Source organism: Bubalus kerabau, chromosome 21 (genome assembly GCF_029407905.1).
Source record: "Bubalus kerabau isolate K-KA32 ecotype Philippines breed swamp buffalo chromosome 21, PCC_UOA_SB_1v2, whole genome shotgun sequence".
Taxonomy (NCBI): domain Eukaryota; kingdom Metazoa; phylum Chordata; class Mammalia; order Artiodactyla; family Bovidae; genus Bubalus; species Bubalus kerabau.
The window spans coordinates 49,056,760-49,200,938 of record NC_073644.1 but is presented as its reverse complement, the minus strand read 5'-3'; the positions used below and the strand labels follow the sequence as shown (position 1 = coordinate 49,200,938).

General features: G+C 42.5%; 1 protein-coding gene, 1 long non-coding RNA gene and 1 other non-coding gene across 10 annotated transcripts; 1 reads left to right on the top strand and 2 right to left on the bottom strand.

Annotated features, from left to right (window-relative positions):
- Window positions 1-43,771: 43,771 nt before the first annotated feature.
- On the bottom strand, window positions 43,772-132,375 carry ARK2N (arkadia (RNF111) N-terminal like PKA signaling regulator 2N). 8 transcript variants are annotated; one of them, XM_055559332.1, is made up of 6 exons: window positions 131,414-131,684; window positions 91,521-92,303; window positions 70,599-70,781; window positions 58,064-58,190; window positions 48,147-48,243; window positions 47,499-47,637 (listed from the first exon to the last, which is right to left on the bottom strand). In XM_055559332.1, exons 2-5 carry the CDS (start codon window positions 92,233-92,235, stop codon window positions 48,180-48,182), a joined length of 1,089 nt encoding a protein of 362 aa, XP_055415307.1. In that variant the 5' UTR covers window positions 92,236-92,303; window positions 131,414-131,684; the 3' UTR covers window positions 47,499-47,637; window positions 48,147-48,179. The 8 variants fall into 8 exon arrangements, with proteins under 8 accessions (XP_055415305.1, XP_055415304.1, XP_055415303.1 ...); XM_055559333.1 differs by lacking the exon at window positions 48,147-48,243 and adding an exon at window positions 53,746-53,813 and having other exon boundaries at window positions 47,592-47,637; window positions 131,414-131,683; XM_055559330.1 differs by lacking the exons at window positions 48,147-48,243; window positions 131,414-131,684 and adding an exon at window positions 132,352-132,375 and having other exon boundaries at window positions 43,772-47,637.
- Window positions 132,141-134,142, top strand: LOC129636055 (uncharacterized). The gene is made up of 4 exons (XR_008706603.1): window positions 132,141-132,280; window positions 132,360-132,459; window positions 133,366-133,472; window positions 133,957-134,142. It is a non-coding gene; the product is annotated as an uncharacterized LOC129636055 (long non-coding RNA).
- LOC129636354 (U6 spliceosomal RNA) lies at window positions 133,286-133,389 on the bottom strand. The gene has a single exon (XR_008706895.1). It is a non-coding gene; the product is annotated as a U6 spliceosomal RNA (small nuclear RNA).
- Window positions 134,143-144,179: the final 10,037 nt, after the last annotated feature.

The window sequence follows — 144,179 nt, the reverse complement described above, 5'->3', positions numbered from 1 at the left end:
TTTTAAAAACCATTACTATCCCCAGAGAAAGAAGAAAAGATGCTGAATACCAACAACAGAATGTTATTTTTAAAAGAATATTTAGAGAACATGAACCGAGTTCCTGGAAATCAAAAACACGAGGGCAGACATGTGAAACTTGATAGAAAGGTTAGAAGATCAACCTGAGGAAATTTTCCAGAAAGGAGAACAGAGACACAGAAAACCCAGGAACACCAGTATCATAATAATAAGGGAGGGAGAGAGAGAAAAAGACAAAGAGACAGAGAACACAGAGAAAATGGAGATAATGAAATCCTTCTCAAAGCAATTCAAGAGTATTTCCCCATCAAGAAGAACATGAGTTACAGAGCTATTGTAAACATGGTCCTTCTGGGTCTTCATCTCTGACTTGCACGAGGGTTCAAGGAGAATTCCATAGCATTTCTCAGTGAATGGTAAGGAACAGTCTTTACTGGAGAAAGAGAAGACCACAAGGCCATGGTGTGTAAGAAGAGACAGGAAGACAAGGCGTGCCAATCCCAGAATCTCCCATTATTTCACAGGGAGGTATGTTAGGGCCATGGTATTACTGGGATGGAAAGTGTGTCTGATTCCAGTGGAGGAAGCCCATCCTCACTGTGGGTCTTCCTTTCATAGGCAACTGTAGGAAAGTAGTCGTGTCAAGTGATAATTAACAGGCAGTCTGCATTCAGGGTATCAGAAGTTTGCAGGTGTTGGGCAATGCCAGTTGCCTAGCATCTGGTGACCTTGGCTGTGGGAGTTTGTAAGTATAACCCTAAACCCCCATGCCAATAAATATTCATTGGAAGGATGGATGCTGAAGCTGAAGCTCCAATACTTTGGCCACCTGATGCGAAGAATTGACTCATTGGAAAAGACCCTGAAGCTGGGAGAAATTGAGGGCAGGAGGAGAAGGAGGCGACAGAGGGTGAGATGATTGGATGGCATCATTGACTCAATGGACACAAGTTTGTGCAAACTCCAGGAGACAGGGAAGCCTGGCGTGCTGCAGTCCATAGGGCCGCAAAGAGTCAGACATAACTTAGCAACTGAACAGCAACAAAGCCCCCTGCTGGAGAAGGGCAGGAGAGAGGAAGCTGTCGGTGCAAAAAGAAGCTATGTTACAAAACGAACTTGGGTCCATTCACCAGCCAATCCACTGGCACCAGGCTGTGGCAAAGGAAAGTGCAGCGTTTATTGCAGGATGCCAAGCAAGGCGGCCAGGCAGCTAATGGGTCAAAAGATCCAAACATTTAGGGAAAGGTTTTTAAAGACAGAATGATGGAGAGGGTTGTGGGATGTGACCAGTTTGTGGGTATTCTTCTAATTGGTTGGTAGTAAGGTAACCAGGAGTCAACATCACTAACCTTCTGGTTCCAACCAACCTGGGATCTATGTGCTTGTGGTTAGCAACTTCTTTCACCTGGTAGGGGTTTCAGTATCTGCAAAACAGCTCAAAGGACATGGTTCAGAATATTATCTTTAGCCTTTGAGGAGGAGCTGAAAGTCCCTGACTTAGCCTAATGGCTAAATGATTTTGTCTTGCTTGACTTTTCCTTTGCTTCTGCATTTTCTCACTTCTCTGATTAACTTTATTCTTTGGAACTTGGGAAAGGCCTAGGATGCTAAAGTTTTTCTACAAGCAAGAAGTAGGCAGAGGACATGGGGTTTAGGGGTGGGTTGCTGTCCTGGGAAGGCCCCTAGGGTTCTGCTCCTTTACAGCTGCGCTTAGGTATATCTCCTCCTAAGGAGGAGGAGACCCTGGAGACAAGCCAGCTTATGTCTAGGCAACCCAGAGTAGGCTCCAGGGTATTTTTTTATGTGGACTTGTTTTTTACTATTAATTTTTGTTGAGTATAGTTGCTTTGCTATGTTGTGTTTGTTTCTGCTGTACAGCAAAGTGAGACAGCCACATATCCCCTCTTCCCCAGATTTTCTTACCATTTAGGTCACCACAGATCACCAAGTAGAGTTCCCTGTGCTCTACAGTCTGTTCTCATTAGTTATCTGTTTTATACATAGTATATATATATATATATATATATATATATCCCAATCCATCCCATCCCCACTCCCCCTCAGTCTTTTAAATAATTCTGCACCATGAGACTGAATAGCCCACTGAACTTCCAGCATAGTAACTGAAAAAAAAAAAAAAAATCTCATTCTAATGCATGACAATAGGAATTTTTAAGACACTGAGGATAAGGAAAAAGTGCTGCAAACTTCCAGGAAGAAAAGCATTGGACACACATGTGGGGCAGTAATCGCAATGCATTTGAACCTCTCAGTGTCTGCAGAGAACCTCTGCAGAGAAGACAATGAAGCAAGCCCCTCAGCATTCTGAAGGAGCATGATTTCCACTCCAGAATTCTATATCCAAATTCTTAAACAGGTGGGAAAACGGTGTGTTTTTCAGCCATGCAGTCTCCAGAAATCACCACTCCAAACTTTTTCTCATGGAGCTAACAGAAGTTATTCACCACTAAAGCCAAGAGGGACACAGGAAATAGGAGATCCAACCGAAAGCCAAAAGAATTTCCTGGAGGATAATGATGGAGGAAGACCATAGAGGACAGCCAGGCCAGACTGGAGCAGAAGGTACCATGCGATAAAATTGCTTTATCGCATAGTTCCCCCAGTGATGTGCTTTAAGAAAGCAAGGGAGTAAACCAAAGAAGAGAAAGTCATGAGATCCAGCACGCATAGGCTCCCCCTCAACTCAAGAGAAAACAAAGGGAATTTGAAGGATGACAGCACCTGCCAGGTGAATGACCCACAAACTGGAGAAAAATAAGACCAAACGTCTCCCACTGTTGTGAAGGTTCTGAGCCCTTCGTCAGGGTTCTCAGCCTGGGGAGCCAGCAAAGGGACTGGGAATCCCCAGGGGATCGGACTTTGAAGGCCAGTGGGATTTGATTACAAGGCTTCCACAGGATTGGGGAAAACAGAGACTCCACTCTTAGAGATAGCTTGGTTGGTAAAGAATCCGCCTGCAATGCAGGAGACCCCGGTTCGATTCCTGAGTTGGGAAGATCCACTGGAGAAGGGATAGGCTACCCACTCCAGTACTCTGGCCTGGAAAATTTCCTGGACTGTATAGTCCATGGGGTCACAAAGAGTCAGACACAACTGAGCGACTTTCACTCACTTCAACATCCTTAGAGGGCACAAACAAAATCTTACACACACCAAGACCCAGGAGAAAGGAGCAGTGGCCACGCAGAAGACTGAAGCAGACCTGGTGCTGGAGGGTCTCCTGTGGCGGTGTGGGTCAGAGGCGGCTCATCATGAGGACAGGGGCGCTGGCAGCCGCAGTCCTGGAAAGGGCCCCTTGGCGTAGGTCCTGTTGGAGGCCACCACTAACCCTGCCTTAGAGCCTATAGACCCCAGGGCCAGGTCGCCTCAGGGCAAAAAACTAAGAGGAAGCACAACCCCACCCATCAGCAGATAATTGGATTAAAGTTTTACTAAGCACAGCCCTGACCACCAGAGCAAGACCCAGTTCTTCCAACCACTAGTCCCTCCCATCAGGAAGCTTACACAAGCCTCCTAGGCTCATCCATCAGAGGGCAGACAGAAGGAGAAAGAAGAATCACAATTCCACAGCAGCTAGAACAAAAACCATACTACAGAAAGTTCAGTTCAGTCGCTCAGTCGTGTCCGACTCTTTGCGACTCCATGGACTGCAGCATGCCAGGCTCACCTGTCCGTCACCAACTCCCGGAGCTTGCTCAAACTCATGTCCATTGAGTCGGTGATGCCATCCAACCATCTCATCCTCTGTCATCCCCTTCTCCTTCCACCTTCGATCTTTTCCAGCATCAGGGTCTTTTCAAATGAGTCGATTCTTCACATCAGACGGCCAAAGTATTGGAGTTTCAGCTTCAGCATCAGTCCTGCCAATGAATATTCAGGACTGATTTCCTTTAGGATGGACTAGTTGGATCTCTTTGCTGTCCAAGGGACTCTCAAGAGTCTTCCAACACCACACCACAGTTCAAAAGCATCAATTCTTCAGCGCTCAGCTTTTTTTATAGTCACATCCATACATGACTACTAGAAAAACCATAGCTTTGACTAGACAGAACTTTGCTGGCAAAGTAATGTCCCTGCTTTTTAATATGCTGTCTGGGTTGGTCATAACTTTTCTTCCAACTTTCCTTCTTTAATTTCATGGCTGCAGTCACCATCTGCAGTGATTTTGGAGCCCCCAAAAATAAAGTCTGACAGTTTCCACTGTTTCCCCATCTATTTCCCAGGAAGTGATGGGACTGGACGCCATGATCTTCGTTTTCTTAATGTTGAGCTTTAAGCCAACTTTTTCAGTCTCCTCTTTCACTTTCATCAAGAGGCTTTTGAGTTCCTCTTCACTTTCTCCATAAGGGTGGTGTCATCTGCATATCTCAGGTTATTGATATTTCTCCCGGCAATCTTGATTCCAGCTTGGGTTTCTTCCAGTCCAGCGTTTCTCATGATGTACTCTGCATAGAAGTTAAATAAACAGGGTGACAATATGCAGCCTTGACGAACTCCTTTTCCTATTTGGAACCAGTCTGTTGTTCCACGTCCAGTTCTAACTGTTGCTTCCTGACCTGCACACAGATTTCTCAACAGGCAGGTCAGATGGTCTGGTATTCCCATCTCTTTAAGAATTTTCCACAGTTTGTTGTGGTCCACACAGTCAAAAGCTTGTAACTATTATTTGCTTAATACCATTGTATTATGATTGGTCAACAGAATATAATAGAATTCTATATCACCAAAACTACTATTTAATAGAAAAACCTGTAATCACTTTTTAAAATCCAAATGCATACCAGAATTATCTTGAATTTTTTGAAAAATACAAATGCCCAGATATTGCTTTTTTTCTCTAAAGCTTCAGATGCGCTTCTAATGAGCATCATGTTTAGGAACACCTGGCCTATGTGATGCTCTTTTGCTTTTCTCTAGTTTTTTTCACTTTTTCAATTTCATGTTCAGTGCTCCCATTTCATTTAGTTTATGTTTTCCAATTTCTCTTTTTTTTTTATGTTCTTTCTCAAGCCTTTATCAAGTACAGTAGAAAAGCTGTTGTATACATATATAAAACTAGTATGTATAATATATATATTTTAGAAAACTTTTGAATTTTTGCTTAGCTAAAAAATTTATGACATTTTTATTCTACTTTTTTGACCTAGTATGAATAGAATGCGAGATTTCTAATTTATATTCACTCAAAACTTTGATACAGTTCCATCTATTTTGGCATCTAGTATTACTGTTGAATGTCTAGAAAGTTTATTATCTTAGTGATTTTAAAAAAATTGAATGAGTCTTGAAGCTTCTAATCCCATTCTGAGAATATAAAGAAATACTATGTGACACATAGTAAAGAAATTAACCTGTGATACAGTATTATCAACTGAAGTACAGATTTTGTTCAAATTTCACAACATTTAGTGTCCATTGTTTTCATACCTTATTCAAGACTCCACATTGTATTTAAATGCATTGAGCAGCTTCAGCTGCATGCAACAAATTCTGGTAAATTTTCTTTTCATTTTTATTCTGTTACAAATATTTTCTAATTTTCCTTGTACAGCTTCTTAGATACACCCATCATTTAAAAGTGGACATTTAAGTTCCAAATACATGGGATTTCTAAAGTATCTTTGAAAAAAAAAAGAATATGCCTCAAAGTCATATCAGTTGAGGAAAGGGGGAGTCAGGATATTTATTCACCAACTTTCCATCTGTCATCACTTGAAAGTTGCTTCCAGGGGCATGAACTCTTCGGCACTTTTCTTCTTTTGGCTCCTCTGGGTCTTCACTGCAGTGCGAGACGTCTCCAGCTGCAGCGCGCATGCTCAGTAGTTGTGGCGCTTGGACTTGGTTGCAGTATGTGCCCTGGGAGCGCAGAATCTTACCCACTGGACCACCAGGGAAATCCCTCTCCAGCACTTGTTTACCCTGCAAACAAGCAAGCGAGCTCCCTGTAGCCAGAGACCTGTCCATTGTCTCAGCGTGCAGTCTTCAGTGTTTGGGGTCTGGGCAGGGCACTGACAAAGCTTGCTCCGATGTTTAAGCCAGCATGGCTTTCAGAAACATCTTTTCTGTTTGATCAGCTAGAGTCAGTGCCATTTGCTTGCATCCTGGAGCCCTGACTAATAAATGTGTCTCTAATCCAGTCCTTCCTGCTGCCAGCTGACCTAGTGCCTTTCTATTCCACAGTCCAAATCCTGAAGGCAACCAAGTGGATCGACTCTGCACACCTCCATCACCCCTAACAAGCAGAGCTCTTCCCTCCAGCTGGTCACCAAGTGGTTTGCATGTGGGCTGCCTGCAATCAGGGGCCTTCCTGGACCAGTCAGGGTTCAGTTATTTCCTTGAGTAGGGCCATTGAGTGTGTGCAGGCACCATGACTGATCTGCTCCAACAAGGTGGGAGAGGCATTTGTGTCTGAGTCCCGGGCCCTGCCCACTCTCACTGCTGGAACTTGGCCCATTGTTCCCTGCCTCAGAACCTCTGAAGCATGGAGCCCTCTGTCCACTGTGGGGGAGAAGCAACGAGTTCCTAGTACCCAAAATACTCACTGCATTCCCCAGTCTCCCTAAGGTGTCTCCAGCCCTCTGATGCTACCTAGAAGTGAGATGCACGCTTGCCTTCCAAACTGGAAAATAAAATGCATTTTCCCACAGAAACCACACTGTAAATGGTGACCGGGCGCAGCTAACATTGCTCTGTTAGTGACACACTTCAGGAACGTTATGAGTTAAATAGAAATTTGTGGACTGGCCTGAAAAATCAACCATCATTTATAACTCGGTTTCTATGGGAAAATGCATTCTGAGTTCCAAACAACTGGCTCACACAGAGATTTCTGGAACACAGACAGCCCAGCCACAATGTTGGGAACCGTAGGTGGCTTCTCAGTATACCCAGTTAACATGGCCACGGTGGGGAGTTAACTGTGGGCTGTTGCTTCAGGTTCGGAAAGCCCTGAAGAAAGGCGTGGGATACTCTGGGCAACCTTGTGGGGCAGCTCATCCCTTGCTTCTGGAAGCTGATGGGGACAGCACAAGACAGCTAGGCCTGCATGCTTCCCAGGATAACACTCCTGACAGCCTCTGCTTATATACCCCCAAGAGCAAGGAGCTCACTGCTTCATAGAGATTTTATAGGGCCAACTCTCACCACTCCATAATTCTTTCCTATATTGAGCTGAAATCTGCCCTCCATTTCTTCCCACCCTGATTCTACTCCTGCAGTTTCTACTCATCCTTCAAACCTTGCTTGAGCTTTAACTTCTCTGTGAAACCGTCCCTAATCCCATTTCCTCCACATTAGACTAATATGAGCCGTTGTAACAAATAAACCTCAAATATATCAGAATATATCTCTCCTTATCAAAAAGTGAGTATCTTAGCTCAGGCTGCTATAACAAAATACCATAGATTGGCAGCTTAAACAACAAACATTTATCTCTTCGTGCTAGAAGCTAGTTCATGGAAGTCCAAAGATCTAGTGCTGGTAGATTTGGTGCCTGGTGACAACCTGCTTCCTAGTTCATAGACAGCTGTCTTCTCACTATTGTCTTCTCACTGTGTGCTCATATGGCAGAGAGATGTAAGGGCACTAATCCCATTCATGAAGGCCCCACTCTCATGACTTAATTAACTCCCCAAAGCCCCATCTTCAAATACTATCACATTGGTGATTGGGGTTTCAACATAGGAACTGGGGTGGGGTGGGAGCATAGACATTCAGTCCATGGCAGTGGGTATTCCTGACTGGCAGGCATGTAAAATTTCCCATCTGGTGATTTAGGGTCCCAGGTTCCTATCAACTGGGAAGTGGGGAGGAAAGCAGGGAGAAGGCACGCCTACTTTTTAACTTCACTTCTTGTCTTGGAAGTGATCCATCATTTTGCCTCTGTGCCTTTGACAGGAACTCATCACAGGGCTCCACCTAGGTGAAGGCAGAAGAGAGGCCTGGAAATGCCTTCCGTAGCTAGACAGGCACTGCCAGTGACAACTGAAGACCAAGGAAACAGAAGCACAAAGTTTAGACGTACAAGTTGCCTCTTAGACACACACACATACAGAGTCTAAGTTGGCTCTCAGCAGGTAGATTCCTGGCCAATCTGCATGTATTAAGCTGTACACTGAGCTCAGTCTTATGGAGGCGAAAGTTCAGTCCCTGCTCTAAACTGATCCATGTGTTCCAAGGGTCATAGGGCTGGATCTACCTGCAAACGTACAAGCTTGAGAGAGGCCCTGAGAACTCCTTGTCCCTAAAATGTTCCCTGTTGGAAAAGCATCAGCAATTCCACCATTAGACTAGTCAAACTGAGGCCTAAGGCACTGCATGTGGATAACAGGCAAATCGTAGTAATCTCTCCCCTTTACTGTTGTTCCGAGAACTTGACACTGCTATCTTAACTAACCCTCTTCCGCTCTATGACTGAGTTCTGTTATGCTGTATATTGCAGAGGGGGGACTTGGAGGCACTGAGGTTAAGTCACGTGCCCAAGGTCACAGAACCAGGATGTGGTAGAGCAAGGCTGCCTCCCAAACTCTGGGGCAGAGGCAGGAGTTAATCACTAGGCCATACCGCCCAGCTCGACAACAGGAGGCTCTCAGTCCTTGACCCTTCTTTCTTTCTAAACCCATCCCAGTCACTTCTATCTGAGGGAAAGGAGCATAAAGATTGGAGCTCCAGACTCTGCCTGGGTGCCCCTCTTCTGCGGGAGAGAGCAACATTCATGTGGATCAGAGGCTCTGAGCTCTCCTCAACCCTGCACTCTACCCCGGCTCCTCAGTTGGCCACCTGTCCCCTAAGCATCGCTGAGCAGCTGTGCCTGAGGGCCCCTCCGGCCCCTCGCAGTGAAGAGGCCCTCTGGCAGGGGAGAGGAGGCCAACCTGCCCCGTTGGGCTTTTCTGCTGGGCTTGCAGCAAGTCCTCCAGCCCAAGTTCACTAGAAGGTAAAGAGGTTCTCCTTCCTCCCCCAATCCCCCATCCCTCACCCATGCAGCCTGGACAGAACTGCTCAGCCAGAGGCTCCTCCCTGGACCACAAGGATCCTCCTTCTCCCAACTTCGCAGCTCCCGTGGCTGAGAGATCAGAGAAGTATAGGTCCCACTGTCCCAGGATGGGGGGTACCCCAAGTCACAGCCTGAGGATCAGAGATGGAGACCCCCCAGGGAAGCTGCCTCTCAGAACAGACTCATCACGCAGGTGGTGGAGTTCAGAACACTTGGGTTACAATTCCTCTGTTAATGTCTGGAAAACAGCTTAGAAGGCACATCATTTGTGCCTCATTTTTCCCATCTACCATATGGGCTCACTTCTTTCAGTCAGTCTCCTGGAGCTTTGCACAATGTCAGATTCTTACTAATCTAGTGTTCCCACCACACCCACCATTAAAACCCTCTGTCACTGGAGCAAAAGAGCAAAGATATTTGTCTATTGGATATTCTGCAGCCAAGAAAATAAATGTCAGAGAAAAATACTTCAATACTCCTATCAGACACAATAGACTTTTAAAATAAAGACTGTTACAAGAGACAAAGAAGCACATTACAAAATGATTAAGGGATCAATCCAAGAAGACAGAACAATTGTGAACATATATGCACCCACCATAGGAGCACCTCAATGTATAAGGCAAATGCTAAGAGCCATAAAAGGAGAAATTGACAGTAATAGAATAATAATGGGGGACTTTAGCACCCCACTTACACCAATGGGTAATCACCCAGACAGAAAATTAGTGGGGAAACACAAGCCTTAAGTGACACATTAGACCAGATATTTGTAGGACATTCCATCCAAAAGCAGCAGATACACTGTCTTCTCAATTACAGGACAGATCACATCTTGGGTCACAAATCAAGCCTTGGTAAATTTAAGAAACTTGAGATCATATCAAGCATCTTTTCCAACCACAACACTATAAGATTAGAATTCAGATGCAGAAAAAAAAAAAACAAAAAACTGTAAAAAACATGAACACATGGAGGTTAAACAATATGTTGCTAAATAACCAATGGATCACTAAATAAATCAAAGAGGAAATTTTAAACTTACCTAAAGGCAAACAACAATGAAAACAGGATGATCCAAAACCTATGGGATGCAGCAAAAGCAATTTTAAGAGAATTTTATAGCAATACAATCTTACCTCAAGAAACAAGAAAAGTCTCTAATAAATAACCTAACCTTACTCCTAAAGCAACTAGAGAAAGAAGAACAACCAAAACCCAAAGTTAGTAGAAGGAAAGAAATGGTAAAGATCAGAGCAGAAATAAATGAAATAGAAACAAAGAAAACAATAGCAAAGATTGAGGAAACGAAAAGTTGGCAGTTGAGAAGATAAATAAAATTAATAAACCTTTAGCCAGGCTCAAGAAAAAAAGGGAGGGGATTCAAATCAATAACATTAGAAATGAAAAAGGAAAAGTCACAGCGACACTACAGAAATACAAAGAGTAAGAGACTCTTAGGAACACCTATATGCCAATAAAATGGACAACGTGGAAGAAATGGACAAATTCTTAGAAAGATGCAATCTTCCAGGACTGAACCAGGAAGACATAGAAAATATAAACAGACCAATCACAAGTAATGAAATTGAAATTTGTGATTTGTGTTAAAAATCTGTGATGAAAAATCTTCCAACAGAGGCTTTTCTGGTGGCTCAGTGGTAAAGAATCCACCTGCCAATGCGGGAGACACAGGTTCAATCCCTGGTCCAGGAAGATCCCACTTGCCTCAGAACAACTAAGCCCGTGTGCCACAACTATTGAGCCTGCGCTCTAGAGCCCAGGAGCCACAGCTACTGAGCCCACATGCCCTAGAGCTTGTGCTGCCCCACAGGAGAAGCCCCTGCAGTGAGAAATCTACACACGGCAACTAGAGAGTAGCCCCCTGCTTGCCACAACTAGAGAAGAGCCTGCACAGAAATGAAGGCCCAGCACAGTCTAAAATAAATAAAGACTTTAAAAAAATCTTCCAATAAACACTAAACTCAGGACTAGATGACTTCACAGGCAAATTCTATCAAGCATTTAGAGAAGAGCTAGCATCTGGTCTTCTCAAACTCTTCCAAAAATTGCAGAGGAAGGAATATTCCTGAGCTCATTCTACAAGGCCACCATCACCCTGATACCAAAACTGGAAAAACATATCACAAAAAAAGAAAACTACAGGTCAATATCACTGATGAACATAGATGCAAAAAAATCCTCAACAAAATACTGGCAAGCTGAATCCAACAACACATTAAATGGATCATACACCATGATCAAGTGGGATTTATCCCAGGCAGGCAAGGATTCCTCAGTATACACAAATCAATCAATGTGATATACCGTATTAACAAATTGAAGAATAAAACCATATGATCATCTCAACAGATGCAGAAAAAGCTTTTGAAAAAATTCAACACCCATTTATGATTAAAAAAAAAAAAACTCCAGAAAGTGGGTGTGGGCATGGAAGGAATTTACCTCAACATAATAAAGGTCATAAGGTGACAAATCCACAGCAAATATCATTCGCAATGTTAAAAAGCTGAAAGCATTTCTTCTAAGATCAGGAACAAGACAAAGATGTCCACTCTCACTACTACTATGCCACAGAGTTTTGAAATTCCTAGCCACGGCAATCGAAGAAGAAAAAGAAATGACCATCTGCAGTGATTTTGGAGCCCAAGAAGAGGAAATCTGTTACTGCATCCACCTTTTCCCATTCTATTTGCCATGAAGAGATGAGGCTTAACCATATACAAAAATAAACTCAAAAGGGATTAAAGATCTAAATGTAAAGCGGGACACTATAAAACTCTTAGAGGAAAACATAGGCAAAACACTCGACATAAATTACAGCAAGATCTTTTTTGGTATATCTGTTAAAGTAATAAAAATAAAAACAAAAATAAATAAATGGAATCTAATTAAACTTAAGACTTTGCATAGCAAAGGAAACCATAAACAAAACAAAAAGACAACCCTCATAATGGGAGACAATATTTACAAACAAAGCAACTGACAAGGGATTAATCTCCAAAATATATAAACAGCTCATCCAGCTCAATATCAAAAAAACCAACAAACTCAATCAATAAATGAGTGGAAGATCTAAATAGACTTTTCTCCAAAGAAGACATACAAATGACCCAAAAGCACATGAAAAGATGCTCAACATCACTAATTATTAGAGAAATGCATATCAAAACTACAGTGAGGTATCACCTAATACCAGTTGGAATTGCAATCAATCAAAAAATGTTGGAGTGAGTACAGAGAAAGGGAAACCTTCTATACTACTGGTGGGAATATAAATTGGTACAGCCGCTATGGAAAACAGTATGTGAAGTGAAGTCACTCAGTCGTGTCCAACTGTTTGCAACACCATGGACTGTAGCCTACCAGGCTCCTCTGTCCATGGGATTTTCCAGGCAATAGTACTGGAGTGGATTGCCATTTCCTTCTCCAGGGGATCTTCCCAACCCAGGGATTGAACCTGAGTCTCCCACATTGTAGACAGACGCTTTACCGTCTGCGCCACCAGGGAAGTGGAAAACAGTATGGAGGTTCCTAAAAACTAAAAATAGAACTACCATATGTCTCAGCAATCCCACTCCTAGGCATATACCCAGAGAACACCATAGTTTAAGAGTATATATGCACCCTGGGGTTCACTGCAGCACTATTCCCATTAGCTAGGACATGGAAGCAACCTAGATATCCATTAACAGAGAAATGGATAAAGAAGATGTGGTACACGTATACAATGGAATATTACTCACCATAAAAAAGGACAGAAAAATGCCATTTGCAGAAACATGGATGGACCTAGAAATTGTCATACTGAGTGAAGTAAGTCAGAAAGACAAATATCATATGATTTCATTTATATGTGGAATATTAAAAAAAAGGATACAAATGAACTGAGTTACAAAACAGAAGTAGAGTCACAGATGTAGAAAACAAACTTACCAATACCAGGGGATAAGGAGGGAGAGGAATAAATTGGGAGGTTGGAACTGACATATATACACTACTATATATAAAATGCTGCTGCTGCTGCTAAGTTGCTTCAGTCGTGTCCGACTCTGTGCAACCCCAGAGACGGCAGCCCACCAGGCTCCCCCGTCCCTGGGATTCTCCAGGCAAGAACACTGGAGTGGGTTGCCATTTCCTTCTCCAATGCATGAAAGTGAAAAGTGAAAGTGAAGTTGCTTAGTCGTGTCCAATTCCTAGCAACTCCATGGACTGCAGCCCACCAGGCTCCTCCGTCCATGGGATTTTTCCAGGCAAGAATACTGAAGTGGGGTGCCATTGCCTTCTCCATATATAAAATAGATAACTAATAAAGATCTGCTATGCAGCAGGGGGAGCACTACTCAATACTCTGCAATGGCCTACATAGGAAAAGAATTTTAAAAAAGAGTATCTTTCACTATCTCCCAGAGTTTGCTCAAACTCATGTCCATTGAGTTGGTGATGCCATCCAACCATCTCATCCTCTGTCACCCCCTTCTCCTCCTGCCCTCAATCTTTCCCAGCATCAGGGTCTTTCCCGATGAATCGGCTCTTTGAATCAGGTGGCTGAAGTATTGGAGCTTCAGCTTCAGCCTCGGTCCTTCCAATGAATATTCAGGGTTGGTTTCCTTTAGGATTGACTGGTTTGATCTCCTTGCAGTCCAAGGGACTCTCAAAAGTCTTCTCCAGCATCACAATTTGAAAACATCAATTCTTTGTCACTCAGCTTTCTTTATGGTCCAACTCTCACATTCATTCATGACTACTGGAGAAACCATACCTTTTACAATACGACCTTTTCAGCAAAGTGATGTCTCTGCTTTTTAATATGCTGCCTAGGTTTGTCATAGCTCATCTTCCAAGAAGCAAGCGTCCTCTAATTTCGTGGCTGCAGTCACTGTATGCAGTGATTTTGGAGCCCAAGAATATAAAATATGCCACTGTTTCTATTTTTTCCCCTTCTATTTGCCATGAAGTGAATGTACTAGTTGCCAAGATCTTAGTTTTTTGAATGTTGGGTTTAAGCCAGCTTTTTCACTCTCTTATTTCACCCTCATCAAGAGGCTCTTTAGTTACTCTTCACTTTCTGCCATTAGGGTGGTGTCATCTGCATAGCTAAGGTTGTTGATATTTCTCCCGGCAATCTTTTTTTTTTTTTTTTTTACTTTAATTGGAGGCTATTTACTTTACAATATTGTGGTGGTTTTTGCCATACAATGATATGAATCAGCCACAGGTGTACATGTGTCCCCCAATCCAAAACCCCCCATCCCATCCCTCTGGGTTGTCCCAGTGCACTGGCTTTGAGTGCCCTGTTCATGCATCAAACTAAGACTGGTCATCTATTTCACATATGGTAATATACATGTTTCGGTGCTATGCTCTCAAATCATCCCACCCTCGCCTTCTCCCACAGAGTCCAAAAGTCTGTTCTTTACATCTGTGTCTCTTTTGCTGTCTTGCATATAGGGTTTTCATTACCATCTTTCTAAATTCCATATATATGGGTTAATATATTGTATTGGTACTTTTCTTTCTGACTTACTTCACTCTGTATAATAGGCTCCAGTTTCATCCACCTCATTAGAACTGACTCAAATGAACTCTTTTTTATAGCTGAGTAACATTCCATTGTGTATATGTACCACAACTTTCTTATCCATTCGTCTGCTGATGGACATCCAGGTTGCTTCCATGTCCTGCTGCTCCTGCTGCTCCTGCTGCTGCTGCTGCTGCTGCTGCTAAGTCGCTTCAGTCGTGTCCGACTCTGTGCGACCTCACAGACGGCAGCCCACCAGGCTCCCTCGTCCCTGGGATTCTCCAGGCAAGAACACTGGAGTGGGTTGCCATTTCCTTCTCCAATGCATAAAAGTGAAAAGTGAAAGTGAAGTCGCTCAGTCATGTCCGACTCTTAGCGACCCCATGGACTGCAGCCTACCAGGCTCCTCTGTCCATGGGATTTTCCAGGCAAGAGTACTAGAGTGGGGTGCCATTGCCTTCTCCGTTCCATGTCCTAGCTATTGTAAACAGTGCTGCAATGCACAATGGGGTAAAGAAGTCTCTTTCAATTCTGGTCTTCTTGGTGTGTATGCCCAGCAGTGGGATTGCTGGGTTGTATGGCTGTTCTCTTTCCAGTTTTTTAAGGCATCTCCACACTGTTCTCCATAGCAGTTGTACTAGTTTACATACCCACCAACAGTGTAAGAGGGTTCCCTTTTCTCCACACCTTCTCCAGCATTTATTGTTTGTAGACTTTTTGATAGCAGCCATTCTGACTGGCGTGAAATGGTACCTCATTGTGGTTTTGATTTGCATTTCTCTGATAATGAGTGATGTTAAACATCTTTTCATGTGCTTGTTAGCCATCTGTATGTCTTCTTTGGAGAAATGTCTGTTTAGGTCTTTGGCCCATTTTTTGATTGGGTCATTTATTTTTCTGGTATTAAGCTGCATGAGCTGCTTGTATATTTTGGAGATTAATTATTTGTCAGTTTCATTTTCTGTTATTTTCTCTCATTCTGAAGGCTTCCTTTTCACCTTGCTTATAGTTTCCTTCATTGTACAAAAGCTTTTAAGTTTAATTAGATCCCATTTGTTTAATTTTGCTTTTATTTCCATTACTCTAGGAGGTGGGTCATTGAGGATCTTGCTGTGATTTATATCAGAGAGTGTTCTGCCTATGTTTTCCTCTAAGAGTTTTATAGTTTCTGGTCTTACATTTAGATCTTTATCTCCTGGCAATCTTGATTCCAGCATGTGATTCATCCAGCCAAGCATTTCGACTAACAAGGTGGAATGATTATGGGGATGTTTTTAATTTTCTTTTTTGTGCTTTTCTTCTTTTAAAATACATTTTCTACAAGTTATTTGTTACCAGATTAATAAAAAATTTCAGGTACCTAAAACTTTTTCAGGTACCTAAAAATTTTACTACTCCTCCAAACACCAAAGACTCCTAGGAGCCCACATAATTAAGTTAGTGAGAGACCTGTCTTGCTGGAAGCATCTGGGCAGTGATTTTTAACTCTTTGGGAGCTGCCCACCTCTTAGACAGTCTGATTAAAGTTGCGGGCCTCTCTCCAGAAAAATACACATAGATGCAATTACAAACCTTATGTGATTTGGTAGGAGGTTCTTGGACTCCATGAAGTCTGTCTAGGAAGTTCAGGCTAAAAGTTTCTGATCCAAGTAAATTCCAGCCCAGGAGAGAGAAAACAACTTAGTGAAGGTTGCCAGCAGGCTAGTGGCACTCAGGTTCCTTTAAGGCTGTCCACAGTCTGGCCCCCACCAATCGTCCCAGCTTTACCTCCCATTACTGGTCTCCACCTAGTGCATTTGGCCTTCTCGAGGCTTTTCTCAGGCATGATCTCCACCCTCCTGTCTAGGGCCTTTTCTGCCCTCTACCTTCCAATCCTTTTCATCAGTATCAAGGTTGGCTTTAGCTGCATTTAAGTGACCCCTCATACTCCCCTAATAAAAATGGCTCAAATACCCAAGGGTATATTCTATTTGGGTAAAGTCTGAAGGTGAGCGATCCAGAGATGGTCTGGTAATTCCATAAATTGCCAGGAACTCAGGCTTCTTTTGCCTTTTTCACTCTGCCATCCTCAGTGTGCACAGCCAATACCCAAGGTTGCCTCAGGGACCACGACATCTACCCAAAAGCAGAAAGAAAGGAGGTGGGAGGAGAGATAAAGGCACACCTCCCCCAAGTCTCCCTTCAGGAGCTTTTCCAGGAGTCCCAGGCACCACTGAGAGAAGCAAAGCTCCTAGACACATCTAACCTCAAGGGAGGCTGGGAAATGTAGTCTTTCCCACCGGGCACTGTGCTAGGTTTCTGTCACTAAGGAAGGAGGGTGGGATGGATACTGGCCAGGCAATCTTTAGCCTCTGCCATGTCGTCTCTTAAACCCACTTCATTCATGCATCCTTGCCCACCCACTCCAGCTGCCACGGGTGTCAGGCTCCCGCACAACCTTCTAGTCTGTGTCTGGGCCTTTTATTTTCCAATTTCCATCTCCATCTACTATTTAATATCTTATTGTTATCAAATTTGGGGGACTTGATACATTGTAAACAGTTAATTTGTAACATTAATGCAACTTTTTCTTTTATAACCTAAAATCTATGTTCCAATTTTGTCAATTGCCCCAATGTTTTTTATACCACTACAAAAAGCAAGTTTAGTCAGAGATGAGCCATTTCTGGTTCTTTTTGTCTGTAGATTGAGGGACAAAGCACTGTGTTCAAAAATTACATGGATTACTTTTTTTTCTTTCAGTGTATTTATTACATTTATTTCAAATATGGTCAGATCCATTTATTTTCACTTGAACTCAGTTTTACAGTTCCTTCCATCTGGTTGATTTCATACTATATATTTTTTAATGTACAGAATATTAACATAATTTCCAAAGTCAACCTACATAAAGGGTACACTCAGAGAAACAGCACTCTCCTAAACTTCCCTCTAACCTCCCTCTCCCACCATCCCTTTTGTAGATAGCCAATTTCAGTAGTTTCTAGTTTATCCTTCCTGTGTGTCTTTTGAAAAAAATAAGCAGATACCATTATGTTTTCTTTCCCTTCTTTCTTACATGCGATATGCTCTCTTTTGCATTTTGCTTTTATCACTTAACAGTATATCCCGAAAATCACTTCATATCAGTTCAAAGAGATATTCCTCACTCATTTCACAGCTGTGCCGATGTGGATCCATTGAATGGATGTTCAACTAATCTCTTAAGGGCTTTGACAGTTAGGTAATTTCCTATAGCTTGCAGTCACAAATCATGCTGCCATGAACCACGTGTATTTAACTCATCTCCATGTTGTTGACCTGTAACTTCAGGGTAAGGGCTTCCCAGGTGGTGCAGCGGTAAAGAATCCACCTGCCAACACAGGAGGCACAAGAGACGTTGATCCCTGGGTTGAGAAGATCCCCTGGCGTAGGAAATGGCAACTCACTCCAGTATTCTTGCCTAAACAATTCCATGGACAGAGGAGCCTGGTCCATGCAGCTGCAGAGTCAGGCATGGCTGAGAGACTGAGCACTCAGGCGCTTCTTCGGTGTAAGTTTCTGCAGTTCAGTTACTGAGTGGAGGGCAAACCTGTATGTAGTTTTCTTTCTTTTTTTCCTTTAAATCCTGGGAGCCCATGTGCATTTTTTTCCTTTGAAATAGTCTCCCATTTTATTGCTTACATTTGAGAAATTCTGTTCAATTTATTTATTTGGCTGGGATCTTTCTCAGTGTGGTTCAGGGAGTCTTCAGTTGCAGGGCATGGGCTTCGTCGCTCCGCAGCATGATGGATTCTAGTTCCCCAGCCAAGGATCAAACCTGCATCCTCTGCATTGCAAGGTGGATTCTTAACCATCAGACCACCAGGGAAGTCCCTGTATGAAGTTTTCTTAGGTGTTCACAAATTCTCCGTAGTGGAGTCTTGGGTCCTGCAATCCCACCAGCAACGTCTAAGACAACCTGTTTCCCCACTACCTCACCAACAGAGTAGGTTATCAAAAGTCTGAAGTTTTGCCAATCTGATGAATGAGAAATGTCTCAGTGTAGTTTTAATTAGCACTTCTCTTAATATTTTCACTTAAGGGTTATTGTTATATCATTTTGGGTGTGTGAATTTTCTGTTAGATCTTTGGCACATTCTTCTAAAGAGAGATATCTTTAAAACTTCTTTTAAGATTAAAAAAAAAGTTAGGGAGTTCCCTGGCAGTTCAGTGGTAAGGATGCTGTGCTTTCACTGCAGGGAACCCAGGTTTGACCCCTGGTCTGGGAACTAAGATCCAACATGCCCCTCAGCACAGCCAGAAACAAACAAAAAAAATTAATCTTTTTTTTTCTTTCAGTTTTTATTATTCACAGAGAAGGAAATGGCAACCCACTCCAGTACTCTTGCCTGGAAAATTCCATGGACCTAGAGCCTGGTAGGCTACAGTCCATGGGGTTGCAAAGAGTTGGACACGACTGAGCAACTTCATTTTCTTTCTTTATTATTTACATGTTAGAGATATCTCATTTTATTACTGCCATGTAGCATCTAGCTCCTCTATGCCAGGCACCATACTGGGGACTAGGAATCTTATACCTGGGAGGTCACAGTTTAGAAGGAGAGAAGAATTTGACACAGTGTCCTGAGAGTTATAATTTCGTTGTTGTTGTTTAGCCGCTAAGTCACGTCTGAGTCTTTGTGACCCCACGGACTGTAGCCCACCAGGCTCCTCTGTCCATGGGATTTGAGACATGAAGGGTGGGAGGAATTTCTGCGCCTGATGAAATCTAGGAAGGCTCCACAGCGGAGGTGAACTAACCTATCAAAACTCCAAAACATAGACAGGTGAATAGACACAGGTGGGAAAAGACCGGGGGAGAGGAAGGCATGGCAGGGGTTCCAGGGCCCTTTCCAGCACTTTCTGCCTGACCCTGGAGCTTGGAGGCAGAGCTCATCCCCTCCTTCCCAGCCCTCTCCCTGGGCCTTCCCTGTGCCCTCCCATGAGTCAGAGCGCTGCCAGCTGCCACAGCTACTCTCACTTACCAAGTTGGTTACACTAGTGGGGGGTGGGGGGTGCCTTCTGTTCTTCACTACTTTAGACCCAACTGCTCAGCTGTTTCAGGCACAGTTGGCCTTGCTGCCTTGACAGTGGACCTGTGTGTGTGTGTGGAGGGGGTTTGTTGGGTGGGGGTCACATGCCCAGGAACACCCATAAGAAGTGCAATCCATTACCAAGAGCTCATGTTTCTCTCACATGCCTACAACCTGTGGGTTTGCAGTTAACATTAGGCCTCACCTCTCCTCTGCCACCTGAGACTCCCACCATCCCAAGCTGTGGAGGGCTCTGGTCCTGTCCCTCCACCTTGCCACCCCAGAGAGGGAGGGGACTCGTGGATTCGCTGGGCTAGGTCTGAAGTGGTCAGGGAGGGCTTGCCGGCAGCTGTGGGGTCTGCACTAGTCTGGGAAAGCTGGGTGGGATTTAGAGAAGCCGGAGAGGTAGTGGGGAGCATGAGCACCCTTAGGAAAGGCAGGGATCCAGTATCCAGCACAGAGAGGAAGGTCCCCGGGAACACAAGTCAGGATAAGCTGCGGTCATAAACAGATCGCCAGTCCAGGTTCGATGCATGAGACAGGGCGCTCAGGGCTGATGTGCTGGGATGACCCTGAGGGATGGGATGGGGAGGGATGTGGGAGGGGGGTTTAGGATGGGGGACACATGTCCACCCATAGCTGATTCATGTCAATGTATGGCAAAAACCACTACAATATCGAAAGTAATTAGCCTCCAATTAAAGTAAATAAATTAATTAAAAACAAAAATACCAACCCTGATTCTCTGAACCTCTACGCATGAACATTCTTGCTTGAGCCACATATAATAGTAATGAATACAAACGGACTGTGTCAGGGATCTCCCTCTCTGACTTTTTCCTCTTGACTCTGTTTTAAGCTCCTCCATTTGGCCGTCTGGACATCAAATCTGTTACTTCCGAGACTGCAGCGTGCAGGGCGGCATCGCAGGGCGGTGGGGGTGGGCAAGCACTGAGTTATCCCACAGGGCGCAGCCCCGAGGCCCTGAACAGCAGAGCTGTCTCATCACCAGCAAGGCCCGGCTCCTTAGCCGCATCACCACAGGCCGCTGTGGCTACCATGTGTCCAAGTTCACCCAATTAAGCCCGGATTAATTCCAGAGGTGTTGGCGTTCTGACCCCAGGGTGTGGGGCCGAGAGGGCCTGGTAGTGGGCTCACGTCCGAGCATCCAGGAGGGTCCCCCAGAAGCTGCCTGGCAGGGTGGGCAGTGAAGAGGGCTGTGCCTCAGTCCCCAATGCCCACCTGCCAAGGGCCCACCAGCAGTGCAGGACAGAGTTGAGATCAAGTGCCATCTCGGCCCTGACCGGCTTCAGGAGGGGAGTGGGGGTAGTGGGCCTCATGGCCGAGGAGACTCTCCCGTGTAGAACACGCTTCCCCAGCCCTAGGGGCTCCAAGAGCTGCTTCGGGCAGAGTGCCAACCCCCCAGTCCCTCCCTAGTCTGAGTACTTGAGGGCGGGCATTTGAAAATCACTCCAAGGCATCACCAGTCTAGAAGAAAGGCGTCTAGACCTCAATGCCTTCACGAAATGAGTCAAAGCCCCTTCCTCCTGAGCAGGCACGTTGGCGGCGTGCACACCTGAGCCCCTCGGGGATCACGGCTTCCAGGCAAGAGGGAAAGGGGCAGAATGGGATGCCCGAGAAAGACCGCCCCCTTTGCCATTCCTCACCGGCCAGCCCAGGTCCCTTCTCTGGTTCCAGGCTTCCCATCTGTTCCGGCTGTAAAAGGAAGATGGTCTGTGGGCTCTTCCCTCTCCTGGGACAGCCCCCAGCTGCCCATAGAAAGGATGGAAATGGATGACACCAGAGACCCTCCCCCAAACCCATCTCCCCAGCCTCAGACAAAAGAGAGTGGTCCCAGCAGAGCTGAAAGGAGACTCCAGCTGGACTGGGTTTCAGGATGAGCCTCTGGCCGTTGGCATCTTGCCTCGTTGGTGTGCAGGAGGGAGAAGAGGCTGCCACATACACCTTCCTCTTCACCTGTGGCTGATGTCAATGAAAGAAATTTATGTTAGCAGTGGCTAACATTTTTGCGCAGTATGTCTCTAATTCTTTATGTGCTAAGGGCTTCATGTGCATCATCACATTTAAGGTAAGATGCTTCGATTATTTGCCCTTTTTTTAGGTAAGCAGGGGGATCCTAAGGTCAAGCACCTGGACCGGGTCAAATGGCTAGAAAGGAGGTGGGTCAGGGGTTCACCCTAGGCGGTCTGATCTGCTCCGCTCCGTGCTCCTCTGGAGCGGATGGCTCCGTTCAGCGGTGAGCAGGTCTGGGCTCCCCCAAGCACCTTGGTCCCATCTCATGTTCTGAAGGAGCCCTAAGCCTGCTGCTGGCTTCCTGCACCTTCCTGGTAGCTCAGAGTTTTTGCACATTTCCAAGGCAGGCACACAGGTGTGGATGTGAGCACATCAATACCCGTGCCCCGGTCCAGGAAGCTTGGTGGGGGGTGAGAGAAGATCCTGCCTACAGAGATTTAACTTCTGGCCCCCCACCGCCCAGCCCAGCACTCCCCTCACCTCACTGAGCCCAGCCCGCAGCACGGAGCTGGGGTTATTCCACCTAATTGTGCATAAATTTGAACATTTCCATAATTAAAAAGTGAGGGTTTTTTTTCTAATGGCTTGCAGGAAGGATCAAATGAAGTACTGGCTGACATGTGCTCTCCCTGTGCAGGCGTGAGGCATAATGGCAGGATTATCTGGCTCATCTCTCTAATTCTCCCTGGAAGAGGGTCTGGTGAAAGCTCAAGGCACTGACCCTCACTGGGGGGAAAGACACAGAGGCCCACGGAGAGTCACCAAGTCACCCATCTGTGGGGCAGGGACAGAGGGACTTGTAGCTTACACAGTGTATTTGTTTTGTCTGTTTGATTGGAGGTAGAACTCTGTAACAAAAAGAATACAAAGTGACAAATACAAAATTAAAAGGAGTACAAACTTTAAAATTGATCTAGAATGAGGAAAATAGCATGCTAAATTACAAATATTAAAAAAAGCTAAGCGGGACCACTGGTGATTCAGTGGTTAAGATTTCTTCCTTCCAATGTAGGGGATGAGGGTTCGATCCCTGGTCAAGAAACTAAGATTCCCACATGCCTTGAGGTCAAAAAAACAAAAACATAAAAAAAACAGAAGTAATATTATAACAAATTCAATAAAAACTTTAAAAATGGCCTACATCAAAAAAAGAAAAGAAAAAGCTAAGAGATACTACAAATTTCACAAAATACAGAAAAATAACAACATTTTAAATTCATTTACAGCCCAATCCACCTCTGTTGTACTTTTCTTCTATCTTTTTTGGAGCTTTATACTCTGATTACCTTTTCTTGAGACAATTCTGAAACTGTTCTGTTTTCCACAGAGAAAATAGAAAGATAACCTTGTCTTTCCTCTAATGTGGTTTATCTAAATTTGTTCTTTGACTATGGATAGTTTATAAAATGTTCACATTCACAAATTATTACTGGTATTGCAGTGTAAATGTTTATGATTATTGCTAAATTTGGGAAAACGTCTATCAGTTTCTTTGGACGTAAACAACAGGAATTCAGGGCATTTCAAGTTTTTGTGTTCAGATCATCCAAAAACTTAAACACACCAAAAATGTGATAAATTATATTTCATGTGCTTCCCATTTTGAGAAAAAGTATGATGGGTATCATGTTTTTAAAAATCATTCATGACACTTGTTTAAGATGGTAAGGAGGGGGAGGGGTTGGCTACTACAATGGAGTTTTGTAGAAGGGAGAGACAGCATGCTCAACCCTAAATACAGCAAGAAAAATGGGGATTTACAGCCAAGGAGCAGGAGCAGGGTGGTGGTCAGTGGATGGAAAATTACGAAGAGGAAGCATCAGGGGGAGGGGTTACCTGCTGAAGGCAGGATAGGGTGATCAGGCATCACTAGGGGGTACTAGAGGAGAGAGTGATCAAGTAAGGGATTAGGGGAATCTGGCTAAACCGACTGACATAACAGGAGTCTTGCTAATATTGGGCGATGGAGAGACAAACCCAGAAGCCCAAAAGTCAGGGCCCAGTTAAGAGAATTCAAAGGAGCCTGACTAGAGTCTAGTCAAGGAGAGAATCCTTATCACTCCTAGGACTGCACTTCCATTTTGAACTGGGATTGATAAGAATTAAAGTTTCTGATTTTATGCATTTGATGATCAGAAGAATGTTTCCCAAGCTTCTGGCTTCATCACTTCAAAATTTATTTCTCCTGCCGTACCCACTGTTCACAGCCCAGGCTCAGGGGACGCACGCACATTGTGATACAGTCTCTGGCCCTGCTTCTTTCACAGTGAATGGCAGGAATATGCCCAGAAGCCATTTCTACACCAGCGAACTACAGTCAGTCCTCCATACGTGCAGGTTCTTCATCTTCAAATCCAACCAACCGCCCATGATGTATTCATAACTGCTTACATAGTATTTAAATTGCATTAGATATAAGTGATCTAGAGATGATTTAAAGCAGGGATCCCCAACCCCTGGTAGGGTCCTTGACCTGTTACGAACTGGGCCACACAGCAGGAATCGATCTGGCAGGCGAGCAAGCTTCATCTGTATTTACAGCTGCTCCCCACTCATTCTGCATTATGGTGAGTTATAAAATCATCTCATTATATATCACAATGTAATAATAATAGAAATAAAGTGCACAAAGGCTTCTCTTGTGGCTCAGCTGGTAAAGAATCCGCCTGCAATGCCAGAGACCTGGGTTCAATCCCTGGGTGGGGAAGATCCCCTAGAGAAGAAGGGAAAAGCTACCCACTCCAGTATTCTAGCCTGGAGAATTCTATGGACTTGTATAGTCCATGGGGTTGCAAAGAGTCGGACACAACTCAGCGACTTTCACTTTCAAAGTACACAATAAAAGTCATGCACTTGAATCATCCCCAAACCATCCCCCCAATCCCCTCACCCCCATCCGTGAAAAAACCATCTTCCACAAAACTGGTTTCTGGTCCCGAAAAGGTTGGGGACCACTGATTTGAAGTATATGGGAGGGGACCTTGCTGGTGGTCCAGTAGCTAAGACTTCTGCTCTCCCAATGCAATGCCTGGGTTTGATCCCTGGCCGGGGAACTATATCCTTCATGCCCACAAAGAGTTTACTTGCTGTGCTAAGAGTTCATAAGCCGCAATTAAAGATCCCACATGCGTCAAGATCCTGTGTGCTGCTGCCAAGACTTGGTACAGCCAAATTAATAAATATATAAAAATAAAGTACATGGGAAGATGCTAGCAAGTTACATGCAGTGACTACACCGTTTTATATGAGAGGCTTGAGCATCCCCATAGATACAGAGGGATGGCTATTCATGGAGTGGCCGCAAGCCCTTCTTCGCACCACATGGCCATCTGCCTGCTGTGCACTCTGCCCTGTTCAAAGTGCTGAAAGGGACACTTCGTGCAGCTTCAAGACAAGCAAAGACTAAGTATCACCAGGACTTCCTGCTTCTGACACTCAGAACCTCTAACCTGGATTTGCAGGGACCTTCTAATTGGCCATTTCATCTCCATCTTACGTTCTAGTGTGTCCTGCACTCAGCTCTCAAATGACCTGATTGCATCAGGCACATAGCACGGTGTCTGGTATACAGATAGAGCTTAATAAGTGATATTCAACTGGATGAATGCATAAGCAAACGAGGATCAGTCCTTTAAGAACTCCATAGGGCTTCCTACTCTGACACTGCTTCTCTGAGTTTTGCAGTTTCAGTTACTATATTCTGTCTTCTCATCCCCACACATGGGCTGCTATCTGTCCAATTATCAGTCCCGAGTTTGGCCCAGTAAATAAGGTCATTTGCTGACCTTATCATTGCCATCGTAGTGACCATAAAGCCTAAACAATCTACTTGACTTTCAAGGCCTTCTACAATCAACCCCACCCTAAATATTTATCTAGACTATGTTCCCTCTGACCCCCTCCCTAGTTTATTGTTTCAGTAAAGGAAGTAGCCTCACACATGTAAGAGGTACATTTACTTTATGTTAACATGACATTGACTGTATTTTAAATAGGTCAACTGTAGAAACGGGGAAATCAAAACAGCCCAGAGTGAAAAGCATGTACAAGCACGAACATTCATTTTCTCACCATCTCTTTTCAGTGAACACTTTCTGCTTTCATCAGAGTTCAGAGCACACCATTTTGCAACATGTTCTTCTCTGTGATAACTGAACACGTTTTCTTCTGCCTCCATGGTTTCACCTCTAGACACACAAACCTTCGAGGTTAAAGGAAGTGGAGCAGTGCAAGGGGTCTTTGTCAACACTGAGAGAAAAAGTGGCCAGGAACCAGCTTCTGTTTAAACACTCCCAATGAATGGAACCTCTCCCTCCCAAGGCAGCTGGTCCCACTGGTGGGGGGAGCTACTTTTTGGAAGGTGCTTTGGTTCTCTGTGAGTTGAGTGGCCTCTGGGAGCCTCCGTGTTCCGGTTCTGCTCTCTGGAATAGCACAGGAGAGCCTACATGTCCTTCCCGTCAGCATGTCCACTCTCCAAAGGCGGATACAGCATGAACCTTTTCTAGGTTCAACAATCCTGATCTCTCATCCTCTCCGGTAGCCCCTGAATTCCCTTTTGCACCATTATCCTTCATAGGCTATTAAATCACTCATTTAGGGAGAATTACAGGTACCTTTTACGTACATCTTCATGATCTATTATTTCTAGATTTTCTTCCATGAGCTTGCATTTTCCCATTAGAAAAAACATACAGTAGCATACACTGTTACTTTTCTGCTGTTCTGCGATTCCTTCTTGCTCCTAATGAGCTGAATCCTTAATGCTTACGATGATGTCCTCTGCTGTGCATCCCTCCCACCACGTGCTTCCTCTGGCTCTTCAGTGGCTGGACCAGAGCCCACTGGCTGCCACTGGGACCATGCTCCAGGCTGACATCCGTCCCCTCGTCCCGCTCTGGGGGCAAAACTGCTCACACTGTGACAGAACTCACCTCCCCATCACCCTGCTCATGACTCTCTCATGTCCACATGGACAGCACGGGAAGCTTTGTTCAGTGCTTGCCAAGATACTCTTTGCTTTTCCTAACATGCTAACAATAAATATGTTGAGTGATTGAAAAAAAAAATCCTTTGGTAATGGGGATTTGGGTTTGACATGATTTAATGAATTAATTCTGGCATGAGTATGGTTCTCTGTGAAGTGCTCCCGGACCATCTGTCTAATAATTCTAGAATGCTGTGGAGTGACATTAAGCTTACATCCCAGGAAGCATATTATTCTCTTTTTGAAAATCAGGACATTTTGCTCCCTTGGGCTGGGTAGTCCTTCTCTTCTCTAACCCATCTTACAGTCTTGTCTCCTCAGGCCATTTGGGATCATTCCGAGGATTTACCCTTCCCTGAATTCCTGTAATGACTCATAACCAGAAGGAACAGTAGCAACAGTAACAGCTACCACCTATTAGAGCTTGTTCTGTGCCAGACTCTTGGCTGAAGGGCTTTATATACCTTTATCATATGTATCAATTAATCACTGTATCATACTTTTGAACATATATAATTAAAGTTTTAATCACTTGCATAATGGATGCTATCATCATCCCCATTTAGCAGATGAGAAAACTTGAGATTCTGAGACATTTAGGTTCCAGTGTTGCTCAATGTCCCTTAGCTAGTGAATAAACTCAGGTTTGTCTTAGTCCAAAGTCTGAGCTCTTACGTCCAATCCCCCAGGTATGAGTATCTGTGTTACACAATTTCACCTTTCACTTTGTACAATTCTCCTATTGTTTCTGGGACTTTCACCTTAATATTTCTGGCACCTCCTGGACAGCACCCAACCCACCAAAATGGCCTTAGGTATGCTCCTTGGCTGCTAAGTGATCTTTCTTGAATGCTGCCCCTGGTTCTGTCTCTCGCTGGGAGCCAGCAGCATCCATCCCCTAAATGGCCAGGAGCTGGGAGAAGCCGCCGTGGAGGGGTTGGGGCAGGGATGCCCAGAGCCCGGCTGTTTCCACCTCTCACTGCAGGATGAAGAAGGGACCCCCGTGCAGAAACCAGAGGGATGTTCTCAGCCTGCTGAGCCCCTGGGAGGATTGACACTGCCACGTTTTCCGCCTTCTGTTCTCTCCCACTGAGCCCCTAGGGGCCGAGGCCTCAACTGATAATTCTGATCATCTAATTCTCAACAAGGTCTTTCTGGCTGGTAATTGAATTCTGTATTTTCCTCCCAACCTAGTCAGGGGGGCTTACCCACACATCTCTTGAGCAGAACACTGGGCCAGGCTTGCTGGGAGGGGCGCAGAGGTGTGGAGACCCTTCTCAGCCTCCACACGTTTGTTTCGGGGGCCACAGGTTCAGGCCGACCACAGGACCACGTGGCACGTCCAGGACACTGTCCTTCGCAGGGCAGTCACTGCACTTAGGAGACTTCCAGGCCACAAGCTGGGGAGTGTCTTGGAGGAGAGTGGCCTGCAGGCAGGATTCTGATAGACAGGAGGAGAGGGGGAGGACAGGCCAAGGCCTGGAGGTGGGAAGACGCACGACACATTCAGTGACGAATCAACCCGCCTGGACAGGCCTTCAAGCCTTCAGCCAAGGAATGACTCTGAAATGCTCAGGCCATTGTCAAGAAGTGTGTGCAAGTGGTGGGGGTGGGGAGGCCGGGGCCACGTGCCAAAAGGCCCAGTCTGACCATGCTTACCGCTAGGCCTCCATCTACAGAACCAAGGGAAAACCTAGTGGTGGGGCTGGGTGCAGAGGGTTCCCCAGCACTGTGCAGACCACCCGGCGCATCGAGCCTGGAAAAGGGCCGTGTCCTCACCCTCAAGTCCCACCTGTTTCACCATCTCCACCCCTTCGGCAGGAGGGCCTCAGTCACATCTGACCTGTCTCGGGGTGACCAGCCCCTCCCTGACCTCTCCACTCCAGCCGAGTTGTTCTCTAGCACATTCTCCACACACACCGCCTACAGGCCCCCAGCGCTGACACTCCTCAGTGGCTTCCCAGGGCCTTCGGGTCCAGACGTGGTGATGAAGCCTTCTGAGGCTTTGTTCCCCTGTCTCTCCAGGGTCATGTCTTGTCACATGAAGCTCCCAAGATACGGGGTTGCTGTGAGCCTTCAGCACATATAAGACACCTCCTCCCTTGTTACTGTTGAGATGACCCTGCAGTCCCACTAGCCAGTAAGGACAGGTGCAGCGTTATTCACACCCAGACGGCTTATCTCCAGAGCCCAGCTTCTTCAACACTAGATTATAGTCCCTTGGAAACTTCTATGGGCACCCCTCCAACTTGGGGTGAACTTGGGTTCACTCACAAGCCTCTGCTGCATTTAAGGCTTCTGCCTACATGGTGCTCCCCGCCACCCATGAAAGCTTTCTCAGATGCCTCACCCCAGGAGTGGGTGGGGGCAGTGATTGCCCTGCTTTGCTCCACATTGGCATCACCTGGGGATCTTTTTTAAGAAACTACTGATGCTTGACTCCCAGACACTGTGATCAGATTGCTGCTGGATGCCCCCGAGATGCAGCAAAGTCTGGTAGCCACTGGCAGTCATTCTTAAATCAGAATATGCACCAGCATCCCCAGGTGGACTTGTTAAACAGATAGCCGGGCCCACCCCTGGTTTCTGACCCCGTGTACCCAGGTTATGGCCTGAGAATTTACATCCTAGAGTGTCCCGTGCGAATCACCACCCATGCACCCATCACATCTGTGTGCTTCTTTTCTTGGCCACCTCAGCCTGGCCAGGAGCTTCCTGCTCAGTTATCTGCAGTAACAGGCGTCAACATGTGTTGGATCAATGAGCCCATGAGATGCCAGGCAGGCTCCGACTGGCACTCTGCAGCCATCCATCCTTGTTTCTGAGTGGGAAAGGAGCTGTTGTTATGACTGGTGCTGTCTTTACTGAGCACAGAGTGGGTGGAGTAAGTTGTTCGGGTCACAGCAGGAGAAAAGGGCAGAGCTGGGGTGACAGGGGCAGCCTGACTGTCCTTCCCTAGGCGACCAAGACCTAACCTCCCCAACTCCCTCACTGAGATTCCCAGCGCATTTCAGAGCGTAGGTCTCCATCTATTGGTAGGAGGGAGCAGTATGCTTTAAAATGACCTCATAAGGGACAGAACTGAGAAGACTAGATCAGAATGCACACAAAAAGTAGTAGAGTAAGTATTGTTTAGTAAAATACACATGTGCATAACTCCATACTGGGTGGTGAGATAAAACGCACGTCCTGCTTTGGCTCATGGTCCGAAAAGCCTGCAGAACCCTTTTTCCAGGCTGCTGTCAACGACTTCACTTTCACTTTTCACTTTCATGTATTGGTGAAGGAAATGGCAACCCACTCCAGTACCCTTGCCTGGAGAATCCCAGGGACGGGGGAGCCTGGTGGACTGCCGTCTATAGGGTCGCACAGAGTCGGACACGACTGGTGACTAAGCAGCAGCAGTCAGCGGAGAAGAGCGAGGTCGGCCCCTGCTGGGCGCTGCCAGCGTTGCACCAGGAGCCTCCGTGGCAGGGAGGTGGGAAGGGCCGGGCCTGACTTTCAGGACAGGTGTGGGAGGCAACACCCGTTTTCTCTTGGGATCAGTTCAAACTACAAAAACATAATAAATAAATAAGAAGTGTAATGCAATGTTCATCTGTCTTAATTTCTAAAGTACTGCTCTGGTCATCTGTCCCGCACCGTCTTCCCTGTGGTCGGACTGCTTCATCCCGTCCTCTCATCTCCCCAGGAGCTGAAGCTTGGGGGCACGCTGGGATCTTACACCCACCTGGCTCACCAGTGAGGCGCGGTGCTCCAGGCCCCCTCGCTGACTGATGAGCCAGCCCTGCAGAAGGAAGCTGTCCAGGGTCACCGGACACTTGGCTTATCATTCTGACAAGAAATGGTAAGGCTCCCTTTCCTTGTGGCAAAAGCAGAGGGAAATGGGGCATCTGGAGTGTATTAAGTAGTGACTACGAGGCAGGTGTTCGTAGAACCTATTTCATCACGTCTTTGTTCCTCCCTTATTACCCTCAGTCTACAGACAAGAACACAGAGGTCACAAGGCTGACGAGGAGCAAGTTCCAGAAGCTGGGGCTGCTGACTTCTAGGCCAGCCCCCTGGAGACAAAGGAGGCAGTTGAGGGGACTGGGACCATTTCCCAGGTGGGTCTCTTCCTCCTCTAGCTTTGCTCCGTCTCGCAATGTCTCCCTGCGCTGTCCCCGAAGGAGCTGACACCTTACAAGGTGACAGACAGTCGTAGAGTGGCCCTTCCTGGCTTAGAGCGAGTTGCTGTGGTGGATTTGGGCTTAAATCTTAGAGGTCCCCAAACCCTAACTGAATCTGCAGTCCTACAAAAAACACATTTGGTGGAGGGGGCAAGGACCCAGCATGTCCCCAAGAGCTTCAGGTCTTCCTGGGGAGATGAGAGGATTGGATGAAGCAGGCCAACACAGGGAAGTCGGTATGGGACTGACGACCAGAGCAGTACTCACTTTAGGAATTAAGACAGATGAACATTTCATTAAATTATTTATGTATTTTGTATTTTGAACTGCTCCCATGAGAAAACACATTTTCATGGCTTTAAGCCATAACCACTTTCTGCTGGAGGATGAATCTGTCTAAAGGAAGCTTTCTTGTCTACCATGTGCCAGGATGGTTTGGGGTAGCCTGTTTGGGAGCTGAGGATGGCTGAGTTACTAGTGGCAGAAGGAACTGGAGATGAGGGCAATTAGCAGGAGGCAGATGAGGATCTGGGAAGGGATGAGGAGGAGCAAGGTCCCCACAAAATGGCACAGGTGTGGGCTCTGCAAGAACCCAGACCCGGCCACACGCCCAAACGTTTGGTGTGAGGTGATTTTGTAGAATGAGAGGATTTCATGTTCAAGCTTAAATCCATGACAGAGCAGAGCACACATGCAGACACAGGAACCAAGAGACAGAGGTGATCCCCAAAACCCAAGTCCATAAACATCTTGAAGGGAACTTGGGATTCCCACAGGCATTCCACAGAGGACAGACTCAACTGACGTCCTGGGGTGGGGGGAACCCGAGTTTCCACAGTTGCCTTTTGCTCACTTTTGGAACATCTGAGGCAAGAAAATAGACAAACTGCCCAAGGAGACTCATGTGGGAGAGCAGAGCAATACAAAATCGCAGTGCAAAAAAAATGATCCCCTATAATCCATCAACAAGTAGTTATTCATAGCCTGTTACCCCACCACCTCTCCCCTGCAGAAGGTCATGTCTCCCAGACATGCAAAAAATAAAAAGCCACCAGGTTAACCCTTGACAGTCTACACTCCCCTACCCAACTGTGTGTATAACTATGGCCACCCTGCCTCCTTCCAGCCTCAGAGGAAGTTTTCCTTACCTGATTCAAGTTAGGGCACCTCTGCTCTGGTTTTTGGTACCACAGATGTCCATGGGTCCTCTCTTCCATCAATCATCCCCTTTCTGAATCCCTACTTGTTCTCTGTCATCGGCATATACAGGGTGTTTGTCTTTCTAACATCTTCCTAAGCTCTTCCTCTCCTCTATAGCTCCTTGTAGCTCATCCAAACACCCCTTTTGTTCACCTCAAAGCTCCTGGAAAGAGTCTGTCCTTGTCTTCACTGACTGCCTTTCAGTCCTCCTTCCCCAACTCCAAACTGACCTCTGCCCCCACGCTGCTAATGAAATCACATTAGTAAAGGTCCTCATTGCTAAACTAAATGGACGATTATCAGTTCCCACCTCCCCTGCCCCTCTGTAGCATTGACCTGCTGGCCCTCCTGGCTCCAGGGCACTCTGGTTTTCACAACCTCTCTCTCTCCTGGTTTTCTTCCTACCCCTGATCTTCGCAATCTTAGAACAGTTTCTCAACTACAGTGCTACTGACATTTGGGACTGGATGATTCTTTGTCATGGAGATCGGACTTATGTGTTGCAGGGTGTTCAGCAGTGTCCCTAACCTTACTGCGACAACTAGAAATGGCCTCAGGCATTGTCACATGGCCCCTGGGTGAGAAACACTGCTCTACAAGGGTGCTTCTCTTCCATGGGTCTCTTAAATATGGTTGGGTTTTGCAGGGTTTTTTTGAGGAAGGGCAGTGTGGTTGTCATTTTTATCTGTACTTTATGCTCATGTATAAATCTACATCTCCAAACATCATACGGCCACTGCCTGCTGCCTGTTTCCACTCTCTGTCTCCTCAGCACGTCAAGTTCTTAGTGAACTCGGCCTCTTCCTGTCTTAGTTGAGTTTCTCCCAAAAGCAGAGCCTGAGACAAGCATTCAGATGTAGGCAGTTTAATTAGGGAGTGATCTCAGGAAATAGGAGTGAGGAATGGAGGAGGCAGAGCAAAAAAAGAAAAGCCAATACGAGGCCCAACATCAGTTACTGCTGTGAGCAGTGTTGGGGTGGAGGGCCTCAATCCCACTGGACTCTCCAATAAGCATGAAGAATGCCCCCCAGATTTGTCTACCCGCCCCCACAAATGTGAGGCTAGGCATTTATCCCCCACCTAGTGCAAGTGAGGTGAGAGCATCCATCCACTGGCTCCCATCCTCCATTCTAGCGGGTTGTCCCAGGGCCATCTGGCTTCCCAGGTGGCTCAATTAAAGAGTTCGCCAGCTAATACAGGAGGCATAGCAGATGTGGGTTCGATCCCTGGGTTGGGACGAACCCCTGGAGGAGGAAATGGCAACCCACTCCCGTATTCTTGCCTGGAGAATCCCATGGACAGAGGAGCCTGGCGGGTTATAGTCCACGGGGTTGCAAAGTGTTGGACACGACTTAGTGACTGAGCATGTATGCCCAGAGCCATTAACTTCCCCAACTTCTGGGCTTCTGGGTTACCTATTTGTTAATATTTATTTTTATTCATTAATTTGGCTGTGCTGGGTCTTAGTTGCGGCACGTGGGATCTTAAGTTGCAGCAAGTGGGATCTAGTTCCCTGACCAAAGATTGAACCTGGGCCCCCTGCATTGGAAGCATGGAGTCTTAGTCACTGGACCACCAGGGAAATCCCTCTGGGCTGTTTGACACAAGCGAAACAGATTCCTGTGGCTTAGAAGAAGGCTCTAGAATAGATACCAGAATGGCACACACCGTGTGCTTGAATTGCGGGTGCAATCAACACGAGTCTAAGCTCACAAAGACCTATCACGGCTGCAGCTGAAATCAGAGGCTAATGAAGGGGATGCAGTGCAGGGCACCCCAAACAGTCTATCCCTCTGCACTATTCAGATCCACAGTAAGTCTATTCAGTCACGAAGGCCTCAAGGTAGTGCTCAGTCACTTAGCCGTGTCCGGCACTTTGTGACCCCAAGGACAGTAGCCCACCAGGCTCCTCTCTGTGTCCATGGGATTCTCCAGGCAAGAATGCTGGAGTGGGTTGCCATTTCCTTCTCCACTCAAGGTAGTGGTCAGCCATAATTATTCTAGTGAAAACAGTTTGTACAAGAGAGTTAATGGGACAGGTTACAACCCGACTCGCTGCTACAGCAGGTCCAGAGGCCGACACTGCTGATCGCTACCTTCCTTCTCCACCACCTATTCAAGATTCTCCTTGGTCTAGGTGTTTGCCTGATGCGGTGACTCAGACCTACATCCCTGAGGAGGCTGAGCCCTCAGTGGACTTGGCCATGTCAGCTCAGAGTTGTTACAAGAGTCCATTCTTCTGATACCACCAGGCAGGGAAGCCCTGAGTTCAAGACACACACGTTTCTGATAGCATCTCCTAAGTTCCAGACGTCCTCTCACCTGTTATGAGTGGACCACTGAGAGTGATAGGGAAAGGGACCAATTCTACATTCACCCTTGATTCCTGGACCTGTGTATTCTTGCAACTAGGGACTCAGTGCCATAGAACAGGTCCATTCTGGGTGACAGCAACCAAACCTAGTGTCTTCCTCGAGCTGGGACCTTAGCTGAGTTTTTGCAAATCATTCTATCATCCTACGAGATCCGCAACCTCCAGCAATTTGATATATACCAGACCAGAGGATTCCGTGATCACATACCCATCAGCACACTTCCCTGACCATAAGATGGGTCTCTTAGGTGTGATGTTATGAGGCATCCCATGTAAATAAGTCAGGCACTCTGTAAACCCTCAGATGGATGCTAGGATAGGTATCAATCCCAGGAAGGAGGATTCACTGCTCTTTCCAAGGTGGAAGGGGCCGAATGTAATGAACTTTCCTCAAGTAGCTGGCTGCTCAAGGACTTGGAGCCTGTCTCTGAGCTGACAGATCGGTCAGCAATGGCGGTGACCAGCACCACCTTGAAGGGAGCCCCTGCCTAGCCTCCATGCCTCCCCATGGCTACCCTATTCGTGGGCTCATTGTGCAAGCCCCAGTGGCCGAGGACAAGGCTGCCCTCCACAGGGTGTCACGCTATTCAGCACCTCCTCTGTGCTGGGTGGTCTCTGGCAAACATTAGCAGGAACATAATGACGACCCACACACTTTGTGCCCACTCCCATAGGATTGCCCACGTGCTGCTTCCCCTGACCTCCTTGCCTTTCTTTTTTTTCCCTTCAGGCCTGACCGACCAACCAAGCTCCTTTGTCGTAGCCCCCAATACAGATCCTTTTGGAATACATAGATTTCTCCCGCTAGAGCACACTGATGGACAGACACACTGCTGCAAGTCCTGCCCACTGGGAGAGGTTCCACTCGTCTTTCAGGGCTACCCTGCTGGGGCTTTAGTGAAACCAGCAGTCTGTTTTTGGCTAACATCAACACATTGAACCAGAACTGGGGTCTTTCTTCCTCCGGCAGCTCGTCACAAGAAAATGCTTGGTGTGAACTGAAGGAGAGCCATCTACACAACGGGGGTGTGCCTGGGAGGTCTGGGGAAGAAGCCTGTGCAGCTAGCCCGTTTGTGCAGCTTACTCGTGCCCCTTGGACTTTTGCCCAATCCTAGATGTACTACTTCCATCTGAGACCGGACTCCTGTTGGTACAACAGGAGTGACACATGAGTGGTCCAAAACCCAGCTCATCATGAGCATTTGATGCCTTGGTCAATTGATGCTGCATGTCAGGGCCCAAGAGCATGCTGGGAGCTGCTTTTCAAGTGGTGAATAGTTCTCTGCTACAGAAGGCACAGCCTTGCCTCCAAAACCTGTAGGATCCCATGGCACCCCCCTCCTACTGGGGCTTGCCAGACTCCACACCACACCCTAATCCATCAAGAATACCTCCAGCACCACTGAATTTGCTGTGTCATAATGGTCCAAGCAGCAAGGCAGCTTATATTCTAGCCTGGGTTTGCTTCCTTGCTCTAAGTGGCTCAATGAATGACGGCAACAGTCCTTTCAACTGCGGTATGTATTGGTGTCCCAAAGCCAAAGAGGGACATGGCACGTGGTGCTGTCTCCTCCTTAAGGCAGAGTACAAAGAGCAATAACCCGTCATCTCAGAGGGCTATGACATGGGGCACCCCAAAGCCTCTGCTGCAGTCCCTACACCTGAGTCCTTCTCTGTATCTCCCACTCAGTGGATGTAATAACCCATGAACCTCTCTTCCTGACTCTTCCTTCCTCACTCACATGCTGAATACCCCCATATTCTAACTAAATCATGAAGACTCAACCTCATAAGTTGATTTCTTTATTCTGACTTCTCCTCCCTGTTCTTCCTACCACCTGAGACAGTCTTGTTCATCTAACTACTCAATTCCTGCAGAAGCTTCCTCATCACATTTCCTACTTCCAATTCCCCATTTCCTTGCTAGGAAAAGCTGCTTCCTCCTCCTTCATATAATACTTTAGGGTTCCCATCATTTGCAGTACAGCTCCATTGCGTATGTTTAGATGTTCATTTTCTGCCTCAAAACGCAGGCTTTTTGAGGGTAATACACGTTCTATTGGTGGAGATCAACAGCCAGAGCATCTGAGATGCTAGTGAAGCATTCAAGGCCTTTGCCTCATGGCTTCCAACTCCAGTCTCCAGCACTCACCTGCTTCCCTGCCAGTTGCAGTTCCTCCAGAGCCACGCTTTCCTTCTCACCTCTGTTTTCCAGAGCTTTGGAACAGCATCCACCCACACCCTCCACCTTCTTTCTCGCCTGACCTCACAGAGTTCCTAACATCCTGCAAACTTAGCTCACCAACACCGTCTGCACGAGCTCTTCCTCCATTTGTTCACTCCACCCCAAAGCTGGCTCAGGGAGCCTTCTTGTTTCCATTGCACTGAGCTCTGTCTTAGCGCTTGTCAGGCTTTGTGACAATGGTTTGTTACAGCAGATGGAGTAAGTTACCTGAGGGTGAGGGCTGACTTCCAGTCACCTTTGTGTCCCTGCGGTCTGGCCCAGTGCCTAGAACATAACAAGCATTTAGTGTTTGCTGCAACAGTGAAATCTGCATGGTACAGAGAAGCAGCAAACTGGCAGCCTGCAGGCTAAATCAGGCCTGCAGACAAGTTTTGTTTGGCCCACACAGACCCTGTCTGAGCTAAGTCAAATAGTATTGATTCTGATTACAGGGCTGTTAAGACTGATGACATGAAATTGGCCTCTATTCTCTTCAGACTGTCCAGCCAACCAGAGCGATGTACTCAGGCAATACACCAGACCAAGGATGAGCGTGACCACAGCTCCCTGAGCTATCTTTCTCTGCCCCTTACAGAGACACACCTGGAGTTTGGGTTTTAGCAGCCTACAGGATGAGGGGTGGTCCCCCCTCACTGCAGTGGTAGGCCTGCACGTATACTCCCTTCACAGATGAAGCAGTTGAGATCCAGAGAGGTGGCTGACCCCGGGAGGTCACACAGCTTGTTAGCAGTTATGGCAGACCTTGGGACATTCTAATTTTCACCACCCCATGCCAGTTATCATACACCCAAACTGCTGATTGCTTCCTTTGAAGCATTTCACTTCTGAAAAGATGTTCCAAGAGTTTTAACTTTGTGGCTATGAGATTTGTTAGCAGCCTAAAGACAAGTTTAATTTGGTCTACATGCTTCCTGGCTGAGTCAGCCAAATAGCGTTGATTGGCGCAGAGCTGGTAAGACTGCTGCCATCGACTTAGCCCTGGATTCATTTACTCCTTAAGACAGTTCCATCAGGCGAGTCCTCCCAGCCCCACTTTAAATGAGTTAGCAACTTGAGGCACAGACAGGTTAGGTGAAGGCAAGACTGACTTAGTGACAGTATACACTAGTTTGGCCCTATCAGTTGTTACAATAATGACCCATTTCAATCGCAGTTGACCTATGCCCTAGCCCTGGCGTACCCTTCCCACCATCCTGGTCACTCCCCAGGATCTGCAGTCCAGCAATGATAGGGTTAATCCGACACCTGCCACAGGAACTTGCTTGAGCCCTACTTTCAGTGCTGGTTCTGACTGGTTGATGCCTGTGCTGAAGATTTTGCATGTTTTACCGCTGAGTGCAAGGTTCGCATTTTTAATGGTATACAGCTTTAATGTCACAACAAACGAATCTACGCTGCCAAGAGCCCAAAGAGCTAATCAGCAGAATTCAGCCCTCTACTTTGGGAAGTGGAAAATTACTAACTAGATGAAACCGGGTAACTGGATAACCCAGCACTACATAAAACTAAGGTCCTAAGGGTGTTTTCTGCCTCAGCATCCGAGGAACACCACGAACTCTCAGCAGTGACAGCGACTCTCAGGAGCTGGAGACCAGGCAAGGGGGGGTGGCAGTTGCAGCAGAATCTCACAGAGGGCAGGGGCATGTCTGGCGAGAAACTGCCCCCACTCTGACCCCATGTGACTCACCGCCCAAAGGATGCAGTGAGGGCCGCTGTAGTGGGATGTCAGCTGTCAGAAACGGGTCTCTCGCGATGGCTGTAAGCTTTCTGGGCAAAAACCTGGGGCAGGTCTCAAGAGCTCACAGGCAATGGTCCTGACCTTGCCTTGAGGGCAAGCACTTATATTTCAGTGGGGAATGGTTGGTTTCTTGCTGAACTATCTTCACCCTCAGCAAGCCGCCTCTCTCTCCATGGAGGGTAGATCTCCAGGTGAACGTGCATCTCAGCGTCAGGGCAGGTCACACCCCATAACAAAGTTGGTCATGCCCACCTTCAATTACTGTCACATTTAACCATTTGAGAAAACAAATTGTTTTCCAAAGTAGCTGTACCTTTTTTATATTCCCATCAGCAATCTATGAGGCTTCTGACTTCTCTACTTCCTTACCAACGGTTGTTGCTATTTGACTTTTTGACTTTAGTGGTCCTAGCAGGTGTGAAGTGGTATCTCACTGTGGATTAGATTTGCAGTTCCCGGATGACTAAAGATGCCAAGCCTGTTTTCAAGTGTTATTGACCAACTGTATCTCTTCCTAGGAGATATGTCTTTGGGTTTTTTTAATTGGTTTTTTTGTCTTTTATTATTGACTTGGAACAGTTTTTATATAGTCTAGATTCAAGACCCTTATCAGATATAAGATTTACAAGTTTGTTTTTTTTTTTACCAATTCCACAGGTTGTCATTTCCCTTTCCTGATGTTGTCCTTTGAAGCATAAAATTGGTTTTGTTAAAGCCCAAATTATCAAATTGCTTTTGTTGCTTACAGTGATACATCCAAAAGGTGCTGCAGGCATCTAAAAGGAATCAGCTTCACATCTTACTCATTTCCATTAATATCATCTGCAATGTCATAAAGAACTTTTATTCCTTCTACTGGAGACAGAAAACAATCTTTAATTTTATTATGAAATATTTAAGATATACATAAAGGTGCAAATAACAACATACATCTGTGTCCCCACTACCCAGCTTAAGAAATTCTGCCAATAAACTCGAAATCCCTGTGTCCCCTCCCTACCTCCCATATCCAGAGGTATCCATTACTCTGAATTTGGTGTTTATTATTCTCGTGCATTTCTCTATACTCCTACTATGTGTGCATCAGTATTTTACCAAAATGTGGTGTTACTTTGTCTTTTAACTTCCTATGAATGGCATCATGTAGTACATACATATTCTGCAACTTGCTTTCCCCCCCCTTCACAGTGCGGTTGATCCATGTTGATATAACTAATTTAAGTGTATAAATATTGCTCTAGTTCATTAATTTTCACAGTGTCTAAATGTTCTATAAATACAATGTTTACCTGTTCTATAGAGGAACATCCATGTTGAAATAGCCAAAAACTAGGAAAAACTAAACACTAACACTAAACTTCTCTGAGCACATAAACCAGTTCCTTTAGAACCATGGCTTTCCGTATCTTCTTACTGCAATCCACAGTAAAAATAAATAAAATATATATTTTGACCCTAGGTACACATACATCTATTTGTATGTAGATGTTTATCAGCATATAACAGAAGTTTTGTGTAACAATATTGTCTCCTGCTATTTCTATGTTGTTAATATCTCAAGTAAACAAAAGATGGTTTACAGACACTGAAGCGATTTCATGACTTCTCTACCTAGGTTACTACCACAGTTTAAATAAAAGTTGCTCAAGGGTATTGTCCCAGATAGTGTAACTGCTGGGTCTTGGGTATCTTAGCCAGCTTGGGCTGCCACAACAAAACACTATGGAGAGTGGTGGCTTGAACAAAAGACATTTTTTCTCACAGTTCTGGAGGCTGCAAATCCAAGATCAGGGTGCTGGCATGGTTAGGCCTGGCTGAGAGTCCTCTTCCTGGCTTGCAGACAGCTGCCTTTGTACTGTCTTACATGTAAGGCTGAGGTCTCCTCCTCTTCTAATAAGAACATGGATTCATCACACCATGGGGGCTCTGCCCTCATGATTTCATATAAATTTAATTATCTGTGAAGGGTCTTACCTCCAAATAACCTCACATTGGGTAGGAGAGCTTCAACATATGCAAGGGAGGGAAGAGAGACCCAGTCAGTCAGTCTGCAGCTTGAGGTATATACATATTCAGCGTTTTACTAGACAATTTCACTGTTTTCCAAAATAGCTGTAGCAAATTATGCTCAAACAAGCCGACAAGTGAGCTGCCACTGTCCTGCCTCCTTATTGGATTTAACTGTAATCCTAACTGCTTCTTCCTATGTGGGATGGTGTCCTGTAATATGCATGCATTTCCATAATTAGTAGTGAACCAGAGCATGTTTTCTGTGTTTATTGACCATCTGTATTTTCCTATTCCATAAACTGTGAGACAGGGAATCTGTCTGCAGAAAGAAGTTCCATGGCCATCCTGAGCTGGGGCTGAGAGGCAAACGCAGGTGTGTGGTTCTGATGTTTAAATCTGTGACCACTTGCCTGAGAAAAAAGGCAACCAATCAAACATTACCTTCTTGGGAAAGACTTCTTCCAATTCAGTTCAGGCCAGAACAAAGTAGAATCAGTAGCAATAAGAATGAATGAAAAATAAGGTGGAGAAAAGAGGTTTTTGTTTTTCTTAAAGTTAGAAAGTCCTAATTTGGACCACAAGAAAAAAAAATCTACTCTTGCTAAGTCAAACTTTGTAAATCTGGATATATTATTCTGCTGTTCTCAGTCTTCCAATCTGCAAAATGAGGATAACAATCTGTACCACTTCTTAACCCCATGTGGAAATTTTGAAATACAGATTCTTTTAAAACTTTGAAAATAAAAGAGTTTGTAGAAATTAAAGGTTTTGTGAGTGTTCGTTATCCAATGCCTTCAAAAAACTTGTGAGATGACAAAACTGTAAAACAGCCTTTTGGAGTGAGCCATTCTCCTGTATTACTGCCTGAAAAGCGATGCCCTGCAGAACAATGAATTATCCCCTAAAATAACACATCCCTATCTTTTAATCTAAGAAAAGAAGTTTTAGAAAAGCTCCATTTTAAGGCGTAGAAATAAAATCCCTTAGCAGTCAAGATAGTCTTTCTGGGGTCTCCTGCACGCTGATTCAGGCTTTGTAAATATCAGTCCCTCCGCCCTCTGGTCTGATTTCCCTCGTACTGCAGATGCAGATCCATCCTAAAGTCAGACTTGCCTGCTTTAGACACAAGCCCAAGTGTAAGGGCTCAACTGTCCGCAACATTTCACCTTCCCATTCTTATAACAGAGCAATCACGGAAAGGAAACAGAATGACTCCTCTGAGGTGTCAATTATCAAAACACAAAGGAAAAAACTGGCACCAGATAGTTTCCTTTGCCAAAGAATAACAAATTAGATCAACAGAATTTACAACCAAGAGCTGTACCCCACCTGCAAGCCAGGACCTGTGAGCAGACCGACCCAGCTGCTGCCGCCTCCTCCTTTCTGAGGGTTAACTTCATTGCCAGCGCTGGCTCTCATCCTTGACTCACATCCACCTACCAAATGAGATCTCAGGGCTTGGCAGAAAGGAAAGAAGTGGTGAATCCTCGCTACACCAAGGGATCCTTGCCTAAAGTCACCTCCACCTCAAAGGCATGCTACCCACAGAGCAGTGCACTGGCAGCTGTATCGAGCCCACAGCGCCACAACCTCAGCTGAGCTACTGGATGCTCTTTCCACATCTCGATGATGTTCATGATAACCACAAGCATCTTTCTCTGAGTTCACTGCTCCTTCCAGTATTTGCCACTGCCTTCTTCTGTTCCGGGCAGATTCTCCCAGGCAAAGCTCCACTGTATAGTCCAGGAACTCCTCTAATTCTGTAAACCAGGGCTCCCAAACACAGAGTCAAGGAAGTAAAGAAAATCATACCTACCAGTAACCTAGGAGAATCACTCTTTTATAGATCAGCAATATTGTTAAAACAAAACCTACAAGAAATTCACCGTATTATTTCAGTTGCAAAACTGGAGCTGAAGAGATATTTCGTAAAGATTTATGTAATTTTTCTCTATTAAGATTAGAGTTATAAATAGCTGTCATCTACTGTGAAAAAAATACAAATAAGGGAAGGCTCCCTAGTGGCTCAGACAGTCAAGAATCTGCCTGCAATGCAGGTGATCCACCCAGGTTTGATCCCTGGGTTGGGAAGATCCCCTGGAGAAGGAAATGCCAACTCACACTCCAGTATTCTTGCCTGGAGAATCCCATGAACAGAAGAGTCTGGCAGGCTACAGTCCACGGGGTCGCAAAGAGTTGGATACAACTGAGCGACTAACACTTTTACTTTCAAGAGAAGGCAAGGCCAAAAGCCAGCGTAAGATAGAAAGAGGAAGTCAGAATGAGATTAATTACAAGCTACTGATTATTTTACTTACTCATGCCTTGTCTATTCAGAAGCAGCTTCCAAGGGCAAAAGGGTTCAGAAGCAAGACTCTAAGCAAAAAAATTTCCTCCAGAGCCCAAGAAAAGAAGTTCCTCATAGGTACTAACATGTCTAGGTCTCAGACACAAGGTAGTATAAAAGAACCATTTTCAAAAACTAAAAACATTTCCTGATAACAGATCTCTTTCCAGTGCAAGCAGAACAAAAATCCGATGAACATGAAGAGATCCAGGAGTGAATATTTAAATAAACATGGGCCTTACTCTCTCTGGTTCCTCATTCTCCTTGATGCGGAGTTACAAAAGTAATAAAACGCTAATACAGTAGTTCCTATCGTTTTGATAACCAAATTAAAAACCTGAAAATAGAATCAAATTAGGAGGAAAATTCTTTAGGCTATTTTTGAAACATCCTATATTTGCTTGAACCACGAGCAAAGTGCACGCAGTCACGGCATTTTACCCTGGCACGCTGAACTCTGGGAAGTAACTGTCAGCTGACTTTTGTTCCCAGGAGCAAAGGGGTCGAGCACTAGGGAGCCTTTAGTTGACTTTGAAATCTCACTGGTTCAAACTGGAACGGGAAGTGGGGGCTACAGGAAAGCCAGTACAAAACTGTTTTTATCTAGATCTAATACACCAAAGGCCACTTGCAAAACATTCTAGGAGTAGGATACAGCTGTTGCTTGGAAAAAAATCAGGCAACTTAAACAACAAGATCTGATAACAAAATATAATTCACTCTCACATCCAAAAGCTAACTTGGGAGCTGCTCCAGGTACCATCTAATTAACTGAAGCAGACAGGAAAAAAAAAAATCCTCAGAAATTATCTTTGTTTAAATACACTCTATTTTATTTTGTCTTAAAATAGTTTAACCTTTATGCTACAGACTTATTTCAAAAAACAGAAAATCTTATCTTGCACCAAAAAATATATATATAACACTCTGTTTTATTTTTTTCTCCAAAGACCATTAAATACTAAATGAAAACAAAAACTAAATAATGAACGTAAAGAAGACCAAATTCTATTTTAAAAACTAGAGTTGCACATTTTAAAACATTAATTCTAAGCAATGATTTGTCGTCACTGCATCAAGTCCACGCTCCAGCAACAGCAGATCTGTTAACCACCAAGTGCATTGGTTCCTAGCCATACAATGGCTAACATTTCATTTTCACGGTAAGAGGAGCAAAAGGCTTTAAAGACCTTTGTACTCTTTAAAAAACAAAACAACAACAAAAAGTTATTTCCTAGTTATCCAGTGATTTTTTTTTAAGATCACTATCCTTTAAAACTTGTTAAAAGAATAAGAAGTACGTAGTGTTTTAAATAAAATGAAAAATACAACAGCATTGGACTAAAATACGTGATTATTTTAAACAAACAGTGCACAATCTGAGGAAGCTTGGTTAGGGCGCAGCCATTCTTATATATACATGGAAGTCGCATCACACACATACCGAGAAACGGGTTGGGGGGAGCTCTTTGCCTTAAAAAAAAAAAACAAAAACTTTAAAAGACAAAATTGTGCCCCCAGCTTTTTCAAGAACCTTATGACACAGTATATATAAAAAGCAGACAACAAATTTGTTTTTAAATTACCTATGGTGCTAATTTGCTAAAAGTAACAATGAACAATTGACTAAATTAGCAAATTAGATGTTCATATTCACAACTGGTAAAATGAAAGCCAAGTTTATGGGATGTTCAGTTGCTATGAATAATGGAGTCCATTCAGTTTGGCCCCTTCCATCAAAATGAAGCAAGCAGCAATTACATCTCGCAGGGCAATATGCAATAGCTAAGTTACCACTCCGTGGTTTCAAACTGAGGGAAGGGGGGCACTCAGCCATGTTGGTGCCATAAACCAATCTGTGACCAAAGTGTACCATTTTAGCAGAGATATTACTTTGAAGAGACTGTGAAGTATAAAGTGTTTATGCTACCAAATGCAAAACTGGTTAGAAAAGATCCCCTTTAAAGAAATTTAAAACGTCAGAATATTTACCACAGAATTTTATCATTAACAGCTTGCCAGAAACCACATCCCTACTCTCCTGGACCTGGCAATGAAAGAAGAGTTGAAACAAAGTCTCTCTATAGTTAGTTAGAAGGTGGAAAAGTCCCAAACTAGTAGGGAGAAAAGCTGACTATTTCCATCATCCCTTCCCCTCCCTGCTTTCTGCATCTTAATTTTCGTTCTGGTGCACTAAGCCAGGTAGTCAGGGTGGTGGAAAAGGGACAGGTAAGGGCAAACTTTAACCCAATACAAAAGCAAAGCCATAAAAGAGCTTGGTTAAAACTTCACTCTCTGTTCCCAACCCACAGTGCATACAACACACTGAAAGAATTCTCATTAAAGGATGACCATGAGGGACTAAAGAAAATATGTCCTGGGAAATCACCTGCTATATGGAAGTGAATAAAACATACTGCTAACATAAGAACAGGTAATGCAAAAATGTTCTTTAAAATGGGGCTCTGGGGAATTCCCTGGCAGTCCAGTGGTTAGGACTCTGCGCTTTCACTGCTGAGGGCGTGGGTTTGATCCCTGGTTGGGGAACTAAGATCCCACAAGCCACCAGGTGTAGCAAAAAATTAAATTAAAAATGAAATAAAATGGGGCTCTGCCCTGATACTGGGAGAAAAATAAGCTGCAAAAACTTCAAGTCATATAACTCACTGTATCCTTTCCCCAATGATATTCCTGGAAAATACAGACCAGAAATTGTACATTTCTGCTTTGTCTAGTATTTTAATTCAAGTCAAAAACAATGTGTAACAGTAAAATTCAATAAATTAATCCTAAAGTAAAATGTGAAGGTCCAAGGATATACCAGTAGTGAATCTGCAGAAGGTCCTGTTTTGCTCTGGCCTCTGGGTCTTTGGTTTTTGCCTAGAATAGTGGCCATGTATGAGGGGCTAAAACTGGAGGTTCACGATCTCTTCAAAAGCCTCATCTATTAAAAATAGATACACAGGAAAATAAAAAGTTGATGAACAACAGAGGCCAGATCAAATGAGATGTTATCAGAAGAGAAGACATGCTTAAATATACTCCCATAGAAGGATATACAGACGAACTCAAACAGCAGGAAGAAGGGCGAAGGAATAGATGAGTCTTTACAAAATACAGAAGGAAAGGCCAGGCAGGTGGAGCCAGGCAGACTCTGACTCGTGTGCGTGTGGGGGGTCCTGCTCAGCACAGCAGCCCCACAGCACTGCCCCACACAGTGCCTCATGCAGAACAGGCACTTGGTAAATGCGTGTCCGCTGAATGGAAGCTGAACATAGTCCTTCTCATGCTCTCACGATAAGGAAGAGCCACCGAGACATTTGGGAAGGGAGACAAAGGGCTCTAGCCACACTGTATGGTGAAAATGGAAACCAAAAAGAAAAAGCAAACAAAAACTGTGGAAAAACACAAAGTGAGGTCTTCTACGCCAGTATTACTTCACTGTTCCCTGTGCACAGTATATAGTGCTCTAACTCTAGGTATTGCTTGTAAAATAATTCACTAGTAACTATGTTATAGGAAAACAAGGTAGTAACTAATGCCATGAAACTCCAACACTGGCATTTCCTGAATTCCCTGAAGCTCCTACTACCCCTTCTAATTCCTGTTAGATACTGCAAAATCTACAGTGCCATTAATGTGCTTTGTATCTGATTTTTATGATACATTTTGATCTTTCCACTTTTAAAAGGTAGAGGAGAAAAATACCCAAATGCAGCATCAGGTCAACTTCAGCTCAAGCACTGAACAGCTGTTATGCATCCTTTTTGGAGAGACTAGCTATGGAAAAAGGCATTGTCCTCTCAGATTTACAAGTGCCCATAGCCTTAGAAGTCACACAACTTTCATATTACAAGCTATATACTTAGGCATAGTTTACCTAAGTAATAGGTTCTGTTTCTCCCATTGAACAAACCAGGGAGGGGGAAAGGGATCTCTCAATACTCTCTTCAGATGCTCAAACCTCATGGTGGGTATCTATCTGAAATGCCTCTGCCTTACAAGGAGATATTTTCCAAAGGGTTATGAGTTATTGCAACAAGGAGATCAACTAAGTCACCTTAGCAGTATTTATAAACACAAAGAGGGCATGTTAATTATTTGGGTTGTGGGAAGTCAGCCGGGAGCAAAGTTAGGAAAGAAGGCTGAAGACTTAAGCTAAAAGAAAAAGTTAACTTCTGTCTTCTATTTTTAAGGACAGGTTTTCAATGCACATGCCCTACTAGGTGCCAATAAGGACCTGACTAATATGTGTGCAAATGCCCTAAGATAGGAGTGCCAATGGGTGGGCTGACAGTGGTCAAGTCTACATATTAATTTTATTACACAGAAAAATAAATACAAGACTCAAAAACTGAAATCCATTTTACCTGGTAATTAAAATACCATTCTAAAAGGAGGGCAGAGTTTCCTAAGACTGAAAGTCACCAAGTAAAATGAAGTTGTCTAATAAACGTCATCATTCTCACATTCCTACTGAGGGAAACAAGAAAAGAAATTCTTTTCTCTGTGATAAGTTATTTTCCTAAGTGACTTCTTTTAATTTAAAAAAAAAAAGGAGGGGGAAGGAGAGCAATTTTCCATGAGTTTTTGATTATACAAATGCCACAAACAGCTTCTGAGGCTGAAGCTATGACAATGAACTTCCATGTCACAAAGAGGAGGAGGAGGAGGAAGTAGAGGGGAACAGTGCAGAGGAAACACAGTGACATTGTATTACAGCAGGTATTTGCGTCTGCTATCCTCATCCAATGTGAGGTCAACAACTTCTGCAGGTGAAGCCCAAGTCTGCTGAGGAGCCACAGCTGTCCATGACTGTGTTTGCCGGGCGCTAACATACTGTGTGCTGGAGCCATGCTTCCATGAAGAAACACTCTGAATCACACCTCCTCGAGGATGAACACACCTGCAAGTGGGATGAAGAGCAAAAGCATGGTTAACCCTATAGAGCAAAAACAGAAGGCAATACGGCTTCAGCTGTATTAATACTTTTCCTAAGATAAGCCTACTGCACAAGTTCATAAAACCCACAACCAATATCCTTCCCCCTTTTCCTCCTTTCTTCTATGTCTGTCTGTCTGTCAGTCTCCCTGCCTCTCTCAGTATAGCCTAAGAAATGCCAAAAGCCTTGTCTCAGTCACAAGCTCCTGAGTTATGTCTAGATCTATTACTGATGGACAAGATGTTGTTTCTCTGAATTCATTTATATCTCTGGAATCTTCAGGATAGGGCAGCATATAAATCCCAAGTAAAATTAAGATGCCCAATTAGTCTGAGCAAATGAAACAATAAGAAATACAGGTGGAATCTGTTCTTAAAATAAGTTCTGTGCCATATTTGTTAATACCACTTTCAAAAACAGTTAACAGTAAAACCCCTTTTACAGATTAGATTTTTAAATGTCCATATACGTACTAGGTCATGAGTTAAAGAGGATTCCCTGGTGGCTCAGTGGTCAATCTGCCTGCCAATGCAGGAGACGTGGGTTTGATCCCAGAGTTGGGAAGATCCCCTGGAGAGAGAAACGGCAACCCACGCCAGTATTCTTGCCTGGGAAACCTCAGGGACAGAGGAGCCTGGCAGGCTATAGTCCGTGGGGTCACAAAGAGTTAGATACAACTTAGTGACTAAACAACAACAACATGAATTAAAGACCAATTTTCCTCATCTTGAAGGTGACAACAGAAAAACCTGGCTAGTTCATCACAAACACTTATGCTTTAGTTCAGTGAAAATAACATAGCTGAAGTACTTAGCTTAGATTCTCTAAAAGTGTTCTATAAGAGTGTCAGAACTGCCAAGCTGACATATCTCAAAGTTCACCGACTGGGAGAGAACTGTTTCAGAAATACCTCCAGATTGAATTGCACATTCCGGTCAAATGATAGAACCATGAACCTCCAGGATGAACCACAGAGTAAGTTTTGATTCAAACGAGAGGAAGGCAAGCAGCACAAGCTATCACTGCTCCTTATGCCTTCCCATCTCAATTGTAAGACCCGTCACTACGCAGCACCCGTGAGAAGAGGCAAGTGGCATGATTCTAACCACACAAACTACTACAGTGGATTGCAAGCAGCTGTTCTGACAACCTGTATACAATGAGTGATGCTTAGTCACTTCAGAACTCCAATTTCTATTCCATGCCACCTGCACCTCTAGGTTCAAAAGAAACATTAGAGTAACAATGGACAAAGTTTATTATAAGAAGTCATGGCGGCTGAGAGGTTCCAAGGTCTGCAGTCAGTAAGCTGGAGGCCCAGGAGAGCCAATGGTGTAGCTTCATCTGAGTCTGAAGGCTTAGAGGCAGGAGAACTGATGGTGTTTTAGTTTGAATTTGGCCTTCTCAGGTGGCTCAGTGGTAAAGAATGTGCCTGCCAATGTAGGACACACAGGAGATGTGGGTTCGATCTCTGGTTGGGTTAAGACCCCCTGGACAAAGAAATAGCAACCCATTCCAGTATCCTTGCCAGGAGAATCCCACAGACACAGGAGACTGGTGGGCCATAGTTCATAAGGTCCCAAAGAGTTGGACATGACTGAGAGACTGAGCGCGCATGCACACACAAAGTTTAGCTATAGAACTGCCCCTGAGGATCCTTAAGATCACGGAAAGAGGCTCAGCTCCTACAAAGTCCAGCCTGAAAAGGACTCCCTTCCCAAGAGAGGTGCCAAAAAACAGATCCCTTGGGGCCAGAGTAGGGGTAGAATGTGGACCTGTTATAGTTATCAGAGGGCCATCATCTTTCCAGAAATGAATCAAGCAGCTACTAACCCAGAGGCCACCATATTTTCAGAGTAGCTAGTGAAAAGCATTAAAATAAGACACACAAAAACCCCAAGTCTAATCCAAATCTGTCCACTCTTTAAATACACTGAGATTAAATGACCAAGTAGTCATGGAAGAAAGTCAAAGGAGTCCATTCAACATTTTCAAGAAATGGTTTTGATGACTGATGACAACAGAATACCACAATTATTAAGTAGTTTCTCCACATCTGACACACCCAACAGACCCATGAAGTATACGTGGAAGCCATCATCCATTCTCTGACAGGGAAACTGAGGATTTAAGAGATTACATGACTTGTTCAGGGTCACACTGTTTGAAAGTGTAGGCAAGAGAACTTCAGACCAAGTCTGATTTCTGGTCCAGTGCTTTCCACAACATAATGTTGCCACTTAACAAAGGTGTGTATTAAACTGGGTAAGACAAAATACAAAAGAGTCAGCAGGGTGCAAAGACAAGCCCAGACAAACAATTTAAAAATATAAAGTTCTTCAACAGTTCAAATGCTCATTTATACAAGCAGTAATTGAAGTAAAAGCTGGTTGGAAACTTAGAAAAATCAGGGAATGAAGAGCTACCAAAAAAAGTCAATGTAATCTCTGACAGAACTGCAAGAAATAATTCTGAAATAAAAGCAGTATTTACTCCCAACTATTACTTTGCACTGCTCCTAAAATAATCATACAATGTAACATCAGGACATCAAGGCGTGGCTTTAAAAAGGACCTAATCCAATCTTACCATTTTACAGAAGAGAAAATCAAGACCAAAAGACAACTTCCCAGGGTCTTAAGAAAGTAAAGCATGGAACTAGAACAAAAGTAGGTCTCCTCTGGGGAGTTTATTTCCAACTAAATAACCATGTTTTTCCCAGACTGCACCTGAAGTATTATACACTATGTTTTATTGTAAGAAGACTGCTTAGCCCCTAGGAATAATACAATAAAAAGCAAAGCAGATTCTAGAAAGTGTCTAGAGTAGGAGAGTGAGAGATTTAGAGAGGATATTTATTAATGAGGAAAGGTTGAAGGAGAAATAATGAGGAGAGAAGGCATTTCTTCAGCTATATAAACTAAACCACTTCTGTAGTTTCATCATAAATAGCTCCAGTTACTGGAAAACAAATTGGGCTACTTTAAGCAAAAAAGAAAATTTATTAGAAGTCACCTTTACTTGAGCACCTCAAAGAACCATCACTTCATGGCAAACAGAAGGGAAAAAAGTGGAAGCAGTGACAGATGTTATTTTCTTTGGCTCCAAAATCACGGTGGACAGTGACTGCGGCCATGGAATTAAAAGACACTTGTTTCTTGGAAGGAAAGCAATGACAAATCTAGATAGCACATTAAAAAGTAGAGACATCAGTGTGCCGACCACGGTGTGTCTAGTCAAAGCTATGGTTTCTCCAGTAGTCATGAATGGATGTGAAGAGTTGGACCAGAAAGAAGCCTGAGCACTGAAGAACTGATGCTTCCAAATCATGGTGCAGGTGAAGTCTCAATCAAACAAGTCAATCCTAAAGGAAATCAATCCTGAATTAATTGGAAGGGCTGAAGCTGAAGCTCCAACACTCTGGTCACCTAATGTGAAGAGCCAACTCATTGGAAAAGACCCTGATGCTGGGAAAGACTGAAGGCAAAAGGCAAAGAGGGTGGCAGAGGATGAGATAGTTCGGTAGCATCACTGACTCAATGGACATGAATCTGAGCAAACTCTGGGAGGCAGTGAAGGACAGGGGAAACTCTGTGCTGCAGTCCATGGGGTCACAAACAGCTGGAAACGACTTAGTGACTGAACAGTAACAACAACCAACCCTCGTACTCTGTTTCTCTTCAAAAGTTTAGATTCCCCAGAGAATGTGATGATCCTTTCTTTGGCCAAAAACTTCCCTGTCTCCTATTAACTGCAACTGAAGGGCAGCTGCCAAAGAAGGGAGAATCACCATGGAAGGCAGTTCCTCCATGTACACAATCTTGAGAGCATAGTAAGAACCAACAATCGTTTTCTAGAAGCCAAGTTTTGAATGGTCATGACTACACAAAACAGAATAATCTGCCTTTTAAACATTTAAGTAATTGCTGAGGCATCTGTCAGGAATGTTAATAAGATTCTGAATATAGGCGAACTATCCTGTTAGAAGCCAGGATAGTAGTTACGGGGACAAGGTGGGGGACAGAGGAAGGTATAATTAAGAAGTGGCACAGGGGGACTTCTGTTTCTTGTTCTGAATGCTGGTTACTTGGGTATGGGTACAAAAGCTAGAATGCAAACTTATAGCCTTTCTCTGTGTGTTATAAGCCAAAAAAACATTCAAAAAAATTTTTATGATTTAAGACCTCAACCACCTTAAATAAAATGGTAGCTAGGAGATGGATGAGGATAGAACAAGACTTTTAACACATTTTTTTAAGTACAGGGGGAAAAAGGTCAAGCTCTATTTTATAAGATGGTACCTTACAGAATAACTTAGATAAAAAGGAAAAAAAAAATTCAGGAAGAAATGGGACTACAACAACTGTTATTAACCCCACAGAGAGGCCCTATAAAGGAGGCTCATGTGAGGGACCTCCCTGGTGGTCCAGAGGCTGGGACTCCACCCTCCAAATGCAGGGAGCCCAGGTTTGATCCCTGGTCAGGGAACTAGATCCTGCAGGCAGGAACTAAGACCTGGTACAGCCAAATAAATAAATAATAAAACTATATTTTTTTAAAAAGAAGGATGTGAGAAGCTCAAAATTTTGGAAGGTTAACTAACATAAAACAGTTCCATGTATTAGCACATATCCTTTTTCTATTATGAAAGATATGGGGTGGGAATATACTCATCTGTTTTACAATTGGTCCAATCAAATTCTAGTGCAGACACAAGCTTTTTCCTCACAAAGCATTTACTCTGCATTTGACTGGCAACAGGTCTACAAAATGAGTCACATTTTGTGTCTTATAGCCAAGAAAAACCACTTAGGCCTCACTTCCATTTCCCCCACCAATCCACTATTTATAAACAATAAGTTTTGATATAATAATTTCCTGCTCTTCATACACTAAAACCAATAAAGGAGAGACTTTGGAGTAGAAAGGAAGAAAAACACAGAAAGAGGGCAGGCTCTGATGATCAGCTGTTGATACAGTTAACTTACTAGTCTAAGAAAACAACATTAAAAATTAATCATTTTTTGCTCTCATTTACAGATCCTGAAGGTGACCTCTTAGATAACATTCCTACTTATTTTTCTGAACTGAAGGTGGAGTGAATCCTTGCAGCTTCAGGGAAATGCTCACTGACCCCCCTTGTTTTTTTAGGGTTAATGTTAGCAAGTGGTTCTAGGATGCAATCAGTCTTAAATGCTAAAGCTTTCTCACACTAATTCTTCTGCTGACGGGTGAATCAACATTAACCAATGACCACAGGACCATGTTTGTGAAAGGAGATAAGAGTCTGATTATTCATAAAAGCTTCAGAGAACAAGTACTGAAAGAACTGTTCCAACACAGTTCCATGACATAAAGACCCAGGCTACACACATTCATCTTCCTAGGGGAATTACCAATGAGGCTGGCAGAAGGAAAGAAGGAAAAAGGACAAAGGATAAAGAAAAATATTGGCAAGACGGTCATAACTTAAAACTTATGGCAAAATTAAATGGGTGCAGAAGAACCAGAGATTTTAGAGGAGTTCCCATCTCACTAGCAAACAGCACCTTATAAAACTGGACTGTCCAAAAATAATACCTAGAAATGACATGTAGACAATGACAAGAGTTCATCACGGCAATCCAAGGCAGCCATAAAAGATGCATTCAAGTTAAGAAAGCATGCTTTCTAGCCTGTAACTAGAAGAAACACGTAAGCTAAGGGGATATGTCAAAATCTAAAATGAAAGAGCAGGGAAAGATGTTAGCATGCAAGAAAAGAAAAATGACTGTTTATTGGGGGGGGGGGGGGCGGGGGGGAAGACAAGTCATAACCAGAATTACTGAGTGCAAAGGTCAACAAAACAGAATGTTTCCAATATGGAAAAATGTTATCCAATGCAAGTCAGAACAACCACAATCTCAAAGAGAACAACTCAAGAACAAAGTCTCAGTTTTTTTTTTTTAAAGCTCTCAGAAAGTCCACAAGGTAGAATACCAAAAGGAAAAACAAGAAAAGGACAACTAAATCCAAACAAAACATCTATGCATGCAAAAAATCAAATTAGAACACAAAGATGTGGATTAAAACCTAAAACCTTCTTCCAAGCGATAACCCTGCCAGAAGCCCATCAATACTTCATAACTGCAACCCTAGACCTGTAAAAGAAACAAATTCCAGATGAGATACAGCCAGCTAAAGGGGCAATTTCGAAGCAACCAATAAGAAAGCCTCTCACCCCTCCATCCCCCAACCCCCAACCTGCTTCTCAGCTTTTTAACCTCAATGTTTGAAAGACTATCAGGCTTCTTCTAAATAAAACTGCTGGAAAATTTTTGAGAAAGGCACAACAGTCAGTGAGATTCTACTCATTCCTAGACCAAGGGCCAAAATAAGAGATCCCCTCATAATGATGAAAGAGTCCATTTAAAGTACTCCAATAGAATTTGTCAACCCTACCCATCTTCCATTGTATGGACAGTTATTAACCAACACCGAGATTTTAAGATAAAGCTGTTACTGCTAAGATATGATTTCCCCAGGATTCAAACTAAAAGATCAGAATTTGAAAAACAAAAACACATCTTTATATTTCAGAGCCTGGTAAGAAAAAGTCCTCAAATGTAATGTTACAGCATGTTATTTAAAAGGTACCCAAAATCATTTGGCTTAGTTAAGATTGAAATAAGTATGTTTGTTCATAAAGTAAAATGACAATCTGAATAAAAGACTGTAACAAGTTCAGAGAAGGGTCTACTAAAGATAATCTTTGAGTGTGTGTGTGTACTGAAGTTGAGAGCAACTTAGAATTTAAATCTACAAGTTTTAACAGAAATAATATAATTTCAACTACAGATAACAAAAATATTGGCAGGAAAAGAAGCTGAAGATTTCATTATGAAAGGAAAGTTAAACAAAGAATCTGAAAAGAAGGGTGTGCATGCTCAGTCACTTCAGTCCTGTCTGACTCTGCGACCCTATGGACTGTAGCGCACCAGACTCCAGGATTCTCCAGGCAAAAAATACTGGAGCGGGTTGCCATGACCCCCTCCATGGGACCTTCCTGACCCAGGGATTGAACCCGTGTCTCCTCCACTGCAGGCAGAGTCTTTACCGCTGAGCCACTGGGGAAATCCATGAAAAGAAGAGTAGCATCTGTAACATTTCTAGGCACAAAGAAACAATAAAGAATGGAGAATTGGCAGGAGTTAATACGTGAACCGTGAACTTCCTGATATTCAAGCTGGTTTTAGAAAAGGCAGAGGAACCAGAGATCAAATTGCCAACATCTGCTGGATCATCGAAAAAGCAAGAGAGTTCCAGAAAAACATCTATTTCTGCTTTATTGACTATGCCAAAGCCTTTGACTGTGTGGATCACAATAAACTGTGGACAATTCTGAAAGAGATGGGAATACCAGACCACCTGACCTGCCTCTTGAGAAATCTGTATGCAGGTCAGGAAGCAACAGTTAGAACTGGACATGGAACAACAGACTGGTTCCAAATAGAAAAAGGAGTATGTCAAGGCTGTATATTGTCACCCTGCTTATTTAACTTCTATGCAGAGTATATCATGAGAAACGCTGGACTGGAAGAAACACAAGCTGGAATCAAGATTGCCGGGAGAAATAGCAATCACCTCAGATATGCAGATGACACCACCCTTATGGCAGAAAGTGAAGAGGAACTCAAAAGCCTCCTGATGAAAGTGAAAGTGGGAGAGTGAAAAAGTTGGCTTAAAGCTCAACATTTGGAAAACGAAGATCATGGCATCGGGTCCCATCACTTCATGGGAAATACATGGGGAAACAGTGGAAATAGTGTCAGACTTTATTTCTGGGGGCTCCAAAATCACTGTAGATGGTGACTGCAGCCATGAAATTAAAAGACGCTTGCTCCTTGGAAGGAAAGTTATGACCAACCTAGATAGCATATTGAAAAGCAGAGACATTACTTTGCCAACAAAGGTTCGTCTAGTCAAGGCCATGGTTTTTCCTGTGGTCATGTATGGATGTGAGAGTTGGACTGTGACGAAGGCTGAGTGCTGAAGAATAGATGCTTTTGAACTGTGGTGTTGGAGAAGACTCTTGAGAGTCCCTTGGACTGCAAGGGGATCCAACCAGTCCATTCTGAAGGAGATCAGCCCTGGGATTTCTTTGGAAGGAATGATGCTAAAGCTGAAACTCCAGTACTGTGGCCACCTCATGCGAAGAGTGGACTCATTGGAAAAGACCCTGATGCTGGGAGGGATTGGGGGCAGGAGAAGGGGACGACAGAGGATGAGATGGCTGGATGGCATCACTGACTCGATGGACGAGAGTCTGAGTGAACTCCGGGAGTTGGTGATGGACAGGGAGGCCTGGCGTGCTGTGATTCATGGGGTCACAAAGAGTCAGACACGACTGAGCGACTGAACTGAACTGAACTGAATAGAGAACTGGACCAAGTGATATGTCTCAGAATGAGCAAGAGCTTAAATAGACAACACAGGTCATGACCTATTCTTTCCTACTTAAGTAGGAACACATGAGTAACACTGAATTAAAATTTGAATAGTAAGTCAAAGAGGAAGTTGGTAACTGGATAATGTGCTCCTGGCACAACAGAAGATAATTAACCTACATCAAGCTATCAGTCAATAGGCAGAATAAGTTTTATAGTACAGAGTTGGAAATGGAAAATACTATCATATTCTAGAAAGATCTTGACATGGGGCTTAAAGTCTAATAATGTCTTTTATATTTATACAGTGCTGAAATAAAATAATGACAAATGTATGCTAAAGGAAGAAATCTGGAGTTCTATCTTCTTCATCTGAAGAAGTCAGATGAAGTCAGCTGGAAGGAAATACATGAGAAAATGAAAGAGAACATAACAGGAAAGAGTTTTTTATTAAGGAAGAGAAGAAAGTATGAGGTAAAGGAAAGGTTAAAGAATGAAAGTTCTTTCCCACCAGAATAGGGGGAAATAATCATTTAGAAAGACAAGAAAAAAGGAAGCAGCTAAGCAGACAGACTTAGGGCACGAATACAAGATAGAAGGGAAAGTGTTTTGATGGAGAATTAGCCACTTAAGGGGAGATGGCCTGATAAATTACAACTTAACTCTACACCCTTAAAGCCCCAATTGTTTAACTAAAAAATCCTTTCAGAAACTAAAATAGGTTCTCATTAGAAAAAGTATTCAATTTATGTGCATCTGTTTTTTTTGCCCCCACTTCTCCACTCCTAAATCCACCTTTTAAATAAGTCAACAGAAGAAATCAGTGCTGGTGAATGTTTTATTATCTTGCTAACCAAAGATCAAAATCAGATCTAAAAATAAGGCAAGATACTATCTTGTATACCAACTTGAGGAAATCACAAAATCGTAACTCTTGTGGCACAGGAGAAAAATTGTTCACTACAGAGAATACAGATTTTTCCAAAGATGAGATTTTGTTTTGTAAGTGTGTGTTAAATGTTCCTCAGGTATATCTCTGACAGGGCTGCAACTAATTCTTAGGACCATATCTTAAAGGAAGAGTCAGTAAATTTTTTATGCAAAGAGCTAGACAATAAATATCTTTGGCTCTGTGGACCCTAAGGTGTCTGAAGAAACTTCGCAATTCTGCCACTGGACTGTAAAATAGACAATATGTAAGTAAATAAGCATGGTCTGTTCAAACAAAACTTTATTTATGGATAAATAAATTGTATTTGAATTTCATTTAATTTTTTCATATCAAAACATGTCTTGATTTTTTTCCCCCAACCATTTGAAAACGTAGAAACAATTCTCAGCTTGAGGTCCATATAAAAAGATGCAGCAGGCCAGACTTGGTCCATGGGCTACAGTTTGCTCTCTCTTATCTTAAAGAATGACAAACTTCACAAAATTATTTTTATACTACTGCACACTAATTCAATGTCTTACGGCTTTTTTAATTCCTAAGAAACAAGATGCCCTATATCACATGAACATCACCAGAAATATACTGTTAGGAACTGACTAAAGTAACTTGTAACTTTTCACGGAAGATAAGGAGAGGTGCTCTAAGAAAAGGTGTGATGTCAAATGCAGATATTCCAATTATTTATTCCTGATATATTTCAAGATAAACTGAAAGGCAAGAAAATATGGGTGAGAAGGGGGTTAGTATGGAGATACTTCTGCTGTAACAGAAAAATCTGTTAAGCCATCTAGCCATTTGCTAAAAATAAGAGAAAAACATTAGTTCTGGTTCACATACATGTGTGGCCAAGATGTTTCTGATATAAGACAATCTGCAATACATTCTGAAACCCATCAAGTGTCTATAATCAAAATGTATTTCTTAAACTACAGGAAGCTGAGAAATAGCTCCCAACATTCATGCCAGCCATACCATGGCATGCCATACCATTTTCTTCTAATTAATTTCCTACCTTGCATGTTCCTGAACCCCCACAATCTCCACTTCACTATCTGAAGAGGCAATATTAATTTCTTCATTGAGTGGTGCATTGCCAGCAGATGTTTTCTCACTTGCTAGGAATCCTGGATCCAAATGACCTGAGAGAGAAAGGGGAGAAAAAACTAAGCACTATATTTTGATTCCTTAAGAGCAGCAGAAAACATCGCACTGATGGATTTCTCCTCTCAGTTTAATCACTGAAACAGAGTATCCTTATAAAAGCTTGCCTCCATGAAACTGTTACTACATCAAATAAAAAAAACTAAACAATACATACTGAGTGTTAAAAGAATGTTCAAACAACAGAAGTACATAAAAGTAAGAACTCCAATTCTCTTGCTTTCTACTGCCATTCCTTAGGAGAAAAAATTCTAGAGTATTCTGACAAGTTTGTATACATAAATGTAGGTATATATAAACTGCAATAATACTCTATTTTGTGATGCTTTTTGCATTAAATTCTACTCTGCTTTTAAATGACCTGCAGGTAGGTTTGTCTCCACTCAGGTCAAAGGGGTTCTCTACTGCTTATCATTTTAATATAACAAAATTCTAAACCAGACAAGCTCAAAGGCACAAATGGAGTAAATAAAAGAATTATTAATATCATAGTTACATTGGGAAACCTTACAAAAGATTTAATAATTTTCTCTCAATTTTAAACAATTTTAACAATTTTCTCTCCAGGAATCCAGATTTGACAAAATCAAGCCCAAGGGAACCCCCTGGCAGTCCAGTGGTTGAGGCTCTGCACTATCACTGACGATGGTGCAGGTCTGAGCTCTGGTTGGGGGAGGGGGGTGGGGACTGAACCCAAAACAGCATCGAAAAGGGAAGACTAGAAGCAAATGGTAATTTTTGCCCTGAGAAACTGAAATATATAACCTGTATGTTGTTGATACTCCTCATTAGACAGAAAGCACCACAGTGCTTCACCCTGGAAAGCACTGGAGCCTATAAGGACTTTCTCACAAAGATCTTCACAAAGCATCTATTCCATGGTGCAATAAAACACATTTTCCAACACTAAACATGAGTTTAATACAACTGACTCTCAATACAGGTTAATGGCATAGCACCAAAGTACACAGCTGTGTAAACAATTCTAAAAAGAGTTAAAATTCAGAGGGATTCCTTGGCGCTCCTCTAGTTAGACAGGATTTCGCGCTTCCAATGCAGGGGTTACAGGTTCAATACCTAGTTAGGAGAACTAAGATCCTGCATGTCACAGCCAAAAAAAAAAAAACAGAGACAGAGAGTTAAAAACCTATTTATTCAGCTCTTGAATGTTCTGACTTAGAAGGATGAATTTCAGAATGTCTAAGAGTAAACATGGAATGAACAGAGTTGCAACAGGTATAAATTTTCATTTACTCTTTAAAGATGTATTTTTATTTAAATATATTGTCATCTGATACAAAATTATTTCTATTTAAAAAAAAAAATTCCAACAACTGTTGTTGTTATTCAGTCACTAAGTCATGTCTGACTCTTTGAGATTCCATGGACTGCAGCACACCAGGCTCCTTTGTCCTTCACTATCTCCCAGAGTTTGCTCGAATTCATGTCCACTGGGTTGATGATGCTATCTAACCATCTCATCTGCTGCTGCCCCCCTTCTCCTTTTGCTTTCAATCTTTCCCACCATCAGGGTCTTTTCCAGTGAGTTGCCTCTGTGCATCAGATGGCCAAATGAATGGAGCGTCAGCGTTAGTCCTTCCAATGAATATTCAGAGTTGATTTCCTTTAGGACTGACTCAACTCCTTGCAGTTCAAGGGACTCTCAAGTCTTCTCCAGCACCGTATTTCGAAAGCATCAATTTTCCGGTGCTCAGCCTTCTTTATGGTCCAACTCTCACATCCATACATGACTACTGGAAAAACCATAGCTTTGACTAGACAGACCTTTGTTGGCAAAGTAATGTCTCTGCTTTTTAACATGCTGTCTAGGTTCGTCATAGTTTCCTTCCAAGGAGCAAGTAGCTTTAAACTTCACAGCTGAAGTCACTGAACAGTGACTTTGGAGCCCAAGAAAATAAAATTTGTCACTAGGTCCACTTTTTCCATTTGCCATGAAGTGATGGGACTGGATGCCATGATCTTAGCCTTTTTTTCTTTTTTTTTCATGTTGAGTTTTTGGCTAGTTTTTTCACTCTCCTCTTTCACCCTCATCAAGAGGATCTTTAGGTCAACTAAACCAATATAAATAAGATTTTATATACACAACTCTCTCTTCCCTTCTCACCTTACTATGCTTCAAGGTCAAGACAAACCTTGTACTTTCATACTCCTGCAAACTTGTAGTGTAATCCTTTTTGAAAATTTTGGATAGTCCCACAAGCAAAAAAGACTTATAATTTATATGCTCTGACCCTATAATCCCACCTCTGAGAATTTAGCCTTATAGAATACACTTTAAATAAGCAGAGTCATGATGTCAAATGATACTCACCAGATTGCTATATAGAAACTTGGGGAAAATATATGTATAACACACAGAGAGTTACATATAACACTAAAAATATGTATGTGCTGGTTAAAAGCTATGAAAAGTAAAGGAATTTGAATATGATTGTGGGTCTTTTTTATAATTCTTTAATATTATTTTTACCTTTTTTTCTTCAATTGAAACTGATGCATATATGAGAAAACAGAAGATTAAAGTCTTGTAGATACAACCAGTGACTGAAATTGTATTACAGTCTGCACAGGCTTGTTAGCGGGCTTCCCAGGTGGTGCTAGTGGTAAAGAATCCGCCCTGCAAATGCAGGAGATGGAAGAGACAGAGGTTTGATCCTTGGGTCAGAAAGATCCCCTGGAAGAGGAAATGGCACCCCACTCTAGTGTTCTTGCTGGGAGAATTCCATGGACAGAGGAGCCTGACGGGCTACAATCCATGGGGTTTGCAAAGAGTTGGACACAACCGAGTGTCTGAACACACAGCACACAGGCTTGTTAATCCTATCCGTATTAAAGAACAGATAGGATTGTGTGTGGTATGGGCAGTGATGTTGAAGTCTACAAGCATGCAAAGGTGACATCCACCAGACAAACCCAGTTTTGTTAAATCTAGGGTGGTTGCTTAAGTGGAATTTGGTTAAGCCTGGATTTGGTAAACCGATATTCTTGCTCTGACCCCACCACTTTGTCTGTGGCAAAGTCTTTTGTCTCATTTCTACTTCAATGCTGTAGTCAGACTGCTGTCATGCACATAGTTCCAACTGCACTGCTCGGGAGAAATACAAATTGACAGTCTCCCTTTTCTCCAAAACTTCAGCTTTTCCACAGTCAATATTTCAAGCAGACTTGCTGTGCGTAGCTCTAACAGTATACTTCATCTATTTATTTCTAAAGTAAACATTTATTTATGACATGCTATGGCACCCCACTCCAGTACTCTTGCCTGGCAAGTCCCATGGCGGAGGAGCCTGGTAGGCTGCAATCCATGGGATCGCGAAAAGTCGGACACGACTGAGCGACTTCACTTTCACTTTTCACTTTCATGCATTGGAGAAGGAAATGGCAACCCACTCCAGTGTTCTTGCCTGGAGAATCCCAGGGATGGGGGAGCCTGGTAGGCTGCGTCTATGGGGTCACACAGAGTTGGACACAACTAAAGCGACTTAGCAGCAGCATGCACTCTACTTGGGCTTCCCAGGTGGCTCAGTGGTTAAGAATCCGCTAGCCAAGCAGAAGACATGGGTTCAATCCCTGGGTCAGGAAGATCCCTGGAGATGGAAATGCCAACCCACTCCAGTATTATTGCTTGGAAAATCCCATGAACAGAGAAGCCTGGCGGGCTACCGTCCACACGGTCACAAAAGAGCTGGACACGACTAAGCGACTGAACAACAACAAATGCACTGCGCTCAGTGCTAGGACTGCTCCAGGGAACGAATGAGGGAGGCAGAGTTTATACCCTCAGCAAGCTTACAATATAGTCAAGGATATAATTGAGGATAATCAAGGATATACAAAAACCAGTCCGTTGGTATTATGGTTTGAAAACTAGTCTGAGAGGGAGGCAAAGAATGCCCTACACGCACAGAGAAAAGGACCATTCCTAGACTGGAGAACAATCAAGGACCCTGAGCTCGCAGGGAAGAGCAGGCCCAGGTGAAGGAAAGCAGCACAAGGAACACTGTCTAGCCCTTTAGGGCAGAAAATCACCCTTTAGGGTGAGATCTGGGGTAATGTTAGTTAAAAAAAAAAAAAGTAATGGGAAATGAGCTGGTAAAGTCAGCAGAGGTCAGATCATGGGTAAGGAGTCTTGACTTGACCTTGAAAAGTAGGAAACCAATGAAGGATTTCAGCAGAAGAGTGACATGATCGGATTTTGAATTTAAAATTTTTTCAAGTATGGAAACAGAACCAGTAGTGGGACAAGAAATATTAGAGGCAAGGAAACCAGTTAGACTGCTATAGTTTCCGGGGTAAGAAATGGCTATGGCTGAACCAGGAAACGGAGAAGGCAATGGCACCCCACTCCAGTACTCTTGCCTGGAAAATCCCATGGATGGAGGAGCCTGGTAGGCTGCAGTCCATGGGGTCGCTAAGAGTCGGACACGACTGAGCAACTTCACTTTCCCTTTTCCCTTTCATGCATTGGAGAAGGAAATGGCAACCCACTCCAGTGTTCTTGCCTGGAGAACCCCAGGGACAGGGGAGCCTGGTGGGCTGCCGTCTATGCGGTCGCACAGTGTCGGACAAGACTGAAGCGACTTAGCAGCAGCAGTAGCAGAACCAGGAAAGAAACAAAAGGAGGAACAGTCTGTATTTCTGTAAGAACAAACAGTGAGTAATCTTGGAAATTAGGCAAAGGAAAAACTGACGCCAAGGTTTCTGATGTAGGTAACTGGTGGCATTCAGTGCACCAACGGACATGTTGAGGGTGGCTGCTTAGAGCATGATGATGATATGCTTCTGAGATGCTCAAAACAGGCAGTTGAAGTTACTACTGTTCTAAAGCTCAGGTCAGCGGTCTAGAGAGGAAATAATAGGTAAGTCCTCCCAATAGCGGAGAAGATAAAGTTCATCCAGAGGAATGAAGGGGGCCTAAAACAGAACCCTAACAAAAAACAATAATTAAGGGATGGGCACAGGAAGAGGTGCTCACTAAGGTCAACCAAGAGACAGAAAATCTGAAGATACGAAGCCAGGGCACCATAAAGAGAGCATTTCTCGGAAGAAGTGCCTACAATGCCAAACAGAGAGACACAATAAGAGGAGGGACTAAGTATAGCCCAATAGAACATGTGATAAGATGACCATACACAACCCTGGCCAGGGGAACCTCAGAGTAATGATGGGACTGAAGCTATTGCAGCAAAGCAAGCTGGAGAAGAACAGAAGGGGAGAAGGAGCAGACCCATTTGAAGACAACTGGCTGTGGAGGAAACAGCAATAGATGGCACTAAGAGGAACATGGGTTTGCAGGAGGGGGATGTGTACGTGTATATAGTTATTTTTACCGGCCATATCTAGAAAAAAGGCAGAGAGCAAACAGTTTTGATGGCAGAAAGCTGAGGTGATCTTGATCTGTAAAGAATGCAGAGGGCCATATGCAGAGCACAGGTGTGAGTAGGACAGCAGAGTCAGTTTAGAGTAGGTTTAGAAAAGTGAGCTAGCCACTGTGAAGAAAGAATGATGCCTAAGGAAAGGAGAGCCAAGGTGAGACTGCAAATCAGAAAGTTAATACGACCCTCAACTTTTCAACTATCTGACTTTCTCCAGCATGGATAAAGGCTCTAAAGTGTGCATCCAGGGATCAGACTTGGCCAGCTGAGTACAAGAAAGTCAACTATATAAGGAGCTGAGGATATCAGCAAAGGAGAGTTGGGCTGAACAAACTAGATAGAGAAAGATGCAACTAGGGGGAGCTGAAAAAGGACTGTGTGATGGGTTCACTAAGGTAGAGGAATAGCATAGCAGGAAGGAACAGTGTAAGTAAAGCTAAGCAAAAGGAGAAAGCATTAGGAGGAGGTAAGAGGGAAACCAACGGTTATGAGAAGTAAAATGTACTTCTACCCTCCTGGCCACTCACAAAATACAACCGCCTGGGGCCACCCATCTGACTGTCTTGTCCCCTGTGTGCATGTGTGGTGAGTGGCTTCAGTCGTGTCCGACTCTGCAACCCTATGGACTGCAGCCCGTCAGGCTCCTCTGCCCATAGGTTCTCCAGGCAAGAAAAATGGAGTGGGTCGCTATGCCCTCCTCCAGTCTTGCCCCTGCTGCTGCTGCTAAGTCGCTTCAGTCGTGTCCGACTCTGTGCAACCCCATAGGCGGCAGCCTACCAGGCTCCTCCATCCCTGGGATTCTCCAGGCAAGAGTACTGGAGTGGGTTGCCATTTCCTTCTCCAATGCATGAAAATGAAAAGTGTAAGTGAAGTCGCTCAGTCGTGTCCGACTGCTAGTGACCCCATGGACTGTAGCCCACCAGGCTCCTCCGTCCATGGGATTTTCCAGGCAAGAGTACTGGAGTGGGTTGCCATTGCCTTCTCCGGTCTTGTCCCCTACTCAACTGTTATTCTCCTTTGCTCCAGCCACCTACCACTCACCTTCCTACAACTTTTCCACTGCCCTATGGAATGCCAGCTCTATGGAAAAAGGCACTGAGCTTTCTCTTTGCCTCCTTGTAGAAACATGACTTTCTTGAAAATGCTGCCTCCCCTGCAGGCCTATGATTCTGACACCTCAATGCACCCATGTTCTTTATTGCTTGGTCTAAAAGTCAGTTTAAGACAAAACAGGGCCAGAGGGTGGGGTGGGGTTGGTGGGAGGATACAAACAAATTTCCTGGTGAGCGTTAACAACTCTGAACTAATGATGTGAGTATTCTGCCACATTTCCTCTCAGAGCCTTTAAATAAAATGTGCCACACACCAAGTCTATGGGGCGCCATGCTCTACAAGAGACCCCATGGCATTCTCCAGTAAGTCAGGAATGCATCCACTCCTCTATTTCAGAGCCAGAACAATCAGTCCTTTTCTCTCAACGTTACCCTCTTCAGAAAGTCGCACATTCCTCTGGAAGCTCCTGTGCAGAAGCGAACACTCTCTGGCCTTCGGGTCACACCTACATGGCCCCAACCAACGCCCCTATACCTCAAAGGAATCCAACAGCAGAGCAGGGCCTAAATCACACACAAGTGAGTCAAAGATGCACGAGGCTCTTCAAATACTGTCGGTCGTAGTAATCTCTTTCTATTCTAGAATAAGCTCTGCACAAAAAGCGTAAATATCACAATTACCATGTATTTGACTGAAAATAAAGCAGAAGATGTATATTTAGTTATTGTGGCAGCTGGCTGTCTCTGTGTAGTTCTTTGTTTGTGTAGCTTTTTGAAAAGATAACTTCTTTCATTTCATGAGAAAACTAATTCTAAATTTCTGTCCTCCTACTACAGACCTTTTCAACACATAAATAAGTCAGAAAGTAGACCAGAAAAGGCAGTAACTAAATTATCAGGGCAAATATTCTCTTTTTAAATCAGCTATCTAATGAGAACTAGTTGTAAGTCTATTCGCAGTATATAAAAGTATTACATAGTGGTGACAGTGGAATGTTCGATATAAAAAGGTTACTATCTTAAGTGCTCACAGAGTTTTAAAAGAAGCAAATTATTACCTTGTGTTGAGCTTTTTCAACAGAAGTATTAAAAACAACTTTAAAAAGTGGTAGAAAAGGAGATTAGAAACCTAAAATCTTATAGTCCACATTTAGCAGCTAAACAAAATCTCCTTCACAAGACTCAATACAATGATTTTAAAGTGCTAACAACAGAAACATGGTCATTTTGGTCTGATTATTAAAAGCCCTACTCTAAGAACAGGAAACCCAAGATTTTTTTTCTCTTCACTACAACTAAGCTTGTACTATGGACAAGTCAAGATTACCAGCCCAATTTCAAGGATGGAGAGAATGTTCACAATCCACCTTCTTAAAAAAAAGGCTGACGGAAAAAATGAGATTTGTTTAGAATTTTTAATTTCCGAGGTGGGGGGACCTCTAAATTAGTTTAGTGTAATGATTATACCAAGATTACTTCAGACTTCGGCCTCTCTTGGCCTCATCTACATTTACAGTGAATGAGCCTTCAAGTCTTGCCAATGAACATTGAGAGTTACCTCCTTTACAATTGACTGCTTTGATCTCCTTGCAATCCAAGGGACTCCAGCACCACAGTTCAAAAGCATCAATTCTTCAGCACTCAGCTTTCTTTATGGTCCAACTCTCACATCCGTACATGACTACTAAAAAAACTACAGCTCTGACTACACAGACTTTTGTTAGCAAAGTGAGGTTTCTGCTTTTTAATATGCTGTCTAGGTCTATCATAGCTTTTCTTCCAAGGAACAAATGTCTTAATTTCATGGCTGCAGTTACCATCCACAGTGATTCTGGAGCCCAAGAAAATAAAGTCTGTCACTGTTTCCACTGTTTACCCATCTATTTGCCATAAAGTGATGGGATCAGATGCCATGATCTTAGTTTTTTAAATGCTGAGTTTTAAGCCAGCTTTTTTACTCTTCTCTTTCACCCTCATCAAAAGGCGCTTTAGTTCCTCTTTGCTTTCTGCTGTTTGGGTGGTACCATCTGCATATATAAGGTTATTAATATTTCTCCCAGGAATCATGATTCCAGCTTATGCTTCATCCAGCCCAGCATTTCGCATGATGTACTCTGCGTAGAGGTTAAATTCGCAGGGTGACAATAATACAGCCTTGGCGTACTCCTTTCCCAATTTGCGAACAGTTGGTTGTTCCATGTCTAGTTCTAACTGTTGCTTCTTGACCTGCACACAGGTTTCTCAGGAGGCAGGTAAGGTGGTCTGGTATTCCCATCTCTTTAAGAATTGTCACGTTAATAACCTTTGGGGGTAGATACTAGTTTTATCTCAGTTTTGACAAGGAAAACTGAGGCTCTGCATAACCTACGTGAGGTCACACAGTCCGTAAGAGGCTGCTTGTTCAAAATCCAGCTGTTTGCTCACAGGAGGCTGCCACCCACTACACTATTTAATTCTAGCATCAATGAGAAAAAGTAAACCTATGGCAAGAGCTGAAAAGGAAAGTTTAGGTCTTTTCTTGATCAGTGGCTTTCCTAATTTCAACTCTTTTGCCTTGGTTGAAACTAAAACTAAACAGTAAAAACTATTTTGCATACTAGAACATTTGCTGCTGCTGCTGCTGCTGCTAAGTCGCTTCAGTCATGTTTGCATACTAGAACATCTGCTGCTGCTGCTGCTGCTGCTAAGTCGCTTCAGTCGTGTCCGACTCTGTGCGACCCCAGAGACAGCAACCCACCAGGCTCCCCCATCCCTGGGATTCTCCAGGCAAGAACACTGGAGTGGGTTGCCATTTCCTTCTCCGGTGCATGAAAGTGAAAAGTGAAAGTGAAGTCGCTCAGTCGTGTCTGACTCCCAGCGACCCCATGGACTGCAGCCTACCAGGCTCCTCCATCCATGGGATTTTCCAGGCAAGAGTACTGGAGTGGGGTGCCATTGCCTTCTCCACTAGAACATCTAGTTGCTTAGAAAAAGAGACATGCTACAAGCCACTTAATGATTACTTATGTGATTCTAAATGGAGGGCTGTAGACCTGGTCTGAAATGTTGCTATTAATTAGACACTGAGTATCCATCCTAAGTGGCTGGCTCAGATGGTAAAGAATCTGCCTACAGTGCGGGAGACACGGTTCAATCACCAGGTCGGGTAGATCCCCTGGAAAAGGAAATGGCAATCCACTCCAGTATTCTTGCCTGAAGAGTCCCATGGACAGAGGAACCTGGCAGGCGAACAATCCACGGGGTCACAAAGAGTCAGACATGACTGAGCAACCAATGCAGTGTACAGTGTACAGAGACACTCAACAGTCTAACTCAGTGACTGGCTTTTATTTTACTGGGAGGGAGAGAAGGAAGACTATGATTAACCACTACATTTATCTTAAACTCCAAACACAAGAATGATGATCTAATTGATACTAATAGTCCAAGTCTCAAAACTATAAACTGGCAATGAAGCATAAATTCTATGAACATTTTGTTATGATACAGTAAGTATATTCAAATTCACAAAACAGGTTCCCACTATGACAATTACATCAAGACTAGAGGGTATTAATAAGTGGTAAAGAATCCACCTGACAATGCAGGAGACGCAAGGGACTTGGGTTTAACCCCTGAGTTGGGAAGATCCCCTGGAGACAACAATGGCAACCCACTGCAGTGTTCTTGCCTGGAAAATTCCATGGACAGAGGAGCCAGGCGGGCTACACTCCACGAGGTTGCAGAGAGTTGGATATGACTGAATACGCACACACATACATTACTCACATACCTGCATGTCAGATTAAAAAAAAAAAAAGACTTTGAACGATCAATAAATGGCTTCATAAGAAAATATCATGGGGATCTGTTGAACAGTGATGTCCATGTTCTATGATACACAAAAATCTACACGATTTATGGCCCAATACATACATGTGCTTTCTTGATATACTACGTCCTAGTGAAATTATCACACATGTACCAAAAGACACATACAGGAAATGTTAATGGTAGCATCATTTCAAATAGCATCATAAATGTTCAAGAAGAGAATGGGTACGTCTATTGTCATATATGCATATGCTGGAATCCTAAACAGCAGTGAAAAGTGAATGGACTACAGCAGTACTTAACAAGAACAAACTTCACAACATGTTGAACTAAAACAAAAGCAAGTGGCAAATGATTACCTTCTATGTAATACTACTTAGTATTAAAACATGCTTGTTTACAGATACAAAGCAAATGCAGTAAAACTATGAAGGAATACACAGGAATAGCAAATATTAAATATCAATTTCAAGGCAGTGCTGGAGTGGAGAGAGAAGAATAGAGGAAGGAAGTCATATGTATTTCCCTCATCAAATACTTCTGTCATGTTTTCTTTCTTAGAATTTAGAACTAAGCACCAAAGGCTAAGGTTGTTTTAAATGATCAAGCTAACAATTACCTGAACCTGAAAATGTGAAGCTTCCCCACCCCCACCAATGCTGGTGACTTTAATGATACGGTAAGACGCCCAAATGCTGCACTGTTAGGTTAATTCATATTAAACTGCTAAATTGGTTGTAGATCAGAAACTCAAATATTAACAATTCAAAAGAGTTCAACCTAATATTAAAACCCTCTATGAAAAGCAAAAAAAAACAAACAGTAACTGTTCATATTTTTCCTAACAATTCACAATAAAGTGGTCTACATTTACCGACCAGACTGCATTTAATGTTACAATATATACACAATACATATTAATAAACACTTAAAAGACACTTGTTGGGCAAAGCAAGTGTTTATACAAACAAAAACTGAAATCCATAAGAGAATCACCTTGTCCAAGGTTAAATAGGCAGTTAGCAGTCACAACAGAGTTAAAACTAAATCGAGGTCCTGTTCCAAAATTAGTCACAATAAATTAATCGGAAGCTCAACAAATAAAGAGAAACTTTTTTATTTAGTTCTAATTGAGGATTATGAAATGAATTAATGACAATGATCTGCAGAACTGTCTTTTACTTCCTAAGAACTTCAATATAAAAAGTTCTAAATCATAGCCCACTGCTATTTTCGTAACACAAAACTCATTTCCCATAAAAATAATATTCTAGATAGTTATTAAACCAATGGAATTTATAAGTTAACTAGAAAACTAAAATCCCTCTATAACAATAACGAAAATACACAGTATATAAGAAGTCTGTCTCTCAATCCCCTCTACCTCTTTTCTTAAAATTTTCTAAAAACACTAGTACTTTTAGAAAAAGGTTTAAATTAGAAAGAATGTTGGAAGAAAGAGGTTTGGGGAACATACTGAAGGAGAGTTGGAGGCATTGTGCAAGGTTTTCAAAGGTAACAGCAATAGGTTTCTTAGAGAATAAAATATCACTCTTAAGAATCATCACAGAACCAAGATAAACAATGCAAGACAGGGAGAAAGATTTTCCTGAGACATAGCAACTGAAGAGTTGGAAAAGACAAAATGAGAACTAGTGTAGAGAAATTAACAGGGACACTGCACAAGAGGCAGAACAACAGTGCGGCACTTCAGTGAACAGTCCACAGGGCAGACTGCAAAGTCACTCCCTGTTCAGAGTTAAGTGAGGGAATCCATTGGGGGGGGGGGGGGGGGGGCGGGGGGGGCAGGTTGAGGAGACAGTATCAGGTCATCTGGCTGATTTTTACATATGTTAGGTATTTTTAACTCAAGATGTCTACTGAAATTTACCTATGCCTATAATTATTGTCTTAAGATATTCTCATTTTTGCTTTCTTCTGATTAGTAAATACAAATGACATGCTACCCCAAATCTTTTCAGTTATAAAGGGCATCCTGGATAGCCGCAATCATCTAATGTTAGATGTTTCTAGTTGGCCTGCTTTCCTAAGCAAGGAAAAGAGCTGCCAGGACACATGCATATTATATCATCAGAGAAGGAGGGGTAGGGATAGGGAGACCAACCTGCCTCCGCATTCAGCTCCTCTAGAAGCCCGCTGGTCCTCCAGGTAGCTCCTGTGTCCTGGCCTCCTACAGAATTACTGTGCTCTTGAACTACTGCAGCCGCCAATAAATTGTCCACATTTACCACTTCTGGCTCAGAGCCGGTGTCAGACATATCATAATGAGCTACAACTGGAGGTCCATCTAGGGAGGAAAAAAAATGTATACTTGTATCTAACTCGTGGGGTGAAAAATACTTCTATAACTAAAAGCCCCCTAAATGCCTGTTGCCTTTATCTTATTATTCTACCTAGTCAGAAAAGCTGCACTTTATACAATCTAATTATTTTGTACATGAAATGAAAGTGAAAGAAATACTCCAGCTTACAAAGATTAGGGACACATTTGAGAAGGAGGGAAAAGGGTGTTATTATGAAGAACAAAGACAAGACTATACTGAACAAAAGTTACATTCAATTCCTGTCATTCTGCTAAAGGGCCAAAGATTAAGAGAAAGGGGACGACTATAGAGAAGGTAAAGCTGATTTTTTAAAGGAAGCACTGATGCAAACTATTAAAACTGAATTTATTTATTTTTAAGAGGATCAATCTAGTTTCTTCCTCTTAGTAGCTAATACTAAAAGTCCCTAGTAGAATCGGAGAAGAAAGTCAAATATATATTTTCCTACTTCAAGAGCTCTACTTGCCCAACATCTATTTCCAGTAAAAGCCCTTTTATAATATTAGGGATGTTATGTATTTTACAACATTCTATAAAAAGATGAGTGCGTGCTCAAGTCGGGTCTGACTCTTTGTCAGGTTTCTCTGCCCATGGGATTTTACAGGCAAGAATACTGGGGTGGGTTGCCATTTCCTACTCCAGGGGATCTTCCAGACCCAGGGATCTAACCTGAATCTCCTGTACTGCAGGCGGATTCTTTACCACTGAGCCACCTGGGAAGCCCCCAGCAAAAAGATAATACTCATAAAATCCATCTTCAGGATTTGGATGTCTTGTGAGGGATATTTCTATTGTCTTTTCCCTGAGAAAAACAACCAGCTGACACTCCATGGAAGTGATACACAACCTTATGGGTTATTTGAGAGGAAGATATTAAAACTTTTGGAAAAATAAAGAGAGCCCTTCTACCTCCAAATCACCCTAAGCTGCTGAAAAGGGCAGCTGAGCTCTGAAGTAATTACACTGCAGTGATTCATGCTAAATAATTCAATATTCATGCTTGTAAAATAAGATACATGCTTTAAAATGCTAGTGCTACCTTTTCTAATATAAAAGTAAAAAGCAAAAATCATTTTCAATCAACTATGAAGCATATCCCTTACTACTAACTGCTATGTTTTTTTCTTTTTTTTTTTTCTAACTGCTATTTTTGAATAAAATGCTTTTTCTCCTCCAACAGTTATTACTAAGTGCAAGCAAATCACTTAATTCCAGAAAAAAATTTTTAATATCTAATAAATTAACGTTAAACACACCTATTTTATGACACTCTTGACTATGAAGGAATACATATGCCAATAAATCATTAAAATAGAACACAATGAAGGATTACTGTTTTAATACAAACATCCATCGTGTAAACTGTCACTAAACAAAACATGAAACACACTTGGGGCACTTATCTCTTAAGACTAAGTTCCCAAACCACAGGCTTATGCGGCAACACTTTTAAAATAAAAAATGACCAAACATAAAAGTGAATGAGTTATTAGGTGCCACCGTATAAGGAACAGACATGTCACAATATGAAATTCTGACGATCATGACAATTTCAGCTGACTACTTAAAAATAATTTCCAATTTCCCCAAAAGGGTACATCAAGTTCATAAAATTCAACAGTGTGGCCTTAGTATCAGCTAGTAATAGATTTTAGACCAAATAGTAAAATATTGGTTCATGTTTGCGGTTTTTCTTTTCAAAAAAGAAAAGAAAGCTGTATCATTTATGGAGTTCTCGTCAGAGTTCAAAATGATTATTATGGAATCAAGATAATGTGGGATGTCCAAATATTTGGTTGCAGAAGATATGAAGGTCAAGTACAATATTGACTATTTGACCAAATATTCTGTTTTTTAAAGGGCTTAAGTGTTTTGTGTTTGGAAAAAAATAAAAGACTTATTTAAAAATTTGTATCATAAATACCATTCACAACCTCTTGCCCTCACGTTCCCCCACCCTACAACCCACAACCACCAAATTGAGGCAACAGGTCAACAGTCAAGTCAAAATTGTACCCACTCCTACATGTAAACTCATGCAAAAAGTATAAGTGCAGATGTACATGCAGAGTAACATCACCTACCCATGGAAATAACTTGTCTGAAAGTCTTCATCAGTAGGATATACAAGCATAAACTTGTTATCTGGCTTCATTCTTGTATCTTCCATATTTCCAAACAGCACACCTTATAGCTTAGCTTAAATTTAGTATTCATCATAAACAAAGACAGCAATATTTGCACATTTTATTATACTTAAAATTAAAATAAATTATCTCTGTCGTTTTTCATATCTAATATATTCAAACAATGACACGTCAGTACTATATAAACTTTAATAAAGTCAAGGAAAGGTTGTTTTTCCAATTTTGCCTTCCAACAAGAAATCACAATTAAGTATCTTGTGTCCCAAGGTCATCTCACACTATCAGCAAACCAAAATTAAGTAAGATATGTTTAAAGAACTAAGCATCAAGGCTTGGATTTTGAATCACTAAGTATGAATATTAGCTAACTGATGGGGACAATTTATGGTATTCTTTTAAAACATGATTTCTGCTACACAGCAAAATTAAGAGGTAAGATCCTTTTAAAATAAGTATCTCTTGAAAGAAAAAAATAAAATCAAACCACTAAGAGGAGCTAGAAAAACCAGGAACATTAATAACAGAAGCAGCTATCTATGCTTCCAATTTGATTCTATCAATTTATTACAGGAGGGAATAAGCATGAAGCTATTTTTCTTCCTCTGACTTGATTGTTCCTCTAGGATGCTAAAACAACTGTGCTGCTACTAAGATAATTTTGACTTTTAAAAACATCAAAATAGCAACTTCAAGTAAAATTACACATGGAAACATTTCCAATTTAAAATGCAGTCACTAAGCATTCCATGTTTACAACATAAAAGGTTATTCAAACTTCACATTCTCCCATTTGGTATCTGTCAACCACACATCATCAATGTATAATGATGAACTTTGTTTTTCTATAGTCATTAAAAGCATCTCTCTATAAAGGTAAATTTAACTCAATTATTTAATAACTATTTGGTCTGTGGTTAATCCAAGTGCTGTGTCCAATTTAAGTATCTTGATATTTTTGCTGATCACAAGAAAAATAAAATGTTCAGCAATCTACTGCTTCATTTAAGAACATCAACTTGGTCTATCTTGTGCTAGACAGGTTTGTATCCTCTCTCTGACCTCCTAGTTTATAAATAGGTTCTAACTTTTGGAATACCAAAATACAGGTGTGGGACTTTCCGAACGGTCCAGTGGTTAAGACTCTACGCTTCCACTGCAGGGGGTGCAGGTTCGATCCTGGTCAGGGAACCAAGATCCAGCTTGCCACACAGTTCGGCCAAAAAAGAAAAATGAAAAAAAACATACAGATCTGTCTATTCATCACACATTCCTACTACAGTGAAGTTTACCCCTATGTGACTTTAAATCTTCTGTATTATTATCAACAGTGTTTAATTTTATGAATTAGTCTTCTTTTTAGTCAAACGTGTTCTCTTCTAAATCTCATGGAAACAATTTGAATCACAAAAACAAAAAACAAAGCAAAACAAAGCCTAACATCCATCCTCTATTACATCTATCTTTCCAAATCCCTCTTTCCAAAGCTGACAACCAAAAGCACAAAATTTTAAAACTATGTAATACATAAGTTACCAGTCCTATTTTACAGATGAGAAATTTTGAGTCCTAGGTAGGTAAAACCAGCATAGTTTACAGTTGTTCTCAGTGGTGAGGAAATGGGAAATATACAGGGTAAGACTGGGAGCCGTCTATGAAGTGCATAGGTTTTGGGCAGCAAATACATAGGTTAAAATCCTGCCTACTTTTTCTTAACCTATGACTCAGGTTGTTCACAGGGTTATGATGAAGGCTAAAATATAACACAGAACACAACAGTTCAAATACTGGTCCACCTGCCCACCTTTCCATTATAAATTAGCACTTAACCCTACTTCTTTGTTTGCTTATGTTTGTGTAAACTCTGCTGTACACAGCCCGCATGCAAGAAGCTTTGAGAAAACATCACTGCCTGAGTTGGTGCCTTCTACTGGTCATGGATTAACCCACCTTGTTAAGTAAATGCTTTGCTGGGATTAATAAAGTCATCACATATGTGGCTTTTGTATTTTTATTTTTGTTTGAAGTGAAATGTTAGCTTAGATGTATTCATATGAAAGTGTTTTAAAGCCAAATAGAGGTCACTTTGGATTATCCCATATTTGGCATCATTCTTGCCTACAAAGCCCTTCCACTAACACAAGTGTTGTCAGACTCCCAGTATGAAATCTAATCAGATCTGGGAATCAGAAATTCCTCTTGTATCTCACAGACATCTGGAAACGTCACTCCTCCTTCTCTATTGCTAAATCTTCGGCCCAAGGAAAGGTGGAGCAACAGACAAACAGCGTTTACTCATTCAATTCCCATTTCAATGACTACAGTAATATACGATAAAGACCAGAATAAATTCCTTCTCTATGTTTTACTACAGCCAATTTCCCAAAACCCCTCATAGAAAAGGAAAGAAAAAAACTTTCCTGTTACTGTCAAAGGACCCCACAGAAGTACTTTCTCCCTAGTCATTAAAGGTCCTAAGATCAGTGCCATTATCTACAACATCTAGAGAAAGTCACTCCAATAGTGAGATTCAAAAAAAGTTACACCTAAAAAGAAGAGTTCTCAGAAATTACCTACCCAAGCACTTTAGGAAGGAGGGGCATGTGTATGGTAGCCAAGTTAGGAAAACAAGTGTAGGGAAAATGAGGTGTGAGCCTTAGGGATTTTAAGAAAGAAGCAAACCTCAATAGTTGGAAGGGAAATCTGCAGTTAGCAGAACCTACCTAATAAAAACTAGCTTTTTAGTAACACATCTAAATATTTACCAAGATGGAAAATGATTATTTGGAATAAGAAAAAATAAAATACTTAAGAAAATACATACGCTGTATTTTATTACTATTAATCTACATATATATGTAATATATGTACACACATACACAAAGAACCATTTATAAAACCAGTAACTTCAAAGCATCTCTTGGAAAAGATGACTATATCAACCAGAAAAGACAAAAAGTGCCATTTCTAAAATAACAACTTTAAATACCAAAAACTGGGTATTTTTCCTTTATAGTATTATAAAGCTATTTTAGTAAAAAGAAAAATAAGATAGTGCTAAATGAAAATAAAATGCAGCAATATGCACTGAAATTCTATGTCAGAAGTTAAAAAATCATTTTTAAATAAAATGAATTGATGCCTATTTTGTGCTTTTCCCATTATATCCAACTCAATTATTAAAAATTTAGATGTTCTGTTTACAAGGGAGAAATAGAGTTTTAAGGATTACATCTGTTCTTACATCATACTGACAAATGACAGGTCATTTTGCCCAGAGAAGTTACCTATAATACTGATGAATAGTTAACTTTGAAAGTATCGAAGAGGTTAAAGGAAAATATTCAAGATTAAATACAGAAAACAGGACACTTGCAGAGGTCACCATCTTTCAATTTATCTTTGTATTTCAAGGACAAATCCACAATTTCTGTTTTGAGGATTCAGATCAATGGAGAACAAAACTAAAACATCTACACTACATACAAGAAGGAAGAACACGAAAAGTTGACAAGACTTTCGCCACATCCTCGTATCTATGTACCCTGCTAAGACATATCCACTCAGCTTTTTGGTTATTCCTCAAGGTAGGCTACATTTTGCTATTTTCTAAACAGTCTTCAATTTTTAACAGGATAACTCAGAAGGACATATAAAGGAGAAGAATCTCCACCTTTTATGTTAGCACTGATATTTTGTTATTTCCTTTTTCAATATACCAACTGCAAGAAGACTGAAAATTATCTGAAAAACACCATGTAAAATCTCATTAGTGATACTACCTATAAACTAATGCCATTCATTTCATTATGGAAAAGCAGGTTTCTGTACTAAGGAACACCTAATGTGAATTAACTGGTAGGGAATCACTATAACTAATGTAAAAGGATCCTAAATAGAGTAACAAGAAACATTTCTTTTTAAACATTTTTATTTATCTAGGTCAACTGATACACTTCAAATGCAGAATTAGGTAAAAGATATAAAGAAAATGCAGTAAAAATAAAAATCACAGCAATTTGATAACATTCTTCCCAAATTTTAAAGTTTTAAGACTTCATTATCAAAGAATATACTTCCTCACAGATTATTATTCCTTCATTTCTTAACATGTCTTCTATTGTACGTTGTAGTATTTTAAGATAATATGAAAAGATCTATTCATTACTTTGGTTTCAATCCCTACTAACTTTTCCTAAACTTCAGAGAAATTAAAAACAGAATCAAGAAAAAAATGAAAAGTATAGAACTTGGAAGTTATTCACATTGATAACTATTAATGTACTCATACAACTGTTCCAGACAGATTAAAAACGACAAGTTTCTTATCTGTACAATGATTGAGGGCATATACGCCATTTTTAGAGAAGATTCTGAGAATTATTCTTTGAGAACAATTTTTATTAAAGCAAATTTAATAAAAAATTAATTAAATTTCAGTTTAATAAATCTGCTCAAATTGTTTTGATACTGTGTTTTCTCACATGTGAAACCCCACAAAATCTTTTCCATTGTGCCCCTACTATACTATTTAAATAATTCAAACAGAAGAGAGGAAATCAATACAAGCTAAACAAAATATAACAGGTAACTATTTTTTAAAGTCAAGTTCTGTAAAATAACCTGCCCATGTTATCTGACCTGCATATAAACCTTAAGCAATAATTTCATTAAATTGTGCTATATCTCAACCTTCAGATCACAGTATCTGCTGTTAAATACACATAACTAAGGAATGACAAAAGCAATGAAGCAAAATAAACTAATTCGTGTATATTCTTTTACTCAGTCTGCTAATGAAACGAGAGTCAAAATTTTTACCTGATAATCTAAGAAATAAATTTTTCCATCTAACTTAATCACTCTAACTCGTATGTGGCAATTTTTTTTTTATACACATTTAGGAAGCAATGAATGGATACATTAGTGACCTGAATCCATTAAAATCCCTGTAGACTATTGCATAGTTATGTTTCCAGCACAACCTGCCAACTATAGCATTAATAAGAATACAGGATTATTTCATAATTCTGAAGGTCCACACACCTTCACAAGCACGTGCACAAACACACTCTTGAGACTAGGCTTATTCCTTTGACTTAGTAACAAAAAACAGGCTTTTCTCTTGGAGCCCCCAAAATGACAGATCCTTTAAGTATAAAAAAAAAACTTCATGCAAAATATTAAGTTTTAAGATTTTAATTTTATTGTGTTGTGTTCTAAATTAAATTTTTATTTGAGCTCTTATTACACTCAAGTTTTAATAATGCACACAAATTACATATTAATATAACTGAAAGGTATTATGCAATGAGAGGCTCAAATAACCTGATAACTCTAATCTTAATCTGCTGGTTAAATTTTCTTAAAAATGATTAGGATCTAATGTCCTACAACACTGAACTAGGAGACTCTAGGCAGAAAACAGTCTGTAGATAGATTATCAGAAAACATATTCACCATAGCGCCCCCCACTTGAATACCAGCAACTAAATTGCATATGTAGACGTTAGTGAGATGACATAATCCAAATATGGGATTATAGTCTTCATTTTAATCTTTTCCCTATTTCTTTCGGAATTGATCCTTTTCTTGAAAACTGGACTGATTAAAATGAGCAAAGATATTTTAAATAAACCATCTGTGTTTGTCTTCTCTTTCTTTTCTTGCAGTCATTCCCTATAAAGCACTGCAATCTGCCAGTCCTCAGTGACTCTCCAAAGGCCATCTCCCTGCTGATCTTCCCAAGCTTCCCAGAGAAGCAGAGGGGCCAGTGCCTGGCTTGCCCTGGGGCCTGTAGACACTGGTGGCAGCCATATTTGGGAGCACATTCTTCTGGGATTATACTCTTTTCTTTTATTAACCTTTTATTTGGTATTAGGATACAGCTGATTAACTGGGTAGCCATTTAACAATGTTGGGACAGTTACAGGTGGACAGAAAAGGGACTCAGCTATATATCTACAAGTATCCATTCTCCCCCAAACCCACCCACCCATCCAGGCTGCCACATAACACTGAGCAGAGTGGGATTATATTCTTAAATAAAAAACATTTCAACCATGTCTAGATCAATGCTAGACATGATCTAGATCAACTAAAAGACGTTTCTGTCCAGCATTAGCCCTTTATACACCACAAAAAAGCCCAAACAGGATATATTCCCTATACTTAAAATTGTAGGAAAATTAAGCCAATTTAAGGTAAGTTAAGGGAAGACCAGGGTTCCCCGGTAGCTCAGCTGGTAAAGAATCCACCTACAATCCAGGAGACTCCAGTTCGATTCCTGGGTCGGGAAGTTCCCCCTGGAGAAGGGATAGGCTACTACCCATTCCAGTATTCATGGGCTTCCTTGGTGGCCCAGACAGCAAAGAATGTGCCTGCAATGCAGGAGACCTGGGTTCAATCCCTAGGTTGAGAAGATCCCCTGGAGGAGGGCATGGCAACCCACTGCGGTATTCTTGCTTGGAGAATCCCCATGGACAGAGAAGCCTTGTGGGTCCATGGGGTTGCAAGGAGTCGGACACGACTGAACGACTAAGCACAGCACAGCACAAGGGATGACCACTAGGCATTCTAAAATAATACCGATATAAAAATGCCACCACATAATCCAAAAATAATTTCCACTTCTTAGTACGTATTTAGACTATGATCTTAGGAATACAGACTCTGCCTCAGTGAAGGAGAATACAATAATCCAAAACAGCAGTCATTTTTAAAAAACTATTATAACTACTTCAAATACTTAATATTTCTTTGTCCACAATACAAAAACAAATTTTTCTGAAAGAAGAATTTTTAAATCATGCAATCTGGAATAAGCATAATTACTTTAAAGCACAATTCATTTAAAAAAAAAACAACAACAACTACTGTTTCAAAACAATACTCCTTAAGACAGCAACACATTTTCAAGACACCATGACAAACTGAAAATCAGGGAAAAAAACTGTGTGTATGTTTCTGGTACAAAATTATTCTTAAGGTTAAACTTTTCAAACAACAAAATATAAAATTTTGTTTTGGAATAAATTTTAATATTTTAGCATATATTCTATGAATTAAATCAGTACATTCTGGTGTTCCTCTTCTTTCTATCAAAACCTATCTTTCCATATCTTTATACAAATTTATGTAGAAAAGGCTTCCTCAAATTTATTATGCTCGATACCTTCTCAAATATTTACAATATTTTTACGTTGAATATCAATTATTAAAACTTTAGCTTGATGATTCCACTCAACTGACATTTTTCTCTTTTAGGCAAAAAAAAATCTGTAGATTTCCTACTCTATTATCTAATAACAACAAGAAATCAGAACATATCCAGTCCATACTAAGAATAATGTCCTCGTTACTTTTTATGTTATTCTTAAAGGATTCATTCATGTTTTCTATTTTAAAAATAAAAAGCATTTCACTACATGCTTAATATATGAAACATTAAATCATGAAACAAAGAAAAAATCTGTTAAGTTCTTGAAGCAGTTATGCATGCATAGAAAAGCAGTCATGTTAACATGCTGAAATTGACATTTTCTTATATCTAAAAATCCATGTCTAGTAAAATCTGTGATCCCAGGGAAAAGCCAAATACAGAACAAACTTCCCTGAAAACATCTTAATTTCAAATAAATATTATAGATTAGCGAAAAACTTCTCACCCAAAACCAATATGCTCTTCTTATTGGCATAAAACAGGAAAGTTAAAAAAAAATATATTAGCTGAAGTAGTTTACAAGTGTTGTGCTATCATGTCAGAGAAAAACCTGTCAGTTATAACTCTCCCAAAGTTAATCCCCAATTCTCATGTATTAAGCTCTAAAAAGAAAAAAAAATTTTTAAGTCATTTTTCACTTCAAAAAAGCAAAATAAATTGATTCAATCTATTACAGTTAACTTACAAGGTGTAGATATCTGAATATAGAACTAAACAGAAAAAGTGAAGACAATTTTTCTGAGTAGTTACTGGTAAATTACTAAAATAAAACAAAGGTCTTTAATGTTTATACAGCTGACCCTAAAGTTGGGCTCCCACCCGCTGCAGAGTTGAAGAAAATCCACACAAAACTTTCTAACAGTCTGTGGTCCCACATCGATGAATACTATCAAGCACAGACTGTGCAGAACCACAGTTCATATTTAGTGCAAAAAATCTGCATATAAGACCTGTGCAGTTCAAACTCCTGTCGTTCTAATGTCCAACTATATATGAAACTCCAAATATATCACCTATTTTTCCTCTTGCAAAACACACAATCAGATCTTTTTCAAAGTTGCAACTATATTAAATATTAAAATAACCTTATTCATATTGAGAAGTTAACTTATATATCTGAAGGGAAAAACTATCATATTTTTATTGTAAGTAAATCCAGTAGGAAGTACAATTTTTTTAAAAAAGCACAAGGTAATGTTAGCCAAGTTATATACACCTACTGAAAATTTTCTTCCTAATTTAGCTTTTTCTCACACTATTTCTCAGTCCTGGGCCACACACTGAAAATCTATCATGTTGCAAAGCTAACGATGCTGTGCTATTTTCTCCCCTTTGACACAAGCCATGGACTCTTTAACATACCATTTATTTTCGGTCCAGGGACTGAAAACAAAATTAAATTGGTAGTACATTAGCCAATACATTTAGTCACTATTAATTTAAAAACCCATTCAATACATACCCTTAATAGAGTGACCATTTCATCTCTATCCTCTAGAGGTTACCCTTTACATCAGAGTACCAATTTCACCGGATTCTGCCAGGTAACTGCTTAGAGAGTTAAAGCTTAAAATAAAAACCCATCTATGTAACAATGGAAAAATACTGCTTTTCTCACACATAAACTCAAACTCCTGTCTAATCTGCATTCCTTACAGTATCTCACATAGAAGGTACAGAGTATTAATTTGCTCAAAAAGTAATTCATTCTTCTTGCACACAAAGGCTATTTCATACAAGTCATTAAAGACTAGCAAAAAAATCAGTTCATTAAATGACCTATGAAAGAATGACATAAAAATGCTCATGCAATATTCACTCATGACCTCCAGAATGAGATTAATTACATCATTCCTCTTACAGGAATCACAAGCAAGTCAACACTGTTGCAGAGATTAATGCTAAGAGACGCTAAGGGAATTAACCACTTACCTATCTAGATTCACTAAGATTCCCTATTTTATATCTTACTGATATTTACGCTTTTGGCATGAAAAAAGCATAAAGATGAGGATCACTCCTGCTGCTGCTGAGTCACTTCAGTCGTGTCCAACTTTGTGCGACCCCATAGACGGCATCCCACCAAGATGTCCCTGGGATTCTCCAGGCAAGAACACTGGAGTGGGTTGCCATTTCCTTCTCCAATACATGAAAGTGAAAAGTGAAAGTGAAGTCGCTCAGTCGTGTCCAACCCTCAGCGACCCCATGGACTGCAGCCTTCCAGGCAAGAGTACTGGAGTGGGGTGCCATTGCTTTCTCCGGAGGATCACTCCTATCATCATATAAATACGGTTCTATGTTCCAAGCACATGTAACAAAACTCTAATTAGAGTTCATGAAATTTTGTTTTGAATAACTAATTCTTTAAAAAGCAACTTGTTTACTATTTAATTTTTAAAACATTACCAAAAGAAACTTAAAATGGGCAAAAGCATATTCTTTCTTACACAATTCAAAAAGCAGATAGTTAACACAATTAATTTTGTGATAGATTCAAAGGTTGTTCTATAATATCCCCATTTTCAACAAAGTTAATCGGAAAACTGTAACGTCTGAGAATTCGAATGTGCTGCCAACATTCTGACAAGTCACAAAGGGCTGTTGCAGCAGGTCTTGGGAATCAGGCAATGCGTGTAAGCACCTGACGGGTGATGGGGAAACGCCTTGGCCAATCAGTTGCATTTTAAGTTCCCTGGACTCCAGTAGCTGCTTGTCCTCTTCACCAGTCAAGGTGAGTTAGTTTTTCCGTCCACATTTGGAACTTCTCTGTCTGGCTCTGCATCTTGGAATAACAGCCCATGGCCTCTTCTAGGACACTGCCTGTAACGTTTCTAACACACACAGCACCCCTGCCAAGTAATCCTAAAATTTCGCTGGGTGCTCCTTCAGATCCGCCAGTATGACTAAAGTCAGTTTTAAAGGCAGTGAGGCCATTTGATAAAACGTCATTAAATCAGAAAATTGTATTTTTATTAAGACATGCTTATTCAGGAAAATGACTTAAGCATTACCAAGAACAGGCAAACAGATTCAGCAATGATAAGGAGCACTTAACCAAACAAAAGTAATTCTGAGAAAAATAACATGACACTACCCTTTTTTCATAGCTTCACCGAATCTGCCTAGGATTTTATATTTTGTACTATACAACTAACTACTCAAGTTTGAAAGTATCAGTAGCTTTCAAACTTGCTAAACATAAAGACCTGGAATGGTATAACAAACATCAAAACGTAGGCAGCTCCCAGGCATAGGTTTGTTTTAAGCCCCCTGGGTGATTCCAGTGTACAACCCTGACTGACTATCACTGTATCCCTGAATATTATCACACCATGACTTTAAAATTCTAAAAGGTGTTTTAACAGCTGACCCTTAATAAGTCAGTATAAATAATTCTCAGTTAATTGATTTTCATCAACTACTCTTAAGTTAAAAAAAATTGTTTTCCTTATGGAAAAACCACATAAAGGATATACAAAATCCATGTATACTGCTGTGTAATATTTTTTATAAACCCTGGTTTATGCAAGGTACTAAAACATATATCTCAAAAAAAAAAAGTTTTGTGGTTAAGTTTTGGATATACAAATCATATCCTACTCTTCTGGAGAGCACAATAATGGCTCTGAGTTGCCCTGCAGTAGACAAATCTGTTTCCACATGATCCAGCACTTTCCAAATGTGTGAACAGTGTACACCTATTAATATCAAGTAGAACAGTGGTTTCAGAGGATTCCAGTTTTAGGATATGCTCTTCTATATACAGTGTTTTATCCTTGAACTAGGCCAGATTAGTTTTGGTTTGGGTCCCAAATACTTTGGGTTTCTAATAAAACTAATTATACTGAACTCTTCTTTTCTTCAGGTAACTATTAAAAATGTTACCTCCTCAGATCACTCTTGCCTATGCTACCTAATATAGCTATTCTACCCCATCTCTAGTTCATTTTTATCTGAACTCTTATATCTTGCTTTATTATTATTCATAATGTATATTCCTACTTGAGAGCATATGATGAATTCATTTATTATCTGTCTCCTCAAAAAAGATCATGTTCCACGGAGGGCAGACATGTTTCATTCACTGTTGCATTCCCAATGCCGCATAGCAGGTGTCCAAACTTTGCTGAATGAATGAATGATGGAATCAATCAAGCTTGGCCTTATACCATCTACCTATATCAAGAAGTCTTTATAAAGAACTGCCCCCATGAAATGCCCTATTGTATTTATCCCAGAATATTTCTGAAAATATAGTTTACTTTATCTCATAATGGCTTTTTATGAATAGGCAAAAGAAAAGTTTCCTAGGTCTCAGTATCAAGAAATGCAGTGTTTCTCCTATATTAAGAGAACTGCTTATATCATGCCACTTCACCTCTTTTCAATGCCTAAAAGGCTACAGGACAAACTTTGAGCCCAATTCTACCTAGCAAATAAAAACTTCATCAAGTTTATTGTTACCAACTTTTCCCTCTAACTTCATTTTATTCCTCCACCCCTGATTACTCCATTCCATGCCCTCTCTCCACATTAAAAAAAAAAAAACAAACTTATTTATAAGTAAACGTCTTCAAGAAGGACATACCTTTCCCCAAAGTATAATACATTCAGCTTATAGAGAAACTAAAAGGAGTTCGAAGTATATTAAACTTTCTTTAAACAGTTTATCCCCATTATAAGTGCTGGGTAAACTGCAGTGTATAGGACAGGAATTTATACAACTACTTTGATATTTCAGATTCTGGTGCTGCTTATTTTTCAGTATTTAAAAGCTGAATTCAACAAAATGGTGTGAGAACACTTGTGCTAAGGACAGTGAGATAAGATGCAGCCTTATAAAGATGACTACCAGCAAAACACACTAAAAGCAAAGACATTTTAAAGTCTAAAAAGATGACGCAATTACACATGTCAAAACAAACAGGATGTACAATACCGAATATGAACCCTAACGTATAAACCACGGGCCCCGAGTGATGACGTGTCAGTCTAGGCACAAACGTCCCGTTCTGTGCAGGTGCTCCTAGTGGAGGAGGCTGCACGCAGGTGAGAAGGGGAATAAATGGGAAATCTCCTTACCTTCCGTTTTATTCTGCTGTGAACCTAAAATTGCTCTGAAAAACACATCTAAAAAAAGAAAACCAGGGACCATATTCTCATCTTAAACACACATATGTCCTTTTAACACTAAAATATATCCTACTTTGAGAAAGACATATCAAAAGCAAAGTTTATGCTTTTGCATACACGAAGTTTTTAAGGGCACTCACCTAAGGAAATAAATTAGGAAAAACAGGCCGAAAATAATACCTCGATGCTTTAACATTAGAGATTGTCAAAGAATATCCACCAGTAACATTTCAAAGCTTCTAAATTTAAGGTAACATTATCTGGACACTGTAGTATTGAGGAGATTACATTTAAACAATGCATGCTTTTAATATAATCACTTAAATGGAGAAAAATTTATAATTGCTCATGTTTGTTAATTTATAAAGGCTGTGCTGTGGTTTTTATAATTAAGAACATTTTAAAAAACGAGACTCTACTGTTTAGAACTTAACTGAAGCAGACTACAATGATTTTTAGCTATGGGAGACTTCACATATCACTGCTTAACTGACTGAGTAGTTCTCAGTCTGGCTGCCCAATGTCATCACCAGGGAGTTTAAAAATGCTGGTACCTTTATGCTAAGTGAAATAAGTCAGAGAAAGACAAATATTGCATGATCACACCTGCACGTGGAATCTTAAGAAAACCAAACTATAAAAGCACAGAGTAGTTTGGTGGAGAGTACAGAGTGCAGCAAGAATGAGTGAAGGTGATCAAAGGGGACGGACACCCAGTTGTATAAGAAGAGTAAGTTCTAGGGATTTAATACACCATAGTGACTATAGTTAACAATACTGCATCATATATTTGAAAGGAAGACAACTTCCTAATACATAAATCGTAAGTATGCAAAGTAAGAGGTGTGTTAGCTGCTGCTGCTGCTGCTGCTAAGTCACTTCAATTATGTCCAACTCTGTGCGACCCCCGAGACAGCAGCCCACCAAGCTCCCCTGTCCCTGGGATTCTCCAGGCAAGAACACTGGAGTGGATTGCCATTTCCTTCTCCAATACATGAAAGTGAAAAGTGAAAGTGAAGTCGCTCAGTCGTGTCCAACTCCTAGCGACCCCATGGACTGCAGCCTACCAGGCTCCTCCATCCATGGGATTTTCCAGGCAAGAGTACTGGAGTGGGGTGCCACTGCCTTCTAACCCTATGCTAATAAATTTCACAAAATATACATTTAGGAGAAGGGGACAACAGAGAATGAGATGGTTGAATGGCATCACTGACTCAATGGACCTAAGTCTGAGCAAGCTTGGGGAGTTGATGATGTACAAGGAAGCCTGGAGTGCTGCAGTCCATGGGGTCACAAAGAGTCGGACAAGACTGAGAGACTGAACTGAACTGACATTTATTAAATCAATACCGTATATACCTTAAATTTACACAATGTCATATGTCAATTATGTTTCCAAAAAGCTGGGGAGAAAATGCTGATGCCTGAGTCAGAGCCAGAGATTCTAATTTAACAAGTCTGGAATGGAGCCTGGGCATCGTAGTTTTAAGTGCTCCCCACTCAAGTGATTCTAACACACAGCCAGACTGAAAACTGCACAGATACTACGTTCTTTGTTTGCATTTACTAATCACTGCTTTCAGGCAGTTTTCACCTGATTACACAGTCTTGGTCTTTTGTTATCAATGTATTTAATGAGTCTCCTAAACAGCTGCCAAAATACAATCAGATTTTAAATTATGGCCATGGGGCTTTCAGTCACCTCATATTCAAACAGGAAACAGGTTACAGGATTCCCAACCTGGGTTTGGGGTCTCATCTTCCACTGCAAGTCCCTACAGCTTAAATTAATAATAAAATTTTTCAAGTAATTCAACCCTCAGTAGGTCACAAACCCTTACAAATCAATTTTAAACAAAAGTGTAGCAAGAGGAAAATGTGCAAAGAACATGAATAGATTGTTTACCAAAAGAATACAAATGGCCAGTATGATTTTTCAACTTCATTAGTGATCAAAGAAATACAAATTAATGCCAAGATACAATTCTTTCATCAAACCAGCAACATTTTCATAAACACTCAAAAGAGAGAAAATAATGCAACCAACACTTAAGCTCCTGGATAAAATAAACTCAATAAAGTCTTAAAGAGTAGTTTGGCAGTATGTGTTGAGAGACTTAAAAGTGTTCATACCCTTCTTCATAACAGCAAAAGCTAAAAACAGCTCAAAGGGCCAACATTCGGGAAGTTATTTTATAGTTAGATAAATTATTCAAAATCCACACATGGTTTTAGGGAGACTATTGTGTTTTGGTTAAATGTCCAAAATGCAATATTAAAGGGAAAGAAAAGTACACATAGTATGATCAATTCTGTTATTATAGAAGGTGATACTCTTAAATGTTAACAGAAACAGGATTTTAATCTTAGACTTCACATTTTTCTATTTTCAAATTTTTCTACAAAGGATTTACTACTTAAAGAAATATTTTTTTCATTTCCAAGAGTTAAATGATCAGACACAATAAGTCTCTACATAGGAAAAACTGTAAGGTAAAACTATAGCTAATCATGAGGGATTTCATTGTATAAATAATTGTGGTGAGTTGTGAATGCTGAGATCCTAGCTTCAGGAGGGCTGAGCTGCTCCAGCCTGACCACAAAGGATTAAGGACTCAGATGATCTTAGGTGTCCTCTACAGCCTGACATTCTCCAAAATAGACCAATTAGATTTTCTAAATGCAAACCAACTGACCCTTACCTACCAAGATGGATACTATTTTTGAGCCTCAGTCCGAGTGGTCACTTACATGGTGCACTACTAAACTACACAAAAATAGGTCATTATAGCCAAGGTAAGAGGAAGCTACAGGCTTTCCAGGTGGCACAATGGCAAGGAATCTGCCTGACAACGTAGGAGACATAGAAGACATGGGTTTGATCCCCGGGTTGGGAAGATCCCCTGGAGTAGGAAATGGCAACCCACTCCAGTATTCTTGCCTGGAAAACACCATGGACAGAAGAGTCTGGTGGGCTACAGTCCACGGGGTCGCAAAGAGTCAGACACAAGTGACCAACTGAGCACACACACACAAGATGAAGCTACCGTGAGGTTTCTTATATACTAAATATTTATGAAAAACATGTCACTGGTAAAACTTTTCTCTGCTGCCCACCCTCAATGATGCACATAAGCTGCTCTGTTCAGAGAATTTTTGAATTGAAGTCTGATGTCTGTTATTCACATTCACTAAAATAAAAATTTCCTGGGGGAGTTCCACAGCCATCCAGTGGTTAGGACTCCATCCTTTCAATGCCAAAGATTTGCATTCAATCTCTGATCAAGGAACTAAAATCCCACAAGCCATGTGGCACATCCAAAACAAAACAAAAAACAAAAATTCCCTGCGAGAGCAGACTTTATATATCTAGTTTCAAAGTGATTTTACAGAAAAACTGATGTCTCTCTCAACCCGTGAAGAAGTAACGCTCCAATAATAAAACTGCAAAGAATGATTAATAATATAAAAAGATCATCTATAAATGAGATACTCAATAAAAACCTTGAATACTCAAAACCACCACACACTATTTTCACATTAATATCCACTATGAAACACTCTGTTTTTGCTCATCTCTAAATCCCCCAAATGAAAGAACTGCCAAAGTTATCTTGATATGATACTTCCAGATTCTTAAAAGAGAAATATATCAATAGTTTCAAAAACTTCAAGGAGAGAATGACCTAGTGTGGATAAAAAGCTGCCTGTCAGCTAAATGCTAAGACAACAAAACCACTTTGTAAACATCTGTGATCCAAATATCAAACTCAATTATTATGCATCACCAGGCAACATTATTTTCACTCTTTAAAAGAAAATGCATTAATTGTTAAATTGTTTGGCATAAGTTAACATTTAGCATAATTCCTTCAGTGTTTAAACTGCTGCCAAACAAAGTTTATAAAGCACTTCTGAACTACTAAAATTATTTGCATCTTAATGAAAGTGTAAAGCAAGAATATCAGTTTTTATTCTCCCTCTTCGTTTCCATTCTGTATAAATTGCTGCATTCAAATTCCAGATCCCAAGAGATTCATTGTTAGACATGTCCAGTTTAAGTTCACCTGAATGTCCACGGTGCTGTACTCATGTTTCAAGTCAGCTCACAATTTATCCTACCTTTACAATCTATGTGACTTTTCAGCAACTGCCTTGCAATTAGAGCAGAGTGTATCCCTCCTGCCCCAAAGTTATAATGTGACTCAAGAAAATGAGGTACACATAATTATGACAACAGAAAAGGCCAATGTCAAAATTTTTCAGGGATAACAATGTGGATAGTTGAAATGAACTTCCTAATATTTAAACTTAAGCTGTTCTATCTTTGTCACTTTGCATAATTCTAGGAAAGACCATTCATAGCTGCTCATGCGTACAGCATCTTCAGAAACTGTGGTCTGCAGCCCAGATAATCATAGAGTGGCCCTGCACCTTACCTACCATTTGGTTCTCCATGATTACTCTACATAGTTTGAAAACTCTACATATTTTCAAAACAAACTAAATTATAGATACAGATAATTTACTTTGGTGTTTTGGTTGGTATACAATTCAGAACAAACAAGAAATAGATGACTGGCATTTTAGAAGTTTTAGATACTGGTCAAGGTAGTCAATTAGCAGAGGGGTTTGGAAAACATGAACAAAGCACACCTAATCTATATAAGCCCAACAGGGAGAACGTCCTTGAAGGTATTTCTCATGCTATCTCTACAATGGGGTCTATCTTCAAAGAGAATTTTTGCTCACCCACCTTCTCCGTTTCCATAAAAAGACAAAGAAGCATTGGGCAGTTACATAAAAATCTGTTTAGTGAGTGGAATTAAGCACTGTATCAAGAGATCCATTATGATCATGAGTAGTAGATTAGTACAGGACCTAAGAATGCATAAACGACTGTATAGTTGTTAATAGGCTTTCCTTAAAACACTAAATATAAAATTTAAATATACCTGCCTTAAAACAACCCTAATGTCTGCTTCTCTCATGCAGTCAACTGATGGGCTTCAATTAAACCCTCTCTCCCAGTAATTATAACACAGGGAACTACCAAAGGAATTCAATAGATATTAAAACAGTAAGCATGTCCGACAAGTGTTAGGAACACATTTAATGTACTATATGAATGATACTTTTATTGTAAGTTGAATACCTATAAAATCGTTCTTGTTACTGAGTTTCTGTAAGTTTGGTTAGTTATAGATTTAATTAACCAATATGATTTTTCTTGAAATATTCTTCGTATATCAGCAATATGCTGATGTATAGAATCAGAAACCTTTCAAAAAACTAGGAGAAAAAAAGTCACCCATAAAACTTTGAAAACCAAAACTTCCCCCTCTTTACCATAGCAACAAATAACACTGCCATGATCTATTACATGCTGACTACTTTACAGAATGTTCCTAATCGAAAGTCTCTTCAACAATGAGAATTCACCCAATTAAGGATAGTTCAGATCTCATTTTTCTTCCACTAGAAAATCTCAAGACTGCCTTCATAGTACACAGTATCAGACGAAGTAATATAGAGAAAGCAGATTATGTCAAACATGTAATAAATTACAGACTCATATCAATGAGAGCTGGAACAGTGGATTTCTACTGAACTTTTTAAACTTGGGGGTGTTAAGGGGGAAATTTTGCAAAAAACATTCTTTTCAAATGCAAGTGACAACGAGCTAATCATGCACTGAATGAGGGAGAAGGGGAATACATAAAACTACTGTTTTAGCAGGAACAGTTATTAGAAACCTTTAACAAAAGATAGAACATGTTATTTCAGACACCATCAGCTTGAGTGCAGTGGCTATATAATAAAGCAAGGTGCCTGTTCCTGAGGAATATGTACTTGGTAATAACACTGAACAGTGAATATTAGATCTAAGCAGTGCTAGAAAGGCAATGATGGGAGTTCAGGTAGTGGGTTACAGAGAAAGAGACTTGTGAGAAATTCCATTCTTTAAAAATAATCTTGTCCCTATCATTGAATTTTTTTTTTTCGAGCTGATGTGCTAAAGTGCACTAGAAACCTCAGAACAGATTTTCAAATTGGCGTGTCTTGTTAACACACTGCAGTCTTCAATTTACATAGAGCTGCAGGTCTCCTGGATTTTTTTCAAGTGTCACTCATCTAACTGAGCCCAAGAGCTGAGAAATGCCATGAGGTGCTCTACAGTCAGTTTAAAAAACATCCTCTACCTGGTATCTCTGCAGTGATTGTCTTGCTGCTCCCTGAAACCTCTTCATCATCATCTGATGAGCTCGTGCTTGAGTCACAAGTCAGGTCACTATCACTGGTACTACTGTCCTGCAACAGGTTATATTTCTTCCGTGCAGCAGCCTCCCGTTTCTGCCTCAGTAGCCTGATTCTCTCCTTGTGCTTTTGGCTCCGATGACCTTTAACCTTGGCAACTCGGCCATTCTGTTTATCACTGGATTGCCGGTTTTTCTTGGCAGCCATGGTGGATGTTTCACTTTCAGATCGTGACCGGCGAGACTTACGCCCAACTGTGGCACCAGACACTCCGGAAGGGTCTCCTTCTACCGCTGTTTCTGCCTGGGAGGGTTCATTCTCCTCTGCAGAAGACAATGTATCTGAATCGGCCAGGTGGCCGCTAGAGGAAGGGGAAAGCATGCAGTGGTTAGAGGAATCACTCTCGTAAACTCGGCCAGTTGTCGGCTTGTCACTCTCTGTGGATGCTAACTGAGACTCAGAAGAGTCCCTTCTCAGTTCCATCAACAAGCAGGGCATTGAAGAGAGAACTGTAGAATCCACCACACCATCTTTTGGAACTTGAGATTCCAGTTCCACAGATCCATCTTCCTCCTTAGCTGTCTCTTGTTCAGATGTTTTTGGTGGCACTTCAGACTCAATGAGTTCTTCAACTTTTCCCACTGCCTCCTCCATCTTCATTTCAGATTTTCAAGTTAATTCATGGAGCAGTCTAGGAAACTATGTCAAAGATGTAACAGGAAACCAACCTGTACAAAAACACACAAAAATCAATAAACAGAAATGGCAGATCACTGAATCAACATAACATTCCTACCTTTCTAAGTGGATAGTGAAAGTAGCCATCATATGGGCCTTTAAAATATATGTATCTATTAATTGCTAGAACAAGTCAAATTCAAAGGACTTAATGCAACCAAATACTGGCATACATGGCTACTAAAAATGGCACAATATTAATCTTCTATTACTCAACTTGCAAGGCCAGCAAGCAACCAAATAAGTATTCTCAACTTAAAAACTTTATTTAAAGTGTTCAAAAAAAGGATCCTCAAAACTTTGATATAGGTAGCACACATTTTTAACTAATATAAATGCTTCAAAAAAATTGATCTAGAACAAGTTAACTGGAATGATTACTTTTATGTTCCAACCTTCAAAGAAAAGAAGCAAGGGAGCACGCTATAGGGGAGTGACATCAAATGCACACCTTCGTTAAAGGGAAAAAACCCATCAATTACGTGCATCTGACAAGTGAACAAAAATAATTATGTGATCAAAGCTGTCTGCCATTTTGCTCAATAGGAGCTGCTCTAGACAGGCATTAAGCCGAAAAACCTGAATCTGTTGTTTCATCTGTTCTTCCTAGTTCCCATAAACCTTTCACATCAAACCTTCATCAAACACCGAGTCTAGTGTTTTAACCTATGTTTTGTTTCATAAACAATAGCCACTAAATACAGATAAACTACTTTGTGAATCCAGAAAACCTAATACTCTCTATTTTAAGAATGACTTAAAGGGTTTAAAAGAAAACACCCTACACACGCATTATCCACCTCCTATGCTAACTTTAGAACCTAATATCTCTCCCCCACTGTGTGTGCTACAACTCCACTTACTCATAAGAGAAACAGGACATAATCTTTAACCATGAGAGCTGTGACCAATACAGCACGAAGTTCATTAACTGGTAGTTTTTAAGAGAATGCTAACAATGTATAAGGCAAGTAGTATGTCACCCTGAACAACTGATGTTAAAGAAGGCAATTATCATAATGTCCCACAAGTCACAGAGAGACACAAACATTAAGCTACATGGTGCTAGTAAAGGTACAATACGACATCTCCATTCCGTCATTCTGTCGAGTTCCTCGATAGTTCACTATGTGGCAGACAGCAGCAGGAAGATAACTGAAAAACCCTTTCATTGATCTAATATGACAAGTCTACTTTTTGCTTACTATAAACATATAAACATAAATGTTCTACTATCTGTTACTTTTCTCCCCGCTCAGGTCCTGTTCTTAGCTGCTGACAACACGGGCATTCTGAGGTTTCCCTGGTAAAGAATCCACCTACCAATACAGGAGACACGGGTTCAACTCCCGATCCAGGAAGATCCCACGTGCTACGGAGTAACTAAGCCCAAAGCACCACAACTACTGAGCCTGGGCTTTAGAGCCCAGGAGCTGCAACTACTGGAACCCACAGGCCCTAGAGCCCGTGCTCTGCAACAAGAGAAGCCACCATGGCGAGAAGCCTACACACTGCAACTAGAGTAGCCCCAGCTCGCCACACCTAGACAGTCCAAGCAGCAAAGACCCAGCACAGTCAAGGAAATAAAGAAAACAGGCCTTACACATTCACGAAAATCAGAACATTCATGACCACTGGAAACATTTATAAATTAAAAATCCCATGGGACTTCCCTGGCAGTTCAGTGGTTAAGACTCCACACATTCCCACTGCAGGGGGCCCAGGTTCGATCCCTAGTTGGGAAACCAAGATCCCATATGCCACAACCAAAACAAAAAAGTATAAATATATTTGTATCATAATTAATTTTTGAGCTGAAAGAAAAATAGCATAAACGTCATTGCAAACACCACTCCAAAAGGAATGTAACACCACTGAAAGCCAACAGAGGGAGTAAAAGTTAAATCAACAAACTGCCAGCGTCCTGAATGAAGCATGCCGACAGAAAAGAGAAAAACAAACAAACCAAGAAATAAAATATTTATAGATATGCAATATCCTCCGGTAAGAGGAATAATACAAGGTTTTCTAACTGAATAAACATGAGAGTTGACTCTTCTGCAGATTATAAAGTTATATACTCTAGAATAAAATTCTTCTTAAATATCAGAAAAGACACTAAAATGAAAAATAAATCTGTTAAAATGATCTTTAAAACTCTTGCTTCTTCAAGTAAATAAATTATGTGGATAGCACAAATAAATATAGACTGTTTCTCCTTGTAAGAAAACATAACAATTATCAATGTCTTTCAATATGACACATCAACCTTTCAAGTTCCTTAAATTTTAAGTATTGATCTTTACAGTGGCTTCTGTTTCCTAAAAAAGCAACCAGTATTGCAAGCGAAACCACTTAAATATGTCCACATTAATCACAAACACTGGCATCAACCATAAATAGGACATCATGGTATGCCCATACGATGTGGCCAAAAAGGATAAAAAAAATTCTCTATACACTAATATGGAACACTTTCTAATACATAACATTAAATGAAAAAAGATACATTATACCATTAGTGTAAAATGAACAAAATTATATGAGTTTGTCTGTACATGCACAGAAATCTCTGGAAGGACTGTAAAGAGAGTAACACCAGCTGCGCTGGCAAGGAAAGAGAGTGACTGAGGCACAGGAGTCAAAGACTTTTTACTGTCCAAGAGTTTTGTACCTCTTGAATTTTGTATCCCATACAACTCTACTCAAAACTCCATTCTAACATAAAAGTCTACTGAAAGTCTTCTGAAGGAAAAAAGGACTGGTGTTTTTTCTGCTCAGGACACCAATTACTATTTAGGTCAAATTTAGTCAGTTAATTCTATTAGAAGTTCTCTCCATAGTGGAATTTGGTTGTAATTCATAAAACAAGGAAAAAAGTAAAACAAAGTAGAAATAAAAACTCTAACAAAATTCTCTGCAGTGGAATAAAGATGAAGTATCCAAAACACCAGGGGAAAAGATGTCATATGCATATATTAATCCTCCCAAACAGATTATTTACTGCATATATGGTTTTCAATCGGGGGGGGGAGGGGAGTGGGATTTTCCTGGTAGAGGCAGTCAAATGTAGCTGGCAGTAGAAATGATAAAATTATCAAATGGGAGTTGCATCTTTGAGATAAAAGACTCTCAACCCTCTAGTTTAATGTTCAGAGGGTTTTTCAGTGAATGTACATTCAAGTATGAAATCCACAACAATTAGCATTTATCCTATTAGAACAGCATTCCCACCCCCATGCTATTCTTCCCTCCAATCTAAAGGTAATCAATCCCCTTCTGTGTATATGTATATATGTATACACTGTAAATGTTATTACAACCTGCTGCTGCTAAGTCGCTTCAGTCGTATCCGACTCTGTGCGACCCCATAGACGGCAGCCCACCAGGCTCTCCGTCCCTGGGATTCTCCAGGCAAGAACACTGGAGTGGGTTGCCATTTCCTTCTCCAATGCATGAAAGTGAAAAGTGAAAGTGAGGTTGCTCAGTCGTGTCCGACTCCTAGCGACCCCATGGACTGCAGCCTACCAGGCTCCTCCGTCCATGGGATTTTCCAGGCAAGAGTACTGGAGTGGGTTGCCATTGCCTTCTCCGTTTTACAACCTATCCCCTCTCATCTCTCTAGAACCTTACATTATGATTATTCCTTGGCACTTATCAACCTCTCACACTCAACTAGACCATCCGTTCATTCATTCACTCACTCATTCATTAAAAAAATAAGTAATCTACTTCTGCCTATCACTTCAACCTCACATCTCCCATCTCCTCCTCCAGGGACTCTTCTCTTCTTTCACATCCAACTATTAACAGAGCTGTCCAGACTTTTTCCTCTATTTTCTTACCTCTCACATTCCCTCTCCAACCAAATCTCACCTGACATCTGCTTCTATCAAACCAGTAACAGTTCTTCCCAAGATCATGAATGACCCCCATATCTCTGAATCTGACACAGAAATAACCTAATGTCTAAGCAGCATTCTACGCCTCACCACTCTCTTCTCCTGAAACTGTGCTTCTTTGGCTTCAGGTTTCCCTATCTTACTTCTGGCTGCTCTTTCCTGGCCTGCTTTGTAAGGTTAACCTCCTCTACCGCATCCATTAGCAGTCATTAGCCCCGGGGCTGGTCTTCTTCCCGCCCACCAAAGTGAGCTACCCTCCACTCAGTTTCCACTCATAATCTTGTTTTTCCATCTTAGACTTTCTCTGAACTCTATTCCAGTCTTCTCAAGCATCCACTTGACACTTAAGATTCAAAGAGAATCAATTCACCGTAATCCATCTCTTTACTACCCTACTCTGCTCCTTCTCTAGCCTTCCCCAGCTCAGTTAACAGCACTACTACTATCTCAGCCGCTTATGTCAAAAACCTGAGGGTTATTCTCGACAGTGCCTTCTCCTTTATTCACTGCATCCCATCACTCACTAATTTCTATCAACCCTACATCCTCAGATTACTAGTTTGTCCACTACTCTCTGTCTCCACTATTAACCACTCTAAACACAACCACTACCATTTATTTTTCAATGGGATGATTGACAATCAACTCTTGACTCTGTATTCAGTCTTGTTCCTACCCACCAACCTATTTTTCATACAGCAGGCAGAACAGTATGTATACAAGGCAAATTTGACATGCTTATACAGGAAAGTTTTTACTTTTTTTATATTTCACATACTTTCTATAAATATTTTTAAAATATACTGTAAGGTTGGGGTGGCAAGATGGGGTGGGAAGGAGGGAGAGATAACCAAGAGGAGAGAGAATTTAAAGGCAACCTGAGCTTTGCTGATGCTTTTCTCTCCCCCTTTAAAAGAACTGTATGCAATTTCAAAACCTAGCTGTCAATTTTGGACAACGAAAATGTAGCATTTTATTAGTCTTGTACTAATTAAGAAAGTAAGACAAAAGAAGATGAGGACAGGTGGAAAAGTTAAAGCATGGAAAGGTCTGCTCTGAGCAGACAGTGAAGTGATAAGCATCAGCGTGAATAAGGGGCTTCCTTGGTGGTCTAGTGGTTGGGAGTCCACCAGCCAATGCAAGGTACACAGATTTGATCCCTGGTCCACAAGGATCCCACCTGCCGCAGAGCAACTAGCCCCATGTGCCACAACTACGGGGTCAGTGCTCTGGAGCCCGAGAGGCGAGACTACTAAAGCCCACACAATCTAGGGCCCACGCTCCACAGCAGGAGGAGCCACCGCCAAAAGAAGCCCGCACGCTAGAGGAGCCCCACTGCTCACGGCAACAAGAGAAAGCCCTCGCACAGCAACGAAGACCCATCACAGCCAAAAATAAACAGATCTTTTTTAAAAAACAAGTAAACGAGGCTACTAGGAAAATCTGGAGGGAGTTTGTATTACAACAGACCTCAGCAAAGCATAATACAAGGTGAAAAAGAAAGCAGGTTTGGGGGTTTGTGAAAAATGGAAAAGGGTTTAACACATGCTACAGAAAATCTGACAAAATAAAACTGCTAAGTACAATGATTTACATAGCGTGAAAGAGAATTCACAATACTCATTTTCTAGAAACCATTAACACAAACAAGCTAAAATGTGATTGTTCTTCCCTACTCAAAACCTCTGTCAAAAAGACAAAAAAACCCTCTATTCATATCTCCAGTTTCATCTTGGGCCACTCACACCCTAGGTCTCTTCAGCCTAGAGAGAATGTCACAAAAACAGTTTTTTTTTAGATTGCTGGCCTTTCCCACTCATTCTGTGCCTTACCTCTTGCTGGGTACTCTTTACACCTTATCAGAATAAATACTGCTTCCTTGGGGATAGCCATGGGCACCTTACAGACTAATAGGATCCCTGGTACATACACATATTATATACTGATCATTCTTCAGGACACTTTGCTTAACTGTAGTTAACTAACTGTGTCACTGTTTAATGTCCATCCCCCATATATTAACAGCAAATTAAATAACCACTCCCACCAGCTGATTGTCCCTATGATTAACAAGCAAAAGAGAACACAAGGCAAAAATTATGATCAAAACAAAAAGTGTCATTCTAGTCTTGCATGGCTCAAAGACAAACATAATGGGAATTTGTGGAACTTTTCTTCTGACTGCAAACTTCTCTAGGAAGTTGAAAGCAAGGTGGTTAGTAAGGATGAAACAAGGTGGTGGGGAGGCTGATCACAGGACTGGGGTGAAACAGCAGTGAGAGAGTCCAGAAACTAGGGGAGTACAGCATATGATCTCCAGACAGTAAGGACCACTTCACGGGCTGAAACCATGAATTTAAAGCACCATGAAAGTTCCAAGGTACACATGATGTGTCTTCTCCTTTCAAGTTCAACTGTGTAAGTCTAAACGCAGAGGGAGAAGTTGGATTTAACCAGAACTGTACTTTCACCAAGCAAGTAAAACAACTCAAGAAAAAGCAAGACTGTGTAAAATGTTACGATTTTAACGTTCTAACATTAAGAAAGTATAGGGTAGTGAAATGCAGTGAACCTACAGAATGGACATCCCAATGGAGTAAGGGTATACACTGAACTGGAAAGACGGAAGGTGTTAGTCCAAAAACACTGAATGAAATTGAGATTACAGAAGGGTCGTGAGATTGGAGAAGGAAGTGGCAACCCACTCCAGCATTCTTGCCTAGAGAATCCCGCGCACAGAGGAGCCTGGTGGGCTGCTGTTCATAGGGTCGCACAGAGTCAGAAATGACTGAAGTGACATAGCATGCATGCATGCAACAAGACCTAAAACAGTGCTGAGACAGTGGCTCAGCTGGTAAAGAATCTGCCTGCAATGTGGGAGACCTAGGTTCAATCCTTGGGTTGGGAAAATCTCCTGGAGAAGGGAAAGGCTACCCACTCCAGTATTCTGGCCTGGAGAATTCCATGGACCATATAGTCCATGGGGTCGCAAAGAGTCAAACACGACTGAGCAACTTTAAGACAATGGCACAGCCCAAGGACATGACATAAACTGATTAGAACTAACTAGGTCCAAGATGTAGTGGCGCAGCTGTGAAGAATCTGTTTGCCAAAGCAGGGGACTCAAGAGAGGTGGGTTTGATCCCTGAGTCAAGAACATCTCCTGGAGTAGGAAAGGGTAACCCACTCCAGTATTTCTGCCTGCAAAATTCCACGGACAGAGGAGTCTGGCAGGCTACAGTTCACGGGGTCGCAAAGAGTAGGACACGACTGCGCACACACACATGGACTGCAGGCTGCCCGGGCTCCTCTGTCCATGGGGATTTCCCAGGCAAAAATACTGGAGTGGGTTGCCATTTCCTTCTTCAAAGGATCTTCATGACCCAGGGATCGAACCCACAACTCCTGCATCAGCAGGTGGACTCTTTACCACTGAGTCCCCAGGAAAGCGGAACCCTCAGTATACACTCACCGTAACACATCAGCACGACAGATGACACACCCACAGGCGCCGTGACAGTTCCAAGGCTTACCACAAAAGGTGCCCAATTCCTGGAAATGCCCACCCCTTTCCCAAAATGGCTACAATACTCTTCCCACTCATTAGCCTATGAAATTACCCACCCCTATAAAATCTTACAACCCCATACCCTGGTGCCTGCCTCTCTTGCCTTCTGAGATGGCCCACACTCATAAATCTTCTCTTTACTACGGCTCACTCTTGAATTCTTTCCTGCATCAAAGCCAAGAACCCACACTGGGCGGCCAACCCATGGACTCACATGAAACCTGGGACATAACCATCCTCTCGCACCTCACTATCCCGCAACGGTGCTACTCAAAGTGCTATCCCTGAATGACTGTCTGCAATGAGGGAACTGTAGAAATTACCAATAACTGATCAGAGACTTATAGCAATTTGATATTGTCATGACAAACAAACAGCATTTTAATTTTCTAGTATCTGATTTTGAATATTTTACCCCCCAAATCCACCAATGATGGAATGGGAATAAAAATACAACAGACAGTTCAAGAAACACAGGTTATAGTATGACTATGGATAACTGGATACAAGTGGCTGAAGTAGGGCAGAAAACAAAACCATTATGGGAACTGAGTGGATAGTGTCAGAAGACTCATCCATGTGTATCCTGAAGTGGCCAAGAATTAAGACAAAAGTAATAATGGACAAAATGACACTAATCAAGGAACAAAAATCATTTCAATATAAAGGAGTCAGTGGCTAAAAGAACACAGCAGTATAGGGATAAATGAAAGAGAAAAATCATTTGAAAAGTGGCAATGAGGAACAAGTAGATCATCTACCCTCCTTCTCCAGACCAGAGGATAAGGGCTAAAAGAGAAAAAACACAGCCACCCCTTACAAGGTGAAGCAGTGCCTTCCCCTCCGGGGAAAGCCAGATTTCTATTAGTATCAGAAGGTAGAGGGCCCTAGGGCCCTCACGCCTAGAGCCAGAGTCCCACAAGAGAAGCCACAGTTTCTATCATGAACAGTATGAAAAGGCAAAAAGACACAACACTGAAAGATGAACCCCCCAGGTCACAAGGTATCCAATATGCTACTGAAGAAGAGCAGAGAAATAGCTCCAGAAAGAATGAAGAGGCTGAGCCAAAGCAGAAACTACGGCCACTTGTAAGTAAAGTCCGATGCTGTAAAGAATAATACTGCATAGGAACCTGGAATGTTAGGTCCATTAGTTAGGTTAGGTTAACTGAAATTTGCTCAGTCGTGTCCAACTCATTGCGACCCCATGGACTATATAGTTCATGAAATTCTCCAGGTCAGAATACTGGAGTGGGTAGCCTTTCCCTTCTCCAGGGGATCTTTCCAACCCAGGGACCGAACCCAGGTCTCCCACATTGCTGGCAGATTCTTTACCAGCTGAGCCACAAGCCACAAGTTAGGTCCATGAATCAAGGTAAAATGGAACTGGTCAAACAGGAGATGGCAAGAGTGAACACTGACATTTTAGGAATCAGTGAAATGGACAGGAATGGGCAAATTTAATTTAGAAGACCATTATATCTATTACTGTAGGCAAGAAACCCTTAGAAGAAATGGAGTAGCTCTCAGTCAACAAAACAGTCCAAAATGCAGTACTTGGCTGCAATATCAAAAATGACAGAATGATCTTGGTTCGTTTCCAAGGCAAAGCATTCAACATCACAGTAATCCAACTCTATGTCCCAACCACTGATGCCGGAGAAGATGAAGTTAACGGTTCCATGAAGACCTACAAGACCTTCTAGAACTAACACCAAAGAGATGTCCTTTTCATCACAGGGGACGGGAATGCAAAAGTAGGAAGTCAAGAGATACCTAGAGTAACAGGTAAGTTTGGCCTTGGAGTACAAAATGAAGCAAGGCAAAGGCTAACAGAATTTTGCCAAGAGAACGCACTGGTCATAGCAAACGCACTCTTCAACAACACAAGAGACGACTCTACAAACGGACACCGCCAGATGGTCAATACTGAGATCAGATGATTATATTCTTTGCAGCCAAAGATGGAAAAGCTTTATACAGTCAGCAAAAACAAGACCTGGAGCTGACTGTGGCTCAGATCATGAACTCTTTATCACAAAATTCAGATTTAAATTGAATAAAGTAGGAAAAACCACCAGGCCATTCAGGTATGACCTAAATCAAATCATTTATGATTATACAGTGGAAGTGACAAATAGATTCAAAGGATTACATCTGATAGAGTACCTGAAGAACTATGGACAGAGAGGTTCATGACATTGTACAGGAGGGGGTGACCAAAACCATCCCCAAGAAGAAATGCAAAAAAGGCAAAATGGCCGTATGAGGAGGACTTACAAAGAGAAGGAGAAAAGAAGAGAAGTGAAAGACAAAGGAGAAAGGGAAAGATATACCCATCTGAATGCAGTCTAAAGAAGAGCAAGGAGAGATAAGAAAGCCTTCTTGAGTGAACAATGGAAAATTAATAGAATGGGAAAGAAGAGATCTCTTCAAGAAAATTAGAGATACCAAGGGAACATCTGAGGCAAAGATGGGTACCAAAAAGGACAGAAACAGTAAGGACCTAACAGAAGCAGAAGAGATTAAGAAGAGGGGGCAAGAAGAACTGTACAAAAAAGGTCTTAACGACTCGGATAACCACGAAGCTGTGGTCACTCACCTAGAGCCAGATATCATGGAGTGTCAAGTCAACTGGACCTTAGGAAGCAATATTACAAATAAAGCTAGTGGAAGTAATGGAATTCCAGTTGAGCATTTCAAATACTAAAAGATGATGCTGTGAAAGTGCTGCACTCAATATGCCACCGAATTTGGAAAACTCAGCAGTCGCCACAGGACTGGAAAAGGTTAGTTTTCATTCCAATCCCAAAAAAGGGCAATGTCAAAGAATGTTCAAACTACTGCACAATTGCACTCATTTCACATGTTAGCAAGGTAATGCTCAAAACCCTTCAAGCTAGGCTTCAGCAGTACATGAACCAAGAACTTCCATATGGTCCAACTGGATTTTTTTTGTTGTTTTTTTAGTTTTAATTTTATTTTATTTTTAAACTTTACAATATTGTATTAGTTTTGCCAAATATTGAAATGAATCCGCCACAGGTATACCTGTGTTCCCCATCCTGAACCCTCCTCCCTCCTCCCTCCCCATACCCTCCCCTCTGGGTCGTCCCAGTGCACCAGCCCCAAGCATCCAGTGTCATGCATCGAACCTGGACTGGCGACTCGTTTCATACATGATATTACACATGTTTCAATGCCATTCTCCCAAATCTTCCCACCCTCTCCTTCTCCCACAGAGTCCATCAGACTGTTCTATACATCAGTGTCTCTTTTGCTGTCTCGTACACAGGGTTATTGTTACCATCTTCCTAAATTCCATATATATGCGCCAAACTGGATTTTAAAAAGGCAGAGGAACCAGAGATCAAATTACCAACATCAGCTGAATCATAAAAAAAGCAAGGGAATTCCAGAAAAACATCTACATCTGCTTCACTGACTGCACTAAAGCCTTTGACTATGTGGATCACAACAAACTGTGTAAAATTCTTTAAAGAGATGGGAATATCAGATCACCTTATCTGCCTCCTGAGAAACCTGTACACAGGTCAAGAAGAAACAGTTAGAACTGGACATAGAACAGACTGGTTCAAAATTAGGAAATGAGTGCATCAAGGCTGTATATTGTCACCCTCCTTATTTAACGTCTATGCAGAGTACATCATGTGAAATGCTGGGCTGAATGAAACACAAGCTGGAATCAAGACTGCTGGGAGAAATATCAATAATCTCAGATACTACATGATACCATTTTAATGGCAGAAAGTGAAGAGGAACTAAAGAAGCTCTTGATGAAGGTCAAAGAGGAAAATGAAAAGGCTGGCTTAAAATTCAACATTCAAAACACTAAGATTATGGCATCTGGTCCCATCACTTCATGACAAATAGATGGAGAAAAACTGGAAACAGTAGCAGATTTTATTTTCTTGGGTTCCAAAATCACTGCAAAAGGTGACTACAGCCACAAAAAAGACAACTGCTCCTTAGAAGAAAAGCTATGACGAATCTAGACACAATATTAAAAAGCAGAGATATCACTCTGCCAACAAAGGTACATCTAGTCAAAGCTATGGTTTTTCCAGTAGTGATGTATCGATGTGAGAGCTGGACCATAAAGATGGCTGAGCACTGAAGAACTGATCCTCTCATACCATGGTGCAGAAGACTCTTGAGAGTCGCTTGGACTGCAAGATCAAACCAATCAATCCTAAAGGAAATCAGTCCTAAATATTCATTGGAAGCACGGATGCTGAAGCTGAAACTCCAATGCTTTGACCACGTGATGTGAAGAGCCAACTTGTTGGAAAAGACCCTGATATTGGGAACGATTGAGGCCAGGAGGAGAAGGGGCAACAGAGTATGAGATAAGTGGATGACTCATCTCTGACTCAATGGACATGAGTCTGAGCAAACTTCAGGAGACAGTGAAGCCTGGTATGCTACAGTCCATGGGTTCGCAAAGAGTTGGACGTGACTGATTGAACTGAAACAAAAAAAAAGAAAACAAACCCTACACTATAATCCCATGTTTATAAAGTGCAAAACTGGACAAACTGAAAAGACACGTCACACATGGATAGACAGATGTGCAGCTGTTGTTGTTCAGTCACTCGGTCATGTCTGACTCTTTTACAACTCTATGGACTGTAGCCCGCCAGGCACCTCTGATCATGGGATTTTCCAGGCAGGAATAGTGGAGTGGATAGCCATTTCCTTCTCTAGGGGATCTTCCCAAACCAGGGATAGAACCTGCATCTCCTGCATTGGCAGACTGATTCTTTACCACTGAGCTACCAGGAAAGCACCTAGTTGTGTTTTAAAAAGCAAGGAAATGGTTACCAAAATGTCAAGTCAGTTGTTACTTGTGGGTGAGAGAGATGTGATGGATTATGAGTACACAGGGTTCCTAAGTATCATCAGGGCAAGACCTCTGGCTGTGGGCAAGCAAAAATGAAAGTTGCTGAGTCGTCTTAGACTCTTTGCGACCCCATGGACTATATATGGAATTCTCCAGGCCAGAATACTGGAGTGGGTAGCCTTTCCCTTCTCCAGGGGATCTTCCCAACCCAGGAATTGAACCGGGGTCTCCTCATGGAGACCAACCGAGCTATAAAGGAAGCCCATGGGCAAGTGGGGGTGGGGGTGGTCAGCAAATCTTCTCCCCAAAATGAAACTATAAAGCAAGACAAAATTGACAGAAGCAGCCAATTTCAGTGCTCTGGAAATCAGTCAAAAGCATACACAAATGTGCTGATGCTTGAAAACCTGCAAAATTCTGATTAAGAATAGTGAAAATCTGTCTTGCCTGAGGCTGCCCCTGCTTCCCCCCCACCTCTAGCTCAGTAGGTTCTGCCTTACAGATAGGGGGCATGCCCTGAGGACCTGCCAGCTTGCACTAACAAAGGGGCCTCATTCAGTCTGGAGTGGATGGCCACACCTATGCCGGGGCACTGTAGGTGCAACTGCAATCTCAGCAGCAAGAAATCAGGGCAGTCACAGGTTCTACTAACCTAGGGATACAGTCACAAATGAGGTTCAGCATATTCTTGGCTGAGGCTGCGTGATAATGCAGAGAAGATGCCAAAGGGTCCAACAGAAAGTAAAAGCCCAGGCAGACTTGAAAATGGCCTGAACTTTAAAATGTGTTCCCCTATCCACATACAGGTCCATCAACAAAGAACAAAAATCCTTCCTGGAATGAGGTGTTTGAGCACAACTCTGTCTAAGCAGACTGGCCAATAAGCTACACTAGAAAGGATACGAGCAACCAGGCTTAAAATTTTAAACAGGAAGAAAAGAAAAAGCAGAGACGTAAGCAACAACACACTGCAGGAGAGAAACATTTCACAAATTTACCCAGTTAGCTAAAGGAAGAAACAGCCGTGTTTTCAAAGGGAAAAATAATCAAAACCCAAAGTTGCTAAAGTATTATCTAAAATGTCCAGTTTTCAACAAAAAATTAAGAGACTTCCAAAGAAGCAGGAAATATGCTCCATTCACAGGAGATAAAAAGTCACTAGAGGGAATTCCCTGGTGGTCCAGTGCTCAGGACTTGGCACTTTTACTGCCAGGGGCTCAGGCTGGATCCCTTGGGGAACTGAGATCCTGCACGCCACAAGGTGTGGCCAAAAAAAAAAAAAAAAGTCACTAGAAAAATGAGTTTCCTCAGATGTTGGGCTTAGCAGACAAAGACTTCAAAAGAGTTATTTGAAATATGTTCAAAGAACTGAAGAAAAATATGCTTTAAAAATCACAGGAAAGTGGGTTTCCCTGGTGGTTCAGGGTTAAGGATTTGCCTGCCAATGCAGGAGATAAGGGTTCAAACCCTGGTCTGGGAAAATCCCACATGTTTCAGGGCAACTAAGCCCATGTGCCATAAGTACTGAAGCCCATGCACCCAGAGCCCATGCTCCACAACGAGAGAAGTCGCTACAATGAGCCCATGCACTGCAACCAAGAGCAGCCCCCAAAGAGAGAGCTGCAACTCGAGAAAGCCTGCTCACAGCGAAGAAAGCCAAGCAAAGCCACAAACAATTTTTTAAATTACAGGAACATATGGTAACAATGATTCCACAAGTAAAGAATCTCAATAAAAAGACAGAAATCAATAAAAGAAGAACTAAATGGACATTTTGCCCATTTAAAAGGAAAAATTCACAACAGCCGATTCAAGACGGCAGAAAAAGAATCAGGGAACATAATGAGAGCTCAATAGAAAGTATACAATCTTTAGAATTAAAAAATTAAAGAACAATGAAAAGAGCCTTAGAAATTTATGGGACAACATCAAGAATGCCAACATGTGTGCAATAAGAAAATCTTTTTAAAAATACAAGATTGTACAAACGACTGATTGTAACACTGTATTGCTAGGTTTATAACACACACAGATGTTTTATGTATAAAAACAATAGCATATAAAGGAGGGAAAAGATGGAGCTCTCCCTTACTGGAGAACTGTTTCTGTATTTTATTGGATATAAGTATTAATCTGAAGTAGAATATGCTAAATGGAGATAAAGATGCAATTCCCAGAGTAGCCACTGGGAAAATAACTCCAAAACTATAGTTGAAAAACAACCCCTACCTCCAAAAAAAGCAGTAAAAGTAAATACAGAAGATCAACAACACACAAAAAACAAGCCATTTGAAAATAAATAACAAAATGGTAACAGTAAATCTAACCATATTAATAGTTACATTAAATATAAACGCCCTGAACACTTCAATCAACAGGCTGAGTTTGTCAGACTGGATAAAAAAGATCTAACTGTATGTAGTTTTCGAGAGACATATCTTAGATTCAAAAATAGACTAATTAAAAAAAAAAAAGAGTGCAAAAAGATCCACTAGCAAGGAGCAAACATAGGAAAGCTAAAACGTATCAATATCAGACAAAACTTACTTTAAGAAATATTGCTAGAGACAAAGAGGAACACTTCACAATGATACAAAAGAAGTATCAGGAAAACATAAAAACTGCAAATGTATACATTACTTATAAATATGTGCACTTAACAAAGGTTCAAACTACATAGAGCAAAAACTAACAGAATATGATGCTGTTGCAAAAGTAACTGTGGTTTTTGCATTATTGAAATTTGTCATTTGATACTAGAACACTTTCTTAAATACATGTGGTTGTGTTATCCATAATTGTAATACACATTTCTCGCCTTATGTTTTTTTGCTAATGACCTATTACTTGTTTATTTTGTAATTATTTTAGACTGTAAATGACATTAGACCAAAAGCAAATTTGAGCAATTTTCTTATTCGAGTTCAAATGGGTCGTAAAGCAATGGAGACAACTCTCATTATCAACAATGTATTTAGCCTAAGAACTGCTAAAGAACATACAATGCAATGGGGTTCAAGAAGTTTTGCAAAGGAGACAAGAGTCTTAAAGATGAGGAGCACAGTGGCCAGCCATCAGAAGTTGACAATGACCAACTGAGAGCAATCATGGAAGCTAATCCTCTTACAACTACACAAGAAGCTGCTGAAGTGGATTTTATACAACAATCGGCATCAAACCACCTCAGTGGCTGGACCGAGAAGAAGCTTCAAAACATTTCCCAAAGCCAAACTTGCACCAAAAAAAGTTCATGGTCACTGTTTGGTGGTCTGCTGCTGGTCTGATCCACTACAGCGTTCTCAATCCCAGGGAAACCATTACATCTGAGAAGTATGCTCAGTAAATCAATGAGATGCACCAAAAACCACACCACCTGTAGCCAGCATTAGTCAACAGAAAGAGCCCGATTTTTCTCCATGACAACACCTGACCACAGGTCGCACAACCAATAGTCAAAAGTTGAACGAATTAGGCTATGAAGTTTTGCCTCATCGGCCACATTCACTTGACCTCTCACCAACCACCTACCACTTCTTCAAGCATCTCGACAACTTTTTTGCAGGGAAAATGCTTCCAAAGCCAGCAGAGGGCAGAAAATGCTTTCCAAGAGTTCATTGAATCCTGAAACACAGTTTTTACGCTACAGGAATAAACAAACATTGGCAAAAATGTGTTAACTGTAATGGTTCCTACCTTGATTAACAAATATGTGTTTGAGCCAGTTATAATGACCTAAAATTCACAGTCTGAAACTGTAATTACGTTGGCACCAACCCAATAGAAAGGAGATAACACAAATAGCTGCAGATGTCAATTCTCATTCTAAATGGATAAAACTAGACAGGAAATCAACAATAATATAGATTTTTTAACATTATTAACAAACTCAACCCCTAAGACATACACAGAACACTACACTCCTTGGGTTGGTTAACGGCATATACAATTGGGTACAGGGTAACCATCCAAACTAAGATGCAGCCTATAAGAAAAGTAAAGAGACAAAAAAATCAACTATGGTTTGAGTTAGATAATGTTCATAGGAACACAAGTCTCAAAGGAAAAAAAACCAGAAATACAAGAGGACATCATCAATATAAGCAGAGGTGATAGCTGAATATATCAGCTCACCTAGGAAGAAAACAGTGAACACAAAAGAGATTCTACAGTCTTTTTAAAAAATTCTGAGGTTCAAGATGGCAGAGTAGAAACGAGTGCTCACTTTCTCCTGCGAGAGCACCAAAATCACAACTAGTTGTTGAACAACCACAAAGACACTGGAATTTACCAAATAAAAGATATCCCATGTCCAAAAACAAAAACGAGGCTGCAGTCAGACAGTAGGAGGGGCACAATCATGATAAACTCAAATCCCACTCCCGCCAGGTGGGTGACCCACAAACTGGAAAAAAAATATATACCAAAGAAGTTCCCCCACCGTTGTAAAGGTTCTGAATCCCACTTGAGGCTTCCCAACTTGGGGATGTGACAAAGGGACTGGGAATACCCAGGGAATCTGAACCCTGAAGGCCAGCGGAATTTGATTACAAGACTTCCACAGGACTGGGGGAAACGGAGACTCCAGTCTTGGAGGACACAAACAAAACCTTTTTTGTTTTGCAAGACCCAGAGGAAACGAGCAATGACCCCCAGAAGACTGAACCAAAACTACCCGCTAGTGCTGGAGGGTCTCCTGTGGAGTGTGGGTCAGGAGGGGCTCACCACAGGGACAGGGGCATCGGCAGCAGCAGTTTAGGAAGGCCCCCTGGGAATAAACCCTCTTGAAGATTGCCATTAACCCAGCACAAAGCCCACAGGGCTGGGTTGCCTCAAGCCAAAAAACTACCAGGGAAGGAGCAAAACCCCACCCATTGACAGATAATTGGATTAAAGCTTTACTGAGCAAGGCCCTGTCAACCAGAGCAAGACCCAGTTTTCCCAGCACAATTCCCTCCCAACAGAGAAGCTTCAGATCAGATCAGATCAGTCGCTCAGTCGTGTCAGACTCTTTCTGACCCCATGAATCGCAGCACACCAGGCCTCCCTGTCCATCACCAACTCCCGGAGTTCACCCAGACTCACATCCATCGAGTCAGTCATGCCATCCAGCCATCTCATCCTCTGTCGTCCCCTTCTCCTCCTGCCCCCAATCCCTCCCAGCATCAGAGTCTTTTCCAATGAGTCAACTCTTCCCATGAGGTGGCCAAAGTACTGGAGTTGCAGCTTTAGCATCATTCCTTCCAAAGAAATCCCAGGGCTGGTCTCCTTCAGAATGGACTGGTTGGATCTCCTTGCAGTCCAAGGGACTCTCAAGAGTCTTCTCCAACACCACAGTTCAAAAGCATCAATTCTTTGGCGCTCAGCCTTCTTCACAGTCCAACTCTCACATCCATACATGATCACAGGAAAAACCATAGCCTTGACTAGCCAGACCTTTGTTGGCAAAGTAATGTCTCTGCTTTTCAATATGCTCTCTAGGTTGGTCATAACTTTCCTTCCAAGGAGTAAGCGTCTTTTAATTTCATGGCTGCAGTCACCATCTGCAGTGATTTTGGAGCCCAGAAAATTAAAGCCTGACACTGTTTCCACTGTTTCCCCATCTATTTCCCATGAAGTGATGGGACCAGATGCCACAATCTTCGTTTTCTGAATGTTGAGCTTTAAGCCAACTTTTTCACTCTCCACTTTCACTTTCATCAAGAAGCCTCTTCACTTTCTGCCATAAGGGTGGTGTCATCTGCATATCTGAGGTGATTGATATTTCTCCCGGCAATCTTGATTCCAGCTTGTGTTTCTTCCAGTCCAGCGTTTCTCATGATGTACTCTGCATATAGGTTAAATAAACAGGGTGATAATATACAGCCTTGACATGCTCCTTTTCCTATTTGGAACCAGTCTGTTGTTCCATGTCCAGTTCTAACTGTTGCTTCCTGACCTGCATACAGATTTCTCAAGAGGCAGATCAGGTGGTCTGGGATTCCCATCTCTTTCAGAATTTTCCACAGTTTATTGTGATCCACACAGTCAAAGGCTTTGGCATAGTCAATAAAGCAGAAATAGATGTTTCTTCTGGAACTCACTTGCTTTTCCCATGATCCAGCGGATGTTGGCGATTTGATCTCTGGTTCCTCTGCCTTTTCTAAAACCAGCTTGAACATCAGGAAGTTCACGGTTCACATATTGCTGAAGCCTGGCTTGGAGAATTTTGAGCATTACTTGACTAGCGTGTGAGATGAGTGCAATTGTGTGGTCGTTTGAGCATTCTTTGGCATTGCCTTTCTTTGGGATTGGAATGAAAACGGACCTTTTCCAGTCCTGTGGCCACTGCTGAGTTTTCCAAATTTGCTGGCATATTGAGTGCAGCACTTTCACAGCATCATCTTCCAGGATTTGGAATAACTCAACTGGAATTCCATCACCTCCACTAGCTTTGTTCATAGTGATGCTTTCTAAGGCCCACTTGACTTCACATTCCAGAATGTCTGGCTCTAGGTCAGTGATCACACCATCGTGATTATCTGGGTCGTGAAGATCTTTTTTGTACAGTTCTTCTGTGTATTCTTGCCATCTCTTCTTAATATCTTCTGCTTCTGTTAGGTCCATACCATTTCTGTCCTTTATCGAGCCCATCTTTGCATGAAATGTTCCTTTGGTATCTCTGATTTTCTTGAAGAGATCCCTAGTCTTTCCCATTCTGTTGTTTTCCTCTATTTCTTTGCATTGATTGCTGAAGAAGGCTTTCTTATCTCTTCTTGCTATTCTTTGGAACTCTGCATTCAGATGTTTATATCTTTCCTTTTCACCTTTGCTTTTTGCTTCTCTTCTTTTCACAGTTATTTGTGAGGCCTCCCCAGACAGCCATTTTGCTTTTTTGCATTTCTTTTCCATGGGGATGGTCTCTATCCCTGTCTCCTGTACAATGTCACAAACCTCATTCCATAGTTCATCAGGCTAGGCCCTTAAATCTATTTCTCACTTCCACTGTATAATCATATCAGATCTATCTATCAGATCTAGGCCCTTAAATCTATTTCTCACTTCCACTGTATAATCATAAGGGATTTGATTTAGGTCATACCCGAATGGTCTAGTGGTTTTCCCTACTTTCTTCAATTTAAGTCTGAATTTGGCAACAAGGAGTTCATGGTCTGAGCCACAGTCAGCTCCTGGTCTTGTTTTTGCTGACTGTATAGAGCTTCTCGGAGAAAGCAATGGCACCCCACTCCAGTACTCCTGCCTGGAAAATTCCATGGATGGAGGAGCCTGGTAGGCTGCAGTCCTTGGTGTCGCTAAGAGTCGAGGATGACTGAGAGACTTCATTTTCACTTTTCACTTTCATGCATTAGAGAAGGAAATGGCAACCCACTCCAGTATTCTTGCCTGGAGAATCCCAGGGACAGAGGAGCCTAATGGGCTGCCGTCTATGGGGTCGCACAGAGTCGGACATGACTGAAGTGACTTAGCAGCAGCATAGAGTTTCTCCATCTTTGGCTGCAAAGAATATAATCAATCTGATTTCAGTGTTGACCATCTGGTGATGTCCATGTATAGAATCTTCTCTTGTGTTGTTGGAAGAGGGTATTTGTTATGACCAGTGCATTTTCTTGGCAAAACTCTATTAGTCTTTGCCCTGCTTCAATCCGTATTCCAAGGCCAAATTTGCCTGTTACTCCAGGTGTTTCTTGACTTCCTACTTTTGCGTTCCAGTCACCTATAATGAAAAGGACATCTTTTTTGGGTGTTAGTTCTAAAAGGTCTTGTAGGTCTTCATAGAACCGTTCAACTTCAGCTTCTTCAGTGTTACTGGTTGGGGCATAGACTTGGATTACTGTGATATTGAATGGTTTGTCTTGGAAACGAACAGAGATCATTCTGTCGTTTTTGAGATTGCATCCAAGTACTGCATTTCGGACTCTTTTGTTGACCATGATGGCTACTCCATTTCTTCTGAGGGATTCCTGCCCGCAGTAGTAGATATAATGGTCATCTGAGTTAAATTCACCCATTCCAGTCCATTTTAGTTCTCTGACTCCTAGAATGTCAATGTTCACTCTTGCCATCTCCTGTTTGACCACTTCCAATTTGCCTTGATTCATGGACCTGATATTCCAGGTTCCTATGCAATATTGCTCTTTACAGCATTGGACCTTGCTTCTATCACCAGTCACATCCACAGCTGGGTATTCTTTTTGCTTTGGCTCCATCCCTTCATTCTTTCTGGAGTTATTTCTCCACTGATCTCCAGTAGCATATTGGGCACCTACTGACCTGGGGCCTTTTAGCCTCAAGCATCAAGGAGCAGACAGAAGAAGAAAGAACCAAAATCCTACAACTAGAACAAAAGTCACAATACAGAAAGTTACTCAGCATGAAAAAGCAGAAAGTTATGTCCCAGATGAAGGGACAAGATAAAAACCCCAGAAAAACAACTAAATGAAGTGGAGATAGGCAACCTTCCAGAAAAAGAATTCAGAATAATGATGGTGAAGATGATACAGGATCTCAGAAAAGAATGAAGTCTAAGACTGAGAAAAATGCAAGAAATGTTTACCAAACACCTAGAAGAACTAAAGAACAAATGAACAGAGCTAAATAATACACTAGAAGGAATCAACAGCAGAATAAGTGATGCAGAAGAATGGATAAATGACCAGGAGGAGAGAATGGTGGAAACCACTGCCACAAAACAGAATATGGAAAAAAGATGAAAGAGATAAGCGCAGCCTATGAGTCTCTGAGACAACATTAAAGACACTAACATTCACATTATAGGGGTCCCAGAAGGAGAAGGCAGCTTCTCTGAAGCTCAGCTGGTAAACAATCCTCCTGCAGTGCAGGAGACCCTGGTTCGGTTCCTGGGTCGGGAAGATCCCCTGGAGAAGGGATAGGCTTCAGTATTCTTGGGCTTTCCTGGTGGCTCAGATGGTAAAGAATCTGCCTGATTCTTTATGAGAGACTTGGGTTCAATCCCTGGGTTGGGAAGATCCCCTGGAGGAGGGCATGGCAACCCACTCCAGTATTCTTGCCTGGAGAATCCCCATGGACAGAGGAGCCTAGCCAGCTACAGTCCACAGGGTCTCAAAGAGCTGGACAGAACTGAGAGACTTAGCACAGCATAAAAGGAGGGGAGAGAGAGAAGGACCTGAGAAAATATTTGAAGAGGTAAGAGCTGAAAACGTCCCTAACATGGGAAAAGAAATAGTCAACCAAGTCCAGGAAGCGCAGAAATCCCTTCCCAGGCAGGAGAAACCCAAGGAGGAACACCGAGACACATAGTAATCAAACTGACAAAAATTAAAAGAAAGAAAGAAAGTGGAGTCACTCAGTCGTGTCCGACTCTTTGCGACCCCATGGACAGAGGAGCCTGGTAGGCTCCTCTGTCCATGGGATTTTCTAGCCAAGAGTACTGGAGTGGACTGCCATTTCCTTCTCCAGACAGAGATACAACATTAAAAGCAACAAGGGCAAAAACAACAAATAACATACAAGGGAATTCCCATCAGGCTATCAGCTGATTTCTCAACAGAAACTCTACAAGCCAAAAGGAAATGGAATGATGTATTTAAAGTGATGAGAAAGTTCAGTTCAGTTGCTCAGTCGTGTCCGACTCTTTGCAACCCCATGGACTGCAATATGCCAGGCTTCCCTGTCCATCACCAACTCCCGAAGCTTGCTCAAATTCATGTCCATCGAGTTGGTGTTGCCATCCAAACATCTTACCCTCTGTTGTCCCCTTCTCCTCCTGCCTTCAATCTTTCCCAGCATCAGGGTCTTTTCCAATGAGTCAGTTCTTCTCATCAGGTGGCCAAAGTATTGGGGTTTCAGCATCAGTCCTACCAATGAATATTCAGGACTGATTTCCTTTAGGATCGACGGGTTGGATCTCCTTGCAGTTCAAGGGACTCTCAAGAGTATTCTCCAACACCACAGTTCAAAAGCATCAATTCTTCGGTGCTCAGCTTTCTTTACAGTCCAACTCTGACATGCATACACGACTACTGGAAAAACCAGAGCTTTGACCAGATGGACCTTTGTTGGCAAAGTGATGTCTCTGCTTTTTAATATGCTGTCCAGGTCAGTCTAGGTTTTCTTCCAAGGAGTAAGCATCTTTTAATTTCATGGATGCAGTCTCCATTTGCAGTGATTTGGGAGCCCAAGAATATAAAGTGTGTCAAAAAAGCAGAAGTTACCAGAGGGTAGTGGAGAAGGTGGAGGAATTAATAAGGAAAGATCTTCAGAGCAGTGAAACTATTGCTGGATTCTATAATGAGAGAATCCCTGGTAGCATAGCTGGTAAAGAATCTGCCTGCAATGGGGGAGACCTGGGTTCAATCCCTGGGTTGGGAAGATCCCCTGAATACATGGCAACCCACTCCAGTGTTCTTGCCTGGAGAATCCCCACAGATAGTGGAGTCTGGAGGGCTATAGTCCATGGGGTCACAAACAGATAGGACTGAGCAACTAAGCACAGTATGGATGGACAGGCATTTGTCACAACCCAGAGAACTGTTGTATTGTGTTATTCAACAGAGTGTCTCTTTTTCAACACAGAGTGAGCTTTAATACAAATCTGAAGTTTAATAACGTATCAGTGTTAGCTCATCAATTGTAATAAACAATAAACATCAAACTAATGCAAAGTGTTAGTAACAGGAAACTGGAGGAGGGGGGCATGAAGAACTCTCTGTACTTTCTGCTAAACTTTTCTACAAACCTAAAACTGCTCTAAAAATAGTCTATTAATTTTTTAAATTAATGCTGAGGAAATTTGTGGGCTTAGAGCTGCTAGGAGAGCCAACTGTGTCCTTATGAGAGGAATGCCTGGCTGGAAATGAAGCCCACAAAAAACAGCAGTAAAGAGTGAGAGAGAAAAATAGAAAAATAGTGCTCAGATGATATCAAATGAGCTCCCAGACTCAACTAGGCCAGTTGTACACTGGACTTATCACAGTTAAATGAACCTATCAGAGCTCATTTTTGCTTTTTTTAAAAATCCGTATGGTGACACACACACACGTACAGTCATCTTCTGCATAAGCATCTCCACAGAAACTAGGGTCACAGCATCCAGAAAACCACTGCAGTCAGTGGCTCTGCTTACACAGACTTCATGGAAAAGGTAACATGAGCACAAACTCCATTCCTCTGGCCTGTGCTTCTCAGCATCAGAAAACCAACGCCTTCAAGCGGCACTACGAGTGCTGCTGGTCGATTTTAGCCACAACATAAAATACTCAACCATGAATTAGCTAAGGCCTCCTGAGGCTTTCAAAAAGTTTCAAGGAATATTTTTAAAAGGTAAAGGAAATTTCATTTGAAAAACTCCCTAAAATAATGTTTATTTCAGTCACTAATGATTTTTAAAAACAAACTGGTAGTTACTTCATAAATATTCTATTGATATTCCTTCTTCAACAAAGAACTGCTTTCAGTTCTAATCTCAGGAACACAGATTCCTTCCCAAGTAATCTGTAATTTCAATCAGAGACTTTCCGTTGATATAACTGTAGTAGTATACTTTCTGACTTGCTCACCAAATTCAAAAACCTTACATATTGTAAGAGGATACTGATATCCTTTAGCAAATGCTTGATGCCTGAATAATCAGACAGTTTTAGAAAACCATATCAGTGAATATCAAAGTACTTTGAGTCACAGGACTCCATTAACAAAATAACAAATATATGTAAAAAAAGAAATTCATAAATGTTTTATTGCCTATTTGTAGGCTTTTATAAAAGCTGTAATTTAAAAAGATACACAGAATAAGGGATCTAGCCACACTGACAACTCATCTAAACAATTCTATTTAGGCTTTCAGAACATTTTAATTATTTTTATTAATTACTGTTCATAGTTAACCTGAAATGTATAATCCTCATTTCTAAGAAAAGAATATGTAGGTCAATGGCCAAGTTATATTTAGATATATTTAGACAGATATATTTAGAACAGTTTCTGAATTTCCAACCTGCTTCTCAACCTAAGACTACATCATGCTACACAAGTAGTCTCCCTTAACCAAAATAAAAAAAATTCTGAACACCTGGATATTTACAAAAGATAAAGTAAGTTATATTTAAAAGAAAGTTTTAATACAGATTCCTTTTAAAACAAGTTTTCGTAATATATTTGAAGTCTGATATTCAAAATTTGGTTTTTGTTGCTAAACCATCTGTAGATGACCTGCTCTGGGCAGCCAAAAAGATCACCCATCACACACACACATTTGGAATGATGCTAAAGCTGAAACTCCAGTACTTTGGCCACCTCATACGAAGAGCTGACTCACTGGAAAAGACTCTGATGCTGGGAGGGATTGGGGGCAGGAGGAAAAGGGGATGACAGAGGATGAGATGGCTGGATGGCATTACCAACTCAATGGACCTGAGTTTGAGTGAACTCTGGGAGATGGTGATGGACAGGGAGGCCTGGCGAGCTGTGATTCATGGGGTCGCAAAGAGTCGGACACGACTGAGCGACTGAACTGAACTGAGTGCTAAAATTAAGTTTTGTCCACAAATATACAAGAATATATCACCTGCATAAATCAAGGCACATCTACATTTTACACTGGAAAGTGCAAACAAGACTGCTACTTGCTTAGAAACTGTGGGCAGTTTCTTTATATAAATTTCCTCACAATTAGAATAAAATTTTATTTTTACCTTTGAGCAAGGTATGTATTGCTCAAACTTCACTTCAGCATCATTTCTGTCTCCTTAGGCTCCAAATTCTTCAACACACCTTTTCAGATTCAGGGTATTTTGTACTTGCTGGTCAAACCGCCAGGAAAGAACTCCCCCAGCTCTTTTTGAGATTGGCTCTAATATTTCAGGTATTCGCAATTATTCACATTTCAATTTAAATTCACATTAAAAAAGGCCTTCCCTGAATGCATTAAATGCATCCTGTCACCCATAGCCCATTATTCTCTTTTTTTAAGTGCCTAAAATTATCTGCTTATTTATATGTCTAGTTTATTGCCTGTATGCTTCACAGACTGTAAGATACAAGAAGGCAAAGATTTTGTCTCATTATTATAACCAAACCACTAGAAAAATGCCCAATGTGTAGTAGGTATGTAATATCTCTTGAATATATTATTTTTGTCTCTTTGTTTTTGGCCTTGCAGCATGCAGGATTTCAGTTCCATGACCAGGGATCAAACCATGTCCGCCAGAGTGGAAGCAAACTGTCTTAACCACTGGACTCCCAGAGAAGTGGTTGTTCTTAAACATATAATCAGTATTTATTTTAAAAAAAAGACATTTTGCTAGGCACTGTGGATAAGTTCATATCATTTTAAAATAAAATGTTTTATTAAAATAGCATCTTAAAGACATCCTCATTTTTTAAATTGACATTTTAAAATCTCACATATTTGTTAATAATGTATGAACCGTTTAAAATTTTTTTTTAATTTTATTTTTAAACTTTACAATATTGTATTGGTTTTGCCAAATATCAAAATGAATCTGCCACAGGTATACATGTGTTCCCCATCCTGAACCCTCCTACCTCCTCCCTCCCCATACCATCCCTCTGGGTCGTCCCACTGCACCAGCCCCAAGCATCCAGTATCATGCATCAAACCTGGACTGGCAACTCGTTTCATACATGATAGTATACATGTTTCAATGCCATCCTCCCAAATCTTCCCACCCTCTCCTTCTCCCACAGAGTCCATAAGACTGTTCTATACATTAGTGTCTCTTTTGCTGTCTCGTATATAGGGTTATTGTTACCATCTTTCTAAATTCCATATATTATGTGTTAGTATACTGTATTGGTGTTTTTCTTTCTGGCTTACTTCACTCTGTATAATAGGCTCCAGTTTCATCCATCTCATTAGAACTGATTCAAATGAATTCTTTTTAATGGCTGAGTAATACTCCATTGTGTATATGTACCACAGCAAACTGCTGCTGTGCAGTTAATTCAGCACTGACTTTTAACTACAAATGCATCGTTGGCATAGCACGTGTCTTTCAAATATATGTAATAATGATACAAGGCTTTAGAAATGAATTGTTTTTTTCAAAAAGTAGCCACCAGATATGCAAATACATGCCATATCTTTGCTTACATCTATTACTCAATTACTACAAGCTAGTAATATTTAAAGAACCTACACCAGGAATTCCTTGGCAGTCCAGTGGTTAGGACTCTGCTCCCACTGCAGGAGGCACAGTTTCCATCACTGCTGAGGGAACTAGGACCCTACTCGTGGTGTGGCTTAGCCCTCCAAAAAACACCAAGCCACTGCATCATTTGTTTTTCCCTCGAATGTATAAGAATCCATCTTTTGCATAACAAGATATATCTACATTTTGCACTTAAGAAAGTAAACAAGACTGCTCCTTTGATAGCCTTCCCTAAAAACAAAACATCCATCATTTTGATAGACTTTATAGAAACCACACAACCACCATTTCTTTGTTATCTTCATATGTGAAGAAAATGGTAGTTTTTCACCCACTGCACTTATTTAACATTATGCCCAAGGCATGCCAAATGGTTAATCTATTAAAGTAAAAACTATGCCAATAAAGGGGAGAAAAGGAGCTATTAAGCCAAGGAGATGCAGTTTAGTTTCATTGAAATCTAGACTAAACAAATTTTTATTTTTTATCTGGCAGCACTGTCCGATCTGAAATTGAATGCAGGGTCACGTCAGTGAAAGCACTGGAGCACCAGGGAAGTCCCTAAAAACTTTTTTTTTAAGCTCTTTTTTTAAAATAGGCTCAGCTTGAAAATCCAAATACTGTTAGCTGCCCTACAGTTTAAATATTCAACTATACACTTTTATTACCGAATTTATGATTCAAAAATGATAAACTTTCCCAGCACTAAAAATCAAAGCAATTGGACTGTTTCTATATTTTTGTTAAAAATACTTACTTCTTACATAGATGAAACTTAAAAATCATGTAATCACCAATAAGAATGCAGCTAACTCTAAGATACAGTAACTCTAAGATGAGAAACGCTGGGCTGGAAGAAGCACAAGCTGGAATCAAGATTGCCAGGAGAAATATCAATAACCTCAGACATGCAGATGACACCACCCTAAAGGCAGAAAGTGAAGACAAACTAAAAGGCCTCTTGATGAAAGTGAAAGAGGGGAGTAAAAAAGTTGGCTTAAACCTCAACATTCAGAAAACGAAGATCATGCCATCTGGTCCCATCACTTCATGGGAAATATATGGGTAAACAGTGGAAACAGTGTCAGACTTCATTTTCGGGGGCTCCAAAATCACTGCAGATGGTGAGTGCAGCCATGAAATTAAAAGATGCTGCTCCTTGGAAGGAAAGTTATGACCAACCTAGATAGCATATTGAAAAGCAGAGATATTACTTTGCAAACAAAGGTATACCTAGTCAAGGCTATGGTTTTTTCAGTGGTGACGTATGGATGTGAGAGTTGGACTGTGAAGAAGGCCGAGTGCCGAAGAATTGATGCTTTTGAACTGTGGTGTTGGAGAAGACTCTCGAGAGTCCCTTGGAATACAAGGAGATCCAACCAGTCCATCCTGAAGGAGATCAGTTTTGGGTGTTCATTGGAGGGACTGATGCTGAAGCTGAAACTCCAGTACTTGGGTCACCTCATGCGAAGAGTTGACTCACTGGAAAAGACCCTGATGCTGGGAGGGATTGGGGGCAGGAGCAGAAGGGGACGATAGAGGATGAGATGGCTGGATGGCATCACTGACTCGACAGACTTGAGTCTGAGTGAACTTCGGGAGCTGGTGATGGACAGGGAGGCCTGGCATGCTGCGATTCATAGGGTCTCAAAAGAGTCGGACACGACTGCGCGACTGAACTAAAGTGAACTCTAAGATAACAGAATTTCCTCCTTTCAAGACAGTAATGCTATGAAACAGATTATAGCTTGCATCTCCTTCTAACTCATTTTTTAAGTAGTAGTAACTCACCTCACATGCTAGTCAAGTAATGCTCAAAATTCTCCAAGCCAGGCTTCAGCAATACGGGAACCGAGAACTTTCTGATGTTCAAGCTGGTTTTAGAAAAGGCAGAGGAACCAGAGATCAAATTGCCAACATCCGCTGGATCATGGAAAAAGCAAGAGAGTTCCAGAAAAACATCTATTTCTGCAATATTGACTATGCCAAAGCCTTAGACTGTGTGGATCACAATAAACTGTGGAAAATTCTGAAAGAGATGGGAATCCCAGACCACCTGACCTGCCTCTTGAGAAATCTGTATGCAGGTCAGGAAGCAACAGTTAGAACTAGGCATGAAACAACAGACTGGTTCCAAACAGGAAAAGGAGTACGTCAAGGCTGTATATTGTCACCCTGCTTATTTAACTTCTATGCAGAGTACATCATGAGAAACGCTGGGCTGGAAGAAGCACAAGCTGAAAGGAATCAAGATCGCCGGGAGAAATATCAATAACCTCAGACATGCAGATGACACCACCCTTATGGCAGAGAGTGAAGAGGAACTAAAAAGCCTCTTGATGAAAGTGAAAGTGGACAGTGAAAAAGTTGGCTTAAAGCTCAACATTCAGAAAACGAAGATCATGGCATCCAGTCTCATCACTTCATGGCAAATAGATGGGGAAACAGTGTCAGACTTTATTTTTTTGGGGCTCCAAAATCACTGCAGATGGTGATTGCAGCCATGTGATTAAAAGACGCTTACTCCTTGGAAGGAAAGTTATGACCAACCTAGAGAGCATATTCAAAAGCAAAGACATTACTTTGCCAACAAGGGTCCACCTAGTCAAGGCTATGGTTTTTCCTGTGGTCATGTATGGATGTGAGAGTTGGACTGTGAAGAAGGCTTAGCACCGAAGAATTGATGCTTTTGAATTGTGATGTTGGAGAAGTCTCTTGAGAGTCCCTTGGACTGCAAGGAGATCCAACCAGTCCATTCTGAAGGAGACCAGCCCTGGGATTTCTTTGGAAGGAATGATGCTAAAGCTGAAACTCCAGTACTTTGGCCACCTCATGCGAAGAGTTGACTCATTGGAAAAGACCCTGATGCTGGGAGGGATTGGGGGCAGGAGGAGAAGGGGACGACAGAGGATGAGATGGCTGGATGGCATCATCGACTTGATGGACGTGAGTCTGAGTGAAATCCGGGAGTTGGTGATGGACAGGGAGGCCTAGCGTGCTGCGATTCATGGGGTTGCAAAGAGTCGGAAATGACTGAGCGACTGAACTGAACTGAACTGAACTTCCCTAATATGTAACTGGAATCAAGGTTTAAAAAAAAAAAAAAATCTTGACAAATCAGTCATGTGTCTTTAAAACCACTCTTGGGTCTTTGTCAAACTTTGCCTACTCTATACCTAGAAATTTTTTCAAAAATCCCTGAAGTGTTTTGAAGCTTTGCCTGGTTTAGGTTTTTATTTTACTTTATTTATGTCTGTGTTGGCAAGTCTTTGCTGCTGTGTGTGCTTTTCTCTAGTTGCAGAAGCAGGGACTACTCTCTAGTTGCTGTGCTTGGGCTTCTCACTGCAGTGGTTTCTCTTGTTGCAGAGCAAGGGCTCTAGGGCCCTTGGGCTTCGGTATTGTGGTACATGGGCTCAGCAGTTGTGGCTCCTGGGCTTTAGAGCACAGGCTCAGCAGTTATGGATCACAGGCTTTTGGTTTTAGTTGCATGTGGGAGCTTTCCAGACCATGGAACAAATCTGTGTCTCCTGTCCAGTGGTTAAGACTCCATGCTTCCACTAAAAGGGGCATGGGTCTGATCCCTGGTCAGGGTGGTAAGATTCCACATGCTGCATGGCACAGCCAAAAATAAATTAAAAATAAAAGAGAAGTTTAAAAAAAATTACATAGAATCAGCATTATTTCTAATAGAGTAATTTTCATTTTATCTTTCCAGATAAAATAGACAAAACAGACACAACTGCCAACAGCCTAGTAAAGCTGCTCCCTTACATTTCGAACACTATATAAAGTGACTGTATATTTATAAGGATGCAAAACCAGACACCATGAAACTAAGCATCTTAAGCCACATAATGCAAACAACATAAATAACAGTATTTTACTAAAAATGAAAATAAAACCCCCTCTTTCCAGATATTTAGTTCTTAGAAGACATTCTACTACAACAGTGATGTTCCCAAATCATTTAAAATAGAAGAATTAATCTCTTTTCTATTTTATATCCATAAATACTAACATACTCTAATGACAACAGTATTCTTAAGTACCAATATCTCAAAATAAATTTTGCTTTTGAAGGACTTCTTTCAATTATTTGTCAGGATTTGGGGTAAGCTTTTCCACTGAGAAGTTGTATTATAGATAATGTGGACAGTGCAGAAATCAAAACTCGAGATTGGCATTCCTTCACAACTCAGTGGTAAAGAATCCATCTGCCAACGAAGGAAACCCGAGTTTGATCTCTGGCCCAGGAGGGTCCCACATGCTGCACAGCAACTAAGCCCATGTGTCACAACTGCTGAGCCTGTGCTCTAGAGCCCGGTAACCTCAACTACTGAGCCCACACATCGCAACTACTGAAGCCATCATGCCCTAGAGCCCATGCTCTGCAGCAAGAAAAGCCACTGCCATGAGAAGTCTGCGCACTGCAACCAAAGAGCATCTCCCACTTGCTGCAACTACAGAAAAGCTCACACAGCAACAAAGACCTAGCACAGCCAAAATAAATAAATAAATGCATTTATTTAAAAAAGATCAAGATTGAAATAAAAACATCTACAGAATTACAGTACAGTGGAAACAACCCTTTCTACACAGCAACTCATCTCTTCCTTTCCCTCAGCTCTCAAAAGAAAAAGGTTGAAGAGGCTATAACTATAAGCAAGACCGAGTACAAAGACTCAGAACTGGGAATGATGTAAGGCATTCAGAGTAAAGAACTATGAGTAAGTAATGGGCAATGAGCACTATCAGCTGCTAACACTGCAGAGACCCAAACATTAAGTGCCTCCTGATGCAAGTATGCAGCATCACCTAGAAAATATTTTTGCCCCCTCAAAGAAAAAATGAGAAAAGAGATAATATATTACAGAAACCAAATCTGCTCAACCTTTAAACCTAATATCAATTAACAAGAAACACAGGAGACTGGTATACCATTACAGCAATGTTAACTGGAAATTCAAACTGTGGGAAGGCTCCTGTTTTTTCAACAAATAATTGTCCAGGAAAAAGAAATGGGGGTGGGGCGGGGGTGATACCTATAGATTACAACACAATGCAGAGACCTACTGGACTCAATCTGAATAACTGTAAAAACACACTTATGAGATAGGAGAAATCTGAACATTGAATAGCAGATGCTATCAAGAAGTACTGTTAACTATTTTTCAGTGTGATAAGTTATTTGGTTTTTTTTCCTTCAAGAGTGAATGTGACTAAAACACACTAGAGTACAAAAGGGCTAGAGTGCAGAAAAGGAACACTAAAAATTAATGCAGCTGAATGGATCTGGCCTATTCGGAACTGAAAAATAAATTATGAGATTGCAACCAGGGGAAGAGAGTAGCTTTTCTTGCTTGCCAGCCAACCTCTTCTCCACTGATATAAGCTCTATAAATAGGCCCTAAGTGATAATGGCTGCTCAAATCACTTCATGTTGCAGATACTACCACCACTGACATGTATCTGGCCCAGAACCAGGGCTGTGAATAAACTAGCATCCAGAAAGAAGCCAAGGAAGTTATCAAATGTAAAGAATGCAACAGCGCTAATGACAGACCCTCTAAGTACTCATAAGCACTATTAGTGTAAACCAAGAATAATTTTAAAGCACAGGTTCTAGATTTCCGCCAAGATTTCTGCTCTGGCCATTTTCTATCTCCCTCAGAAGAGGGTACAAATAAAGATGGGTTACCACACGCTGGGACCTGAGGTCCCCTAAATATTGCCAAAAACCTATCATGCCCTCAGGCTCACAGCAAATAGTAGAGATAAATAATGGGGAACCCTTGATGATATAATGCTGATTTAAGAATAAACTATGCTATTATCCTTTTATGCTAGGTTAAAACTAAGGCAGACAGGATACTGCTTAAAATCTTGACCACATGAGGTTCTTGTTCTTAGTACAGAAAAGAAAACAGTCCTGTTTTCCTAGAATTTTAGTCCACACCCAACTTCCCTATCCTCAACAATATCTTTCTCTAATTTTAACACACTTAACAAAACGTTGACTCTGGACATCATAGAAGCTATTTTTTTAAGCCAAACAGCTCAGTAAAAAAATAACTTCTACTGATTCCTTTGGTCAGTACCTGGTTTCCAGAATGTTAACCATGCTAATGAAAACTTGAATTTCTATCTTACCTAAACACGATCCTAATTTATCCACATTCTTGGGAATGGCTGCTGCAAATAAACAAGATCTAACATTTAATTTTGTTGCTCTTTGAACAACAATCAGAACAAATTTACCAATACATGGACTTTAAGTCCAGGCAGAGAAAAAAGTATTTGGTACACGAACTGGTAGTACGAAAAAGAAAATTCAAGTCTCCAATCATTTTCTTTTACTCTTACAGACCCGTTTAAGAAAAAATCATTTTCCAATATCCGATTTTAAATTATTTTATAAATGAAAAGACTAACTCCATACACTAGCTGTTTGGTTATCCAATACTTTTTTCCTCCTACAGCCTGCTTTTCTTCTCCACATTTTAGAGCAGGAAAGAAACAGAAATCATCTGGTTCCCTAGATTTGAGTTCCTTCAACATAAATTTCTTTTATTTTTGTGCCCATCTCCACCTGGTGCCTGAGTGCTCAGAAAATGGGTTTTTAGTTTAACCAGGTATAACTGCCCCACCCTCAAATTAAGTTCTGCCGACAGATTTCTACTTTTGGTTAATCTTCACGTGAAATGTGGGAGACCTGGGTTCGATCCCTGGGTTGGGAAGATCCCCTGGAGGAGGGCATGGCAACCCACTCCAGTATTCTTGCCTGGTGAATCCCCATGGACAGAGGAACCTGGCGGGCTACAGTCCATGGGGTCACCAAGAGCTGGACACGGCCGAGCAACTAAGCACACAACACAACTAGAAAATACTCATCCAAGTAGTTTTAAAAGTAAATCAAGTCAAATTAATAACTCAGGACTTGCATCATCTATCTATTGGCTATTTCAAGTGACAGAATCTGAGCAAAGAGGTATGAGGGATCTATTTTGAATAAAGACATGAAAGAGAATAGAAACAAAACTTAAACCCTATTAATGGATAGACTTGTGGTTGCCAGGAACAAGACAAGTGGGGGAATGGAAAGAGAGGGGGGTTATGCAATACAAGCTAGCATATACGGAATGGATGAACAATGGGGTCCTGCTGGATGGCCCAGGAAACTACACTGGATATCCTGTGATAAATCATTGTGGAAAATAATATAAAAAAATGTATACACACACACACACACACACACACACACACACACACACCTGTACACAGCTGAATCACTTTGCTGTACAACAGACATTAATACAATGCTGTAAATCACATACACAGTTCAATAAATAACACACACTGCAAATTATTTTAAAATCATATTTACTATTATTCACTTCTATTAAAATGCTATGATAAATGTGTATAATATATATAATACATATTCTCTCTCCTGGCAGTTCAGAAATACGAGAGAGTAAGACAAACAAGGTAATTGTAGTTTCACCTTGTCCCTTTCTTTTACCACAAGGACCTGTAAGCCGTATGTGAAAACTGACTGAACATCAATCTCACTTCTGCTAAAAGAAACTGCCCACACAGAAGCCGAAAACACTGTTTACTTTCCTAAGTTCAATCATGAGTTCTGAAGAGTAAGGTAAGCAGTTTCAATGAAAGCATTGGCCACACCAACCGAAATCACTGATACTCACAACTTTGCTTAGGCTGTTCCCTAGCCTGGAATGTCCACCTGGAAATCTATTTCCAGTTCCAAGTTTAAATGTGTAAGTTTTCTTCAACCTACCAACCTTCAGGTGGTGAATTCAGACAAAAGTATAGTATTGAACACTATAAAGAAAGGATTAGGTTTGTACAAAAGTAATTGCAGTTTCAGACCGTGAATTTTAAATCATTATAACTAGGCTCATACACATTTTTATTAATCAACTGGAAACCATTACAATCAACACATTTTTGCCAACTAATCAGTTTGTCCCTACAGTGTAAAAATCCATGCTTCAGTATTCAACTAACTCTTGGAAAGCATTTTCTGCCTCCTGCTGGTTGTGGAAGCAGTTTCCCTGCAAGAAGCTGTCTAGATGCTTGAAGAAGTGGTAATCAGTTGGCAAGAGGTCAGGTGAATATGGCATATGAGGCAAAACTTTGTGGCCCAATTTGTTCAACTTTTGAAGCACTGGTTGTGTGACATGCGGCCGGGCACTGCTGTGAAGAACGGGGCCCATTCTGCCGACCAGTGCTGGCTGCAGGTGCAGTTTTCAGCGCATCTCATCAATTTGCTGAGCATACTTCTCAAATGTAACGGTTTCGCCAGGACTGAGAAAGCTGTAGTGGATCAGACCAGCAGCAGACCACCAAACAGTGACCGTGACTTTTTTTTGGTGCAAGCTGGGCTTTGGGAAATGCTTTAGAGCGTCTTCTCAGTCCAACCACTGAGCTGGTTGTTGCCAGTTGTTATATAAAATCCACTTTTCATAACACACCACAATCTGATCAAAAAATGGTTCATAGCTGTTGCACAGCATAAGTGCAGATGACACTTCCAAACAATGATTTTTTTGATTTTCAGTCAGATCATGAGGCACCCACTTATCGAGGTTTTTTACCTTTCCAATTTGCTTCAAATGCTGAATGACCACAGAATGGACGATATTGAGTTCTTTGGCAACTTCTCATGGAGAGGAAATGGCAACCCATTCCAGTGTTCTTGCCTGGAGAATCCCAGGGACAGCAGAGCCTGGTGGGCTGCCATCTAAGGGGTCGCACAGAGTCAGACACGACTGAGCAACTTAGCAGCAGCAGCAGCATGTAGTTGTAAGAGGATCAACTTTGATGACTGCTCTCAATTGGTCACTGTCAACTTTGGATGGCCGGCCACCACATCCTCATCTTCAAGGCTCCCATCTCCTTTGCAAACTTCTTGAACCGTCACTGCAATGTACGTCCCTTAGCAGTTCCTGGGCTAAATGCGTTGTTGATGTTGCAAGTTGTCTCCACTGCTTTACAACCCATTTTGAACTTGAATAAACAAATCACTCTAATCTGCTTTTTGTCTAAAATCATTTCCATGGTCTAAAATAAATATAAAGTAAACAGCAAGTAATAAGTCATTAGCAAAAAAACAAAGTGAAAAATACCCATTAAAATGATGTGTAACAGGACTTCCCTGGTGGTTCCAGTGGCTAAGACTCCCCAGCTCCCATTGCAGGGGGCCGGGGTTCAATCCTTGGGCAGGGAACCAGATGACACATACATACCAGACCTGGCACAGCCAAATAAACAAACAAATAAAATATTTTAAATGATGTATAATATAACCACATTTATTTAAGAATGTATGCCAATATCAAATAGCAAAGTTCAACAATGCAAATCCACAATTACTTTTGCACCAACCTAAATATTATGCCATGAAGACAAAGAGGAAGCTTAAATATGTATTATTAAGTCAAAGCCAATCTGAAGTCTACATACTGTATGATTCCAACTATATGACATTATAGCAAATGTGAAACAGTGGTGACAGTAAAAAGATCAGTGATTGCCAGTCGTTGGAGGTGGGGTGGGATAGAGAGATGGACAGACAGAGCATTTTTAGGGTAGTGAACGTACCCTGTAACACCATAAGGATGGATACATATCACTACACATTTGAACAAATTTACAGAAGATACAACACCGAGAACAGCACTGTAAGCTTAGGAGAGGAAAAAAAAAAAATGTAAGTTTCTTTAGCATCAAGGCCTGCCAGCCACACTCACCGAGCACCAGCAACGAGAGCACTACTGGCGCACAGCAAGCGACCGATAAAGCGGCGCTGGGAAAAGGAAGAGGCCCCATCTGAGCCTTTGGTCTCTGTTTCCACAATGGCTCTTCCCCTCTTCTGCAGTCTCATAGCTTTTTACTCAATTATCAATGTCTATTCATTTTTACTTACACAGCAAAGTTTATTTGGCCCTAATAAAAATAATACAGAATACCAAAATCAGTGTGGTTCAAAAGAAAACACATTAATAGTACAACATTTTTCACCTTTTACAGATTTTCTCAATTACTGCCAATTCAGTAAATATGAATATAAACTGTTTTCATGGTGCCAGTTACTTGCAAGAAAATCAGGAAGGTCTAAGATGATTTGTCAAAGTTACAAACATATGGTCTCAGCCTCCAGTGTGTATGTATGTGTGTGTGCTTAGTCGCCTAGTCATGTGGGATTCTTGGTGATCTTATGGACTATAGTCATCAGGCTCCTCTGTCCATGGGGATTTTCCAGTCAAGAATACTGGAGTGGGTTGCCATGCCCTTCTCCAGGGGATCTTCCCAACCGGGGATCAAACCCAGGTCTCTTACGTTGCAGGCGGATTCTTTACTGAGTCACCAGGGAAGCCCATGTGTGTGTGTGTCTGTGTCTACGCAAACATGTATCACTTCCAAACTTTTAAAAGAAAAAGAACATTCTAAGTGCCCATATGTCAACTCTATTCATGCACACATCAAAATAAAACCATAAGACTGAAGATCCCAGCAAAACAACCCCTTGAATAATGAGTAACTACACAACCCCCTAGAAGTTACTAGTCATACACACAAGGGTAATGTAACATATGAAACAGAACCTTTGAAGAACAAACACTGAGCACTCAGTTCTCTCAGAACCTCATTAAATTAGAATCTAAAGGTAAATCTATCTTTAATCATGCAAACTATAAAACAAAGAGCATTTATGACACTCTTTCATAAATGCATTTAAGAATAATACAAACTGAATTAGTCAGTAATGTAACATTATGAACTTAATATGAAGCTAACAACAGAGAAAGTTTCCAGTTCCAAAATCTAGTCCATCCTATTTTTCACAAATAAGATGTCAGAAAAAAAATTTTCCCATTAAGAAATCATATTTAGCTGACACTTCAGGTATAATTACCTTGAAGTTTCTCCTTTCCTATTTTATGTTTTGAAGTTTACCTCTTTGTTAACATTATGAAAAACGTATGGTTTCACATGTCAAGATTACAGTGGTACTGAAAAGCACTCTGAAGGAATATGATTTAGAAATGTCTTTATTTCTCATTTTACAAAACTGCATGAAATTTCACTAAAGCTCTTCATAAAGTAGCATACAGGTCATCACAGTAAATTTCATCATAAGTTTCCTGAATTCAAATTTAATTCCTAGTTTTATATTTACTGTGCATAAAGCACTCAAGTAAGTATTGTATTACCCAGACTATTTAACAAAAATATTACACTTCCTACTAAAAAAGATCAACACTGTCACTCCTCAGGACATCAGGTAACAACTGTAGGCCTCTAAAAATGCTTGTTAAAAGGCAATGCTCTTACTGAAGGGATCCAGATTGCCAGGATCAGCAAAACCACATTAGAAAGTTAATAGCCTCCCTCCTTAAAATATCCCAAGAGAAGAAAGAGAGTAATTTCAAACTGTTAACACACGACACTACACAAGAGCCTAAGCAAAACTGCCAGATGTATTTGTAATGAAAAGGCCCAACCTTGACAAAGCATCATCAGTGGGTTTTGCATCCTACTGGGTGGAAGGATTCAGAAAGCAGAAGCTCAGGCGAGAAACCAAAAGCACATCCAGCACAAACTGCTCAAGCGGTTCAATCTGGAACAGGTACAGACGTTCATTCCTTCAACCTGTGAGCATCTATTCTGTGACAGCAGAGAGGACGGTTTAAAAGGGAGAATGAATGACGGGCTGAGGTTCTGCGGGGAGTTGCCGCCCCAAGACACTGAAATCGGCGCTACGAGAAAATAAAGTACAAAGTACGAAGTACCACTGAGGAAAATAGAAAGATGATGATGAAGTTGAGGCTGGTCAGGTTACATCCTCGTCGGGTTTTTCTAAACAGAGTTGACAAATTCGCCAGAAAGAGGTCAATTTTGGAGACTGACACATCCCTCCCATTGACCAGGGGGGCGTCTGCCGACCGAAGAAGGTAGTGGAAGCGCCCAAAAACGCAGGCGGCGCCAAGCGGGAGAGAGCCTTCCTCCCTCCTCCCAGGCCTTAGCAGCCGCGGTGCTGGGGCGGCCGCCCGGGCTCTCAGACCGAGCAGGTGTCGGCGCCAGATTCCCGGCTCGCGGGGCCAGCAGAGTTGGCAAAGCCGCCGCGGCCACTACGCCCGGCCACCCGGGGTCCCGGAAAGTTGCGCGAAAGACAACTCCGGAGCCGCGAAGCCGCTCCCCACCTCCCGCGCGCGGCCCACGGGCTGCGACACCTCCAGCCTCCGGGGAAAGGGATCCACCGGGGGTAGGGAAGCGGGGAGAAGGGTTCGGCCCGCCGGGCCCGGAGGACGCGAGGGTCACCGGCGAGCCAGTGAGCCAGGGGTAGGGCTGTTTTCGTCCCTCCAGTCGGCCGCTACCCGGGCCGCGCCTCCCGCCCGGTTCCGGGCTTGAAGACCCGGCGCCCGACAGCCCTGCCCGTCACGACCCCGGCGCCCTAAACGCCGCAGAAACCTCGCCCGCGGCCCGCACCCCGTCCCACTGAACCTGACCCCCCCGCTTCCCCGGGAAGCTGCCCGGGTCCCACGGCTCGGACCGGAGCCGGGCTGCGGCCCTGCGCTCCGTCGCGCCTCACCTGCGCTACGCAGCAGCCCGGCACCTCGTCGCCCGCTCCGCGCGCGCCCCGTCGGGGCACGCACCGAGCCCCCCCGGCCGGTTCCCTCCGGGCCGCGGCGACTAGGAACGCGACGGCCCCACCGTCGCCTTCTGTCCTCAGCACAAGCTCCAGCGACGAGTAGAGGGTTGCGGTCAGGACCCCAACCGGGGTCAAGGGGAGGCCAAAGCGAACCCCACCGCCTCCGCAGCCTCCTCCACCAAGTCCCTTCACTCGTCCGCGCCGCCCGGAGAAAATGTCACCAGAGGCCGTTCCGCTCGGCGCCTCACTTCCGCCCGGAACCACAGAGCCCTGAGCCCGCCCGGCTAGAGCGGCCGCTGCGACGGGGGAACCTCTAGGGACGAGCACGGGAGGCCGAAAGGAAACCAGACAGCGCCATCTGGCGGGACGGACCCCACGCTCCTCCGGCTGCAGCTCGCCTGGCGCGCGGGCATCGGCCTCCCGGGTTTTCCCACGCTCCCTGTATCCACTCAGGCAGTTCCCTTCTAAGAGATGTCTTGCCCCCGGGGGGCGGGGGGCGGGGGGTGTCGGGAAGCCAGTCAATACAAGCCACGGATAATGCCCTAAGAGAAAGTCGGCGCTCCCTTTTCTGTGCGCTGCTCAGGACTCACCCCTCCTGAAGCGTTACCGAAGGAAGCTCTTGGCGTTTGAATCCTTGAGTCACGCCGGCAAGGAAGTCCGCTCCGTTCTCTTCCCCACCTTTTCGCGGATGCCCACGGCTCTACTCGCGGAGACTTGGCTGTGCCTCTCTCATGCAGTGGCATCAACATTCCGTTCGAGTTTTCTGGATGAACCTTGCACGCCTTGCAGACAGACCGCCACCTGCTGGTGAGTCAAGAGTCCCCCAGAGAAACCCCGCTCCGCCCCCTACGCGCTATGCAAGACGCCCCAAATCCCACCTTTGCAGTCACTCCGGATTTGCACTAGCGCGCCCTGAGCTTTCGACGCCCTTCGCTGAGGTCTGGGATCGAGGAAGAAACGTGCTGGACGCGAGACCTGGAAGAAAGGTGAGGTGGGCTTAAGAAGGAGAAACCTCACAACTCAAGATCTGGCCAACGCTTCGCTCTCCCTAAAAGCAGGGTTTTGAGAAATAAATGAATACATAAGGGCTTGAGGAGAAAATGTCAAAGGGATTTACCTTTTCAGGAGCCGTGCTGGGAGTTGGGGTGACATTCCACTGGAGGACATTCTGAAAATCACAGCGCCGGTTCCATGCTTCCCTTAATGTCAGTCTCCCCTTTAGATCAGGCCCTCCAGCTCCCCCAGTTCACTCATTAATGCCTCCTGCCTACAGGCATGGGAATTTTCCATTCCTTCATGAGTAAATTGATAAAATAATAATAATAGCTAACTTCTCTGAATGCCTGTTATGTGCAAGACACTGTACTATGCATCTAAATGGACTCATTCCTCTAATTCTCACAAGAACTCCATGGGTCTGGTGGTATTCTTGGCCCCAGATGACAAAAGTGGAGCCAGACAGTGGTAAAGTGACCTGCCCACGGTCGCTCCTCAGAAAGTGGCATGACACAGGCAGCCCAACTCCAGAGCCTGCATTCTCAACTGCTACCACCACGTGCCTCCTTGAAATTCAGTGAGAACATACTATGTGCCAGATAAACATTTTGTTTATGTGTGTTATTTCAATCATTTATTTCCCTGCTTCCTTAGTCCTCAAGGAATTTGAGAGGTTTTGGGGGTAGTGACAAGAGCCCAGGCTCTTTCAGGAGAAAAAGAGAAAAGGACTAACTACTAAGATGACAGCTGTCGGTCTGAAATGAATGAATGAATATGGACAAATACATTCAGTTTTCCTTTTTTTTTTTTCCACTAAAAAATAAGGAATGCTTCTCGAATTTGCATGTCATCCTTGTGCAGGGGCCATGCTAATCTCTGTATCCTTCCAATTTTAGTGTATGTGCTGCCAAAGTGAGCACTACATTCAGTTTTAAAACAGCCTCTCCACGATCTTATCTCATCAGTGCTGCAGAGATGCTGAAGTAGGACCCTGACTTCTGAGGTACTAACTTGGCTCCTTCTGTTTGATACCAACAAGTCAATTCACTACAATGAGTGGACTGCTTATTTTTGGAGTCTGGGGAGTTTGATATCCTAATTATTAATAACCCTATTACTGCTGGGCTTCCCTAGTAGCTCAGCTGGTAAAGAATCCATCTGCAATGCAGGAGATCCCAGTTCAATTCCTGGGGGGGGAAGATCCCCTGGAGAAGGGATAGGCTACCCAGTCTCCAGTATTCTTGGGCTTCTCTTGTGGCTCAGCTGGTAAAGAATCCACCTGCAATGCAGGAGATCTGAGTTCGATCCCTGGGTTGGGAAGATCCCCTGGAGAAGGGAAAGGCTACCCACTGCAGTATTCTGGCCTGGAGAAGTCCATGGACTCTATAGTCCATAGGGTCGCAAAGAGTCAGACACAACTGAGCAACTTGGACTGACTATTACTGCCATATTTAGATCCCGATTGCTGTCTTCTTCCCCTTCTGTAGGAGCAGGAAGTGCTGGACAGCTGATCCTACTTGTCTTGGAATTGCCTCCTGGAATCTCCTGTGCGTTATATACTCAGCCCTCCAAGCTCCTGAAATCTCATCTCTATAAAACCAGCCCAGTCTAAACCACATCCTGTTGCCTCTGTAGGAAATTTCTCTCAAGATCCCTTTGCTCACAGATACTGTCCTACCACTGTGTCTACCTGTTGCCCTCTCTGTGGAGTTACTGCTGCATCACATCAGTAGTTCTACTCAGTCTGTCATAAACCCTGGAGGCCCAGCCTTGAGTCATCTTCAGCTTCATTGCTTGCACCTGATTCATTGTTGGACCTGGGGCTGGGCTGACAGCAGGCACCTTGTAGAAAGCCTGGCCCGAGCCATGGCGTCAGGATGTGGCCGGCCTTGCTTTGACTACAGTCTGTTCTCTCCTGACTGAGCAGGTTACTTTCAAAATTTGCCCCTGTAAGGCGGACACTATTGTTAGAACCACTGGTTAGATGAGGGAAATGGGGGATCCGAGGGATGGAACCTTCAGCTCTGGGCTACCCCTCCCTCATGTAACCACCCTGACCTTTCCTCCCCCGCCGGCATCAGCAGCCTCTGCTGCAATCTCCCTGCACCTGCCGTGAGGCCATGGAACGGTTGAGTGCAGGGAGGGGTGGTGGTGACCGTCTTCACTGTGGTGGCCTCATAATTTCATTCAGGTCACCATGTCCAGAGTTAACATCCCCTGTTCTGCCTCACAGCGTCATCCCACAGAATTAAAGTAATGTCCCCATATTGGAAGGCCGTCCGGAAGCAGGCTGAGTAGTAAGGTGACTTGGTCTCCAGGACTGAGGGCTTTGGGGTCTGGACAAATCTGGGTGTGGATCGGGTCTGCCTCCCTCGAGCAGAGTGACCTCCGGGCAGTTCTGTAACCTCCTTGAGACTCAGCGTCCTTGCCTGTCAAACAACTTCTTGTGAGGGGTGAGGGTGAAATGAGTTTAGGTAAAGCTCCCAGCACTGCTCTTGGCTCAGAGAGAACACTCGCAACAAGGCTGTTGTTCAGATGGCAACACTCCAGGCCAGCGCCTCCTACAAGCACAGACTCACATGGCTCAAGTATGGTGGTGTTGCCATCTCGAGGGACTCATATTTCCAGAGCAGCAACTTCACGTGGAACCAGAATGGAACAGGGCAAAAGGATGCCGTGAACGTAGAGGCACACCACCCCCGCCCTGCTCTGGGCCTCTGGGGTGGGTGGGTGGCTCCTCTCTCTGTGGTTAAGTCCCTCTTTCCAATCAGGTGACACCCCTTCTATATGTAAAGTCTGTAAGTCTATTAAAAAGTGGAAGTAAGTGCAAAGGACAGTTTTAACTTTTTCAACGAGTATGTGTTAACCTCTCTTTAAAAAAAAAAAAAATCTATTTGTTTTTGGCTGCGGTAGGTCTTCATTAACTCCACGTGGGCTTTTCTCTAAATGCGGTGAGCAGAGGGGTCTGTGCTGCCGTGGTGTCTCTTGTTGCAGAGGACGGGGCTCTGGATGCACGGGTTTAGTTACCCTGCACCATGTGGAATCCTCCTGGACCAAGGATCAACCCTGTATCCCCTGCATTGGCAGGCACATTCTTAACCACTGGACCACCAGGCAAGTTCCTCTCTTTTTAAATAAAAGAATAGCCCTGGGAATTCCCCGGTGGTCTAGTAGGTAAGACTGTGCTCACACTGCAGGGGACATGACCCCATCCCTGGCCAGGGAACTAAGATCCCATATGCCATCAGTTCAGTTCAGTTCAGTTGCTCAGTCGTGTCCGACTCTTTGCGACCCCATGGACTGCAGCATGCCAGGCCTCCCTGTCCATCACCAACTCCTGGAGTTTACTCAAATTTATGTCCATTGAGTTGGTGATGCCATCCAGCCATCTCATTCTCTGTCGTCCCCTTCTCCTACTGCCTTCAATCTTTCCCAGCATCAGGGTCTTTTCAAGTGAGTCAGTTCTTTGCATCAGGTAGCCAAAGGATTGGAGTTTCAGCTTCAGCATCAGTCCTTCCAAAGAATATTCAGGACTGATTTCCTTTAGGATGGACTGGTTGGATCTCCTTGCAGTCCAGGGAACTCTCAAGACCATAGAACATGGCAATAAAAAAAAGAACAGCTCTGTGTAACAGCGCCTGACCCTGTGGGACCTCTAGGGTTGGAAGGGTGAGGATTTCCCCTGATGCCTCATCAGTACTAGCACCCACCGCCCATCAACACATCTGCTTTTCCATTCGTAACATCTGCCCTCCTTTGCACCCGTCGTGCATCTTCTTTCTCATCCATCCGACACAGCAGAGAGTTCCAAGGGGGGTTGACCGAGTTGTCCTGCTCTGTGGTGGACACACTCCATACATGGATGGGCATGGATGGAGGAAGTCTAAGCACCTAAGCTGGGGAGACACAGAAAACTGAAAAGATGTCAAAACAGGAAAGTGGCTCCAGCTGCCAAGTGGGTGAGAAGCTGGGAGGAGGGCGGCGGGCTTGCAGACAGCTGTTGAGAAGGAGGAGGGCTCAGCGCCCGGAGGGCAGCGCTTGGGCCGACCTTCCTCGCAGCCGCCTCTGTGTCCAGCTCGGGGCCTGGCAGACAACACAGAAATAAATGTCTGTGACTGAAGGACAGCTGTGCAGAGAAGCTGACCTTTGGGGGCAAGGGGACAAGAGGTGGAAAAGTCCCCGGGATGTCTGAGGGATGACAGCCTGAGGGCCTGGCTGCCCGTGGCTGGACAGCGCAAGTGGGAGCCCTGAAGGTAGTAAGTCAGAGGCTTAATATGAGTGGAAGGAGCCGGGGCTTCGTTTTTTAAACACTCCTGGGGAAGCCGTGTCTGAAGTTCTCACCAGACTTCTGGGGAGTGTTCGGGTCAAGGCCAGCAGAAAATGGACTCTCCCGGCCCACTTGGAGAGGAAGCAGAACATGGACCCCAGACTTTCCACGGCAAGGGGGGCAGGAAAGCTGAGGGAAGGAGGGAGAAAGTCGAACTGCCAGCCGCTGGAGAGAAAGAAAGGAAAGCTTTAGGAGAGAAAGGGCGTGTTGCAGGGAGGAAGCCAATTCTGACTCCATGTTGGAAACTGTTTGACTTGCTTTTATTATTATAATCATACCCAGTGGCTTGCCTGGAGGACCCTGCCCCTCTGCTTGTAAACTGTAAACTGAAAAGCCTTTGTTCAGTTCGGGGAGGGATAGTTTGTCCCTGCCCACCTGTGAACACACCCCTTCTGAAGGCTGGATATTCCCTTGGAGATGTTTTGCAAAACTGAAGACCCTTTCACTTTACTTCCTCACCGCATCGCCCTGCCTATTCTGCCTTTTGACTTTAGTTCCTCATTGCTTCTTTCTCTCTGATCTATAAAAGAACCTGGCATCCAGACCCCAATAAGATGGTTATTTTGAGGCACTAGCCTGCCATCTTTTTGGTCTGCCAACTCCCCAATTAAAGTCTTCCTTGTCTCAGCACCTCATCTCTCGGATTCATTAGCCTACAGTGCGGTGAGCAGAGCGAGCCTGGACTTGGTAACAGAAGGACCTGGAGCCCCAAGGACTTTCCCTGTGGGTGGCAGATAAGACACATTGCAAAGACACAGTGATTGGGAAGCAAAGACTTGTAAAAGCCTCTGGGTAACACCCGCTTTGAGGAGAGCATCTTCAGTCCTCCACCTTCTCCCCTGCAGCTCCAAAAACTGCAGCCTTTAAGTGGGAACAACATCAGGGGACTCTGGGTGTAATTTAAAAATTTATATTTGCTCTTTGTCCCAGGTCTCTGGCACAGAGCTCATAAAATGCTTGGAATTTCCTGGGTGATAGGAGGGCCTTTTGTTATTTCTAAGAAGCCCAAGTTCAGGCTAAGGAAGCGATTCTTTTTTTTTTTTAATTAAAGTATAGTTGATTTACAAAGCAAGTGATTCTTGATGGACCCCTAGGGTAGCTTCTGGATGGGGGGCAGTTTCTCAGAGGAACTATCCCTTGAGGAGAGAGAGGGTTGGAACTTTCAGCCCCACTGCCACTTGCAGGAAGAAGATTGAGTTCAGTCACCAAAGGCTAATGGTTTCATTAACAATGCCTACATAATGAAACCTAGATAACCCCCACCTGATGGAGTGGAACACACTCAGATGCTGGGATACTCTCTCCTACAGAGCATGGAAGCTCTGTGCCAGCCCTACCCCCACGACCATGTGCTGTTCCTGATTTGTATCCTTGGTAATAAACCAGCAACAGTAAGGAAAATGCTTTCCTGAGTTCTGTGTGTCATTCTAGCGAATTATCAAAGGTAAGGAGGAACCAGGCTTCCCAGGTGGTGCTAGTGGTAAAGAACCTGCCTGCCAAGGCAGGAGACGAAAGAGATGCGGATTCAATCCCTGGGTCAGAAAGATCTCCTGAAGGAGGGTATGGCAACTCACTCCAGCCTTCTTGCCAGGAGAACCTCATGGTCAGAGGAACCTGACAGGCTACAGTCCATAGGGGCGAAAAGAGTCGGACACGATTGAAGTGACTTGCACACACAGGAGGAGGAACCACAGAACTCCTGAATTTGTTATAGTCTGCAGAACGTAAGTGTGAGTCCCATAAGCCCAGGGCCGCTGCTTGCAGGTGGCATCAGAAGTGAGACAGTCTCGTGGGGCTGAGCCCTGAACCTGTAGGACCTGCGCTGATTCTGGGCAGTAAGTGTCAGAACTGAACTGAATGGCTGGGCACCCAGTTGTTGGAGAACTGGTGTCAGAAAAGAAATCACATAGGATCCTAAGCTTTGACTTGAAATAAATACGTTATATTTGGTTTCAAATAAACATGACATTAAGCAAGACCAGTCCTAGACCAAATCTCTCTTCAGACTCCTCACCTCCCTTCCCTGTGACGGCATCTCCCTCTTCATTGGCAGCCGCTGCTGTCAACACCCAAGCCTCTGGAAGGCAAGTTCCAATGCTTGCCTGTCCCGGTGGTATGGAAACAGAAAGGAGTGCCTCTGAGGAATTCCTCTCTCCTGGTGACAGTGCAGGAAGCATTCCTGGGTGGGGAGGATCCGGACTTTCCTCATTTGCATACAGCCGAGGAAAGCATGCCTGCCATTCAGTCTCATTCAGCAGACATCCATCAGTCCTGTCTACTAAGCGCAAGGCACACTGTAGGCCCTAGGCGTGGTGTTGCTTTAATCCTCACCACAGTCAGCAAGTGTTAGTCACTCAGTCACGTTCTACTCTTTGAGACCCCATGGACTGTAGCCTGCCAGGCTCCTCTGCCCATGGAATTCTCCAGGCAAGAATACTGGAGTGGGTAGCCATTCCCTTCTTCAGGGGATCTTCCCGACCCAGGGACTGAACCCAGGTCTCCTGCATTGCAGACAAATTCTTTACCATTTGAGCCCCTGTGAGAGGTGGACCATAAAGAAGGCTGAGCACCGAAGAACTGATGCTTTCTAACTGTGGTGTTGGAGAAGACTCTTGAGAGTCCCTTGGACTGCAATGAGATCCAACCAGTCCATCTTAAAGGAGATCAGTCCTGAGTGTTCATTGGAAGGACTGATGTTGAAGCTGAAACTCCAATCCTTTGGCCACCTGATGCGAAGAACTGACTCATTTGAAAAGACCCTGATGCTGGGAAAGATTGAAGGCAGGAGGAAAAGGGGATGACAGAGGATGAGATGGTTGGATGGCATCACCGACTCGATGGACATGAGTGTGATAAAACTCTGAGAAATGGTGAAGGACAGGAAAGCCTGGCATGCTGCAGTCCATGGGGTCTCAAAGAGTCAGACACGACTGAGCGACCAAAAAACAACAGTCAGCAAGGGGAGGGAGGTTTCACAGAAGAGGACACAGAGGCCCAGAGAAGACCATGCGCCTGACCAAGACCACAGGAGCTAAATGGGCAGAGCCAGGATTCCTGGAGGAGAACATGTTACTTCCCTCAAGACCATGCATAACAGGGCTCCATCTAGAAAAAAATCACAGAGGCAGAGGAGGGACGTGAGGGAGGAGAAATTAATTCCCCGAGGAAGTTTTTGACCAGGGGCTTGGAGAAAGAGCAGGGCTTCCAAGGACAGAGATGCAGAGAAAGGTGCCCTGGGCGAATCAGGTCTTGCTTGAGGGAAGGCTGCACTCGGAAAGCACAGTTACCACCGCAGCAGCGGACAGTGAAATACGTGTGTTTCTCACACAAGTGATGGATCAGGTATTGTGATTTGGGACCTTGTCACCCACCCTCCAGTTTTGTTTTTATCTTTTTACTGATTAATTCCAACAATGCTCTCTTGTTTAGAGCTTATCTTTACCACTTCGTAAGTATGACTTCATTAGCTGCTCCAAGCGGTCCTGAAGGGTAATGTGAGGTGGGTGTTGTTAATAGTTTGCAGAGATCATATATCCAACTGATACAAGGAGATTCTGAATAAATGCTTGTTCTTTTTTTTAAATCTATTTATTTGGCTGCACCAAGCCTTAGTTGGGAGAAGGACATGGCAACCCACTCCAGTATTCTTGCCTGGAGAATCCTGTGGACAGAGGAGCCTGGTGGGCTGCTGTCCATGAGGTCTCACAGAGTTGGCCATGACTGAATCGACTTAGCATGCATGCATGCATTGAAGAAGGAAATGGCAAACCACTCCAGTGTTCTTGCCTGGAGAATCCCAGGGACAGAGGAGCCTGGTGGGCTGCCATCTATGGGGTCGCACAGTCGGATACGACTGAAGCGACACAGCAGCAGCTGCAAGCCTTAGTTGCAGCGTACAGGGTCTTTAGGTTGGCGCATGTGAGATTTTTAGCTGCGGCACTCAAACTCCTTGTGGTGACATGCAAGATCTAGTTCCTTGACCAGGGATCGAACTCAGGCCCCCTGTACTGGCAGAACAGAGTCTTAGCCACTGGACCACGAGGAAAGTCCCAATGAATGTTTGCTTTGAATGAATGAATGAGTGAACAACTCATCCAAGGTCACCAGCACTAAATAGGAGAATCAGGACCAGACTTTGCTCTACAGCCTCCAAATCCCAGACTCTTTTCTACTGTTTGTAGCTGGGGGACTTAGCAATGTCAGTGTGTGTGTGTGTGTGTGTGTGTGTATTGAGGGTAGGGAATTAGGCTCATTATTGTGTTTTATAATGTGCTGATCGTTTGAAAAAGGCTTGGGGCCTGAGAACAATACAGGCATTCATTAAAGTACTTCAGTAGACTGACAGCAGCAACAATAATCTAAAATTAAACGAAGCAGAGTATCTCATGTGACTCCTCTCTTGAGGAGTCGGTGCAAAAGCACCAGTCTTTGGGAAAACAGGATGGGGCTCTCTTGGAGAAAGACAAAGCAGAGATTTACAGAACCTGTGTGGGAGGCAGCAGACCGGAAGGGCCCCCAGCAGCCAGGCGGGCAAGTCCCGGGGAACACAGGATACAAGCCTCCCCTCCTGTTTGAGTAACTGATTCACTGGGAACCATGAGTAGCCACCAGGCCGAGGAAGGAGGCTTAGAGATCACCTCTTATTTTGCAGAAAACTAGTATATGTTTACTAATTATACTTTTTGGAGACATTTGTTTCTTAAAGCACTTAGTGGAACTGTTCTGGCTTTAAAAAGAAAAATTATTTATTTATTATTTTCACATGTGCTGGGTCTTCATTGCTGTGCGTGGGCTTTCTCTAGCTGCTGTGAGCGGGCTTCTCATCGCCATGCCTTCTCTTGTTGCAGAGCACCGGCTCTAGGGATCGAGGGCTTCCATAGTTGCAGTGGCACAGGGGCTCAGTTGCCCCACGGCATGTGGGATCTTCCCAGACCAGGGATCGAACTGGTGTCCCTTGCATTGCAAGGCAGATTCTTAACCACTGGGCCGCTAGAGAAGCCCCGTTCTGGCTTTTTAATTCTGCTTGTGATTTCTGCCCCGAGTCCTTCATAGTCAGTAGACAGGCCAAAGGCCAGCTCTGCAGGGGTCATCTCAAGGTGCCTTTCTGAAGTGACAGGGAGGCCACCCTGTGTGAATATAGGCTCACCACAAGTCCAGGATGTTTGCAAAGCTGGAGAGTGTGTGTCGAGCTGGCTCCATTCTTGTCACCCATGAAAACACTCAGCTTGTACCGCAGATGAGACAGAGGGATGTCTGCTGGCCATCCCTGCCCTCAGAGAACTAATGGACAACTAGTGTCTCCTGAACAAGTTAGCTCCACTATGCAAGTGGCCTTACAGAAGGCAAACAGTTTGTCTTCGCTTCGTGTTTACCCACTTTGTCCAGGACTGCCCTTCCCCACCCCACCCCCCAAGCCAGTCAGTGCCTTTACCTACCACTCAAGGCCTTAGGACTTAGCCCTCCTTGTCTCTCTCCCCCACCTTCTGACAACCAAGACTTCCTGGTCTAGGACTCAGTCTCGAAGGTTTCTATTCTTTGTTTTAAAAAAATTAATTAAGGAACCTAATTCTTGCTAGAGTGATAGCTGACTAGCAGATTACCCCTCTGAGGTGATGGAATCCTTTGTCCAACGAGAATAAACACTTCCCTAGAAGCTGTCAGGAAGTGACATAAAAGGAAAACATTTCAGACAGCAGGGCAGGTCAGTTGGGGAGAGGAAGATATTTTTAGTTCACCAGGTTTTTCAGCATTCTCAAATCACAATGTTCTGACGACCTAGGAGAGCCAGTCTAACACAGAGTCATCTGTGTGATCTCACCAAGGCCTAACGCCAACTGTTTTGCATTCCTGGTGTACCAGGAACCTGGGAAATACCAAGAAGCTCTAGAATTTACAACCCGAGAAGATAAAAATATCCCAGAGAGAACAACAGGAGGAGAGCTAAAAAGTGAGTTGGTATTGTTGATTATCAGTGCTATGATAACTCAGAGAGGAAAAGATTGATGCTGTGTGGGAGGAGTCCCACTCGATGGTGGGATGAGACTGGGTCTGAAGTGTAGGTGGAATACAAATATGGAACGTTGCACGCTCTTTAAACTTCAGAAGTTTCAAGAGCCTCTCTCCTCAACTTACCCAAATTGGATTTCCCATTGCCACAAGGACTGCAGGGAGCTTGCTTCCAGGCTGGCAGGTCACATCCTTTGGTATAATCACGTGCCTTCAACTGCCCCTTGGGAGAAATGTGTTCTCAGCCAAACCCTGAACTGACATTGTTGTGGCATAAAAGCCAGGAACACCTAGGAGACAGCTCATCCACCGGGAAAGCACAAAAGAGAATGCCCATGGCTACAAGGGTGGAGGATGTACAGTCCCTGCCTGAGGCCTGCCAGAGTCCAGAAGAAGAGGAGACTGACACCGAGGATCATCCCAGCCAGTCCCTGTTCCGCTGCCTCTGCCCTGTCTTACTCCTGCCTCTGCTCCCCTCTGGGCTCAGTTGCTTCAGTCCATCTCTTTTCAACCCCATGGACTGTAGCCCACCAGGCTCCTCCGTCCATGGGATTCTCCAGGCAAGAATACTGGAGTGGGTTGCCATTTCCTTCTCCAGGAGATCTTCTGGACCCAGAGATCAAACCTGCTTTTCTTTCTTCTTTTATTTTTGCCACATAGTAGAAGAATGATTATCAGAACAAATTCCATGACAAGTCATAAAAAATAACCATTTTTTGAAAGATATCCATAAGACCACCTGAGGACAAACGCACAGAGGTGCCTCCAAGAAGCCAAATAAGCTACTGATCCCAAGGTGAAGGCTGAAGGGGAGAGGAGCATGGATTTGTGAATAAAAAAACTGTACAGTGATCACCACCGGGGGGTAAGGGGGTGGATGGAGGTGGGGTGGATGGACTGCTTGTTTCCGGGGGACAGCATGGGGGTTGGGGGTGGCAGGGGCCCCAGGACGAGCACCTCCTCCGTGGGGACACAGCAGGCTCACATGTTCACTCACACACATGGACACCGGGGAGGGGCACAGGGCCTGGGCATTGGGCTCCACGTCGGCTAGACGTAAACACAGACATGCATTGCCCCCTGCAGCCCGGACCTGCACCCGTGGGCCTCTGGTCCCACCTCAGTGACCCTACCCTCAGAAGTGGGTCCCTTCTCGCAATCAACATGAATGCAGCTGCCAGGCAGTGTGGGAGCACTGCCACCCCAGTGTGGTCTAGCTGGGGCAGCTGCACCCCCACCCTCCACCACCAGTGAGTTCTGTGGCCTAGAGGCTCCAGAAACATCGCCCCCCCCCCCCCAGGAAGGAGGGGCCACGCTCTGCTGCCTGGCTCCTTCCCAGCTGAGAGAATCCTGAGACATAAGCTGTTCCTGGGAGGC

Coding starts and splice junctions, on each gene's coding strand:
- ARK2N (XM_055559330.1), bottom strand. CDS start 92,235: ATGAAGATGGAGGAGGCAGTGGGAAAAGTTGAAGAACTCATTGAGTCT. Junction 70,782..91,520: donor AATCACTGCAGAGATACCAG/GTAGAGGATGTT, acceptor TTTCCTCCCTAG/ATGGACCTCCAGTTGTAGCT. Junction 58,191..70,598: donor GGAGCTGAATGCGGAGGCAG/GTTGGTCTCCCT, acceptor TTTCTCTCTCAG/GTCATTTGGATCCAGGATTC.